Source organism: Acomys minous (assembly GCF_964271855.1).
Source record: "Acomys minous genome assembly, chromosome: 10".
In the NCBI taxonomy this organism is placed as follows: domain Eukaryota; kingdom Metazoa; phylum Chordata; class Mammalia; order Rodentia; family Muridae; genus Acomys; species Acomys minous.
The window spans coordinates 11,520,769-11,664,947 of NC_140491.1; positions in this window are offsets into that span (position 1 = coordinate 11,520,769).

Genomic DNA, 144,179 nt, shown 5'->3' on the forward strand with positions numbered 1-144,179 from the left:
CAGTATAGTGAGTGTATGTTGAGCCACAGGACAGTATAGTGAGTGTATGTTGAGCCGTAGGACAGTATAGTGAGTGTATGTTGAGCCGTAGGACAGTATAGTGAGTGTATGTTGAGCCGTAGGACAGTATAGTGAGTGTATGTTGAGTCACAGGACAGTATAGTGAGTGTATATTGAGCCACAGGACAGTATAGTGAGTGTATGTTGAGCCACAGGACAGTATAGTGAGTGTATGTTGAGTCATAGGACAGTATAGTGAGTGTATGTTGAGTCACAGGACAGCATAGTGAGTGCATGTTGAGCCACAGGACAGTATAGTGAGTGCATGTTGAGCCACAGGACAGTATAGTGAGTGTATGTTGAGCCACAGGACAGTATAGTGAGTGTATGTTGATATGAGTAAATGGAAGCCAGCTGGCCAATTCACTCATTTTGCTCTTTAGTATTCAATTCTGTGAGTACATGAAAATCTCCAGTGCTGAGCACACTAAAAGTTGGGTCAAATAAGTATTCCAAATATTGGTATGGGCTGAGACTTTTACCCTTCTAGTGTGAAAGGGTAGCAATGGTAAACATTCTTCATATGCAGCCCACAAAAGCAACTGTAAGAATGATGTGAGGATGAAAATTAAGTGCATCACATGCTTTGTGTTTATTGTCTGCTCCCTTCCCCTGGAGTCTTTGTCACTGAGGAGGCTCCTCACCCTCCCTACAATGCACATCATATCTGCATAGGTAACGGATTGCAGAGCCAAGATATGTTTTCACATATATTTGATTTTTTAAAATCTCATGTGTTATATATGTTTAAATGATCTAAGTTTATTTAAATAGAAAAATATTTTAAATATCATGGATTAAAATAATATTTTCTTTCAGAAATATAAACCCTACTGCAATTTTTTCAAATATATTTACAGTTTATTGATAATTGAGTGTAGCAGATGTTAAAGTCATAGAAAGCTGACACATTTAAAATTTTGTTCAAAAATATATGTTCGTGTTGGAAAGATCAAGTGAGTTAGAACATTGGAAGATGAGGGGGAAAAGGATGAATATATATTGCACTAACAAATTAAGGTTAAAAGTAGAGCTATAAAATTTTTAAAATTTTAATTAGCAGGATAGTAAAATACATGTGATATGAAAAAAAGATGGATAAACACTGGAGGTTAAAGGATAATGCAGGAATAGGAGCAAGGATGCCAGGGAGAAGAAAGTGCTGCGGGCGGATTAACCAAAGCTTAGGAGTGAAGAAGATGACTGTGAAACCAACCAGTTAGTAAAGTAAATTCAGAACATAATACAATTCTCTAGATGGAGTGATCCTGCATAAGAGAGCAATGGCATTCCCAAGACCAATAGTTTACTAAATGGAAACCAAAGCTCAAGGCATGGATACTTCCCTCTGAGTTATTTATCAGGAAGCCCCACAGGTCTGGAAAATCACTGAGGCTATAGCTAATGCTGTCAGCAACTCCTATTTCTGAATATAACACATATTTTAGCTACATGGTATAGAAATCCAAGCTAACCATGAGACTTTCTATGTGTCACTTTCCTGTTTTAGGAAGGTCTTATACAAACTGCTTGGGGAGAAAAAAAATAATAGTAATTATCTTTCTCTGGTAGGGAACAGGCCTGATACAGAACTGATCTGTCATGTATGATGTGTCCTATGTTACAGCAGCTGTGGGGTAACTGACTGTTTTCCGGATGTATTTGAGGAACCTTCCCCAGGAAGGAACATGATGTCTGGTGCTATAATTCTTTCTGATTAAAATACTCAGGAGGCAGCCTCGGATGGATCTTTGTGAGTTCAAGACCAGCCTAGTCTACAAAGCTATTCCAGGACAGTCAAGGATACACAGAGAAACCCTGTCTCAAAAAACAAAATCAAAAACAAATTCCTATAGATGGAAGAAAATAGATAATAAAATAGCAACTGCACCAGAGTATGTGAGAAAGTAATATCCCACTCTCCACTCTACTGTGGAGAGTGTTCTGTCCATTGTCTAGATCTGGGTAGGGGTTTAAGGTTTATCGCCTGTATTGTCATTGGCTGGTGCCTTAGGAACAGTCATAGGGGAGGGAAATAAGGGGAAAATGGGAGGGAGGGAAGAATGGGAGGATACAAGGGATGGGATAACCATTGAGATGTAACAAGAATAAGTTAATAAAGTTAAAAAAAAAGAAAAACTAAAAATTCCAATTTAAATAGGAAAATAAAATAAAATAGCAACTGCTATTGTTACTTAGCTAAATGGTCATGTTATCAAATTGCTTCTCAAATACTTACATTTGAACAATTGGGGTTGCTCTCACACTTCATTAAGGAAGGTTTTTTTCAATTGGCAGCTGTCAATGCTGAGTCAAATAACTTGTCAAAGTGCTCAGAATAAGCCACTGAGAGTTCAGGAATAAATGGAACATCGTTATCACAATCTCCCTGCTAAGTAACAGGAAATATAGTAGAAAAGAAGGTGAAAAATAATTTAAGAGTTAGAGGATAACGAAGAGAACATTAAAACTCTATCCTCTGGACAGGACAATGTTATCCCACTCATAAATACATAAAATCTAGGTTTACATGTGCGGAGAGCTGCGAGGTGCCGCGCCTTAATATAGCATAGGCTTCTGCCTTCCGCCATCCCGACAGCGAACGCTCTCTAAGATAAACAAGTCCTCATATGGCAAAAGGCTGTGCAAGGGTAACTGGTGATCTGATGACGAGCAGTCCTTCTCTGACGTGGACCTATGAGGAGGTGGCACCTGGCATGAGCTGATTGGCCCTTGAGTTGTACTTAAGCTTGGCCCTTCCCTTCTTCGGGGCCATTCCCACTGAGCTTAATCCTGAGTAAAGATCTTGAGAAGAAGTCTGGTTGTTGGTGTCTTATTTCCCCTGGACGGTGCGGCGCCGACATACATATACAAGAACAAGCCAGCCAAACTCAGCACAAACTGAAGATCCTGCACTCTTTAGAAATAAAGTATTATCAATTGCTAAAAGAAAGCAACTGTTTTTGTTTGTTTGTTAGGTTTTGATGTTTTGGTTTTCTTGTTGTTTCGGTCTATACCTTCAACTTAGTGAAAATATTCAACGCTTTTATTTTTATTGGATAAATGTCAGTATTATAAAAATAACTCACAACCAAACCTTACATAAACATTCTCAAAACATTCTAAGAAAGCAATTGTTTTACTCAGCTTGGGGTCTTGCTCAGGGAAGCCTGGCATGGCTCAAAAGAACACAGGCTGCAATACCGACTTGCCCTACAATATGTATTCACTGGAGGAGGGCGAATCATTCTTTTGTTGTTGGTTTTGTGTGTGTGTGTGTGTGTGTGTGTGTGTGTGTGTGTGTGTGTGTGTGTGTGTGTGAAGATTTTCTATATTTCAGCTGTTGGTCCAGCACCCACATGCATGTGAGCATCACTGATTAAATTTCACTTGTACTTAGTAGCTTATTAGATTAAAAATGAAGAAGAAAAAAAGTCCCAATAAGTTAGCAGAGGCATCTTCAAAACATGAAGAGAGTTGGAGAAGAAGATATAATTGATAGGACTGATAATATTTAGTGTTATACAACAATGCAAGAACAAATGAAAAGGAAAGTAATTTTTTCCCAAAAAATCACACACTATTTGTACATATTAAATTTTTATAACATTATTTTATTGTACTGATAGTATCAAAGATCCTCCTTATGGAGATGGCCTCCTGTGTCCATATCTTCTATAATTTAGATAATTTTAGATATCATGCATTAAACATACAGAATTAAGACTATGGATTTATCTGGAGGTTGTGCCACTGAAAAATATCAACAGTCGCATTGTCTCTTCTGAGAAATAGAGCTAGCGATGCCTAGTCTTTGAGAAAGAGTATTTGGCCTAATTTTAGGAATTGAGAAAGTTAACTTTTCCATCTAACACAGATTTCATAAGTTTATGATCATATCAAAATCTATTTGTTTATATTTTGTAAGAAAAATGCATTTGAGGTGCACACATATGCTTTAATTGTATGTAAGATTACTTGTACGAATCTGTCCATTATGGGCAATCAATTAAGTGTTGAGGAGGAAAACATCTTGTCCAAATTAAAGACTAGATCTTATGCTTTGAAAAATATTTGTAGATGTTTATCCTCATTCAAATCATTTATTCTATAAATTGTGAATATATTAGTGCAAAATACAGAGATGCCATGGTCCTAAACATCCATGTGAAGATCAACCACAAAAAGGTGTTTTTAGACCTAGAGAGATGTTTTAAGTTGATAACGATGAGATATGATAGATACTGGTTTACATTCAGAATTTTAGATGCACTAAGACAGGAAAGATGTTTTCTTCAAGGATACCAAATACAAATAGCCAAAACATTAAGAATGGTTCTTCTTGCTATAGGAAGAATATATATGTGTAATAATATAAATGTATACGTAAAAATAAAAAGTTATTTAATAAAAAAATAAATAAATAAAAGATCAATCACGAAAGTAACAAAAATGGAGTCTTTCTCTTTCCTTTTCCTTCCTTCTTTCTTTTTTCTTTCTTTCTTTTTCTTTCTTGTTTGCTTGCTTGTCTGCCTTCCTTCCTTCCTTCCTTATTTTTTTCTTTCTTCCTTTTTTTATTTTTTCCTTTCTTTCTATTTTTTCAATACAAGGTTTCCAGAGTCCCTGAACTTGCTCTGTAGCTCACGCTGGCTTTAACCACAGTGATACCCCTGCCTCTGTCTCCCTAGTGCTAGGACTAAAGGTTTATGCTCTCACTGACCAACTACAAGAAAGTAGATATTTTGAGATAATGTTAATTTATAAATGCAAATTCCTATAAAAGCTTTAAGGTATTTAGATTAAGCATTCTTTGAACATATTCAGTTTATATATAGTTTAGGGAAGTTTAAAAATAAGTCAAAGAATAACAGATAACCTCCCTTACCATGTGAGAAAGTATTGTCTATTAACCAGGAGCCTAGCCGTCATCAGACACAGAATATTCTTGAATATTGATTGTGAACATGTCACACTCTAAAGAATGAGATATAAATTTATTTTAATTGTAAGTCACTTCATGTATGATATTAGCAGGAGTAGATACTGAAACAAATACACAACATTACTTGATTTTAAGATGTTATATTTTATATTTTATAGACATTTTCTTTGAGAATTATCAATGAAAACATTTCAAGTGTCCCTTACTATAACCTATGTTGAGATACCACTATTGGATCAATTTTTCATACTAAATTCATTTGTATATTATATCAATTTTTCTATCATAAAATTTTGATATAAGGCATTTTTTCTTGCTAAGTTTGTGTTCTTAGGATTTACTATTCAGTGATAATTTTCTTTTTCTGACCATGACAGGTATGTTAAGTAAATTGGAATTTAATAATATTTCTGTATCTGGGCATGGTGGCACAAGTCTTTAACCTCAGTGCTCTGGGAGGCAGAGGCAGGCAAATTTCTATGAGTTCAAGGCCAGACTGCTATACAAAGTGAATCCAGGACAGCATGGCTACATGGAGAAACCCTGTCTTGAAAAAGAATTCTGTTAGACAGCTTTGGAGATATTTTAAGTCCTTAATACTTACAAAGACAGTTGGTTATATTTTCAAATAACCAGATATAAACACAATGATTTTGGGGAAAGTTTAAATTTAAGCTAAGTAGAAGAAATATGGAACTCCTTATAACATTTAAAATTTTAACATCATTTGGAGGGTGGTGACTGCAGGACCTGTGCACATGGTAATCCCCTGCAACATAGCAAATTCTAGGCCTGCCGAACTTACATAAGATACTGTATAAGTGTATTAAAAACACATATGCATTACAAAATAGCAATCATGAACTTCTTGAAGAACAGCAAAATAAATGTAATCACCTTTATTCATCAGTGATCTGTTGCTAGAGGCAGCCAATTGAGGTGGGATTAATGTATGAAATCATTTTATTTGATGATGTCAAAGACTTAAGAACATGATATCTTCATGGCAGATGACAACACAGAGTCATGTGAGTGCCAAGGAACAAAGCAGAAAGAAACAGTGCAGAAGGCTATAAAGTGGACTTGCTATCTTTATAATAACTTTCTCTCAAGAACTAATTCAGAGCAGCCCACAGAGATGCATCAGTCTCTTGTGAACTCAGTGTCCACAAAGTCATAAGGACTTCACTTCAAGCCTATCCTCTTGAAGATAGGGGCACCTTACCAGGAGCACTACCACTGGAAGGCAAAGTCAGCATCACATGGTCTCCCTAGGATAAGCCAAAGACAAACCTTGGTGTCACTTCAGAAAGTGTGACAGGTAGGATCAAGGACATTGCATGTGTAATGACAACACAATCATGAAAATGTTTACAGTAACTTGAATTACAAGTGTTTGTCATTATCACTGCTGATAAGGTTTTATATATGTCCATCCATTTAATTAAAAAAAAAAACAACAACATACAATACTAACAAGACACATGGTAAAGATCTAGTGTTTGTTCATTTTATGCTGGTTGTTTGTCGCAACCTGAAATCAGCACTCCATGCTAATTTGTATTAGTAATATAGCATGAATGATTTTTTTTTTTTTTGCCATTCTGGAGCATATCCATTGATCACCTCATCACCGGTGTTGGTTCCCATGGCATTTGAAATACTTTTCTTGACAGTTTCTTTGTGTCTAATGCCCTTTGCTTGGATAGGTGTCTTAATCAATTGTATTTGTCTGTTTATCTTGCTATCTTCCATTATCTCAATCAGACGCTAATTGACTGGGACTCAGTTTCCCTGCTTAAACTATTGAAAGAAGAAGCACAGAGGCCAGACATCTGTTAAAATCAGGAAAGAGAGGAAAAAAGGACTCATTTGTTTTTAACCTTTGAAACAGAGTCATGTCTTTTGGGAGCAGAACTTTCATCCGAGGAGCTCAGTCTCTTACGGAGAGAGTGATGGCTTTGGGGAGCAAAATCGTATTGTGTAGAAGAAATATTTTTCCTATATCACTTACTTCTCTGCTAATTTTGTCCTTCAATTGATATATTTTAGTAAGACATGCTTATTATTTATTTTCTTTTTTCTTTTTTAACATATATATTTATTTTATTTCACATGAATAAAATAACTACATACAGCAGGAAGAACCATGAGATAATTATGAGTTATATAAATGTTACATTCATAGTGATTTAGCTGTTTGTATTTATCAAACTTGAAATAAGCATCTTTCCTATTTTGTTGCATCTAAATTTCTGAATGAAATTCAATATTCATCATATCTCATCTCTATTAATTTAAATCCTTTATTTTGATCTAAAAAGATCTTATCCCTTAACCAACTAAACTTGATTGTAAAACTCAACTATGTGGTCTTTAATGCCCCCCATGCCCCACCCCCTGACTCCAAAGACTTGAGAAGGAATAAAACTTAAATGCCTGGGTGAACCAGTAATGCAGGTTAGCAGCATCCAAAATGAAAAAATGACTGAGACACCCATGCCATCAGGGCCATTTCTGTTGTGCTGCCCAGGTAAGGTGGATGCCGGGCCTGCACTCAGAAGCTTTTCAGCAGGTGACAGACAGGGACAGCTCTACTGCTTTCTATGACCATGTGACCAGGTCTCCTGTCTGGCGTAGATGGTGAGGGGCAAAAGGTAGAGGTTCTCTCTCTCTCTCTCTCTCTCTCTCTCTCTCTCTCTCTCTCTCTCTCTCTCTCTCTCTTCCTCCCTCCCTTTCTCTCTTTGTCTGTCTGCTCTCTCTGTTTGTCTCTCTGTGTTTCTCTCTGTCTCTGTCTCTGTCTCTGTGTCTCTCTGTATCTCTCTGTCTCTTTCTCTCTGTCTCTGTCTCTCTGTGTCTCTGTCTCTGTCTCTCTTTCTCTCTCTCTCTCTCTCTCTCTCTCTCTCTCTCTCTCTCTCTCTCTCTCTCTCTCACACACACACACACACACCCCTATGCTACCACAAGGCAAACAAGTGGCAGGGCCATCTCTCCTACACTCATGCCCTTGGGTCTTGCTCACTCTCAATACCTGCATTCAGAGTCAGCTCTACTATGCTACTCAAGCTAAGTGCAGGGCCCACTCTCCAGAATTCTGCAGCTGGATCCAGATCTATTGCTCTCACACCACTAAGGCCAGCTCTCCCATGATGTTCAGATGAGGGGTGAGGATAGCTCTGCACATCCATCAGACATCAACATGGCTCCAGGAGATAGTCCAGACTAGGGAAATCCACCTTGCCTTTGGTGGTGATAAGCCCCTAGTGCTGCAAGACCATGGACCTAGATGTGTCCTTTGGTGGCACCATGGACAAGTTCTTCACCATGGCCTTAGGTACCTTCACCAGCTACTCCATTTCTTCTCTTCATTTTTCACACATTCTTTTGCTTCTCTTTCTCTTCCATCTCTTCATCTTAGTGGTGCTTGGGCCCGCTGAGAGTCTGGCAACATCTCAGGAGTGCTTTGCCCTGCTCATACCATGTGACACTAGGCAGAGGTTATCTCAGGCATGGTCTTCTTGGCTGGACGCTCATGTCACTGGACTGGGTATCATCTCAGCCTTGTTCCCTGGCCAGGCCATCTTCCTTCATACTAAATTCCTTGCCAAATTTGCTTCTCCTGTGTTTTTAGTCTTGTTTAAAATATTCATTTTAATTCCTGTGGTTCCAGTGACACTGAAGATAGAATAAGTCTGTACTAGTTTACCTCACCTAAATAAGCTGCAATTCTGACATATCTAATTCTGTCAAGATGATTATTATAGTAATCCCATTTGTGATGCTTATCAGTCAACTCTTGAACAGGTAGTTCCAAGGAATCAGAAATCATACTAGAAGTAGAATCTCTGCATAAGAGAAATTATGAGTCAATGTTACCATAAAAAGGGACAAATATTGCCTGCCTTTCTTCATACTTTTTCATGTCTGCCATAATTTTGTCCTAGGGTTTAACAAATAAAAAAAGATGTACAACTGTGAGATAAGCATTTTCTTCTCATCTAAGTTGAGCAAGAAGTCCACAAAGTGTACATGCTACATTGATTTTTCTCTTCCCAGTGAGAAAAAATGTTTAAAATAACACAATAAATGCATTGTAAATTATTTTCACCAAATTTGTCCTCATGGTAGTGTTTCCTGGGAACATAGCAGTCATTTAAACTTTCCTGTTGGCAGTCTTTCAGAGACTTGCTTGTGCTGTCTCCCTTTGAAGATGCTGTTACCCCCTGTAATTTTACTTTACAGTATTTATCTCCCATTGTCAAGTAGCTTGAAATTTGGGAAACATTAAAATTCAAAATGTATGAAAAATATGTATAGATATTATTTTTTGAAAATGAAGGACACAGTGTAAGATATCTTAAGGATCTATGTAATAACTGTAATGTTCCTGTCTTATGTTTAAAAGGTTACCTGAAAGGAAATGGTCATTTGCTTGAGTATTTTTGTACTTTCTCAGCCTTTATACGAGGACTAACTGAACAGATTCACAGAAATTAATGTGTAGCTGCTTTTATACTAATTAGTTACATGTTTTAACTTACTTAACAGTCTTTGTAACATCATAAGTTTGTATCATTTTCAACATTATACATAAGGAAACTAAAGCATATAGAATGTAAAAAAGTTCTTACAGGGCATAAAAATATTGAGTGGTAAAGTCTAGATTCAGCCAGAAACAGTTGACACCAGGTGATCTGGCAGCACTTGCTCCTTTACTTATCTTTACTTAGTATCTAGCAGTATTGTTTCTGTACATAAGATAACAATGAGGAAAGGTTTTACAATTGGATATTTCTATACTAAAGCGTAGTAGGAGTTGGACAGGATAAATATCTCTAGACATTTAATGTGTCGCATAACTACAGGTAATAATAAGTTATTGCTAGTATGAAGATGGGTTAATATGGTAGATTTTGCATATTTACCATCCAAAACAAACATAAGTATGTAGTACTTTAATATAATAAGTGTTTCAATATATACATATGTGTTTACTTATAATATCACTGTTTTCAATGTTAAATACTTGAAAAGAAGTTGCACTATTTAATATTTAAGATAATGTATTATACTTTAAATATAATAAATACAGGTAAAATGAAGATAGAAATGAATATGGTTTTTGATGAGAGACTAATTAGTTTGTTTTTTATAGTTCTTATTAACAGTTATACCAATATTAATTATTTTTGTGCAATTCTTTAAAATACATGTTATATGATTGGCAACATAAGAACCATTTTTCATCATTTAATTTTCTCTAATTGTAAATCATTCCTCCAACTCAGCCCTATCTTTCTGCATTTTCCAAATGTTCTTGCCAATAATATATTAAGCTGGACATTATGTTTCACACATTTATCTATAAAAAAGGAAACACTTGACATTATTAGTATTAACATATTAAGTGCATTATTTTGGTTTAGATAAAACACTAAAGTATTTTCAAAAATAAATGCATGATTTCATATATTATGCATCACCTAGATTTATAAGCAGAGCATACTTTAAGAATGATGATGAAATTGAAACAAATATAAATTGAACCAATATAGCTGGATAGTAAATATGGTTACTATTATTAATGTACACCATGTCATTAAGGAGTGGAGTATAAATAATGGAGTCTCTGCCTTAATGTCTTGATGGGATGTCTAGCCTTGAATGCATCTTGCAGTGTCCTTCAGTGTATTTTTGGTATGATGTGTTGCAGTAATATGTTGCCACAGTGATTCCTCCCAGCACAGCAAGACAGTATTCAATGCCTGAAAACTTTAATCTGAGTGTTGCGTTGAACTTGTTTTTTAGAGTGTGGATGATAAGAGCAAACTTATCTATACATTTCTGTTTCTAGGGGCCTAGGTGACCTCACCTGATTTCCTACCAGGTGTCTTAATGTAAGCTGAGAAAAAAGACAGTGCGTAGGCTTAGACCATTTCCCTCTGTTTATTTCCCTAGTTTAGACTATAGAAATAGATATTTGCTGCATTCCACTGACCAGAGCAAGTGGCTATGTCTGTCAGGCTTCAAGAGGTGAAAAATGGATTTTTGCCTGTTGATAAATGGAGTCCTGAAAATATGTTACACTGGGGGTGGATTTGAAGAAGAAAGAAAAAGGCCTTTGTAGTATTTTTGCAGCTAACCTAGCAGTGTGAAGACGCTATTCACCACTCGTCAAGCTTTCTGTAAGAAGATGTCAGCCAAGATGAATCATTTAGCTTTCTGCTCACCTCTCACAGAGGTGGAAGGAATGATTACCAGGTTTGACCATGGTAGTCAAAAGCATCGTGCCTCAGAGACACCAAGGACCCAGAAGCTGTGAATGGGAGGGGAATAAGGATGAGTACAAAAGCAGAGTACTCAGGCTCAACATTGTATCCTCTGACTCTCAAAAGGGCTCTTCATGGCTACCTCATGAAGCTTTGTTTGTTTGTAATTGCAGCAAAAGCTGGTAAATGAACATGAATACTTGAGACAGCTCAACTTAAGGTAGAAAAAAGAATATGTAGGGTTTATTGAGTAGACAGCATAATCAGAAGATTCCTTAAATGTGCCAAAGGAATACTAAATATTCAGTCAGTGAGAAGTGTGAGGACATGCTGTTGCTGACTTTGAGGAGTGAAAGGAAGCAAACTATCATATTCCAGTGGCCTCTAGAAGAAAGTAAGAGCATCAGAATAACCCCTGCCTGACCTTGAGAGCCCTCAGAAGGCACCTTGTACACCCCACTCCTTGATATTCAGTTCATCAGGAACTGTGTATGTACGTGACTAACTGAACAACACAATGTATTCAGGTTGATTTTAGTCCTTACTTCTGTGGTCATATTAGCATCAAGATGAATGGCGCAGGAGGAAAGGAAAGCACAAGCTCATCTTTCCATCTCCTGCCTCTAGAACAGGCTTCCATGGTCACATGATTATGATCTGTTTGTCTGTCTATTTGTTCTGAGCATCTGTTCCAGGAATCAAAGGCCTCTGGCTAAGACTGAATATATTGTTAAAAGCTTTTGTTAAGATGTTCATCCAGTCTGTAGGCTATAGTTTTGTTCAGTTGAATGTCTCTTGCCTTACAAAAGTTTTCGCTTTCATGAGGTCCTATTGATTGTTGAACTTAGAACCTGGGCAGTTGGAGTTCCGTTCAGGAAGTTGTCTCCTGTGCCAATGAGCTCAAGGCTTTTCCCCACTTTTTCTTCTAAGAGATTAAGTGTGTCTGGTTTTATGTTGAGATCTTTAGTCCACTTGGAATTTAGTTTTGTGCAGGGTGATAAATGTGGGTCTATTTTAATTTTCAACAGGTATCCAACCAGTAAGACTAGCACCATTAGTTAAAAGTGCTATCTTTTTTACATTGTATGGTTTTGGCTTCTTTGTCAAATATAAAGTGTTTATAGATATGTGGGTTTATTTCTGGGTCTTTGATTTGATTCCATTTGATCCATCTGTCTGTTTCTATGCCTGTACCATGTCATTTTTATTACTGTTGCTCTATAGTACAGCTTGAGATCGGGGATGGAAATACCTCCAGAAGATCTTTTATTGTATAGGATTGTCTTAGATATTTATCAACCCTACATCTGACAGAGAGTTAATATCCAAAATATATAAAGAACTCAAGAAATTAAACTCCACCAAACCAAAAATCCAATTAAAACATGGGAACAAAACCAAGCAGAGAATTCTCAACAGAGGAATATGGTATGGCTGAGAAACACTTAAATAAATGCTGATTGTCCCTAGTCATTAGGGAAATGCAAATCAAAATGACTCTGAAATTCTGTCTTGTACCTCTCAGAATGGCTAAGATCAAAAACTCAAGTGGCAGCACATGCAGGCTAGGATGAGGAGAAAGGGGAATGAGCACCCCTCCATTGCTGGTGGGAGTAAAAAATTGTACAATCACTGTGGAAACCAATCTGGCATTTTCTCAGAATATTGGAAATATTTCTACCTGAAGACCCAGCCGTACCACTCCTGGGCATATAGCTGAAAGATGTTCCACTATACAATAAGGACATTTACTCAACTATATTTATAGCAGCTATTTTTGTAATAGCCAGAATCTGGGAAAAAAACTTTATATTCCCCAACTGAAGAATTCATTTAAAAACTAACCAAAAATACAAAGTAAAATAATAACTACATGTAAGTACTTACCTGACTTGAAATAGTGAGAAGGAGGTATACATTTTTTAGATGGCTAAATTTAAAAAGATGTCTTTGACTGTTTTGCTAAGAGTACTTACTCTTGATTTAGCTCTTCCTTGAGGCAACTAAGACTTCCCCTGTTGTGGTTACGCAGAGAAGATCAATGAAATTGAAGCAGAAGTAGTTAATGTCCACTGTACTAATTTTCCATGAAACTGCATTTACAAATACACAAACAAAAAAGCAAGAATAAAAAAGTATTAAAGAATAATTTACATAAATAAAAACATTATGCAATCTTTCAAATAAAAGACTAAAATAAATGTTACCATGTAATATATTCTGCTTATGATTTGGTCTTAAATACATTCCCCCCTATTTCTCTTTCTAGTTTTTCTTCTCCCCTACTCTTTCTGGCTTGTGCCTACTAGAAATTTCTTGTGTATGTTGCTTAATGTATTTGGAGCTAAATCTGAAAACATTAAACTGTATTAACACTTCCTTTATTCTGATACCCTAATATTATAACATGCAAATATTGAGTAGAAGTAGCTAGCTGGGATAATTTTGGGGGTGCAGAACCTGTAGACAGTGTTGGACTACGTTGAAGTAGAAACAGCAGGATAAAAATTATTCCACTACAACTTTAGCAAGTAGGAAGGAGTCCAGAATAGCCTGCAGAAGGATGTTAAAGAATATTTAAATATACTGTGATGACTTTATATTCTCTATATTGTCATATCTGTGCACATACTTGCTAAGAAAGGATCTTTTACCATTCTTTCAATATTTACACACATAAACCTATTTTATTTAAATTTATATTTTTAGTCACTTAATCTCCTTCTTCTTTAGATACAAAATGCATATAGTATACACAATACATATTATAAAATATATAATTAGTATATACCAAATAATATATTACATATATTTTAAGTTATATGTAAGCAAGGAGCGCACTACAGACACCATCAAGATGGCCATCTCGTGATTAGCGCTAATGTTTTTCTTGTAGATGAGAAAGAGAGACTAGGATGAACATCTGGAGGAATTTGTTGTCTGCATAGGGTTATTGTGTAGTTTAAATTCTCATTTCTTGTCTAAATGTTGTATAAACTCTGTTACGCATTTGTTCCCCTAATCTGTCAATAAAGCAGTTTACAGCCAGTCTATGAGCAAGGGAGAGAATAGGCCTGGGCTTCCTGCTAGCCAGTGGAGAAGGAGTTAGAAGAGGATTAGACTGAGCCAGGAGCTTGAGCCTAAGGTAGAAGGAAGATCAGGAGGAAGGAGCTGGGACTGAGCTACAAAGTGCAAGCATTGCTGGGATGTTTGCTGGGAGCAAGCCAAAGTGGCATGGATGGTTAAGAACAGACTTAAACTGCTCAGAGTGTGTTGTGAATCCTTGTATTATAAAAGACTCTCAATTATTTGTGTTAATAGCCGGGATAAGAAATATGCTAAGAGAAACAAATACTGTTTTATAAAAGCAGCAACAGGTTGTCATGGTTACCTCTCAGGGACACAGAGAGAAGCAAAAAGGAAAAAGTGTGAAAGAAGATTCCAGAGCTTTAGAAGAAGAGAAGACAGCAACAATGGTAGGAGAGTCCTACCAGTTAAATGGTGTTATATTAGGAGGCGGTGACAGCCTGACAACCAGCTTGGGGCTCTAATCTGTAGGTGGTTTGATGCTCTTTCTGGAGTTAGGGCACTATGGGAGTACCTGAGAAATAATAGTCTTTTCTGGCAAACAAAAACCCACTTTGTTAGGTTTCAGAGGATCTGAACCCATATTGTCATTTTTTTAAGGAGGGGGAAGCTGATATTATCTATCTATCTATCTATCTATCTATCTATCTATCTATCTATCATCTACCTATCTTTCTCTCTAACTGTCTATCAACCATTTATCTATCTACCTATCTAATCTCTATATATGTTTATGTATATATATATATTATACAGCACTGATAAGTTTATACAATTTGCCTTTGAAGTTATTGTCATCAGTCAAATTAATGTATTCATCATCTCATAGGGTACAAGTCCTGGGTCAGCAGAAGTTGGACCTGCCCCCTGAGGATTCAGAGGCCGGCTAAGAAATGGATCTGCTGATGCACATTAACATTGTGGACTCATGACCAAACTTGTTACAGGTTTTCCTGCAGATGGTCTCATTTTCAAGACCAAATAAGTGTGTCCAGACCCTACAGCTATTGTATTGATATTGTATGTGATAATGGGCTGTTCTTTGAGCCTACAACCACTGTTACAGAATGCAAACATCAGAACTAACCTGGGCTCAGGAGTCATAGGAGATAGCTGCTCTTGGCCTCTGTGTAGAAGTCCCATACTCCCTTCCCCAACCTCCTTCCACACAGAATACCTTAGTGCATTGCACTTCATAAACATGTGAGAAAGAAGCAGCAGAAAGTATGAAAAGTGACTCTTCTTCCCCCTTCAATATGTTTATTTTTCTAATTTCTTTGCATTTAGAAAACAGTTTAACCCAACTGGATTCTTGTATAAAGATATTTTTGTGGAGTAGAACATCTACAGTTGATGCTCTCAAGAGGCTGGGCACTGTGTATAAATACAGCACACATTTAGTGATGGGGCACTCTTGGAAGGGCTAGCGCAATATGTAAGAAATCTAGAAAACAAACAAACAAACAAAAAAACCCTAATTTTTTTCAGGTACTTAATTATGAAGTGTAACATCAGTATAGATACGCATTAACAGTGTCAAGTTAAGAATATAAATTTAAAGTAGAACAAAAGTGGCTATTATTATAATGATTTGGTAGGTTGGGTATTGAAATAAAAATTAAAAATTTTAAAATATATTAGATTATATTGGATAATGTTTAAAACCAACCATTACAAAATTTCTAATTTATTTCATCTTCATGCTACTACTTTATCATATAATAATTTGGGGTGATTTTTACAATTCTACTAAAAATCATACATACAATCTAATAAAATAAAATAATTCAAAGCAGAAATCAAGACAATAGTATTTGTATTATTAAAAGTGTGTGTGGTTATATTGATTCTTAAGTTATTAATAATACAATTTTTAGTAAACACCATAGGCATTTGTTAGAAAAAGCCAGGCCAAAAAATTGCAGCATGGTCTGCTCCATTATATCATCAGTACATTATGAGTAAAGAAATGTGCTTGGCAATGGAGAGACAGCCCTTGGCTTTGATTTTCTGTGTATTTCAATGCAAATGAGATATCTCATTTACTTAGTTACTTGAGAAGCCTTTCTTTCATTTTCTGAGAGGAGCCATGTGAGGTGGAAGGGGACATCAGTCTAACATCGCAGCTGTGTGAACTCAGGATGTTAATCAATGCAGAGGCACAGAGAAAAACACATGTGTTTGATAGCCTCGATTCTTTCCCATTTCAATGACATTATGTTTCTTAAGTATGAAAAAAAAATGGATACAGATGACAGTGATATTCAAACCCAAATGGTTTTTACTCCTATTTCTTAGCAGGTGCGCAAGCTGATCCCAAGGTCATGAGAGTGGGAGAGCTGGCCCTATCCTTATTGGCTGCAACACACTCTGAAGAGTGAGCCCTACTCCTTGCTTGGGCATAACAATGGAGGTGGCCCTGGTTGCTGAGGTGCAGGTGAGGCAACCCTGAGGGTAGGAGACTAGGAGGGCTAGTCCCAGTCCCGTGTAGGCTACTGCATTGGATGAGCTAGCTAAGGCAGTACTGGAGATCTCACCCTGGAGGTGTGGGTGCAGGAGAGCTGGCTGGCTGACCATCTCAAATACCACCTAGGCTCAAAGCCAGGGCTTTGAGTTGGCAAATCCCAACATCCTCCCTATCAATGAACTGCTAGGGTAGTGAAGGGACTGCTCCCACAAACCAAAGCTGTAGGATCTCCATGGCACAAGGCAACAACAGGATATCTTAGGGGAGTCCCAGTGAGGCTCCAACATTGATAATGGAGCAGAAGCCTGAGGCTTTGAACCAGACCAATGACTCATGGCTATGAATATTTACAAGTAAAGATGTGTGAACAAAAGAGTATACTGTGGGGCACACTGTGACTGACACCCTGTAACTTCCACAGTGAGCTTTTTTTCTTGTGGGGTGGAAGTTGCAAAAGTGGAGGGTAGGTACTAAGGGACAGGGGGATGAGTAGGACTGGAGTGCATCCTGTGACATTCAAAAACAATCAATAAAAAGTTAAATAATAAAAATTGAAGATAGTAAAAAGAAAAATGTATAAATACCCTCTGCCCTCTCTACTTATCTAACCAAAGGGAAACATACCATGTCAATTTTCCTATGATAAAGTTTAATTTGAGATTTTGGGAGAGAGAGAGATGTATGTCTGGGACAGTGTCTGAAATAGGACGACTACCATTTGAGGCCAATTCTTCTCATGCTTTGACAGGGTAAATTAACCTGGTCATTAATTTACTCGTAAATTAACCAGCAGTGCCAAGCAATTGCAATTTCAACAGTTGGGATTCTGAAGCCAAGACATTGCTGGAAGTTTTAGACAGGAGAATTATTAGTATGTGTATACTATAGTCTGTTGGAGTACACTGTGCGAAGTTCTGTCTCTGTCCTTCCTCACTTACCTAAGGCATTTTCTCATTGGCTTTAATAAAAGTCTGATAACCAATTAGCAGGGTAGGGAGTGAAAGTGGAACTTCCATGGAGGGAGAAAGGAACTCTGGGAAAAATAAAAGGTCTTTTCATTAGGAGACATGAGAGAAGACAGAAGTGATTATGTGACTACAGGCCTGGAAGGTACAGCTAGCTATGTGGTTGATTGGGCTAAGTGGTAGGGTTAACTTAGAAGAGATAGTTGAAAGTCTGCCCAGCTAAGGCCTAAGCTTTGAAATATTTAAAGGTCTTGAGTCTTTATTTTTGTGGACAAAGGGTCATCCAGGGTCCTAGAGTGATAGTCTTTATGGGAGAACCCTTTCAAATATCTAACAGTAGAAAAGCTACTTTAGTCATGCTATATATTCTGACATTCTCTTAAAGTTTATCTATTTTGATTGCATGTACATCTATATTACTTAAAGCAATAAACCAACCAAAATTCAGTGAGTTCCCATTATGTCATCATGCTAGTTATGAATCTTCTTCTGTCTTCACATTAATGAGATATACTGTTCTCAGAGAAATAAGTGCTGCCACTTTCTGAGTTACTGGTACCTGAGGTCCAAATTTCACCCATGGGAATGGGAGATGCAGTGTTTCAATCCAGTGATTTCAATGTTGGATGTATGCAACACATCAAAAAAATATTACAAGAAATGTTACTGTTGTAATTGTAACAAGAATGACCATTATTTTCTTTTCTAAGAACACCATGCTTAAGGGGGCAGAGGACTTGGCTGGGTTATCTAGGCAGACATACTCCACCTACCCACCCGCCCACACCAAAGGAAAAAAAAAAAGACTTAGTATGCCTTCCCACTGCATTGCGTCCCCCTTTCCCTTCCCTATCCTTTAGGGCTTCCATCCCAAGGGGCTCCCTAGAATGGACCGTCTGCTGAGTGCTTGTTGCCCTAGATCCCTGCAGCCCCTTGTCTATAGAGTCCCACTAATTGCAGGGAAGGCCAAATGGCCCTCAACAGGTAACAGAAAGAGATAGCTCTGCTGCTTTGCCTTGAGCCTATATGAACATCACTAAATCAAACACTGTCCTTCCCTGGAACAAGGCCTTTACTCAGGGATGGGCATGCCACTTCAAAGAGTGATAAAGAATGATTGAACGCTTACTTAATTCCCCCCTGAACATCTGGTTGCTGGTTTTTTTTTTTCTTTAAAAGAAACTAAGTGATAGAGCAGAGATTATGGAAATGTCCAACCAGAGCCTGACCCCACCCAAGACCCCACCCCAAGGGAGGGAGCCCACATCTGACACTACTAATGATACTGTGCTATGCTTGCAGACAGGAGCATAGCAGAGTTGTCTTCTGAGAGGCTCCACCTCGCAGCACTTCAAAACAGATGCTGATACTCAAAACAGCCAAAAGTTAGGCAATACAGAGGGAGGGAAACCTGTGGAAAAGTAAGGGGATGGAGAAAAAGACCTGGAAGTGACTGGAGCCCCCATAAGAATACCAACAAAGCCAACAAACCAGGACCCAGAGGAGCTTGCTGAGACTGAATCACCAATCAAGATCCATGCATAGACTGGACCTAGGCCCTCAACACAGAAGTAGCAGATGGGCAGCTCAGACTTCCTTTGGGTCCTCTAATAATGGGAGAATGGGCTTTTTTTTTTAACATGTACTATGTTGCCAGGTTTTTGATTACTTCCCCCTGGCAAGACTGCCTAGCTAGGCCACAGAGGAAGAGGAAATGCTCAGTCCTGATGAAACTTGATGAGCTGGGGTGGATGGGAAGGGACAAGGGGGCTCCCCTTTTTGGAAAAATAGGGTAGGGGTGAGTGGAGGGGGGAGGGGCGTATTGGAAGGAGTTGAGGGATGGGGCTACAACCAGCATTTAAAGTAAATAAACAAGTGTATACACACACAAAAAAAAAAAAAAAAAGAAAGAAAGAAAGAAAGAAAGAAGAAAAAAAGAAAGAAAAAAGAAAAGAAGCTAACTCCCTACCTTCACCACTCCAGTCAGCTCCCAAGTCTGTAGTCTTAGTTTGTTAGAAGCTCCTCCCATGGTAAATAAAGTTGTTTACTGGTTTATTTGATTTTGGTGATGTTCTCTTTTCATTGTCTGTGTGCCACCACCTGGACCTAACACATGCCTTATTCCAAAAGCTAAATTTGTTTTGTTTGTTTGTTTGTTTGTTTTAACTTGTTCATTTTACATCCTTAATGTACCCCCTTCTCTCACTGTCTCCTGGTCACACCCTTGCTCTCTCCCTCATTCTCGCTGCCTCCTCCCCTAGTCCTCAGAAAGGGGAGCCCTCCTCCCCTATCATCTGACCTCAGCCTGTAAAGTCTCATCTAGACTGCCTGTATCCTTTTCCTCTGTGGGCACCACAGTCTATGTCTGAGATAGCCCTTGCTCCCCATATTATGGGACCCACCAGGAGACTGTGTTTATCTATTACATCTGAGCATAGGGTCTAGACTTCACCATGAATGATCCTTAGTTGGTGTACCTGTTTCTGCATGTAGCATCCTTGCCCCTCCCCCCCAATTTGTTGGCTCCATTGATCTTCCTGTGGAGCTCCTGAACCCCCCACGTCCTTCTGTTCCCCAACTCTTCCATAAGACTCCCTACTCTCCACCCCAAAGTTTGGCTGTGAGTCTTAGCATCTGTTTCGATCCCCTGCTTGGTAAGGTCTTTCAGAGGACCAATATGACAGCATCCCTTCCTGTTCGTTCTCTTCAACTGCTTCAGGTTTCAGGCTATTTGACCTTGTGAATGAGAATTAAGTATTCTCCCTTGGGTCCTTCCTTGCTATTTACCTTTTTTTTTTTTTAAAGTTGTCTGTGTATTGTAGTGTGGTTATCCTGTATGAAGTGGCTAATAAATACTAGTTTTCTCAGGCTTCTTTGAAACCAGGGTTGTTCACTTCTTTTAGAGTTATCTAGTAATCATCTAAGAATGGTAAGGAAAAATATCTGAGCTGTATCTAATTTAATTACAAAATCCATTAGCTGAATCTAAGAATGGTAAGAAAAAAATCTGAGCTGTGTCTAATTTAATTACAAAGTCCATGAGGTGAGAAGAAAAAGAGGTGAGGGGAAAGGACTTCCATCCCAGTTCCAAGCTTTGCTCAACTTTCTGTTGTCCGTGACCAAAATAGGTTTAGTATGAACTTACATTTTCATTCTCCAAATCAGCATTGTAAATATTCTAATCCATTTTGTTCTTATAGCCTCATTTCTGGGAGCTGCAGTTGCACTAACCATGAGCGGTGCTTTCTTTATGGCTGTCATCTTCCATTGAGCAATCCCTTTAACTTAGGAGATTCCTCACACTCACTATTTTGGCTTGAATGGTTTTGTACAAGCATACCTGTTTGGATCATTTCTCCTTTCTTCCTACTTCCTTCTCCAGTAGTCATTTTGGGAGTCTGATGTGCTAACAATGAAGACACATTTCGGGGCTATGATCTTATACTCGTCCCTAATTATGTTCACCAACACTGATATCCCACACCACAAAGAGAAAACAACACTGTTGCTAACCATCCCACAGATTAAATATACCAAAAAAGCCAATTGTAGATAGTATGGTGGTTAGATTTCCTCTGTTGTTATCTTTGTAAAAATAAAAAATCTGTGGTGTGTGTGTGTGTGTGTGTGTGTGTGTGTGTGTGTGTGTGTGTGTACAGATACATGTATGAAGGTGTATGTTTGTTAGTATGTATGGAGACTAGAGGCTGGGCATCTTCATCCATATCTACATTACAGAATTAAATAATATCTGATGATTGTTTTCTAGGATCTTTATGTCTCTCCCATACCGTGGGGTAACAGGTAGAAAACCAAAATTAATTCTCCTGGCTTGAGATGTAATAGCTTTCTTCTCCAATCTGTCTTCCCCCAATACTCTGCAGGTTGATTTTAGCAAAGTGTTTTTCTATCATCTGACTCCCTGCACTCATCTTTGTAATGAAGTAACTTGGCTCTTGTTTGTCTCTGTGTTCTTCAGCTTTCATGTTTACAAAAACATTCTGTACTGCTCAGTTTAGTGCAGTCCTTTCTGTATGCAGCATAGTAAAGCATTGCCTCATTTCAGAACAAAAATAAAGCTAGTGATGATTATTAAACAAAATAGGATTAACTTTGTCCTTTGGCACAAATAGCATTTGTTGATATAATAGTATGCTTGTATAATAATAAAGGGTCTAACTTGATTTAAATATTTGACTAATGATAGATTTCCAGGTCATCCATTACCTCTTGGCCTTTAGCACAGTTCTAAGAAGGGTGAGAAGAAATCTCAAGCACTTTATTCTTTGGCAAAGAAGTACAGTTTAATCTACATAATTTACAAGCTGTGCACATGTTGGAAACTCTCACCTCAGCCACAGTCCCCATCTGTAAAAGCTGACAATACAGTCACTTAACTTACATTATTAAGCCCTTGACACATTCACTGGTGAGCCTGCTGCACTTTCTGGAAAGCCTCATAACCAACCTCTCATTCGTGCTTAGGTCAGGTGTTCATTTGGCATCAATATCCTGCTGTGACTATCAGTGAGATGTGCAGAAAATCTGGGCAATGATCACCACCAAAGGGATCCTTCTCTCTCCGTTTTCATGTTCATTCTCTCTCTGCTGGATCTCTTTCTTTTTGAACTAAATTTGTGTCTTCTGGCTCCTTGCAAACTCAAGCTGTAACTTCTACCTGTAAGAAATCTGTACTTTGTTCTTCAACCTTCTATTGAGTGGCTCTAATAGATTAACAAGAAATAGAATTGTCAATGCATAATATGTATGTGTAGGATTATGGATTTTGGGCTTTGCCATCATAGGAAATATGAATCATATCTGTGCATCTGACATTGTAGTACAGTCAAATACTAGTGTTATTCTGTTGATATGCTGTTTGTTTCTCAACTGGGTGCTTATTTCCAATGTATAGAGCATTAAGGGTAAAATCTAATATTTTGAGTGATCTAAAGACCCATTAGATGGTTTCATAAGGTAAAAGGGTTTTCAACATCCTGACTGCTAAGATCACTACTTACAAATGAGGGTGCCTGATGACACTTTCAAATGATTTCTCTACTGTTTCTGCCCACTTCCCTGGCACAAAAACATCCTAATAATTCTGAGTTCTAGGGAAAATAACCAATTTATCTCATTGAACAGCAAACAAACCTTAATCCTGGGGACACGGTTAATAGTTAATATTGGGTATCAAATTGAGTAGACTGATAAAACAATGGGATTAGTAAAAACAATCCTGGATGTATCAGTGCAGGCATTTGTAGAGATAAGCTTTTCCTTGAGGACTCTAACATAAGGTTTAACCCATCCATAGATTTCTAAAATTAAAGAACTATTAGGAAGTGGGTGAACTTTATGCCAGGCTGGAAAAAAGAAGTCTTTGTAAATGGGTTCTTCTTGAAAATACCAGCTGCTGGTGTTTCCTTTGCTACCTTGTAACTCCTTAGCAGCTATTGTGTAAACTGTGTTGCTCTGCTCTGTTTTCTCTGATATGATTGACTAAAATCCAGAGCAAAATAAATCTTTCTTTCTTCCTTTCTTTCTTTTTTTTTTGAGTTGCTTTGGTTAGGTTTTTGGTGTCTAAAATGAGAAAAGCAACTAACATATAAAATTTCCCCTAGCTTAGGAGAAGATTGAAGTTATTGCTATGATCTGATCATGTCATTTTTAGGAATTTTGAACTTGTTTTGCAGAAAGAGGATAGGATTTTCTTCTTATCAAATGGGTCTTATGTCCAATTAGAAAGTTGATGATTGTGAAGAAAATATGCATACCACTACTGCACTCTTAGGGCTATTGTGTTATGCTGTACATTGTAGTTCATAGGCTTCATCACTGGGCAGGACTGTCAGTTGCTTCGCTCCTCTAGAATCCTGTACAAAGCTCTCTGGGAGGAGAACCTTGCATCTGATCCAGCTCAAATCCTCTGGGCCCTATCTCCAATGTACATAGTCCTGATTAGAGAAAAAAAGGAGATGCTTGAGGAAATTGTGTGTACCAGACAAATTATAGGCCCACATTTATAGCCAAAACATGCACTATATCTAAGTATATTTAATAAACTCGCTAAATATAGTCATCTTTGGCTAGTCCTGTACTTTTCTGGGGTATCATTAGAAACTCAGACTTATATAACTAAAAGAGAAATGGGAAGATGTTGCTTGGATGTTCTGGAGAATATATACACTAATAACTATTTACCGGAAAAAAGGCACTGTTGTGGTTGATCTGCAACTATTATATATTCAAGTGTAAACTTCTTGTCCCTAAAGATCTTTACTATATTTTTTTTCTTTGATTTTGATTTTGGTTTTTCTTTCTTTCTTTTCTTTTCTTTTCTTTTCTTTTCTTTTCTTTCTTTCTTTCTTTTCTTTCTTTTTTTTTTTTTTGTTCGAACTCACAGTGATCAGCCTGCCTTTGCCTCCTGAGTCCTGGGATTGAAATCATATACCCCCATGCCCAGCTGATCTTTCCTATTTTATGAGTACATTCTCACTTAAATCAAGTGATGCTTTGTAGGCACAGCCTCCAAAATTATCCCTTATTGATCAAGAAAGTAGCCTACTCTTGGCCTTGGCAGATGAGAAAGGTTTGGAGGATTGGGGGCTCACAGAAGACCATGAGGAGAGAGGTGCAGGAGAGGAAGGAGGAAGGAGGAAGGAGGAAGGAGGAAGGAGGAAGGAGCATAACACCATGGGTTGGCATGAACCAAAAGCACATGGCCTGGACAGGCTTTCTCTGAGGATTAGCAGGATGGGGTTTTGTCTGAGGAGTATATAAGATGCCTTAGAGATTTAATATCTACCCAGCCCAAGTGTTTTAAGGCATAGTAAAATTCTAACAGGTTTTTAATGTTTTTTATTTATATAATAGCAGGGAAGAAATAACCACTATATTAAGAATCATATGGATTGATATTAAATATTAATAATCATTCTACAAGGCACTGGTGGCAGGCAAAATAAATGACTCTACTCAATCTAGCTTAATGAGAGAAAGAGTTTATAGGAGCTACAGTATCATAAACAACTCAAATGTAATCCCACCCAAGCATGGACTAAGTCTAACAAAACTGATACCCTGGAGTTTCCTGCCTAAAATGAAGGCAGATATAACTAAAGACCCTTTAGTGCCCCCTCACACTGTTGTTTAATGTTTACATAACTTTGATGGAGAATTCTATGAATCTTGTGACTTGGCTTCTTGAATTTCATAAGTTTTATTAACTATCCAAGTTATTTTATTTTAATTTTTCATATTATATGTTTTAATTTTAAATGGTCATGTGTCTACGTAAGTGTATACCATATATCTTGGTACCTGTGGATGCCAGAAGAGAATATCAGGTCCCAAGAAAGAGCCTTGTTCCCTGTATAAGGGAATGTTTCATTTGGCCAGAGCTTGGAGGACTGAGCTGTGTCTAACACTGCCATGGACAATTATCATAGTTCAAATAAAGATGTTATGCCAGCACAGTAGGCTGAAAAGTAATAAGCAGTAACCTTATATGATATAATATACATCATTTAGAGAGTTAATGCTAATTCTAAACAGCTGTGAATAGTTAAGAAGAAAATAACTAGGTTAATTCATTGTAAGCCAGGACAAACTATTATCAAAACAATCTAATGAGGTTAGCATTATTACCCTATTCAAATTATGAAGAGGGCTCTGTCTCCAAATGTATTTTCTTCATAGTGTAATATGGGCACCATGACTGAAATTTAGTTCCTGTTTCTTTGGCTTTAAATTACTCTTACTTTTCAAATGACTTTGAGAATTGTTGAGATAAAATACAATGTTTCAGAACTTATCAGAAAAAAATAAACTGACATGTATGTTTTCTTAAATATGACCTCAAATTAGAATTAATTTAATGTAAATCTTAGATAGTGAAAGTTTCTCCTGTAGAACAAAGAAAAGGTCTTATGGCTTCAATTTCTGTGATTAAACATCATGACCAAAATCAACTCTGGAAGGGGGCCGGGGTTATTTCTGCTTTTCACTTGGAGTTCACTCTCCACGGAAGCCAGGGCAGGAGGAACTCAATACAGAACCCTAGTATTGAGTAGTGTTGTTTTAATTGACAATCCCAGATCGTTCTATTTTACCAATAAAGACTCAGGAGCCAGATGCTGTGATGAAAACCTGCTAGCTCACAGAGGCAGAGAAAGCACCCAGCTAAACTTCTTACTCAGCTCATGTCCAGATGGAAAGACCCAAAAGGCTCACGAGCTCAGCAGACAACCCGGGAAGAAAAGAAAAAAAAAAAAAAAAAGAAAAGAAAAGAAAAAGAAAAACAAACAAACAAAAACCCCAAAAATCCCAAGGCCGAAGTCTTGCTATATCAAAGCCCAAAAAGACAAAAGCCAAGGAGCTGAGGAGCTAAAGAGGTCAAGAGCCCAAGTTAAAAATCCCAAGAGGTAACCTTCCCCTTTTACAAGCCATTTTAAATCCTCCTCAACTCCAAGTCCCTCCTACTTTTTAATCTCTGTCAGCTGGTTTCTTGCTCCACCTCTTCACCTAGGGTTAACTTTATTAAATCCTGTGCATAGTAAACTCTTGGATTAAAGGTGTCTGTTAGGGTTGGCTGAACCACAGCTTAATAATCTGTTTATGATAAGCAGAAAGTTCTTGCGTTAAAGAGGTGTTAGCCATCAACCACACACAAAAAAACGGGGGTTTACAGTTGAACCTCATGGCTCCCAGTGGGAACAAAGAAAGGTTTTTACAGTTCACAATCTCAGTGATCACAATGGGATCAAAGATCCTGTAACATGGGAGAGACCTCAAGGTGCTGCTCGTTCATCTTGCTTTCTTATATTACTCTGAAACACCAGCCCAAGGATGAGTCTGCGTACAGTGACATATCAATATTCAACATCAATAATCAATCAAAAACTTCACCCCATTCTTGTTAATATCGTGTGGCATTTGTGTGGTATCTGTCCAACTCTAGCTTGTGTTAATTTTATATAAAACTATCCAGCACAGGAGAATTTAGCTGACTGTGATAATTCCAAAAACAATTCACAAATGCCTGAACTAAAGTTAACGCCATCCAACACCTTCATAGACTTAAGTAATAAAAATATAAAAAGATGAAGAAGCCAACCCCTTTCTTCTTGCTTAATTTAAGACACCAGTGGAGTGTTGCTAGCGAAGGTAATGCAATCTCAAGTTGAATAATAGAAGTTAATTGTCTATGTAATGGGAAATAATATCTCCATTGGACTATGTTGGATAGGACACAAATGAACTCATGAAATCAATTATGAGTCTCTAGAAATCTACTTACATCCATGTTATGATGACCAACCATTTGCTTTAGGTGATTTATTTTATTGTATTTCTTTTACTGTGGACTGTGAATAACATGCATGCAGGGCAATAACTTAACTAATTTTATGACATTGGCACCTACCAGGAAATATAGCCATTAATATTTGCTTAGTAAAGCATAACATTCATTAAGGTACATGCTTTTTGTCCTGGCTTCTTGCCATAATATCACAGCTGGGGTTTCTACCTCTGTAGTCTTGTATTTGGGTTCCATCATCAAATAATTGTCCAAGCAGTAAAACAACTTCTCCCAAAGTCACACACTCACTACTAACACCTAACAGATATTTAGTTTCACTGACTGTAAAGTTTCATTTATAAAATTCATTTTAAAAATAGGCTCTCTGCCTCTTACACATCAAACATAAGAGAAAAATGAGGTATTTATGAAGAAAGTAAATGTTCTTTTCTAGTGGCAATCTATGTAAAATAGCTTTTGAAGAGTGTCATATTTAAAAAATACTCTGGTAAGTACAAGTAGAAAAAGAGGTGACTAGAGACATGAGTGAGTGCAGAATAGTACTTGTGAAAAGTTTAAGGAAGGTAAACATTTTGAATTTAAAAGAATATCTCTTAAGTTGTTCAAACTGGCAAGCTTATAAATGAAGAGGCAAAATATTATTTATTGAATGTATCTCTGTCTTACTTTAGCTAACAATTTTATTCCACACTTTCTAGTGCACTGTTTTGCTACTTCATAGAACATCATATCCAATATTGGTAAGAGCTGAAACATGAGCTATGTTACATTTCCTTCCTATATACAATCTACTAGGAAGAACTTTGAGAAGATGGTGAACTTTCATTCCCTAGAAAAATGGCTTACATGATAATTTTTTTGTCACAGAGACTGGCACCTAATTATGAAGTTCAACAAACTTCCTCTCTAAGAGTCTTAGACTGTCTGATTTAAATAGAGACATTGAACAGAGAATACACAGCACATTTTCATGTCAGAAAATCACTTTTGTTTTGAGAACTCATAAATTGTGAAAATGATGCATTTATACTCCTGATAAATCAAGCTAACTCTATAATAATTATCTGTTTTGACTTTCCAAATTGACTGCATTATAAACACTCTCATTGAAAGGTGAATACAAGAGTACCCAGAGGCCTTTTCAATGGAGCTACAATTAGATGAAACCATATTATTCTTTACCATGCTGTGTCTCCCATTAGCTGGTGATCAAAAGAAAAATTCCAAAGGAGATCAGTAGGATGCAAGATTGATTACAGGCTGATTCAACAGTGTAATCACGAGCTCATGCAATCTCAGCATGAATGGAGTCCCCAGAGAGCAGGTTGCTATCTGATAGCACTGCAGAGGGGAGAAATCAAATGACTTCTAGGATGTAAATTGGTTCAGGTTGCATTAAACAGGAAAGGGTTATATCTCACACTGTCATCCATCCTGGCATCTGAGAACACTGCATCTAAAACATCTCATTTCCACAGAAGGTATACATCAACTTTGCTATATAGCCTGATTCAGCAACTCCTGGGAAGAAAAGGAAATTGCATGAGGGCTGTGTGAGAGTAGCTGCAATTAATTATAGTGTGCTTTTGGTGCTTCATGCCAAGGACATAAGACTAAATTTTTATTATTTAATTTACATTCCTTAGGTTAGTCACTCTGCCCTAACATTATAAATCTAAAACATTGAATTTTCTGCCTATGACAATTGTTAAAATAACTATTGAAGGGCCTTTCAAGTATTGGGATAAGTAATGGAGAAACTAAAATGTATGAGATAGAGAGCTCTCCCAAAATCTGTAGGTAAGCTACATGAGATTTTCTTTCTTTAATAGGTTTACCTGTGATCAGAATGTTCAGATTAGAAATTTCTGTGATTTGCAAACTTTAAATTTCACATTAAATTGTATCAATACCCATGATTCTGAGAATAATTATGCATGCTAAATATGTTGTATATATTTTAATAGAGTTAATAAAATGCATCCTAAATAGCTCACACTCATACACATATATGTGCGTGTGTATACATATAAATATATATACATGGATATGTAAATATATATTTTCTTGCCCATCAACTAAATAAGTTTATTTTTCTCTGTGTAAGGAAAGTTTTAAGGAAAAAATTATGTAGAAATCCTGCTAGTGAAATATCAAATTCTGCTTCCATTTTCAACCACAAGTAAGGTGAGGTAGAATACAATTATTCTCTTTTTTCTGATAACGTGCATGGTAAAAATATTATTGGTAGTGAAATCCTTGTTTCTATTTTGTCTCCTGGGCATCTTTCCATTTCTTTAATGGAATCAAAAGTAGGGCTGGAGTAGGATACCGATGGTGTTCTGCAAATACTTTACCAAACAAAACTACAACAAAGTCTGCTCAGCGTATTGTGTAGCAGGAGAGATAAAGATAGCATAACTGAAAAAAATATGCATATCAATAAATTGTGTCTTAGTTACATTTATATTATTGTGACCAAATCCTATTTCCAAGAAGAACGTTTATGAAACAAACTGTTTAATTTGGAGCTCATATGTGCAAATGGTTAGAGTTCATGACAGCCATGGCAGAAAGCATGGCAGCCACCAGACAGGCATGTCACTGGAGCAGCAGCTGATAGTCCACCACTCTATCCACAACAAGTAATAGGGCGGGGGGGGGGGGGGACAGAGACAGAGACACAGAGAAAGAGAGATAAATATGTAGTAACTTTTGAAGTATCAAAGCCACACCTCCTCCAAGAAGGCCTCACCTCTTATTGCTTTGCAAACAGTTCCAACAATGGGGAATAAAATATTCAAATATATAAGCCTATGAGAGCCACCATTTCAAAACACCACACATTGCAATCAGCATATTCTTAAGCCTTCCCATGAATGTCTGTCTCTAAAGATAATCTTTTAATGAGTTGCCTATTTTTTATACATTGACTCTACACTTAGTCCAATTTTAATACACATTTTTGATGAGATAGTACAAATTTCAGCATATATAATTCTCCTCTTTTGATATTTCATTATATGCTTTGTAATATTTTCTGGACCAATGGTATTGCTTTATTTTTTAAAGCCTTAATGATTATGAGATCTTAAATGCTTAATATCTATGGAAGTAATGCCATATGAACATTTTAATGACAAATAAAATTCTCACATCAGATAAAATGAATACATATTCTGAAAAACAGTATGCTACAATTACATTCAAAATGAAAAGACACAAGTATCCCAATTAGATGGCTATTGTTCAGGTAACACAGTAAGACTTCTTTATTGAAAATTGATCTACGTAACTAATCACTTTAGTGTCATTCTTTTATACATATATGCATACAAATATACCTGCATACAGTAAGAGACAGAAAAGGGTCATTTGTATAAATGAAACACTCATAATTTAATTTATTCATGTTAGAAATAATCTCAGAAATATACTTGAGTAACATTTCTTAGCCTCAAAAATCTTATTAAGGCACAGATTAATGGTAAATAGCTACTGAAAAATCAATAAACCAATAATATGTTAGGGCTTAAAATTTTATAGCTTGATTTTCTATCTTGTTACTAAAAGACTTATCAAGTACATTATAAAAGAACAAAATAGATATTAATCCTGGAATAGAAAACTTTTAAACTATTTTTATATGACAGCCATCCAACTTAAAGGAAAAGACAATATTTCTACATCTTCTAAAACTGGAATGTTTAATTAAGTTCTAGAAAGGTATTAGTAATTAATATATATTCAGACACATAGACACATGTGGGATTAAAATTTCCAACTTGTTTGTTCTTTCAATTTCAGCCATTACTTTCACTAGAGTTAGGGCCTCTTCTCTCTCTGTCTCTCACTGTCTCTCATCTCTCCCTGTCGCCCTGTCTCTCTCCCTGTCTTTCTCTGTCTCTGTCTGTCTCTCTGCCTCTCTCTCTCCTTCTCTAAAGTCAAATTTGAAATTTGACTCAACCATTCTCTAGTCTTTCATCAGTTATCTCTTCCTTCTCAAAACACCAATGCAACTATTTACATTGTCCAGTACTAGGGTCATATTTTTGTTTTGTTTTCATATATATATATATATATATATATATATATATATATATATATAGTTTATTAATTTATTCATATTACATCTCAATTGGTATCCCATTCCTTGTATCCTCCCATTCCTTCCTCCCTTCCATTTTCCCCTTATTCCCTTCCCCTACGGCTGTGACTGAGGTGGACTTCCTCCCCCTGTATATGCTCATAGGGTATCAAGCCTCTTTCATAAATATATTTTAATATTTAATTTTGTAAAGTTTCAATTCTTTGATTTAAAGATAGTATTTAGCAACATAATAATTACAAATGAGAATATACATGTCACAAAATTAATAGAAGACATATTATCAGGTATTCATTATACAGGTGTCATGTTTGAGTATAAAGATTTCAAATTATGGAAATATAAATAGACAAGGTAAGAGAAATGCTTTAAAAATTAATGAAGTTTAAATGATAATGGTAGGGCATGAAATAACTTAAGTAACTATGGTAGCCTCATAATATGAAGTGGTGTTACAGTGATGAATTTATTTATGGATACCAATTGCAGTTGGTAGATGGACCCTTCTGATGCAAATGTGTGAAATTCATTCTGTCCAGGAATAGTTTAGTTTGGTATTGTCTATTTTTACCATACGCATATTGTTACTTCTCGCTTCAACTTTTACTTACTAGTTATAAATTCAGTTATAATAATAATACAACATTGAAAATGAACTTTATCGTGAATGTCTGGATTTTGTAATCATGAGAAAAGCTAACATCAACTGTATTTATAAAATGATGGAGGCAAGCGGGTACATTTAGTGGTATTTGCATCAAATTAGTATAATACATTGTTATCAGTGCATGTTCCAAACATTTTCGTAAAAGTTCTCTCTATATTACCAGATTCCACAGTAAATGTGGAAGAATAAATATATCTTCTAAGTGCTGCTATATGGAAACAAAAATTTCATTGGGTCAAAAATTTAAAATTTAAGTAGATATTTAAAATATTATATTGTAGGTGATGGCTAGGTGTCTTCTACCTATTATTAGCTATTTAAATGATGTCACAGCATGCCCAAGTCATTCTTCCAATTTTCATTTACTTGAGTAAATCCTACATTTGGAGGAAGAAAATAAGCTAATATGATATTAGTGCTGTACCTTACATCTTCTTTTCAATATTGCCCTTATTATTTCCCAAGGCTTGATAAGAGAATTATTTAAATTTTTTAACATGTTCTTTAATGAAATTTAAATAGACAGTAAAAATGACACATAAGACTTTTTCATAAATGGGTATTATTTGTAATTTTTACTTCAATTGAATTCTTAGAGAAGGGGAATTGTATTATTGTTAATCACAGTGCCTTGAATAGCACACTTACTCCATAAATATCTTTTGTGCTAAGTAACTTTTACCCTTTTAGAAAGTCTATAGAGATACTGTTGCAAGATTGCAAGAATATTTTAGCAGGGATCATGCTCATTAAATCATAGGAGTCGCACTGATCCACTTAGCCATACCTCTCGTAAGGCAAGATCTGACTTTATGGAAGCAACTGGATGGAAATTAAATACTATTTCATCAACAGCAAATTCAGTTACCATTTTGTTTGGATTCATTTGAATGATTGCCTGAGTATCATACCTTAACCAAATAATAGTTTTCTTTATTCATGTTTTGTTATAGATTTCATTCTAGGCCTAGTGAGGCAGAGGCATGATCATATCAATGAGTCAGAACTTTGAAACTCTCACTTGAATATACATGACACTTGGAAGATTTTACCTACAAGACAGTTTCTTATCACCAGTTCCTAGATTTTTTTTTCTGTTCCAATTGAAATTGATATATGAGCAAAGAAATGATCTATAATAAACCAGGACTTAACTTTTGATTTCAACCCACTTAGACCATATCCCTTGCTTTTAAATGAGACCTTGGAGTCTGAAGTTTAGTTTTAAATTTTACTCTACTGGCATCAAGAGGTCTCACTAAAATAAAGAAACAAACATAGCTCTAGCAAACTGCGTAGGGCAATTCTTTCTAATGTATGTGAATAGCTGGAAATATATATATATATATATATATATATATATATATATATATATATATATATATATATATATATATATACTATTTTCTTTCTTTTCACATCCTGACTGCAGTTTTTCCTCCTGACCTTCCTCTCATGCCATCCCCTCCATCTCTTCTCTGCCCCACCCCACCTACTCATCCTCTGTTTCTCCTCAGAAAAGAGCAGGCCTCCCTTGAATATCAAGCAACCATGGCATACATATCAAGTTGCAGTAAGACTAGGCTCTTCCCTCATATTGAGGCTGGATGAAGCAGTCCATTAGGAGGTAAGGTACACTAAAGTGGGCGAAAGACTCAGAGACAATCCCCTGTTCCCGATGATAGGAGTCCCATGAAAAGACCAAGCTACACAGCAGTAGCCTACATGTGGAGAGCCAATGTCTGTTCTTCATGGGCTTCCTGATTGTCAGTTCGGTCTCTGTGAGCCTCTATGAACCCAGGTTGTTTGTCTCTGTGGGTTTTCTTGTGGTTTCCACAGGACACTGTGTCTTCTGATAACTGCTAGTTACTATTCTCTGCTTATTTTGTACAATTTACTCTTAAAAAAACTGAAGTACCGTAAATAGTTTAAATACCTGGATAAAGGTAATAAGTTAAAATATTTGATTTTAAACAACCCTTCTGGATTATGGCCTTAGTTATTAGAGAGGAAAAGGAGCAAAATTAATCTTTTTACAACAAGAAAAATCCAAGTGAAATGAAAAAGAATGCTGTGTTGTGAAAGGCTCTGTGGTGTTACTCAGACATCACAGAGCTTCATACAGCTTTTCAAGCCACCGTCATGTTAATTTTTCAGAAATATGAAATCCCTCAGATGAGGCTTCTATGGAATAACCTCCCAAAGGCAATATTAAATCTGTATCCATTAGGCTCAAGCTGATGTTCCCCCACAAAACTCTCCTCTAACATAGATTCCAATAAGCAAGAGTGATTTAGTCAGCAAGGACAAGGGAACGGAAGCTAACACCATTCTTCAAGACTATGCACAACTACACATTATTATTTTCCTCTGCCAGGCTTTCAACATAAGTCTTAAGATCCTGCATGTCAGCATAATGTGAGCACTGCATCACTAGTCTAGCAACAAATGCTCTCCACTGGAAAATAAATGATGTTTTTCTTGCCTCTTTTTTTTTTTTCTGAACCTCCTGTGCTTGACCTCTATGTTGCATCTTGTTCTGAGATTGAAAACCTTGAAAAAGCTCCCTCCCTCCCTCCCTCTCTCTCTCTCTTCTCTCTCTCTCTCTCTCTCTCTCTCTCTCTCTCTCTCTCTCTCTCTCTCTCTCTCTCTCTCTCTGTGTGTGTGTGTGTATCTATTTAAAGACATATATAAATTAATGTGAGAAAATGCCCCATAATGCAAAATACTCTCTACGTTTATGAAGTTTTTGCTCTCATAGCTTCATCTAATGTTAATTGGAGATCATTCCTCCAGACTGAACTTTGTATTCAGAAAATAAATATCAGACTATTTTCCAAAATTGATATGACTGCTGTTACTAGAATTTGTTGACTAGTATTTCATTTGAGGCAACTTAGCTTCTTTGCCGATTAATTTGTCACTAATTTCCCAGGATTAAAATTTTATAGGGGCTGGAGAGATGGCTCAGCAGTTAAGAGCACTGATTGCTCGTCCAGAGGTCCTGAGTTCAATCCCCAGAAACCACATGGTGGCTCACAACTATAATGTGATTTAATGTGCACTGTATACATAATAAATATTTTTAAAAAATAAATAAAATTTTATAATATAAATATTAAGGAATCTTTTTAAGCAAAATTACTTTGAATAAGTATGATCTTATGCATAGTAAAATTTCACTTTTTCCGTCTTTTTCCTCCCTTTTTTTGTCATTTTGAGACAGGATTTCTCTGTGTAGCTCTGGTTGTCCTAGAATTTACTCTGAAGGCTGGGCTCGCCTCAAATTAGCAGAGATCAACTTCCTCTGCCTCCCCAGTGCTGGGCATAGTACTGCCTCCACCACCCAGTGGAAAGTTTTCTTGAAGCAGGTAGACTAAGCCTAACAGAAGGAATTGCCATAGTAAAGAAAGCCATCAGATAGGCAGCTCAAGCTTAGTGTGGGTCTCCTAGTAAGAGGTATTGGGGCTGTCTCTGACATGGAATTTGTTTCTTGTTTTTTGATCACGGAAACCCTGTTTCCTTCTCATTCTAGTATCTTCCAGTCAAGTAGGTGTCTCTTAATGCATCAAAAGGATTAGCTTCGGTTACTTTTTCCTCTTTCTTCAGCATTCACCTTAGCAGACAGAATCCTCTGGAAATGTGCCCTGAAAAAGTCACTCAGGGTCAACAATCAACAAGACTGCTGTCCTGAGTCAGTTGGATGGTTTGTAAACACCACCCACCAATCAAAGCAACTGAAGAAATTGTTTTAGCAAGAAGGTAGCATATTAATCTTTTAACATTTGATTAATCAAAAATCAATTGTTTGTTCTCAGATATTTCTATGCAGTGGTGAACAGTGGGAGCATGTAACAGGTTCTAGCTTTCTCCTTTTTTTTTCTTCATTTTTTTCCCTGTATGCCGCAGTGTCTTAGCTATTGTTCTACTGCTGTGAAGAGAAACCGTGAACAATGCAATTTATGAAAAGGACGTTTAATCAAGGACTTACATACAATTTCAAGGCTTAGCCCATGACAGTCATTCTGGGGATCTAGGCATCCAGGCAAGGCTCTGAAGCTGTACCTGAAAACTTACACCCTGATCTTCAGGCAGGACGCAGATAGATACTGGGATTGGCACGGTTGTTTCTTAAAACCTAGAAGGCCAACTCCAGTGGGAGAAAGTATTCTTAATTCTTCCTAGACAATTCCACCAACTTGGCATCACATATCAAAATATGTGAGTCTGTGAGAGTCATTCTGGTTTATTGCCCCACATACACATTACAAAGCTTATAAATTATCACATCAATTATTATCTGCGTCCTCTTGCTGTTTACCATCTCCTCACTATCTTGAATAATATACTGTATGAGTATGTTCCTTAGTGAGCTCATGACTAGGAAGTTCTTCTATTGTGCTCTTCTTTGGTTGTATGTTTTTGGTCTATAAGTTTTTAGTATGTATGTTTCTAAAGCAGATGTTATATCTTTCGCGTTGATTTGCATGATTCTGTCTACATGCATAGCTCAGTGACCCTTCTTTATATACATTCAGTTTTCTTTGATCACCTTTTAATCTCATATTATTTCCACTAATAATTTATGTTTTAGGTATACATGAAAAGCCACCAGACCAAAAACTCAAATCAGTGAATTAATCAAAGTTGGTGCACTTTAAACATGTTTGTTTGGTCTATTTTTCACTTTATTGCATTTATTATAGTGTTTTGATAGATATTATACCATGGAATAATTGCTCTTTTAGTAGTATTCACTCTAGTAACCAAAAAGAAAATTCATTTATGAGGTGATCATTTATCTGTAACCAAAAGGCACAAAAATCTTAGGTACTTATTATATATATACATATATATATATAATATTCAATACAAGAGTTGTTCCTAGTCAGCTTGGAATGGTAAATAAGTTTAAAGAGTAAGAAGCTGAAAAATAAAGTATTCTTATATGTTATAGACATTAACTCTATTTTCTTATTTTTCAAATAAAAAATATATTTTTGTACAATCTATTATGATTACAGTTTCCACTACCAAAACTCCTCATATCACCACCATCCACTTATCCCCTATAATGAGAGTACTAATACACTCTGTATGTCTCTCATTAACTGCCATTTATTTTATTGCCCTTGACTTATCCTTACTGGTTTAAGACAAAATCTCGTATTTCACTTCATTGCTGACTAAGGCTGTTGAACATCTCTTTAAGTGGGTTCTCATCTACTTGCATTTCCTCTTTGATAATTCTATGCTTAGACAAGTGCCTCATTTTTTAAACTGGGTTACTTGTTTTCTAAATGTCCAAATTTTAATTTTTAGTTGTTTGTATATTTTAGATATTAGCCTTCTATCAGGTGAATAGTTGGTTAAATTTTTCCACTCTTTTTCCCATTATTTTATTGAAGGATGCTTTTTTTTCCATATGGAAGGTTTTCAGTTTCATGAGGGCCTTTTGTACCTGTGTTGTAGGTGTTCTGTTCAGAAAATCTTTTGCTCTGTCAATGCTTTCAAGGGTATTCCCTATTGTATTGTTTTGTAAAACTACATGTATTATCTATATTATCTGTAGGCCCGGCTAGCAATCAATTAAGACACAGACACTTGTTATATTTTAAAATAGCGTTAGTTAACCTGGGATAGGGCAGATATTAATCTTTTAAACTACTTTCCATAGTAGAGCCTCAGGCATGGGATCCCTGTCTCAATCCCATGTCATCTGTTTCTAATAACTTCTACCAATTTACCTCCCATCCATACTCCTATATACTTGTTAATATTCTTTATCTGGGCTGGATTTTCCATCCACGCCTCGGGCCAAGTGCTTCTCCTCTCGCTAACCCATGGCGGCCTTCCTCTCTTCACTTCAGGTCTCTTTCCTTCCTCCTCCTGGCCGTTCTTTCTTTTTCCCAGAATTCCTCTCTCTAAGCCCCATCTATCTCCTTTGCTCAGCCCAGGTGGGATGGCTCTTCTTTCAGTGTATTTGCCCTTATTGTGTGGGGGTCTTTGGTCCATTGGTGTTGGAGTTTTGTTCTGGGTGGTAAATGTGGATCTATTTGTATTATTCTACATGTCCAGAAGTACCATTTGTTGAAGATGCTGTCTTTTTAAAAGTGTGTATTTTGGGGGTCTTGGTAATGACCAGGTCTCCTTAGGTGTGTGGACTTACGTCTGGATCTTTGAGACCATTTTCTCTATCAATGAGCCTGTTTTGTGACATTGCCATTATATTTTTATGATTATCATTCTACAATATAAGATCTGGGATGATGTCTCCAGCAATTCCTATACTTTTTAAGGACTGTTTTAGCTATCCTGGATGTTTTGTGTTGCATTAGGATGCCAAAAAGTGTCCCTTCAAACTTTGTGAAGACTTTTGTTGTTCTGCCTAAAACGAAATATCTTGCAAGCTTATAGATATTTCTGTATTTTACTACTAAGTATTAAACACTCAACTGACACAAATACACATTTATTATCACTGTGCCTTGTCCCAACTCAGAGACCAGCGGATGACAAATAAGTTAACCAAGTGGCACATGCAGAACATTATCAGGTTAGATTGTTTTAGACATATTGCAACTTGAAATAAAGATATTTAATATCCACACCCACTCGCAAACAAAATTGTGGTCCACAGGGTTACCAATCTATCATTAGGGGCAGATACAGCAGCAAGACAATGTTGAGGATTCACAAATTCAACTGCGACTACACAGTAAAAGAAGGAAACTGAAAAAGGCACAAGGCTGCAAACATTAAAAGCCAACCTCTAGATACCAACTTTTTACATGGTTTTACCTCCCAAACCTTGCTAACTATCACCACATACTAAAGACCAAGTGTTCCAGTGCCCGACTATGGAACACGGATTTCTCATTCAAAGTACCACAAGCTACATAAGTACATGCATTCAAAGTCAGAGTTCAGGTCAGAATTCATAATAATGCAGTGCTTGTAGGTCTTAGGTAATTTCCATAACTAAGTTATTCTATAGGTGAAAACATAAGTAATATTTTTCTGTCCCATGCAATTAAAACCTTTGGGTTCTTTCCTTTCAGGTTCTTTCTGTGCGCTTAGCTCCATAATTCTCAGTTCTGGAGAGAAGGGGAATGATGTGTGTGAGCATCAAAGTAGTGTTTCTCAGTATTTAACCTCTGTTAATGTGCAACTTCCATGCCCTTGTCCTTCAAAGGTTTCTTTAAAACTGCTTATGAGAATGCTCAGAGAAATATATACATACACCCATATTTGTATATATTATATATGATTATAAAGAATATCATGCACATTGTTTACCCAGATAAAAATACACCTTTAATATATCTGCAACAGTAAAGTGTCATTCTTTTTTCTATTATTTATTCAGTTTCCTACATGATTATCTACTTCTGAGTGATTCAGTATCCCTCAGTGCTCTGCAGATACACATGCTCCTGCAGCTGTTTCCTGCCGTTCCCTTTGCAGCTGGTTTAACCCTCAGATTTGGTGGCATTGCCTACCGCTCAGGTCTAGAATTACACTGTGCAGAAACTGCTCCCTCTGGTTTGTTAATGTCTTTAACTCCATTATACCTCACCCCACATCATGCTGTTTTGCACCACTGATGTATCATAGAGATAATTTTGACTGCAGAATTCAACCCTTGCCAACATATATTTGGTTCTTATGAAGACATCTCTGCTGTCTTAGTTGTAGCTTAAAAGTAGGCAAACTCATTTCTCTTTCTTCACCAAACCTGACAAATTACATAAAAACTGGGACTTTAATGGAATTCATTCTTTCTTAGAGAATTTACCACACTTCATGCAAAAAACATCTGTAGTGATCCCTGGCACCTTTACAGGAGACATGGCTTAAGGTACACTTACTTTAGAACAAAGTAGAATAGAAGTTGAAAACTGTTATTAAATTCTCTGACCGTGGGATAATGCACACAGCTTTATTTTACATAAGCATACTTAATAAGCGTATTTAATATTATATTTGTTTCTGGGTGTAATTAATGTCATTATCATGTTTTCTGTTGGCCTATGTTACATACTTTTATCTTCAACAACTATTTTCTTCACACAAATTTCTAATTTTTTATTTTTAAAAATATATGTAATATTCAGTCTGGCATTTCACACATTATATAGTGCGTAGATTGGATCCACTTTATTATCTCCTTCCTCATCCCTTATGAGCCAGTTTGTCTCCATTCAACTCCATTCACTGCTTTTTGATAAAAATTAGAACTTTGAGAATTCTGTATAATATGTTTTGAATACACTCAACCTCCCTCCTCCAAATTTTTATCAAATTCACTTCCACTTTCCTTCCTACCCATCTTTAAGCCTTTGGTTTTTGTTTTGTTTTGTTTTGTTTTGTTTTTTTATTATGAAGGACAAGTTATGCTGTTCAAATATTCTTGGACGCAAGGTCTCCTTCTGCAGCATAGCTGATTTATCAAGGGCTGTACTCATGTCTTATTCTTTTAAAAATAATTTTATTATAATTTTTTCACATTACATCTGGATTGTAATCCCCCTCACTCCTACCTTCCCATTCCCACCCCCCCTACTCCACCGTATTCCCCTCCCCATGACCTCTGAGAGGTGGGGTCCTCCTCTCCCACCCTCTGACCACACCCTACCAGGTCTCATCTGGACAGTTAGCATCTCACCACCTTTGTGCTCCCACAGAGCCTCTCCGCCAAGGAGGAATGATCAAGTCCTGGGTACCAGAGATCTTGTCAGAGGCAATACCCTACTCTCCTCCCTCCATGTGGAGAATGAGCTGTCCATTGGCTACACTGAAACTCAAACAGGGGGTCCAGGAACTTTGTTTGTATTGTCCTTGTTTGGTGTGTCAGACCATGCAAGCCCCCCACCCCCACCCCCCGGGTCCAGATCCTTCAGCCTTAACATTCTCCTGTGAAGCGCCTGATACCACTGCCCCTCCCCCCCCCACATACCCATCCTTCCATCCATTATCTCTACACAACTCTAAGCTCTTCACCCCGAGTCCAGCTGCAAGTCCCAGTACCTGTCCCCATCTCCCACTGGATGAATCTCTCAGAGGATTTCTATGTTAGTCTAATATCTCAGAGGTTAAGAGCACTGTCTGCTATTCCAGAGGTCCTAAATTCAATTCCTAGCAACCACAAGGTGGCTCACAAGCATCTATACCCTTTATGCCCTTTTCTGGCATGTAAGTATACATGCAGATAGAGCACTCATATCCATAAAATAAATAAATAAAACTCCTTAAAATGGGGGTCTATACCCTTGAAGACACTTAGCTAGCAGCTAAGAATAAGCCAAAGCACTTCAACTAGGAGTGGAAATTTGTGTTCCTCTCTGCTTTCTGTTCTACATTTGTTCTGGTTTGGTACTGCATGGGTCTTGTGTATAGTACCAAAAACAATTATGTGTTTACATACTGTGTCTTGAAGACACTTTCCCTATTGTCTTTACTTTCTATAGCTTTTCCACATTTTCTGTACCCTGTTCCACATTAACAATTGAAGCTCTGAAGTCGGAGTGTGGTTTATACATTCAATAAATATTTAAGTGTTTAAAACTGTAGTGGTATGAAATTACACAATGTTTCTATAGCATCTAATATTACATAAATTACATACAATATACATGTATGAATGCTTATAAATATATAGCAAAATTTTAGAAAATAATATTATATGGAGTTATAATTTACCTACGAAATAAAGCTTATATTCACTATGACACTGTATATCCTATCTCATATTTATTTTAAAATATCATGTGTATTACTTTATGAAATTGAAATTTTCAATGAGGTCAAGATTGAGTGTAAACAGTAGTTCCTCCCAGGCTTGTGAGATGGTTAAATAGTGATTCATATTTAACCTGTGAGTCAAACAAATTTACTGTGACATTCCAGAAAACCTCTAGAAATTAAAATAGTGCACTTTTGCCTCGCAGAGTAACAGGCAGATGTTCGGGGGAAAAGCTTTAAATCTGTCACATATCATCCACCCTCTCCTAATTCACGTCTTCCTTCCTTCGTGCTTGCTATGCGGCCATTCATCACGGGCACTGTTGCTATCACGGCAGCGCTATCCTTCAACACTTAAATCATTGGCTGTCTCTGCTCTTGTCAGGGCCAGTGTTTGAAACAGTGAATGGAAACCAAGAGCAGCAGTTGCAATAGCGCAAGCATCGTAAATGTTCCCCAGGATTCCCATCACACAATCCATTTGTGCCAAGACGCGGTATGGATCTCCTCACACTACCCACCAGCGATGAATACAGAAACTATAATTTTGGAGTAAACAACAGTCACCCAGCATATCCTGCAATTCAAAAAGGAGAGAGACTTAGGCTCATAGCTTCTTGAATGTGAGCAAGTTCATGACAGCCTTTTTGCAAAGCAACATTGACAAGCGATCACTTTAGCAAAGTAGGTCAGGAGCAGGCTTTAATTATGTCGAAGTTTAAGGGTTTGGATATGACACATGACAACGCTTTTTTACACCAAGAATCATGTCTTTTTCTGCCATCTCATCATTTGTCATATGTGTCATAGTGTGTGGAAAAATTAAGCAATAGAAGACAAATAGAGATTCTCAAAAGCTCAGTAATAATCTAAGCATATATTTTTCTGACATTTCTTCCATTTATTTATCAAGTATTGGCTTTATAACAACAATTAACAGCAAGGTATTTAGGTGTCATTTGAACAATGAATGAAAAAGTTACCTGTATACAAATGGAAGATACAAAAAGTTACAAAAAATGTTACAATTGTTTCTGCTGTTTATTATTTGGGAATGATCCTAGGCTCTCGTAAGTAGTAGGCAAGCATGTTATCATTACTCAATCATCAGATTTTTAAAAAATCTTCTGAACTGTTAAAATTTATTGAGGGAAATAAAAGATATTCATAATTGATTCCTTAACAGCTTTAACACAAAAAATGTGGAGATTTTTTTTGGAATATATAAATGTGTTTTTAACTGTTACAAATATCAGTCTAAAATAAATGGCCAAATCTTCAAAATGCATATTTATGAATTAAGAAATTATAAATAGTGAAATTTTCACTGGCTACCTCTGATTCATGAACAAAGTAATGTGCGTTGTTTCATTGTACTTTTTTTCTTTTCCTTTGTTTGTTTTCCTTCCTTCCTTCCTTTCTTTCTTTTTTATTTTTATTTTTTGTGTGTGTACTTGTGGCAATAAAAGAGAAAGTGAAGAGAAGAAAGGAAGCTGTGGGTTGGAGTGGGATCTGTTGTGTTTGGGAGGGTAATTTGAAGAAAGATTTAAGTGTGAAAGGCGTTTACACGAATGTGTGAATGGTCAGAATATGACAGTAACTGGGAGTCTTAGTGATCTCACCTAGAGGATTGGAGAAACAAGGAAAATCTAGCACTGTGCTCTAGAAATTACTTATATCAGCCAAATATGATAACTAATGCGTATCACTTATGTTTTTTAAGGGACTATTTTACAATGTAACAAATGTGTATGTTTTTATTATGTTGGTTATGTCTTGGAAATGTTTCTAAGTTTAAGAAGCAATTAGCCTAACTCAGCTCTGAGTGACTAGCCAGCTCCATGGAACATCTAGCTGATAGCAATAATCTGATTTATTTATTTTTTTACCCGCTAGTAAATTATTTGTTATTTAAGCAATTACAGAACTATTCTCAAAACTGAAAAAGGAAGTAAAAGCAAAGTGTTGTGAGTTACAAGAGCAGGGAAAAATGTAGTCCTACAGCACAAAGCTGCGAAACAGAAAAATAACACACTATGTACTTTAAGTTAAGGTAGTGTTTATGTACTTGGAGAAAATGCCATAATGAGTTATAGGGAACTGTATATCTAGACCCAGCAATTAGATAACAGTCAAAATTGACTTTAGTTTAACTAAAATTGTTTTCAGAGGTTGCCCTGAAATATAGTGATAAAGACGTGTGCTATGAATCACAGACAAAAATAAAAGACAACCCAATGGTGTAGGCATTTATCTTCTTATTGAAAAGAGCAATACTTGGTAACGCTGTATGCAGACTCAAGCAGTAGTAAATGGCTTGGTTGGTTAGGGACCTACAGTGAAAATGACTGGATTATCAGCTTAAAGGGGATGTAGGTAAAGAGGCAAAGACACATGTGAACAAAGTATAAAAGAGTGAGGGATTACCCTCATACTCATTAGCATCAGACCAGAGGCAGCAAAAGGAAAATAAAATACATTTTAGAAAGTTGGTATTTTAAATTTGGCATTGACTTCCATTGTTGGCCCAATTAAGTGTGAAGAGCGGGACTCTCGTGGAAGGGAACAGGCAAAGGATCCTGACAACATTTTTGTCAGTAAACCCTGTTTTGAACTGTCTTCTTATGTATAAACATGCCACCTTATAAAATTTGCTTTGTCAGATAAGAAGTTCAGCTGTCTTTCTTATAAATATTGATTATCCCCTGACTTAATGCATCTTGGTTGCAAGAATAATTTGTCAAGCTGGGATTCAGTACAAATGTCAGTCTTGGGTTTTCTTTTCCTTGATACATAATCGAAACTGGAATTTTTCTAAGAACTTTCAGAATGTCTAAACTGTGGAAAGAACACACAGTATAATCATATACTTAAAAAATAAAGAGAAGACACATAAACATGTGATCTGCTCATAATCTTTACCACACTACTAACAGAGTGTCATCCTGAGAGAACCAATAGTTTAGCATTTCATCAAGAAAGTGATATGCTTTCCAAGTCAGATGAAAAAAACAAAACAGTAGTCCATCTATTTTGAGATGGGATACACACCTAAGAAAGCTAATTGGAGCTCCAGACCAACCTGAGTTGCATTGTGCCGGCACATGTTGACCTGCCCAATGATGCTGCATCCTCATTGCTTAGCGATTTCTTTCCAAGGGAATTTATTAAGTCAAGGATAATTTTTGGCATAAATAAAAACCTTAACATCAGAGAGTATCTGTATTTGTTGCCTTATCTCTCACAATGAACATATTTGCCTCAAGTCTCCATCTAGACTTTTATGAAAGTCCACCCTATTGTTTAATCTTTTCATTCAGATGAGGTATGACTTGGTCATGAACTCTAGTCAATATTTTTTCCTACACAATTCTATTTACTTATTGTCATGTCTTTTGCTGTTTACTTGTATATATATATCCAATGCTTTCACTATAAGCATACTATACTGAACTTTTTATAGACAAAACTAAGTCCCTAAGTCTCCTCCATGTTAAAACAAGCATACTCTTAAAGGAATGAGTAGGAACTCTAGATGAGGGAAGACATTATCTGCCACAATGTAGAACTCTACAAGAAGATCACTAGATACTCAGTGTCCAGAGAAGCAAGAATAAAATGTTCAGTTTGCATTTGGAAATTTAGCATTTATATACTGCTGTGGTATTTCTGTGTTCTACTGTGGAAGGGAGAGGTCAGTATTTAGAAGTCAAATAAACTTACTTCTGTAATGAGATTGTACAGAGACAAGCCAATATATACTATTTAGTTATTTAAGATATTGGTAATCACTTTTTATCTGAATTTAATTTGAGAGCTTTATTTAAATCTCATTCCTCTGATTCATTGACCATCATAAAGTTTGAATAGGAACTCCCTTGGACACTGAAAGTGATGACAGGGTAAGTCTTCTGGGTCCTATTGGAACCAAAATGAGAATTTAATAACAGATGCTTTGGATTTTGAAGTAGAAATTACTTTTAAACAAATACATCAAAACATGTATGTAAATATAGAACACATAATCTATGCATGCTGTACTAAAATTAAAAGTAATTAAGTAAAATATTAATACAAAATCCATATTGTCTTACTGTTAATATTTTGTACTTCAATTGCATGTACATTTCCCTATTTTCTTCAATATTGAACAGAGTGTGTTAGTTATATGTGTATATGCCATTTTTCAAAGTAATTGAGGTTATATTTCTGTGTTTAAATTTTAGGTATCAGTATTTTCCAGCTACTAAATAAAACATCCCATAAAAGAACAAGTCATAACTGTGGCTGGAAAAGCATTCTTTAGCTGCGTGGTAATTCAAACCTTCTGTCCAAATAATTTATTAAGCCACTGAGAATTACCGATGAGAGTTTTGGGGTTCCTTAATTTTAGTATCATGAAGTTAGAAGTTTTCTCATATTCCAGTTAAAAATGGAAGTATGTCAATTTTATTGAACAATATATCTGACTTTGAAATGACATAAACTGACAGTCCTGGGAACAGAAATTATGTTTTGGTGTTAAATAAAAAGAATTCTTAAGTAAAGGACACTGGTTGTAGTTACCACTTTCAGATTCAACAGTCGCTGGGCTTTGAATGTTGTATGTTTTCATAAGATTAAAAGAATAAGATTTCTAAGAAAATTTGGGATTTGTTTCAAAATTTAAAGACAATGTAGACAGTGAATAGGGTGAGGAAATAAACTATGTGAGGATTCCAGAATTACATCTTCTGTGCAGAATTACACTCTTTAAAATAGAAAAAAGACATCTGATTAAGAAGGAAAAATACCTTGTAAACTTCAGCATTTAATGTCCAGTGAAAAGACAAAGTCACTTAACAGTTCACATTACACTGAATGACTAATGACAATGTCAGATCTATTTTAAAAGAAGATATCACTGTTGCTAAAGTATCTGAGACTTATGAGCCCTTTATTGAAAAGACATCCAGAAAACAGTGATCAAGGTCAACAGTCACTGTAAACTCCAAACAATATAATGACATGGGCAATTGGATACTTCAATATTTTATCAAGCAGGAAAAATTCAATTACTGAGAACAAGAATACTGTGAAGCATCAAAAACCACAAGCACATTATGAACAACCATTTCCTAGCCTTTGCTCCAATCAGACATGTGTAAACAGTGACCTAATCACAAACACCACAAATACCCTGCTCATTGCTGATGGTTAAATCTGGTTAGTGTAATTGTGTTAAGCCAGAACATTTTTACTCACTGATATTTCTCAAAACTAAAGAGCACAGCAGAAGTTTATCCAATAATAAGTGTTCATGCATGAAAACAAATATAAAAATAACATTAATCAAACTGGGCATATATATATATGTATATGTATGTATGTATATATATATACATATATAACAACAATCAATGAAAAAAAGAGTCCACATGAATTTGGCAGAGGGTTAGGAAGGGCACATGGGAGGGTTTGGACACAGGAAAGGAAAAGTCAGTTTTGTAATAAACTGTTGAAGGCCTCATATAGTTTATTGAACATATGTTTAAGAAAGTGCTGACAACACAGTTGAGGTGGATATTGATTTCTGAGTCTTAGTGCTTGCAAGGCTAACTGGGAACTCTGGCTTTATAATACTGTCTGTATTTCCAAGAATCATTATTGCTTGTAGCTAACCTCGAAGAGGTCATACTTCAAGATGGTTTCTACTTACACATATACAATTCAATTGAAAGGTCAAAAAAACTGTACCTTGAACCATTGTAAATTGTGAGCCTTAGGGATTCATTAGGTAGTAAAATCTCAAGGATAATGATTATGATCTAATGTCTTGAAGTTGGAAACTATAATAAAAATTTGAGGTGATTGACCCAAGTTAAAATATAGCATCAAAATCAAGTATGATGTCAGCCCATAAAACCTCTACTAAAACTTTAGTTGGTTCTAAATAAATATATTAGCAATAAACATATTAATGTATTTATAGTCTAAGTATATTGGACCTTTTATCAGAAATCAAAAGTGATGCTTTTCTTTAAGTCATTCTTGCCATATTGAGTTAATTGGTTTTCCTCTGTTTCATAATTATAGTTTTCAGTAAGTTAAGTACAGATGTTCTGTCACACCTTCATGCTATTCCTAAACTATATTTTATTTTACCGGTAGTAGTAATCATGCCTTTCTAATTTATAGTTCTGAATAAAATATTCCAAGAAGAGAGACCTACTTCCATACTTTAGAAATTAGAGGTTAACTATAGCTTTGTGATTGAGTGATATCTTATCATGTTGAGCTTTTGTGTTAATTCCTCCAAAGTCTGTGAACTAATATACTAAATATTGATTCTTTGAAAATAGGAAATCCCACAATTAGTGGACAAATGGATGGAACTAGAAATGTTCATACTGAGTGAGTTAAACTAGAAGCAGAAAGACTCACATGGTATATACTCACTTGTAATTGGACACTAGCCCAAAAGGCATGTCCCATGAAAGTCTTCATTTACCAGGAGATTGGGACAGAAGTGAGGACATCCTATTGGGACACTAGGTAAGAGAAATGTAGGAGAATGGGAAAATAGAAGGATCCAGAGGGTCCTAGAAACCTACAAAAAGAACATCATGATGGGTGGATTCGGGCCCAGGAGGGGTTGCTCAAACTACTGCACCAACCAAACACAACACAAGAAGTAAACATTGGACTCCTACTAAGATCTAGCCAATGGATAGGACATTCTGCACAGTGTGGAGAGAGCAGGGACTGACTCGTACGTGAACTCTGGTGGCCCATATTTGAGCATTTCCCCTTGGTGGAGAGGCCTGGTGGCACTCAGAGAAAGAATAAGCAGGCTACCAAGATGAGACTTGATAGTCTATGACCATATAGTAGTGGCGGGGGAGGTCCCCCTAGGTCATAGACCTAGAGGAGAGGAATAGGGTGGAAGAGGGAGGAAGGGAGAATGGGAGGATACAAGTGATGGGATAACAATTGAGTTTTAATCTGAATAAATTAATTAAATTATTTAAAAAAGAGAAAATAACACAGGTTAACCCCTGGCAACATCCAGTGTACCTCAAAGAAGATGATGAGCATCAAAGAAGGGAAAAGGGATGAGGGGGGAGGGGGGATCTGGAGGGGATTAGGAAGGGGGATACAATCGGGATGTGAAGAATTTAACTGCAGAACAAGCAGGTAAATTATACTGGGAAGAGCTCTGAGACTGGCTGAGTCTGAATGTCTAGGCATAGACAGTGCATCTTGTTGGCTAAAGAATCCTTATGAAGTATTAGATGCCATTCTTCATATGGCATGAATGAAGATTTACAGATATCATTTTTTTCTGCTCATAGAAAGAACAGAGAAACTGGCTTAATTGTTCTGCGCACCACGCACACCTCATACATTTATAATTTAGGACTGTATAATGCCTGTGAGAAATTATGTTTTAAGAACAAAAGAATCGGACACTAACACTTGATCAGACCTGACATGATTCACTTCTCTCTGCATGCTGGACACTGACATCCTGCATCATTCATGTTCCAGCACCATGTGTTTCAGTTGTTTTACCTCACCAGAACAAAACAGCTCCCAGGACATCTTCAAAGAAAGTTTTGGACTCCAATTGGTCCAGATTTCAGACTGTCCCACACAGGACTCTAATTAAGTCTGAAATTTCTCAACATTTAGAAACTGGACCACAAATGCTATTCCTAGCTTGTTTAATCTTTTTCCCAATTTTATATCAACCCCTAAAAAGGTATTATTCATCCCAAATCAGCAGTAAGGGACCTTAAGAAAATGACACTCAATTTCCCCAAAGGGGGTGGGTAGATTTTTGGTTGCTTTCTTCGAGTTTAGAGGGTTATTTTCAATGAGTATTGGTTATAAGTTATTATTGGTCTTAGTTAGATAAAAAACAAAGTTGGGCTCCAGGATGTGGCTCTTCTCCTTTATCTTCCATCTTAGGTTTGGAGATAGGGGTTGAAAAGAAAGAGGGGAGTGTATAGAAATATATAGGTACGATAGAATAAAAAGTAGATTAATGAATCTACTCCTCAACTTAATGCTTTAATCGCCAATCACAGGGCTATTTTTAATTCACTGGTATAGAATTTTGTTTATAGTTGCAAAATAAGTTTAATTTTAGATACAGTGATATAAAATTCAAGTTTAAAATTATCCTTCACACACCAGCTGTTTATGATAAATACATTATACAAGTTGTTAGCTGATCAAATCATGGTCATATCAATAACTAGTCTATTTTTATCACAAGAATATACATTTTAGGTGCATCAGCTAGGCACTGGTGCTAGGATGGTAGTAAAGTTCTTTAGATTTTTAGGGATCATTCTAAATATATCACACTGGTCTCATAATAGAGAGGCAACAATTAAGGGTTAGAAATGAGAAAATGTTGATGGGTAGGGGTAAGTATTTGGAGAGATAGAAAGATGGGATTATGAGGCTAAGAATGCACATATTCTGGAAGTTGGAGAAGATGAAAAGTAATTATTTTGTGAAACCTCTAAAACAGCAGTTAGGAAGGGTTTATGCTCCTTTTTGAGTGGAAAGATCCTTCCACAGAGGTCACATATCAGATCTCCTTCATACCAGAGACATGTTGTAATTCATAGCAGTAACAAAATTACAGTCATGAAATAGTAAAAAAAAAAAAAAATAATAATTTTGTTGTGGGGGTTACCATAACTTTAGGAAGGTTGAGAACCACTGTCCTAAAAGATTCAGACTCAACATACTTTGAACTGTCTGCCAATCTCCAGAAATTAAAAAAAGCAATTCTGTGTTTCCTTGTGGCAGTTGCTTATAGGAGAAATGGAAATTGATAAAAAAAAAATAGTTACTGTCACAAATTATATATATATATATAACCCTGGAACTAGGAATTCTATCCATATTACATTATATATCTAATAAGTTATTTAACAAATTGGGATTTTTAGCAGGGGTATACACTATATGCATAACAAATCATTAAGAAATCATAAATTAATTCAGAATATCCATCAAACAGAATGCTACAAATCAAAGAGTAAAACTAAGTCATGAGTTACTAAAACTGCAGAGGACTCTCTCCTTTTAATTATATTAATATATTGAGCCAAATTAAACTAAATTGTGTTTAAAACTGATTCATAAATGGAGAAATGGCTTACATTAACTTACAGTGTTACCTTGGAGAGATCCTAATTAACAGAAAGACAAAAAGAAATAGAAATAATCTTTCATTTCAGAATTCTGATAATAAGTATTTAACAACTTTATCAAGTTTCATATGTGTGACATATATATTTATAGAATAATATATTTCCATAAACAAGTTATATAATAAATAAAAATTTTCACATAAAAGAACTTTCTAATTTTCAAATGTAATGTTAAAGGAGAACATTACTAACCTGGGTTGTCTACAAACACTACAAAACATAACAATTTTGTGCTATAGACACAACTTTACCTTCAGACGACTTAGTGAATTTAATTCTTTAGGATCTGGGAAGTTGAGGACATAATGTGTGTCTGGAAAACACTGTGGAAGGAAAATTCACCTTACCAAGGAGCTGCAGGATGACTGATTGGAAAAGTAATTATGGTGTTTCACTACAAGAACCTCATTATGCAATCACACTATATGAGGGCAATATAATTTGATGATCTCAGTCTCAGAAAGGAAACTTAAAAATCTTTTGGAACCTTAATTAAGGGACTTTGGAAGCAGAAAATTTAAGGATGATCATTAATCATTACACAAGATGGAAAACAAGATATGCCAAGAAGCTCAAATGTCCCTGCTGTTATCTCCCTTGTAGAAATGTATTGATGGCGAGTTTCCATTTTATGATAAAATAATGCATCAGGTAAATTTTGGACATAGTCTCTTAATTCCAGTTGTAGTTGCTGACTTCTCCTGTCACACCTACCAACTCTATATAATTCCTGTAACTTCTTATTTAAAAAATTTTATGCTTCTTTCTGAGAATCTTTGTCATATAATAATTGTGAAATTGACTTTCCATGTTATACTGGGAACTGACTCTCACACGAACTCTGGTGCCCCATATTTGGCCATGTCCCCTTGATGGGGAGGCCCAATGGCACTTGGAGAAAGGATAGCAGGCAACCAAGAAGAAACCTGATACCCTAGCACCATATTCAGGGGAAGGAGGTCCCCATCAGTCACAGTCATAGGGAAGGGGAATGGGGTGAATGTGGGAGGGAGAGAGGAATGGGAGGATGCACAGGATGGGATAGCAAATGAGATGTAATATGAATTATTTTATTTTTCAATAAAATATATTTTTCTATTGAATCTTTGTAGCTATTCTAATGTGCATAGCATATCTATGTAAACTGGATGGAGGCTACTTGTAACACACTTGGAAAATAATTGAATCATATAACTGAATGGAGCCCCTTATGCAAGTCTCATATCCTTTTTTTCCAGTTTATTGACAGCTCCCTGGCAATTTTTATCCTTTCTTTCTATTAAAGCAAGATTAAGAAGAGCCTAATGAATCTACAACACAAAGATTCTTTAGTTTTGAAAATGTGTGAACTACCATGTGACCACTGCTACATAATAAGTTTTAAAATTTAGAAAATTAACAGTGAAAAAAAGTAAATTTGAAAATATGAAAACTAAGAAATTTAGGTTTCTTCAATGACATAAGTTACTGATGTCAAAGTTTAGGGGAATATTTAAAAAACAACATCTGTAAACGGCATATTGAGTTTTCTGTGTGGACATCTCTATTGATTCTATAGAGATGACTGGTATGGTGGAAAATCAATTGCATAAGTGAAGAAAAATACAGACATAACAGAAATTGATGAATAAATCAAATATGTGAGACTTTCCAAAAGATGACAGGGCAATGAATGATCTGAAGTGGGAAATGTTTGCCATTCCTTTAAATGCTTATTTTCATCTTATTGTATAAAACACTGACTCTTCAAGTCAGATGCACGACGGAAAGTTGAAGAAGCATGTGAGTCTTCCTTTGAGCAAGCATGGGAATTTTGTGTACTTATTTTTCATTAATTTATTTTTATTATATGCCAAATCAATCTTATGATAGAAAGATCATTCCTGTGATCCAAATCAGGGAGGCTTTAGGAATCAAAAGACTCTAACTGTTAGGGGAATAGTAAGTCAAAGATCCAAAGCGAGGAGAGAAATAGCTGCTTATAAGATTCTAAGAACTTGTGAGAATGAGTGCAGGTTGCCTTAAAGCCCCGAGAGACATTACAAGCCCAGAGGTCACAATAAAACTGAGATACATAAATTCTGGTCTTACAGACCTGAGACAATTATATTGAGTATTTCCAGGATTCTGATGTAAATGACTAAGGATGAAAGACAAATAAGTAGACCTTCCAATGCTAACCGGCAAGAGTTAACATGCTGTGCAGATAGATGATATAATACACCAGCAATGTTTATTCATGTGATAAAATTCAGGTGGTCTGTGATTTGTAAGAAACAAATGACTAAATGTTATAAAAATTTTAAATTAATTAATATTTTTTTTTTGGATTTAGCAGTGCCTGTTTACATGTACACCTATATGCCAGAAGAGAGTATCAGATTCTTTTAGATATGGTCATGAGCCACCATACAGTTGTTGGGAATAAACTCTGGACCTCTGGAGTAGAGGCCAGTGTTCTATCAGTTGAGCCTTGTCACTAGCACTGAAGTTATGGATTTCTTAACTAAATATCAAAATTCTATTTCCTATGTTTTTATACTTGTCATGCTTAAGTATAATTCTATAGTTGTTCATGCATCAATTGTGAAATTATTGTGTTTAATTAGTAGAAATGACTTCAATAAACGTCATTAGTGACTTTTGACTCACAAATTTTAGAAGACTTTAAAAACAATGAACATCAGTCTGTAAGGGTAGCATTTTACAAGGACTTTGTAGGAATGTTCACAAAATGCCACCTTATAAATAGAAATTGACCACTTTTGTTTTATCTGACTTTATTTCAGTGTTTTCTTTGAAAGAATGCTGTTAATACAGGAAAAAAGAGGATCATAGCAGTACAGACTTAGCAGAAAATTTATAATGAAGATCAAGAAAGGAGGAAGAAATATAAAGAAATGAAAGACGAATCAAGCAATATTTCTAGGTGTATCCAGAAACAATTGTAGATCATAGTTAGGTACTCTGTAACTGTGTTCTCAAAAAAGCTTAATTAAAATATAATTACCTGACTTTTACAGTTGTAATTTTTCAATGTTCTTTTCAATTGTGCTACATATCAAGGGATCATTAGTTTCCTTGAAAAACAGAATCAAATGCTCTAGATGTATCATTATCTTCATTCTTAATTGTAAACAACTAGATGGTTTGCAATTTTTAGACTAACATCACTGTTTACATTTGTTGTTAGATGACAAAGATGTATAGAGATGACATAGAATCTATTTGTATTTGATAATCTAATTATTCACATTCAATAACTTTATATTTTAACAAATTTTGGGAATGGATAAACTGTTTCTGAAGTAGTTATACCAATTTATAGACCCACTAAAGGAATGGCTACAATGTATTCATATTTTAAACAACTTTTTTTGTCTTTTTTCTTATAACTAGTCTAATGAGATAATTTGATATTTTAATAAGATTCTGATTTTCATTTCTCCCAGGTATTATGATGTATGGGATACTTTTCTAAATTTTCACATATTTTCTTTGGAGAAATATCTATTCCGAGAGTTGTTCCACTTTAAATTTCACTACTTAAATTTTATTATTGGTTTTTAAGATTATTATGTCAAATTCTCATTATACACACTTTTGCAGATAATTGTCAAACTGTGAGTTTTCTTTTCCTTTTCCTTGACTGGAGCCATTTGTAACATAATAGTGCACATTTTTATAATAATTTATGTATCTTTTATTTTATCATTTAGATTTTTATATCATGTCTAAAAAGACATAACTGCTTCCGGGTATTTTTTCCTAAACTCACTCTATTGTTAGCTTTAAAATTCATCTCTATGATTTACTTTGAGTGGATGTTTGTATTCTGAAATGGAAAGTGCCAATTTACTTTTCATGTGGATGCTTAACAATCCTATTTAGTATTCAGAATATGTGAGAGAAAGGCCCCCAAGACAAATGTTGAACCCTTAGTTCTAACAGAGACTTCAATTATTAGTTAAAAAGATACAGTTTAATATTGATTAGATTGTGGTTATGTTTCAGGCAAAAAAACATGTGGAAATCAGAGTGTGAGCGGGTGGCAAAACACCTCTCTTGAAAAACAAATTCCCAGATTTTCATTTTGCAGCGTGGGATAGATTTTGTGATGATAAGGGTCATGGTATGACCATGAAGATGGTGTCTTAAAGCTAAATGAAAGTATGTCACTGGAATTGAGGTCAGCAAAGTGTGAGGCCTGGCTCTACTGTGCAAATGGATTTTAATGATAAAGTGTAGAGAAGACTTCATGTTATCTATAAATATTTGATTAAGCATAAAGGATTGTACAAGTCCAAGTAACAATCTTGCTTGAAGTTTTTAGGCCATCTCGGCCCTAGGATAGAAAAGTTATATGAAAATATAGAATGTGCACTTTATTGTACATCTGTCATTAGTTTCTATTGGACCAACAGTCTGATGATCTCTGTGACCAAAGTATTTGGAACTTGCTCAATCCTGTGCAGGTGTCAGTGATGATAAACTATTTTCAATTTCCATTTTATCACTTAGACCTTCCATTCAGTGAAAGAAATAGTATAATATAAACCTCGCCCACCTAGGGGAAAATGTAATGATATTTCAGTATATGTATTTGGATAGAAATAAGCTGAATAACTAAGATTTCTCATAGACTTGTGACCTTTGTAGCATCCAGAGGAGAGTGTATGGTTAAATGCACAGTGATAAAGAATATTGAACAGTCTTAATGTTATTTAAAGGAAAATAGAGCATTGGAACATATTGATCACATTGGTCTCAGGTAACTCTGGCTAAAATAATAAAATATCACTAAGAGTGTGGCTAAAACAAACAAACAAACAAAAAACCCATTTCTTATGATTTTAAAGGGTAGGAAACCCCAAAGGATAGTGTGATCACTTAGTTATGGGATAAGGCATTCTTTGTCTTCTTCCTATTCAATGTTCATGTGACTTCCTCTCATTCAATGTCCATAAAATGATAAAAGAGAGTACCAATTGTGCAAGAGCTGTCACGTAGGATGATACTCACTACAACTAACTCCAAACTAGTTTTTGTCTAGGACACATAGACTGAAAGATGGCCATGTTCCAATTCTAGCTATCTGTCTAAATGTAATGCCACATATTGAATTAAATATTTGTGGCAAAGCTATAAAGTAGCAAAAATGTATCCTTTTAATATGAGATATATTTTCTTATTCATTTTAAATATATGAAGTTAGAAATCTAAAATTGGTGAGATCCCCCAATGAGGTAGGAGAGATAAATACTTCTTGCTGTCTTCATAATTTCTGACTGTGGAATACCTGGCATCCTTGACTTTAGCTGCATTTATATTCTTTCTTTTTATGAAAAGCAAATATTTCAGAATTTTAATGTCCCTCTTTTCACTTTAATGACCACTCCTTTATTTCTTTTTTTATATTTCTAAAGATGGTATTTCCAAACATGTCAAGCTGATGGAATTTATATATGAAACAGTATTTGAGCTTGAAATGCAGTTAATTTTTTCTCATCATTATATAGGACAATTAAGTACATAAATTTTCATGGTGAAATTTACAATAACGTAACTAATTCTAATAAACAATGGGTATAGATTTTATAGCAAAGAACACAGCATGTAGAAAATGTCCTGGTTTTATTGAAGGCTCTTTCAATTCTCAAATTCCACTGTCTGTATTTTTTTCTTCTAGGTTTAATGGGAATAGAGTACATTTTGACAAATTATTCATTCGTGCACTTTCTCTTCCCCTTTCAGGTCACTGAAGGTGCAGCACTTAATTCAGCTGTTAACCATTTTAACCTGAGGGGTTGTTGAAAATAAATCCTCTTTAGAAGGCTTTGCAAGGCCCATGGATGATTTCAGAATAGCTTGAAAGTCAATCAGATTAACTAAAACATTTCCTGCTCAGACATCTATTAGAAACTGATGTCTCTATAATGCTATTTTGACTTTGTGAACTGCCATCCCTTCAGCTCTACAGAGCACATAGTAGAAGTTAATATTTTTCTCTACTTACATTTGGAATAGTATAAATTTCAATTGTGTTAGGTTAACATGTATAGTAATTGTCTCTAAAAATGACAGACCTGTGTTTTAAATTTCTCTATACATTGAATAAACATGTGATTATATATGTATGTATAAACACGTGTGTTTTCATGTGTAAACACATGTCACATTTTAAAATAAAAGCACCAATCAAAGAAAATATCTGATACAATCAGTGATTTTTTTTCTATCGTTGCAATGGTCAGGATTATAGGATTCAGTAACCATTAAACATTTAAAATACGTTCAAAATTATGTAGCACTGAATTATATGGCAAGACTTAAACCAAGTGTAAATTTACCATGCCATTCAATCTTGCTAAAGTTCAAGTTTTCAAACATCATGTGTATTTTACATATATTAGCTTGAATTATTTATTAAAAGTGACACAGAAATATATGGATATAAAGCTGAATTTCCTATAGTAGAAAACATTTTAGTCTCGTTCTATCTTTTCACAACCTTTGTTTAGTTTTCCTGTGTGTAATGACTTTCTTGTAAATTTTATTAGAATTGCCTAATTTCAGTAGACAAATAGAAATTTTAATAAATCTTAAACCTAGTGTACAATTTAAAATTATTTTTATAATTTATTCACATTACATCCTGATTATTACCTCCTTGCTCTTATCTTCCAGTTCCTACCCTTCCTCCCTCTTCTATTTCTCCCTCCTAGGCCTCTGACAGGGAGCCCTCCTCCCCCACCATCTGACCTCAGCCTATCGGGTCTCATCAGGATAGGCTGCATCTCCTTCCTCTGTGTACCCATAATGCCACACATAATGATGAAATAATAGGCACTGGAGATCATGGCAGCAGCATTCCCTGCTCTCTTCCCCCGTGTGAACGTGGACAACGAGCTGTCCATAGGCTATGTCTGAACATGCGCTCTGGGATCTCTGCTTACAATGTCCTTTGTTGCTATATGGTTTGTGCAGCCCTCACCCCACCCCTGTCCAGATCCGACGGCCTTGATGATCTCATTGAGGAGCTCATGACCCCTCTGGTTCCTTCCATGGCCCAACTATTGCACGCAACGCCAAGCCCTTTGCCCACAGTCCAGCAGCAAGTCTCAGTATGCGTGCGATCCCGGTTGGGTGGAGTCACTAAGAGGAAGTCTCTGTCAGGTCACTCACTATCCACTTATAAGTGAGTATGAACCATGTGTGTCTTTCTACTCCTTTTGGGTGCCTTTGCTTCTTTTTGCTCTAGAACTTTCAGGTTTGCTGTTAGGTTGCTAGTACCAGATCACTCCAGTTTCCTTATGAAAGCTCTTAATGTTATGAAAATTCCTCTTAGTACTGCTTTCATTGTGTCTCATAAGTTTCGCTATGTTGTGTCTTCAATTTTCATTGAATTCTAAGAAGTCTTAAAATTCTTCTTTTTATTTCATCCATGCCCCAGAGGTCATTGAATAGGGAGTTGTTCAGTTTCCATGGGGTTTGTAGGCTTTTGTTGTTCCTGTTGTTGTTGTTGAATTCCAGCTTTAATCCATGGTGTTATGATAAGATGCAGGGGATTATTTTGATCTTATATCTGTTGAGGTTTGTTTTGTGGGCAAGTATATGCTCAATTTAGGAGAAGGTTCCATGAGGTGCTGAGAATTAAAGCATATTCTTTTGTGTTTAGGTGAAATGTTCTATAGATATCAGGAAGAACCATTTGATTCATATCATCTTTTAGTTTCATTGTTTCTACACTTAGTTTTTGTCTTATTGATCTGTTTTTCGTGAGAGTGGGGTGTTGAAGTCTTCCACTGTTATTGTGTGAGGGTTCGATGTTTTTGTGGTTTAAGCTCTTGAAATCTTTCTTTTATGAATGTGAGTGCTCCTATTTTGGGGGCATAGGTATTCAGAATTGAGATGTCATTTGGCATATTTTTCCTTTGGTGAGTATGAAGTGTCCTTTCCCATCTCTTTTGATTAGTTTTGGTTGAAAGTATAATTTATTACATACTAATATGGTTATTCTAGCTTGTTTCATGGGTCTGTTTGCTTAGAATACCCTTTTCCAGCCCTTTACGCTCAGGTAATGTCTATCTTTCTTACTGATGTGTTTTTCTTGTATGCAGCAGAATGATGGATCCTCTTTTTATATCCATTGTGCTAGCTTTTTTCTCTTTATTGGGAAGTTGAGGCCATTGATGTAGAGAGATATTAATGACCAGTGGTTTTTGATTCCAGTTTTTTTTTTTTATAATGTTGGTGGTGGCCGAGTGTGTTTGTGTTTTCTTTCATTTGGTTGTGGATATGGGGTTATTTACTTCCTTTATTTTTCTGGGTACATTTATCCTCCTTGAAGTTTTTCTTCTAGTATTTTCTGTAGGGCTGGATTTGTGGCTGGTTACTCTCTAAATTTGGTTTTGTTATGGAATATTTTGTTTTCCATCTATGGTGATTGAAAATTTTGCTTGGTACAATGGTCTGAATTGACATCTGTGGTCTCTTAGTGATTGCATTACATTTGTCCAGGCCCGTCTGCCTCTCATTGCCTCTGATAAGAATTTTGGTGTAATTATAATAGGTTTGCCTTTATATATGACTTGGCCTTTTTTATCTTGCAGGTTTTAATATTCTTTTTTTGTTGTTGTTGTTCTGAATGTTTAGTGTTTGGATTCTTATGTGGTGGGAAGATTTTCTTTTCTGGTCTGTTGATTGTTTATTAATATTTAATATTGAACTTTTATTTAGCAATATCAGAAGTTACTATTTAATCCGATTTATACCCAAATAACTGCACAGTTTTTGATCTATTTAATTAGCCTATATCACAATCTTCACAATAATTATTTCATCCTAAACTTTCTTTTTAGTATATTTTCTTCCCATTATGATTTTTCACTTTATACTTGCTTTTATATCATCTCTTAGGCTTGGTTTATGTCTCCTGATGTCTTCTAGTCTTCTCCTTGTGGCTCTATCCTCTCTTTTCTTCTCTTTCTCCTCTCTCCTCACTGGATCAGCATATCCAACCCTATTTTCTATTATTATTCAGCATTGTGTGACATATTCACACAAACTTGAAACTGGAAATACTCAGAGTAAACGTCACAATACAATGTCCAGATTGATCCAGAAAGTAAAATGGAGAAATCCCCATTTTAATGAATTAGAGTAAGTTGCACACAATCCACAAGAACATTATGACAACGCTGGTCCAATCTATTTCAAGTTCTGTAGACTTTTTGTATATGTATGGGCATTTCTTTTTTCAAGTTAGGGAAGTTTTCTTCTGTGATTTTCTTGAAAATATTTTTTAGACTTTACAGCTGGGAGTCTTTTTCTTCTATCCCTTTGATTCTTAGATTTGGTCTTTTCATGGTGTCTGACATTTCTTGCATGTTCTATGTCAGGAGCTTTTTTTTTTTTTTTTTGACCATTGCATCAATTTTTTCAATCATACCCTCTACATTTAAGACACTCTCTTCCATTTCTTGTATCCTGTTGATGATGCTTGTGCCTATAGATCCTGTCCTCTTCCTTAGGTTTTTCATTTCCAGCATTGTCTCAGATTCTCTTTTCTTGTTTCTATCTCCATTTTTATGTCTTTAATCCTTTTTTTCATTTCCTTCTCTTGTTTGATTATAGTTCACTGTCTTTCACTAATTTCTTCTAGTGACTTGTTCAGTTCTTTCACTTCTTTCTTTGTATATTCCTTTTCTACTTTGAGGGATTTATTTTCCTTCTTTAAGGCCTCTATTATTTTCTTAACCTCATATTTGAAATCTTTCTTTTATGTATAGGGTGTGATAGTATCTCCAGGTCTTGCTGTGATTGGACTGCTAGTTTCTGGTGATGTCAAATGGCCCTGGGAATTGTTGCTTATATTCTTCTGTTGAATTCTTTCCATTATGATGTCTTTGTTGCTCTCAAGCTTGGTGGGTCTGATCGTCTGAGACTTTGGGGCTAGGTATAGACAATGGGTCTTTGGTCCCATGCTCAACTCACCTTCTCTGGGTTTACTGTCTCTGCTTGCTCACATTTTCTGACCCAGGTAGGCCAGGTATCTGGGGAGCAGGAGGGAAGATATTCTAGCAGGGAGCTGTACTGGTGGCCCAGGCAGCTTCCTTGGGGTTTAGGATTATGGGACTTTTGCCCACCTCCTCTGGGTTCACTGTCTCTGTTTCCTGGCTATTTCTGACTCTAATGGGCCATTCTGCTAGGGAGCAGGAATAAAGATATCCTGGTGGCCCTGCCAGCCTCTTTGGGGAGGAGAACAATGGGACTATGGTCCTACAACCAAATGACCTCCTCTGGGATCACTCAAAATATTTTAAGTAACATAGCAAGCACATGTACAAAATACCTTGGATATTATAAAAATAAGTACTATTGCAGGCTATTTAGAATAAGTAAGTTATACAAGTTAATTCTTAGTTGATCAAATCACGGTCATACTAAGTACGAGTCTATTTTTATCACAAGAATATATATCTTAAGTGCAACAGACAGATATGATTATATAAAAAGATAAGGTAAAATAGACAAGGTCTTCAAAAACCTCAGAGATATACAGAATATGGCATTTAAAAATGTTTTCATTATTTTAAAGATTAACTGAAAATAAGACAGGTTAGCTCCTGACAACACCCAGCCTACCTCCAAGAGGATATTGAGCATCAAGGAACCTCCTTACAAAGATGGCTTAAAATGTGGCAAACAAGCTTCAGGGCAAAATGTCCTCATTTCTATCACAGGCAGAATTCTGCCTAAAAAAGGGCAAGCTTGGATGCAGGCAGAGTCGAAAGCCAAACTCTGCCAAGACAGGATAAGCAAGTCCTAAATAGTTCCTGCCTCACAAATATGTCTGTCAGATATATTGGACTAGAAGGCTGAAGATGATGCTCCAATGTTGTAGAGAGGTTTGGGTGACTGTTTAGGTAGCAAACTGTCTCTGTCATCTTCTCATTTGGAAAGCTACTTACCTGCACTTCCAGTATACTCAGGTAATCAAGTTTATTCCTTCTCTCTGATAGGTTTGAAGACCAGATAGTTGGGTTTCACAATTTAGCTTAGTTGTTTAGGGGTTAAATTATTTTTAGATCTAGATAGACGTTTTAAGTTGATAATGAGAAGATTCGATACATATTGATTCACATTCAGAATTTTAGATGCACCAAGACAGAAAAGATGTTTTCAAGGCTGTCAAATACAAATAGTCAAAACCTGGAGACTGTAACACTTATATAATTCCTGATTGTATCATGATTTTTCTTGTTATACGTAACTTATTGTATGTATGTAGTAATATAAATGAGTATGTAAAAATAAAATATTTAATAAAAATGTACATTAATACAGTTAGTATTGCATAATTTTATGCTCATTATCTAGGCACAAATGTTCTTGTGCACCAGAGGAAAAAACTGCATCCTAAAAGATTTGGCATAAAAATTTTAGAGTGTCCATCAAAATCCACTTTTTATAAATTGTTCTCACATATTATATACTCTTAATGAACATCCATTTTATTAAAGTTAAACTTAACCTCGAGGTTCAAGTCAGCCACCCACCACTGATATGCTGAAGTCATTTCCTAAAGGTAGTAAGAATTACATAGTTGCCAATAATCCCATGTGCTATGTAATTCAAAATTGTTGATCCAGTTCTTAATATTGAATGTAATGAAACAGTAGCTGACTGTATTTCAAAAGGTTCAACATGAATTTGAAGTACTCCTTACTATAGAATATGAAGACAGACTACCAAGGAAATAGTTTAATAAAAATGAGGCATTTTAATGAAACTCTATATCTTGATTATTCAATTATAAAATAATATGCTAAAACCTTGATTTTGAAATGCACGTTTTTATAAAGCTGTATGACATTATAAATGCTACTAAAATTTTTGTATTTATATATTTTGGTGAAGCTAACCATAAGTGTTATATGTACTTAACATAGGAAATGTTCTTTACTTACAATATTATGATGGTTTTTATTCATTTATACAAGAAAACAAAATAGTCCTGCTTTTAAGAATTGAATTGTCTGATCTGGAAATTACACTGGTGAAATTACACAGTGAAACTTGTTAATAATTCTGATTAAGAGTTAACTTTGTGAACAGAATAACAGAGCTAATTGATTTTGACCTGTTAATTCAATTTTTAAAATATTTAATGTCATCCACATGTATGCTTTAAGGCTCTTGTGTTTGAATAACACAACTGATTTTATGTAAAGGAGCATCCTGGTGAAGTACAAGTTATCAAATAGACACTATGTGATTTAACTCCTGAGCATTGTACAAAAATCCCAATTCTCTTCCTCCAAGGACTTTGCCTGTAATGATAGGCATATGGTTCGGATATTCTCATTCAATTGGTGATATTTTATATAACAGTCATCCACCATAGAGGATCAAATGGACTAATAGGTAGCTAGAGAACATTCCATCAAAACATAAAAGATTATACCTTCTTCTCAGCACCTCATGAAATATTCTACAAAATTGACCATATAGTAGATCACAAAGCAAGACTCAACAGATACAAGAAGATTGAAATAATAGCTTGTATCCTATATGACACCATGGACTTCAACAACAACAAAGTAACAAAAACCCTACACACATATGGAAGCTAGACAACTCACTACTCAATGACAATCGGGTCAAGGAATAAATAAATAAATAAATTACAGACTTCCTAAAATTCAACAGAAATGAAGATACAACATATTGAAATTTATGGGACACATTGTAAGCCATGCTAAGAGGAATGATCACAGCACTAAGTGCCTTAATAAAGAGATTGGAAATATCCCTTATAGGCAACTCAATGACACATATGGAAGCCCTAAAAAAAAAAAAAAAAAAAAGAAGAAGAAGAAGAAGAAGAAGAAGCAGAGACAACCAAGAGGAGTAGATGGCTGGAAATCATCAAACTCAGGGCTGAAATAAATAAATTAAAAACAAAGAGAACAGTTCAAGTAATCAACAAACCTAAGAGCTGTTTTAATGGAGAAAATCAACAAGATAGACAAACCATTACCCAAACTAAAAGACAGAGAGACACTATAACAAATTCAGAAACGAAAAGGGAGATATAACAACAGACACTGAAGAAATACAAAGAACCATTAGGTCCTACTTCAAAAACCTATGTACCACAAAATTTGAAAATATAAAGGAAATGGAAATTTTCTTGATGGAATGCACTTACCAAAGTTGAATCAGAGTCAGATAAACAAATTAAATAGCCAAGTAGACAGAAGAGTACTATGTGGCAGAGCTTGGACAAATATAGATACAGAAAGAAAGTGTCTGCCAAGCAGTAGAAGAAATTGATACATCTCTCAAAGAAAATATTAAAACAGAAAAAATTGGTGACACAAAGCATCCAATAAATTAAGGACACCATGAGAAGGCATGAGGACTATAGTAGATGAGAAGGAGGATGCAAAGTCCCAAGGACCAGAAAATGTTTTCAAAAAAATCATAGAAGAAAATTTCCCCAACCCAAAGAAAGAGATACTCTTGAACATACAAGAGGCCTACAGAACACCAAATAGGGGGATATAGAAATATTGAAGGAGGATAGAACAAAATATAGATTATTATTTAAATCTACTCCTTAACTCAAGGCCTTAATTATTACTCATAAATAAGGTTATTTTAATTTATTGGTATGGAATTTTGTATATTGATGCAAATCATGGTCATGTCAAAAACTATTCTAATTTTAACAGAAATATATATATATATATATATATATATATATATATATATATATATATATATCCTAGGTCCAAGAGATAAATATGATTCTATATATACATAAGGTAAAATAGTTAAATAAGGTTTTCAAAAGCCTCAGAGACCTACAGAATATGACATTGAAATATGTTTTTATTATTCTAAAGATTCTTTGACAACAAGACAAGTTAACACTTGGCAACATGTAGCCTACCTCAAAAAAGATGATCAACATCAAAGAAACTCCTTATGGAGTTGGCTTCAAATTTGGCAAACAAGCCACTGGGCAAAATGCCCTCATTTCTGTGACAGGCAGAATTCTGCCTAAAAATGGGCAAGCTTGTATGCAGGTAGAGTCGATGGCCAAACTCTGCGAAGACAGGGTAAGCAAGTCCTCAATGGTTCCTGCTTTGCAAATATGTCTCTCTAAGATCTTGGGCTAGAAGGCTGAAGATGATGCTCCAATATTATAGAGAGTGTTGGGTGAGTGTTCAGGCTGTAAACTGTGTCAGTCATTTTTTTTTTCCGTTTTGGAATCTGTTAACTGACACTTCCAGTTCGCTTAGGTATTTAAGTTTTATTCCTTCTCAAGTCTCTGATGGGGTTGAAGACCAGGTAGCTTAGGCTAACAATTAGGCTTTAGTTCCTTAGGGGTTAAGATGTTTTTAAATCAAGATAGACATTTTAAGTTAATAGAGATGTAATATGATAGATATTGATTATCTTTCAGAAATGTAGACACAACAAGAAAGGATAGATGCTTTCTTTAAGTTTGACAAATACAAATAGCCAAATCATTATGAATGTAATATTTATGACTCCTGATTATCTCATGCTTCTTCCTGCTATAAGTAGTTTATTTTAATCATGTATAATAATATAAATGTATATTTTAAAGTTAAAAACTTGTAAGGTTATTATTAAAGGTATTTAAAGCCTGAGCAATTATGCATGCCACAGTCACAAATATTGAAGCTATATTCTGATCACAATAATGAAGAGTATATATGGGAGTTTATATTCCTATAACACAGGTATTATTTGAACAGCTTAAGAACCTCAAATAAAATATGTTAATATGTGTCTATCACTGATTTTCTTCAGTAATTGATTAATTACTGAAGCTTAGCAACCCTACCATATTAGGCCCTGAATACCCAACACAGTGGAAGAACAAGGCAAGGCCCTAACATAGTCTTTATGAAAAGGAAAACTTAAGAAAATACACTAAGAACCTCAGAGGCAAGTTTCACACACAGAATAGAGTGGAAGGAATAGAAGAGAGAGTCCTAGTCATTGAAGTCACAATAGATGAAGTATATCCTTCAGTCAAAAAATTGTAAATCCTTGCACAAAGCATAAAGAATATTTATACAAAAAAACAAATATAAAGAGATAAGATTAGAAGACCTATGTGTCATAGCAATAGCCTGGGTTGTTTTGGGGATTTCCATGCAAGCTGCTTGGCCAACATCTCACTTGAATACAATACAGACATCCCACTGGAAGCCTTGCCTGGCTATAAGAGATGGTTAATTGAGATACCATATGCATACTACAAGGACTCCTCAATGATATCACCTTCATAGACTCTAGGAAGTTTCAACTACACAGGGTTTTCACAGCATCACCTTCCCCAAAATGCCGCCAATTCTAACCATGTCTCAAACTCTCTACCTTCTCAACACAGGCCACGTCATCTCGCTCCCTCTCCTGTCACCACCTGCCCCCTATCTACCCATATATTCTATCCTGTATCCTTCCCAGGGAGAATCATGTGTCCCACTCCCAGACTCCTCCTCTTTATCTAACTTCTAGGTCTATGCACTTTTGCTTTGTTATCTTTTACTTATCTGTTAATTTCCTAGATTCCCCTCAAATTTTCTAGCTCTTAAAATAAAATCTTCATCCCATCGGATTCATTGAGATCTGAGGAGAGGGATTTGATAGAGACTTTCCTCTATCTAGATTCTCTTTATGAATAATGTCTGCCTATGGGTCTCTGTGCCTTGTCCTATCTATTGCTGAAGATGACTGGATAAGGCACAGATCTACAAGTGTAGCAAAATAGCATTGAGTCATTTTACTGATAAATTTTAGGACCAGTGAGGTTTGGTTTTACCCTAGGTCTCTGGGCTATCTAACCTCTGGTTCTTGGTAACCCATGCAGTGTACCATATGGTGTCTCCCGAAGTGGGAATTCAGGCAAATCAAATATTGCTTGTCTCCTGACACAAGTTCTGTGCCACCATTGCCCTAGCATATTTTGCAGACAGAACAGATTGTAGGCCAAAGGTTCTGAGACTTGGCTGGATTCCATGTTTCTGTTTCGATAGCCTACAGAGTATCTTCCATCCCAAAGAGACTCAAATCAGGAGGGGGAAGAGGGATCTACATAGGCACTAGCTCACATGCTGTGTGTTCAATGAGTTGTGTCTGTATTGTCCTCAGCAGTGAGGCTGCTGTTGATTAGGTAAGGAAAACCCTTATTCTTAGTAACAGTCTAATTTGTTTGGGGATTTCATTGAGACCCACTTGGCTAAAAAGTCAGTTGAATTCAAGCCTGTATCACCACTGGAAGCCTTGCTTGGTAACAAGAAAAGGTCAGTTGCAACTTTCTATTTCCCCACCCCTAACCCCGTTTACTAGGAGTCCTCATTAAGGTAAGTTGTTTTGCCCTAAACTCTTCTCCAAGCCAACTGATTCAAATTGATTTTTTGGGGGGGCGGCTTCTGACTGAATTGTTCTGCCTGGCTTCTATCTAATTCTGGCAATACTTTTTAATCTTCTGGTTCCTTATCATTTTCTGGCTCATTCTGTCTTCAATCTTCCTCTGTAAAACTGGCTCCTTAAGAAACTCTAGGTAAATGCCACACCCACTCCGCTAGAGTCTGTGTGACATGCAACCTTATCGGCTCAGAGGATGCTCCGACATCGATCAGGTGATGGGCAACCAGATTCGCGAGGGTCCCTGGCAGAAGCCCAGGTATTTGTTGAGACGAGCATCCTGAGTCCTGGGTGTACAGAGCCTGGTTATTGGCCTACTTCTGCTTTTCCTCCTTCCTTGCTCTATAATCACTCACACATTCTTATTAAGTCCACCTCCAGAGCAAGGCCGTTCTTACCCTCTGAACATCTCAGTAACTGAGAAACCTTATGTGAGTCCATCGGGAAATGAACCAATGGTGGCCGTGGATGAAGCTGAACGTCCCATATTAAATATTACCAGAAACATGACTGTAAATGAAACTACACCTTGCGGGTGAAGGTGTTTGTGCAGTTGATACAGAAAGAAAATGCAGCTGTGCAGGAGGCACTTGACAAATGGCTAAAGAATTCTAGGAAGAGAAGGCATATCCAGGAATATGAGGATAGTGAGGAGAATGAAGCAGTCCCAGGACTTCCCAGTAAAACAGAAAATGGGACAACTTAGGACTGGATTGAGGGAAATGGTGGCAAAGACCCAAATACAGAGGACCAAAGCTTGAAGAACCACTCCCTACCCTCCATTATCATATATAGGAGTGTATGATGAGGATTTAACACGATGGGTTACTAAGGATGGTAAAAAGATAAGATATTAGGACGTGAGTCCCTGGGAAAGAATCTTGAGGGCCAGACCTCCATGGTGCACTTTAACTGTAGCAGAGAAAAAATGACATAATTACACAACTCACCAAGGTGGTAGTAAAGTATGGCACCCCATGGGATTGTTTTGGTTTACAATGTATGGGACTACCAGAAATATTAAGATGTGTAAAGGAATATAACAATTTTATCTAAGTATGGGCTGCAGACGTGCAGACTTGTGCTTCTTTCATGGGTAAAAGTTGTTGATAATAACATGCCTGAGAACGGAGCTAGCTTCGCCTGGCTGACTGCGAATTCTAAGAAAAGCTCATGCCACCTTCTGAGGTGATTAACCGCAGTCTGTCTCTGGCCCTTGTGCATAGCCAGAGGACCTTGTTGTACTTTTAATTTCTGATTATTGCTGTACTTTGCACTTTGTAACCTGATCTGTATCTCTTAAACTGTGGTTTGTAGCTAGCAGAAGTTCCTGTCATGACTGTATAAACCACTGTGCTGAAGTAAAGATTTTGGCAGCAGCATTGAACCTCTCTTGCGTTCTTGTCTGTCTGTCGCGCCGAATCCGTCCCCACCTGATATCCTAGGACCCTTGCTCTCCAAGGCTAGAAGCCCCCTCGGTGGTCCGTGGCAGGTAAAAACCTCTACCTCTCTCACTTGAAATGCTCTTAAATAGGATCTTTATTCAGTTTTCTTCTCTAGAGAGTTGAGAATATCCAACTCAGGACTCATTCTGTCAAACCTTTCTCTGATTCATCATTTTGACTGCCTCTCCCTCCCCTTCTAACCTCCTCTTCTTTTGCCTCTCCCCTCTCCCTCACCTTACCCTTCACCATTCTGTCTGGATGCAGTATTCAGTGCTAGAAAATCTTCTGTATAGCCTTGTTCAGATTTGGAATTTAAGTAGTGTTGGACTGTTTAGAAATAAGCAATATAGGGACGGTTGAAGGTACACAGAATGTAATATTCATTAAGAAACCATGGGTAATAATTGGCTTACAATTGGTATATTTTGCTGTGAACTTGACAAGTGATGTTTAATACAGAGTACAGATTGACCGGATCTAGAATGACAGGAGAAAAATTTCTGAGCATCTGTAATGAAGGTACTGGTTTCATTAGTTGATGTAAAAAGGCGCAACCTAACTTAGGTGATACTATTCCTTAGTGGAGTCCTTTATCGACTTTAAAAAGGCAGTGAAATATTCATCCCTCTGTGTTTCCCAATTGTAAATGGAATGTTATCAAGTATTCCAAATTCCTGTTGCCACGACTTCCCTGCGATGCTGGATAATACTTTGATTCGTGGATGCAAAACACTCTTCTTTTAGTTACTTCTTTAGGGCATTTCTGTCACTGTAACATAATACATAAATATCACAATACATTTAGTGGCATCAGTGAGATACTTAAATATTTACTTGCAAATATCTTGCAGCCAAGCATTTCTTACCTGGTTGATGGTTCTAAGCATATGATTGATGTATTACTGTGGTACATTTCTAGTCAATGTAATCATTGTTAACTTTTATGGCAATCTGACCAATATTAATGGCTCTGGATAAAAATTTTTAAATGATAACCATGATTATATGTATTCATAATATATATAGAAGTAATAGGATTCATACAAGGAGCAATATTACTGTCAACTGAGATTGAATCTTGAGGCGTAAGAAATGTTTCTAACACAGGTTTTATTAAGAATAGGCTTGAAATCTTATTCTTCCCAAATTTTAAGCATTTGCTTTTATGCTAAAAGTAATTAACAATCCTATCTTTTGGAAAAGTTATAAAGGCTCTACAAATATTGGTTATAAAGTATTTAGCATCAACTTTCTCCAAGAAAGCTGCTCACAACAAACCTACTATTATTGTAACATAGTATCAAATTGCAAATATAGCCCAGAATTCAAAGGAATAATGTTACACAAACACAAAAGGATTCATTCAAGTAAGACTACAATTTCAAGTTAGAGATAAACACTTTATAATAATCAATATAAAGTAGCAGAGATTACAAGTTCAGTGAATGTGCTAATGTGCTAGTGAAAGCTGCCATTTGACTATGTGTGTAGCGTTGAAGACAAGTGACTGCGAAACAGATGCTTGCTGTCACATGAGTTCAGAAGACCTTCACAGAACAAAAGGTGTCTTAAAGCTCTTTCCTACGTCTCTAAGTGTCTAGTTTCTTTACGATTAGCAATATCAGTTCCACATCTGGACAGCTCACATATAACCAGTGATGTGCTCTCTTTCTCTCTCTCTCTCCTGTAGAGCTGGCATTCTTTCTGAGTCTTTTTTCCTAAGTTCTGTGACTCAGTGCTTATTTGCTTTGTGAAAAGCATCTTTGAATTTGCTTGTGCAATATAAAGGTAGAACTCTGTAGGAAATCATGCTGAGCTTTGCTTACTGAGAAGCTCCAAGTACACAGGGTACCTTTTGTATCACAAAGTAAACAGCATGGTATTAAACAAAACTACTAAGCCATGCTATGCTGGCTTTTTCTTGCAAGGGAGATAGAAGATAGACACCTATCTGTGCACTCAATGGGCAGGATGCTGGTATGAATAGTCCTTTGCTTTGAGTGTAAATGGAAGAGAAACGTTTTGCTGCTTTCCACCTACCCTCCTCTCTGAACAGACTCTAGCAAGCTAGAAATATGGCTCTGCAAAGCTTTACCCTTTTCTTCTGTTCCCATTCCTAATGTTAACCACCAAAGTCTATTCTCTGAATTCACCACTTCCTCCTCCTGAGGCTGACTACCAATGTCCAGCTACAAGGTATTGAAGTCTCGCAAACAAAATCCCCTTTGCATCACCTAATTAACCCGCCCAATTAAAATAAATACCTCAATTATACATTGGGTTTCCCCTGGTAGCTTTCTAAACTGCCATTTTCCTGTGTGCCACATCTGCCTCCTCTCTACCTAGAAGCAGTCTTTTGAGTCCAGGACAAATATCACTCCTCCCTCTTATTCCTCCCCCTTCTCACTCTCCACAATCCTCTATGTCCAATCTTTGTTTCTATTTTCCTGACTTCTATCACTCTGGGTAAAGAAATCTTTGAGCAGAGAAGTTGGTATTGGGGGTCCTTAGTCAATACTTTCTCTAGCACACTCTCTCTCTTTCCCTCTCCTTTTACTCTTCTTTATTTCTTCCCTGGTTTTGTTAAAAACCTGAAGTTAATTTTCAAATCAGATGCAGTGAAAAATTGTGTTTCTTTCTAACTTTTCTTGGCTGAGTTTATTTTCTTCAATTTGATGATTTAGTTTTATAAAATTGACTGCATTTCCTTAACTGGAAAGTGAATATACATATAATTGCCCTTTGATAAATAGGAAACCTACTGTGTACTCTGGATAGGTCCTAAATATTTTTCTGGTGATTTACTGGGCAACACAGGACATTTAAGGAGTTACACTCCTTTTTTGTAGGTCATATATTCTACATTGTAATAATTATGAGAATATACTCATATGTAAATAAGATATTTTTTTCCTAACTCAACTTGTGTTATTATGGTTACCAAAATATCCAATAGCTGCCACGTCACCCGCTATGATGAGTCATTGTTCTGTTGGCCTTGTCCTTCATCTGTGGAGCTCCTACCTCGCAGCACAAGCCTGCTTTCCAACCATGACCTTCTGGCAGGGATGCCTTGCCTAGCTTCAGTGGAAGAGAATATGCAACTTGAGGTGCTGGGCTGGGCTAGCATGGGGAGGTAGGGGAGGTGGGGTTGGTGGGCGGGACTTCCCCTTTTGTGAGGAGTACAGGAAGGGGTATGAGGGAAGAGGGAGGGAATGTGGGACTGGAAGAGGAGGGAGGTGGATACAGTGTGGATGTAAAGTGAATAAACAATATTTTTTAATTCTTTAAAAAGGAAATTTATTAATTAAAACAATATTTTAGCATATACTAGAAATTATATAATTATAAATATATAATTTTAAATAAATACACAATATTAATATTAATTTTGATGATGATAAAAAGTGGGTCTTAGAGCCAGGCGCAGTGGCACATGCCTATAAACCCAGCACTCGGGAGGCAGAGGCAGGCAGATTTCTGCGTTCAACGACAACCTGTTATACAAAGCATGTCCAAGCAAGTCAGAGCTACACAGAAAATCCCTGTCTCCAAAACAAAACAAACAAATAAAAAATGAAAACAAACAAACAAAAAAGGGAGAAAGAGAAAGAAACTAAAATTTGTATTGAATCAAATTTTGAGCTATGGAATTGATTTTTCAAAATATATTTTTATCATTAGCAGTAGTAGTATCTGTATTAGTCATGTTTGTATTAGTATTTATGAAGTGTATGAAAACATGCATACAATACGTATAACATAGGGAGACCAAGGGACAGTAATGGAGTTTTATTCCTCTCTTTTACTCTTATGTGCATTCTTTCAATTGTACTCCCATCGTCCAGCCAATACAGCAAGTGATTCTAATTGCTGAGACATTTTGTGTGCACCAAATTATCTTAAACTGAATATATAAAAGATAGGTAATGAGGAATGATAATCTTCAAATAAGATTTAATGTAATGGTGATCACATTCTAGAACAGAATAATACATTATATCAGTCACATAAAATATACACATCGATATACTAGACTTTTTAAATCATTGATGATTTTAACCATCAAATAATATTTTCACAGATTATTTAAATTTTTTTATAAGATAATAACAGCCAGTTTAATTATGTTAAATAAATTCACTTTCTAATCTTGAATACTGGAATTCTTCAGAGAGATCTAGGATTTAATTCTTATTTTCTATTTCATCTGAGAATGAAATCACTATCAAAGAACAAACAAAATTAATATACAGCTGTGCTTCTCATTATTATGCAAATGAATTTTCTAAAACCCTCATAGAGACTTCAAATGCTTTAGATAGATACCCGCAATCTCGCCTTACATTGTTCTGATACCCATGAGGCTCAGGCACCACTGTTTGGTTAAGTAATTTTATTCTCCAGCTAATGTGATTCACATTTCAATTGTGATGCTGTATTGTTTGTTGATAATTATATAGCATACAAAATTAACTGCTCCTGTCCACAAAACATCATTAAGTAGATAAATAATAAATGTGTATTATGGCCATTAACAAATAATTTCACTACAAAGTCTGTCGATGATTGAATCTTGTATAGATATGATTCCATCCATGTACAAACAGAAAAGTACAAAGTTTTACTGATTTCTTATTTCACTGTGTAGCCTCATCTGCAGTATGATAGAAAATTACCAACAGCCAAATTAATTGGCTAATAAATATAGATGTACATTAAATAAATTAAAAGTGATTTTTCATAAAAAGAAATCAGAATTAAAATGTTAATGAAGGTATGAAAAACAAAAACTAAAAATGTTTGACTAGCATTATTGCAACCATTGCCTTCATCTCCTAAATAAGAAAGTGCAAGTTATGATAAAAGATGATGTAGTCCTTGAGACTATGTCATCAAGTAAACACTTGACATACAAAGGAAAGAGACATGTTTCACTCTATTGAAGTGCAAGAGTTTAAATGTCTAAATGTCTGTGACCAATTTGAAGTTTAAAGTAGACGAGAAATTCACCAAGGCAGAGCAGAGATTCTTAGTTCACTTTCAAAGTTTTATGAAAACTTTTGACAATGTGGGTCAGTGGTTAAGTGAGTGTACCACTCCTGCACTGGAACTTAGTTTGTTTTCCACTCTTGTTAGTGGCTTAAATAACCTGTAACTCCAGCTCCTGGGGATTTGATGCCCTCCTTTTCAGCATGCAAGGCCCTAAATTTATCTAAAAATAACACACCAATGAACACACATATATACTTATATATACATATAAATAAACTTAAAACTAAGAAAAAACAAGTGCACTTAAAATTGTTTTTGGATAACTTTCTTTACAAAGAAAAAATAATATTTTATATAAGAGCATAATTGTCTTACATTTGACAATTATATCTAGAAGCCACACCACTTATTGTGATCCACCTTTCAGTGGATCATGGATGTGTCTAGAGCTATATTTTTAAATAATATAATATTGTTAATATATTTGTCTATTTCTGGTTTTCTTTTTATTATTATTCTAAAAATATTTTTATTTTGCTTCTTTTTTAACATATACATTTATATTATTACACGTGAGTAAAATAAACAACATACAACAGGAAGAACCACGAGACAATCTGGAATTATATAAATGTTACATTCATAGTGATTTGGCCATTTGTATTTGACAAACTTGAAGTAAACATCTTTCCTATCTTGTTGTGTCTAAATTTTTGAAGGGAGATTAACACCTATCATATCTCATCTCTATTAACTTAAAATGTCTAGCTTGATCTAAAAACATCTTAACCCTTAACCTACTAAGCTGAACTGAAAGACTCAGGTACTTGAGAAGGGATAACACTTAAATACCTGAGTGAACTCAGAGTGAGGGTTAGCACCTTCTAAAAAAAAAAAAAAAAAAAAAAAAGGATGGAGACCATTTACTGCCTGAGCAGTCATTCAACACTCTCTAAACATTGGAGCATCTTCTTCAGCCTTCTGGCCCAATATATATGACAGACATAATTGTGAGGCAGGAACTACTGAGGACTTGCTTACCTTGTCTTGGAAGAGTTTGGCCATCGACTCTGCCTGTTTCTGTACTTACCCATTTTTAGGCACCATTCTGTCTGTGGTGGAAGCGAGGATATTTTGCCCAGTGGCTTGTTTGCCACATTTGAAGACAATTCCATACAATCCCATTATTATATTTTACTTCAACTACATATTTTACTGGGATACAAATTCTTAGAGCATTTATACAGTTTTCAAACAATAATGTGTATTGGTTTAGAAATGTCCACAGATGTTTACTCATGTTCTTTAGCATGACATGCTTATTAAAATATTAACAATACACTTACAAAGTCCTTGGAGAATTCAATTCATATGGTAAAGAAAGCTCAAAATATCTGAAAAATTATAACACCCAATAGGAATGAAAGCTGCAACAAGGGACATGTTTAAAACATTTCTCATTTGTGTGCATTTGTTAACCTAATAAGGAACACAATGTATTTTGTAGAAAATATAGATAGACATTATTGTATGACATATAATGCACAGAAGTAAAACATATATGAAGGTTTCAAGTAACTGGACTTCTGTTTGAAAGTGAAGCTGCCCCCTTAAAGTTGGCTGTACTTTGTGTTTGATGAGCACTGAGATCATTGTGTGTGAGCTTGTGAAATAGTGGACTGAGAGTGTCAAGGATGATTCCTACAGCAGTCCACACCCATTAAACAAATCCTGTCCTGCTCTAATAGTATACTCCATGCAGAGAGACATGCTGAGAACAAGCTACCACTGCTTTGTCCTGTATATTTCACATGACTATAGTTATCTGGCAGAGCACCTTGGGAGTATGTGGTTATAACTTTTATTTATTCATAAGCTTAGCCGACTGAAGTTGATCACCGGTCATTTTCAAGGATTTAGTATTTCCAGGTGTATTGAAAAAGCATCCAGGCTGTCAAATATAGAGAGCCAAAACACTGTGAACGTAAAATTTATATAACTTCCAATTGTTTCATGGTTTTTCTGGCTGTAGGTAATTGATTCTATATATGTGTAATAATATAAATGTATATGTAAAAAATTAAAAAAATATTTAATAAAAAGAGAAAGTGACATATCCTCAAAGTTTGGGTCACAATAAAAAAGAAAAATAGTCTGATATTGCTATAGACCAGTGGTGGACAGCAAGTCTCTTAACCCTCCACGATGAACAATATGACATTTTCTGATCTCGCTTGTTTGACTAGAATTCTGTTGTGGATATACTCTTTCACATATCAGTGTCAATGGGAAACTTCTTTGAAGATACCACCAGTTAATGACTGTTAAGGAAGAATCCATATTCACCAGGATTGAGTGCATTATATCTTGTTCTATCTCAAAGGGCCATCCATATACGCAGGTCATGCACACACACATACACGCACAGGGACACACAAGTGCACATACACACATATTATAGATGCATACACATAGATACACCTGCAATAGGAATACTTTGATGGAATAATTCATGAAATCTTTATGGTTACAACTAAGGTGCACAGTATGGATGTTTCTGATGTCAAAAATATAAGATGTCTATGCAGTTAAGCTTTAAGCATCAAGGGGCATCAACCCAATAAAAAAGTAGCTTTTCAGTTACTTCCCCTTGGCAGGACTGCCTTACCTGGCCACAGGGAAAGAGAACACACGTGGTCCTGATAGGACTTAATGAGCTGGGGTAGATGGGAAAGGAGGCTCTCCTGTCTGAGGAATAGGGGAGGAGCGAGGACAGAGGGAGGGAGAATGGAACTTGGAAGCAAAGAAGTATGATTCTATGACCCGGATGTAAAGTGAATAAATAAAATTTAAAATATAATAAAAATTACACACACATGCTGCAAATAACAGGGCCACAGGAAAGGGTTTGTTTAATACCCAAAATGATATGTCATTTTGCATATCATCCTTGGCCTCCTGATATCAAACATACATAACTAGGATTTCATGTTCTTCTAGCTTTCTCTGGATCTTTTTCCTTTTTTTTTTTTTTGTATACTTCCCTTTGTTAGTTTTAAATTTGTTTCAACAAGAATGGGAATATTTATTCTACGTCATTTCATATTAGACACATATAGCTTTTTAAAAATTAATTTAGAATTGCCCTGAAATTTCAGAAATGGCTTTGAATTTTAGATTTTAAATGATAAGATTTGGGGGACTCATAATTTCAATTAAGTAAAATTTCCATTATGAGATGACTTTACACTTTTCATGCCAAAGGATAGAATATTATGATTTTAATCTGAAATGTACTTCATAGGTTCATGACTTTAACATTTTGTTATTAGCTGGTGGTACTCATTTGGCAGGCTTGGGAGCAGACAGGGGGTAGGACAGAGTGTTCAAAAAAAGGTGATGAGGTCTCAGACTGTGAAGTTAATACCTGGGCCCTGAATGATGACACTGTGTCTTTTCTGACACATTGTGAAAAACTATTCCATATTTTCCTGTTCTTCTGTACCTCACTGAAATTCTCTACAACCATGAACTAAAATAACCTTTTCTCTATTAATTCTATTATCACAGAAATCATGACATTGTAATGAGAAAATGAGCAATTGATTTTTCTGAACCGACATAGAGTCCATACAAATACCCATCCTACAGGGAACATGGCGATTTTAAGTACTGAAACAGTATAAAAGTCAAAAGTCACTAACCACAGTTTAAGAACACTCAGAAAAATTAATATATTGATTAATTAAAATTAAAATGCAACTTTAAACAACAGGACTAGAATAACATACTATAAACCTCACTTTCAAGTACAAGCGATATTTTGTGGTGGTTTTAATAAGTCCCATTTGGCACTTGGTGGTGGAACTATTTAGACAGTAGTGCAACAATGTGGACCAGCCTGGAGAATAAAAGCCTCCAACCACTTTTGGTTTGTTCTCTGCTTCCTTTGTGCTGCTCTGGATGTGACCTCTCAGCTTACTGTTTCTGCTTTCCTTTCTGCTGCTTCCTGTCACGCTTCCCACTATGACGGACTCTTACCTCTTGAAAATGGAAGCCCAATACTTTACTACTTTCTATATATTTTCTTGGTCATGATGTCTTCTCACAACAGAAAAGTAATAGTACAATATCCACCCTAGGAATTGTATAAATGTCATCAAACAGTGCAAGACAAATGATAAAGAAACATGGTACATCCTTACATTCATAATTGCTCAGTAGCTAATCAAAATACATTGAAGTGAAGAGGCTAAAATCTGGATAATTTAAAAGAATATATTTCTTTAATCAGTGAAATCTGAGATAACACAGGAAGTAATTAACTGGTGTAGAAAAAACAACAGAAAAGCAACCAAACATCTCTATATAATAAAATCTTGCAAATTACTAGTTTAGTAAAACACGTAAAAATTCAAGGGTAGGACTCATCAACTGAACTGACAAAGTAAAAGATGATTTTGAACTTGAGGGCAAGTTTGACAAAATATAATATTCAGACAGTGAAAAGTACAAAGATTCAAGGAATGCTTGAAATTTTTAGGCAAATGGATGGAACTAGAAATGATCATCCTGTGTGAAGTAACCCAGGCCCAGAAAGACAAGCATAGTATATACTCACTTGTAAGTGGATATTAGCCCAACATAGATGTCCTTTGATAGATTCCATCCAGTGGGGGATTGGGATAGATGCTGGGTCTCTCTGCTGGACTGTGGGTGGAGTACTAGTAGTTGTTTTGAAGAGTGGGGAGATGGAAGGACCCTGAGGGTTTGTGAGCCCCACAGAAGACCATCAAGGCTAGCAGATCTGCAGCCAGGGTTGCCTGCACAAACTGTTGCACCAATTGAGGACAATGCATGCAGTAAATCTAGACCCTTTTCTAACATAGGCAATGGACAGTTCATTCTCCCTGGTTATTAGCGGAGAGGGGAGTGCCTCTGACATGAACTGTACCCCAGATTTTATCATGGTCCCAGGTAGGGAGACCCAGAGGGTACACAGAGGAAGGGGAAGCAGGCTATCAGATGAGACCAGATAGGCTGTGCTCATATGGTTGGGGAGGAGTCCTCCTTCTGTCAGATGTCTATGGTAGGGGCATAGGGTGGAAGAGGGAGGGATGGTGGGTACAGGAAGATACAAGTGCGGGGATAACATTCAGGATGTATTCTGAATAAATTATAATAAATTAAAAATTAAAAGATACCCTATGAGCATATACAGGGGGAGGAGGTCCCCCTCAGTCACAGTCATCTGGGAGGGGAGTAAGGGGAAAATGGAAGGGAGGGAGAATTGGGAGGATACAAGGGATAGGATAACCATTGAGATATAATATGAGTAAATTAATAAAATATATTAAAAAATAAAATATTATAAACATGGAACCAACTCTTTATAATCACACATATACTCAAACACAAACACATTAATAGATGCAATAAAATATTCACTTGGCTAATTAAAAATGCACTTGCTAAAATAAAGTAGAGAAAAAAAAGAAACGTTAGAAAAAATACAGACATTTAGGTACAGGAGGCATTTAAAGGCCCATTAGGAAATAACTATAAAAGAAAATCTATGCATAATATAGTTCAAGTGGTAAGAATATAAGAAGAGAAAAAGAATTTAGAAACTGAGCAGGAGAATCACCAAGTCACTTATAGAGAACGCGGCAGCGGAGCAGCAGATGTTTCAGCAGAGCCCTAATGGCCAAGGGAGCATGAAAGGCTGTACTTCAAACAGTAACAGGAAGAAGTGCCAACCTAGATTACTATACACAGTGAAGTTATCCCAGAAACAGAAGAGATATAAAACCTTCCAAGACAAAGAAAAGGGAGTTATAACTACCAAGGCCAAAAGTCGAAGAAAGTAGTACCAAGAGTAAACAAACAAACAAACAAACAAACAACAACAGAAATTTCACTAGAAGTGTAGATAATGAAACACAAATCATGAATCAGACATGATCACTTGAGAAAATCATCTAGTCTCTAAAGTGTATAAATACAAATAATAGAATTTAATGCTTTGAAAACAGCCAGAAAGTCAGTTGTGAAGGATGAAGAACCAAGTGTAATAATGACCTTTACAGTTAGCGCTCATGTTGACGCACGGACATTCTGACAAGCTTGCCTTTGCTTAGAAAGTCTTTACACAAAAATTACAAAATTACTGAAAACATTAGAGATGACGTAATCTCAAGTGTCAGGAACAGAGGTACTGTGCACATGCATGTGTGGATGTGTGGGTGTGTGCGTGTGTGTTTGTGTGTGTGTGTATGTGTGTATGTGTGCATGTGTTTAAGAGAGAAAGAGACATACTAACATAGACACAGAGAGACAGAGAATACTCTCCTTCCTTCCACTGTAGGCATTTATACATGTGGACGTGGACACATACGCACACACCATCAATAAGGCAATTAGTCAGCCAATTTTTAAGGAACAAACAAACAACAAACAAAAGGATGAGCAACAATAACAACAACAGAAGTGCAAGACAAGCCATAGTATCTTTTGTCCTGCAGTGCAGCTTCTATCAAAGATTTTGGCGTCTTGGATGAGCAGCACTTTTGGTGTACAGAAATTAGTTTCTCACCTCGAAGACTGTTATCAACTTGAAGAACTGGCTAAATCCATGACAAGGCCTGGAAATTATGTCTGGGACTGTCTACAGAACCATTCTATTAAACTTATTTGCCTACCCTTTCACTGTAGGAGAAGATTAAATGGTCACAATTTGATTCTAATATATTTCTTCATATTTAATAACTATGTAATAAATATTTCTTAAAACAAGCAAGAATTTTTGAGGAGGATGGTTTATTTAATCAGGCCTATTGCTGTTCATCGCTGAAAGAAGCCAGGCCACAGAAACTCAAGGCAGGAACCTGGAGGCAGGAGCTAGCTGGAAAATAGGTCAGGGATCTGGAAGAATGATGGCATAAGCTGAAATTGTTCTTATTGAATTGCTCTCTGGCTTGATCAGCCCACTCTCTTATACACCCCAAAGCCACCTGCATGTTCCACAGTGAGTTGACCATTAATCAAGTCAATATCCAATCAACCATTAATCAAGTCAATATCCCTCAATGAATTAACTGGTGGAGACTTTTTCGAAGATGAGTTTTCATTTTCAATATGACTCTAGCTTGTATTGACAAAGAACATAAAATAAACCAGAAGAATGTAACCCTTCTCAACTTGTGTTCTTAAAAACTCAAAGTTTCTTAACTGGGTTTCTATATAATCAGGAATAAGTTACATATTTTAAAATATTTTTGACGTTTACTTTTAGCAATGTAATTTAGTTACAATGTTTCCCAATTCCCCTCTTTCTCCCCTCCAAAATGTTCCAAATAGTCTTCCTGGTGAAGTGCTGTGTTTTTTTTTTTTTTTGCAAGTTTAAGAATATTAAGTTATATGCTACCCTAACTTCTATTTAAAACTTATCAACTCAATTCTTTGCAAGAATGTAAGGTTACATACTATTTTTTCTTTATTATAAACCTGAATATCAGAAGTTAAATAAAAATAATTTTCTCTATTTTCACAGAATTACTCCTTAGCCATGCTAATAAAGGATGCATTAAAATTATGGTCAAATTTTTCTACAAGAACATTAAAAAGAATAAATATAAATTTATAATAGTCTTGCTTATAGACATTCATTTGTGCGACATACCTCTCTAGTTCATAATTGTGTAATTTTCATTTGATTTGAAATCTTCTCATAGAAAATTTAAAAGACCACAGATTGTTTCTATATAAAGTTCTATCATTAAAATTTAATCTATGCCATTTTCACTTTTGCCTTCTTTACTAAATGGAAGTCAACAATGAACCTTAAGTTTTACTTCACAATTTAACAAAATTAAATGCTAATTGCAAAGACAGAGCACTGTTAAAAATATTTACAACTCCCTCAAGGGATATTTTCTGTGCTCTAGGATATAAAAAAATGAAAGAGAAATTCTTTGAAAGTCTTTCTATGACACGTTCTTAGGATACACCTTTAAAACCTCTCTGGTTGGAATACTAAGGATGTGTCTGTATTCCAACAGGATCGTAGTTTTTTGCTGTAATTCTTTGTCAGAGTACTAATATTTGTGGATTAAAATTCCTCTACACTATTCCTCTTTTGGTTTAAACTCAAAACCATACACAGTTTAACTATTGCAACAAAAATACCTTATCTATACTATAAAATTAACAGTCTGATCAGAAGATGGAAGGATGTCCCTTTTTCGTGGATTGGGAGAATTAACATAGTAAAAGTGGCCACTTTACCAAAAGCAATTTACAGATTCAATGCAATCCCTATCAAAATACCTACACAGTCTTTTAAAGACATTGAAAGATCAATTTTCAACTTCATACGGAAAAACAGAAAACCCATAATAGCAAAAGCAATCCTATACAATAAAAGATCCTCTGGAGGAATCTCCATTCCTGATCTCAAGCTGTACTATAGAGCAACAGTAATTAAAACAGCATGGTACTGGCATAGCAATGGGCCGGTGGATCAATGGAATCGAATCAAAGACCCAGAAATGTATCCACACACATATGGTCATTTGATTTTTGACAAAGAAACCAAATCTATTCAATGGAAAAAGGATAGCATGTTCAACAAATGGTGCTGATCTAACTGGATGTCTACATGTAGAAAAATGCAATTAGATCCTTATTTGTCACAATGCACAAAATTCAAGTCCAAGTGGATTAAAGACCTCAACATAAAATTAGAGACACTAAATCGTTTGGAAGAAGAAGTGGGGAAGAGCCTGGAACATGTTGGCACAGGAGACAACTTCCTGAACAGAACACCATCAGCCCAGGCCTTAATGCCAACAATTAATAATTGGGACCTCATGAGGCTGAGAAGTTTCTGTAAGGCAGGAGACACTGTCAACAGAACAAAGGGACAGCCTACAGAATGGGAAAAGATCTTCACCAACCCTACATCTGACAAAGGTCTAATATCCAAATTATATAAATAACTCAAGAAATTAAACACCACCAAACCAAATAACCCAATTGAGAAATAGGGCTTGGAACTAACCAGAGAATTCTAAACAGAGGAATATCGAATGGTCGAGAAACACTTAAAGAAATGCTCAACATCTTTAGTCATCAGGGAAATGCAAATCAAAACAACTCTGAGATTCCATCTTACTCCCATAAGTATGGCCAAGATCAAAAACTCAAGTGACACCACATGCTGGCGATGATGTGGAGAGAGAGGAACACTCCTTCATTGCTGGTGGAAATGCAGTCTAATGCAGCCACTTTGGAAAGCTATCTGGCACTATCTCAGGAAACTGGGAATAGGGCTTCCTCAAGACCCAGCTATTCTACTCCTTGGAATATACCCAGCATACAACAGGGACATATACTCAACCACGTTCATAGCAGCCTTATTCATAATAGCCAGAACATGGAAACAGCCTAAATGTCCCTCAGTAGAAGAATGGATAAAGAAACGGTGGTACATTTACACTATGGAATACTACTCAGCTATTAAAAACAAGAGTTCCTGAAATTTGTGGAAAAATGGATTGAACTAGAAATGATCATAATGAGTGAGTTAACCCAGAAGCAGAGAGAATCAAATAGTATACACTGACTTATAATGGGACACTAGGCCAAGGGACATGTCTCATGAAAGTCTTCACTTACAAAGAAAGTGGGATAGAGGTGAGGACATCCTAGGTGAGAGAAATACAGGAGATAGGGAAATAGATGGATCCAGAGGGTCCTAGAAACCAACAAGAAGAACACTATCATGGGCAGATCTGGGCCCAGGGGTTCTGCTCAGTCTATGGCACCAACCAAGGACAATATGTACAGTCATCTCAAACCCCTACCCAGACCTAGCCAAGGGACAGGACATTCTCCAAATTTAAGTGGAGACTAGGGACTGACTTTCACACAAACTCTGGTGCCTCTTACTTGGCCATGTCCCCTTGATGAGGATGCCTGATGGCACTCAAAGGAAGGATAGCAGACTACCAAGAAGAAACTTGATACCCTAGCATCATATTCAATTGGAGGAGGTCCCTATCAGTCACAGTCATAGGGAAGGGGAATGGGGTGAAAGTAAAAGGGAGGGAGGAATGGGAGGATGCACGGGATGGATAGCAATTGAGATGTAATATGAATAATTTATTTTTCAATAAAAAATTAACACTCTTGATGTCTTTATGAAGATCTGTTGATGTGCTGATTCTTCATAACTGCAGTCATGATCACCTGTTCTTCTTCTGTCTCTCTGTGCATTTAATTGAACCCGAATAACTGATACTTTCCCTGGACATGATCCTCGATGAATTTCTCTTTTGTGGCTGTCAGATGTCTCCTGTCCTCTGCAATATTTTTTTTTATAGATATGCACCTCTTTCTGCAACAATAGTGGGATTTCTTCTTCTCCAAACACTGTGTGTCTTTTTTCAACCAAATTGTGTGGAGTAAAGAGTAGAAGGATAGTGGTAGGCAGTGGGAGGAGAAGGAGGAGGTGTCACTTCATGGAAACTTCATATGTGAGTACCTTGATCATGTGCTTAGAAATAGACATGTTCATTTAAGTTAAAAAGGAAGATTTATTTGTTTACAACTTTTTATTATTATTTCTTTTTATATACACATTTATATCATTAGGCATATATATAATAAACCACCTTCAGCAAAAAGAACCATGAAACAATCAGGAATTATATACACGTTACATTCATAGTGTTTTGGCTATTTGTATTGGGCAACTTTGAAGAAAACATCTTTCCTATCTTGGTGATTCTAAAATTCTGACTGTAAAACAGTTATCTATCATATCTCATCTTTTTCAACTTAAAACATCTATCTAGACTTAAAAACATCTTAAACCCTACACAACTAAGGTTAACTGTAAAACTAAATTATCTGGTCTTCAACACCTTCAGAGACTTAAAAAGGAATAAAATTAATTAACTGAGTAGACAGGAAGTGCAGGATAGCAGCTTCCCAAATAAGATGATGACAGTGACAGTTTGTTGCCTGAATAGTCACCCAAAACTTTTTATAATGTTGGGTACATCATCTTCAGCCTTCTCGCCTAGAATTTCTGACAGACATATTTGTGAGGCAGGAACTATTGAGAACTTGCTTATGCTGTCATGGTAGAGTCTGGCGTTCGATTCTGCCTGAATCCAAGCTTGCCAATATTTAGGCAGAATTCTGTCTGTGGCTGAAATGAGGCCATTATGTCCAGTAGCTGGTTTGCCATTTGACAATAAGATAGCTTAATTTCTGGTAACATCCAGCCTTCCCTCAAAGAAGATGAAGAGCATCAATGAACCTCCTTATGAAGATGGCTTCAAATGTAGTTTAAAATTTTTATTATAATTTCTTATTAAACCAATGGAAGAATAACTTCATATAGAAGATAAACGTGAGCTAATGTAACATATATTTTCTTTTTTTCTTGATTATTTTGTGACACAGTTTCTCTTCATAACATCCCTGACTGTCCTGGAACTAGCTTTGTAGATGAGCCTGGCCTCAACTCACAGAGATTTACCTGCCTCTGCCTCAATGGCTGGGAATAAAGACATGTGCCACCACACTTAGCCACTTAAGATATATTTTTCCAAAATACAGTAAAATAAAATATACATCATCTAGGAGGAGAAGTTAACCTAATCTCTAAGTTGAGATACCAGGTGTCACTCACTGGATTTGTAATAGACAGAACGTGGAAACAACTTAAATGTCCCTCAGTCAAAATATGGATACAGAAACTGTGATATAATTACACTATGAAATATTACTCAGTTATTAAAAACAAGGAAATCTTGAAATTTGTGGCCAAATGGATGGAACTAGAAATGATTGTACTGAGTGAGTTAACCCAGATCAAGAAAGATTCACATGGTATATACTCACTTATAATTGGACACTAGCCCAAAGGGATGTCCCATGAAACTCTTTACTTACCAGGAGATTGGAATAGATGTGGGGACTTCCTTTTGAGACTCTAGGTGTGAGGCATATGGGAGATTGGGGATATAGAAGGATCCAAATTGTCCTAGAAACATACAAGAGGAACATCATGACTGGCGGATCTGGACTCAGGGGTGCCTGGTCAAACTACTGCACCCACAAAGGAGAATAAATATAGTAAGCACTGAACCCCTATTCAGATCTAGTTAAAGGACAGGACATTCTCCACAGTTCTGTGGAGAGCAGGGACTGACTCTGACATGAACTTGGTGCCCCATATTTGACCATGTTCCCTAGGTGGGGAGGCCTGGTGGCGCTCAGAGAAAGGATAAGCAGGCTACCAGGATGAGACTTGATAGGCTGTGACAATATGGTGGTTGAGAAGGTACCTTTCTGTCACAGACCTAAGGGAGGGGATTAGGATGAAAGAGGGAGGAAGGGAGGAACGGGAGGATACAAGTAAGGGGATAACAACTGATATCTAATCTGAATAAATCAATTAAAAATAAAAATAAATCAATCAGAAAATTATACCATAGTGGAAATCATGAGTTCCGAACAAATGAATTACAAGCATACAAAAAATTAAGAATAAGGAGTAGAAATGTTAATAAATCAAGAAAAATGAAGATATATTTTGTCTATGTTGTTAATGTTCGACTGAATAATTGAAGTCTTGATAGAAATTTTAAAATATAAGATTCTCACACTATAACACCCTGTCAAAGAGCAATATAATTATTTCAATTTATCCTAAACTTATGAAGTTTTTCTTTAGATAAAAATGGAAAGTTGTGCTATGACTGTAAAGTCAAGTATGTGTGGTAAAATTTAAAGAGAGTCTGATGAAAACATCAGGAAATAATTTATGTGTTTAGAAAAACCAGGTCACAATTATCAGATAACAACCAATTAGGGAGCAAGTAAATAATAAACAGAATTGTAGAACATAAATTTTAAAATAGTTGTTATTAAAAGTGAAAAGAAGAAATAATAGAAAATATAGCTAATATAATCCAGTCAAACTCAAAGAAGAAAAATTAACAAAATATAACTATGTCATTATTTGAAGCGATTTGAGGGTAAAGCATTTACCTTTTCCTAAAGAAATATTTTCTGACAAAAATAGAAGGAAATATGCATATTTCTAAAGCATCCATATTATAATACTGACAATTCAATAGTAACACAAGTGATTTCTGAAATAAAATCAGCCTTTATTTAAGATGTTATGGTCATTAATAAAGAGTCACTTTGAAAAAGGAGGCAAAAATTATTAAGTCAAAATTTATTTTCTGTTTCTGGTGACTGAATCAAAGGTTTCATGCAATCAAAATGTGCTATCATTAAGATCCACTCTTATCCACTCTTTATTCCTTCCTTCCCTCCTTCCTTCTTTCCTTCCTCTCTTCCTTCCTTCCTTCCTTCCTTCCTTTCTTCCTTCCTCCCTCCCTTCCTTCCTTCCTTCCTTCCTTACTCCCTTCCTTTCTATTTCATTCAAGAAACTAAATTGATAGCAAAATGTGATGCTTCTCAATTTAGATGAAAATACAATCTTTGCACTAGATGATATTAATATAATTACACCTTTGTAATTAAAGAAACATTTTACAATGTAAAATTATACATTTTGAGGTTAGCATTTATTCATTATTTTACCCTTCTGTAGATTATTCTAGTGGTTATACACAAAATAATGCTATTGAAAAAATTATTATCTCGTCTGTGGTATACTTTTATTATTTAAATTCACTACCTTTTTTCAAAATAATGAATAAATTTCACCTGAATTATTTTGGTGGGTGGAAATTAGTTGTTTCTTAGTTAAGATTTCTATTGTTCTGATAAAACACTATAGCCAATAGCAACTTTGAGTGAGAGGGTTTATTTTATCTAAATGTTTACGTCACAGGTCACCATTGAAGGAAGTTCTTGGTAGTTTTCAGGGCTCCTGGAGGGGGCAACTGATGCAGAGTCCATGTAGAGTGCTACTTACTTGCTTGCTCACCAGAACTTCTTGGTCTGCTTTTTAATATTATCCAAGACTACCTATCAAGGGTTCCAAATTCCCACAATTACCTGGGCCTAACCACATCCAGTACTAATTAAGAAAATGTTCCATAGGCTGTTTTACAGGTGAAACCTATGGATGTAACTTCTCAATTTTGATTTTTTTCAGAAAGCTTGTTTTTGTTAAATTGATAAAAAATGACAGTAGATATATTTTTAAAAAACATGTCATTGATGCTAAACCACTGGAAAATTTATTCAAATTAGCAAAAAATTGATTCTGTGGTTGGGAATAGTACTGTATCACCTGCAAGTCCCATGCAACAGTCAACATTCCTGGCTCTAGTGGCATCAACTATGTCCTTCCTCTGCTCTTCCTTCAGTGAAACTATTTTATATTTAGTAGGACATTATGTCCTTTGTATTCATTAATCTTAACAAAACTCTTCACTGGTGCTCATTTTGTCTGCTCTTTATTCCGCAATACGAATAAATAAATTGTAAAATGTATCATTGAGTAAGAGGTGTAGAGAGCACACGTTGGCCAGGAGAGATAGAGAACGGCAAGGGAGATGGCAATGTAAGACCGAGGTTGTGATTTAGAAATAAGAAACATGAATCTCTCAGAGGAAGGACAGCAGGCTACCAAGAAGAGACTTGATACCCTATGAGCATATACAGGGGGAAGAAATCCCCCTCAGTCACAGTCATAGGGGCGGGGAATAAGGGGAAAATGGGAGGGAGGGAGGAATGGGAGGATACAAGGGATGGGATAACCATTGGGATGTAACAACAATAAATTAATAAAAAAATGAAAAAAGAGAAACATGAATCTCCTCACTCAAGGTACAAGTAGACACTGTCTCTTCATGTTCCGAGTTTTGCGTTTCTAAAATATGTTGCTGCTGTTGTTCTTAAATGACTTCATAATTGCAAAGTCCATATATATAATTTGAAATTTGCTAATCTGTTGTTGGCTGTGATTTCATTCTTCCAGAGATCCTGGACAGAACTCACTATATATGGCTCTGCTTATCACAAATCTGTTTCTATGTTTGTTCTTCAAAAGCCCCTTTTATATCAATCCTTCCTTCAGATCCTGGGGTGTAACCGCACACTTGCAAAGATAGATAGGACATAGCTTCTCTTCAAGCTTAGCTGAAGGGCTGCTTAGTGTGATATAGGAATATTCAGGATTTGAGGATTCCCATTTGGCTTCATCTCTACAAACAATGTTGTAGATCTTTGGTTACATTCAATGACAACACATCTAAAATTTATTCACATTCCTATCTATTTTATACATATTTATGTATGCATATATGTATGTAAGTAGCTATGTATGTATGTATGTATGTATGTATGTATGTATGTATAAATCATCTGTCATTCATTTACCACCCATCAATACATTTCAATCTATGATTTATTTATCTCTCAATTTATTATCCATAAATAATAAAGAATCTTTAATGATTTCGACACAGAATTTCTTCTGAAAAATGCTATTTGTTCTAAACAGACAAAGGTGAATTCTAACCCAAAATTAATAAAATAAAAGTGCAATATTACTAAGAGAATTAAAAAGCTGCATGAATCTTTTCTTCTTATACTTAAAGATATGCATTATATACTGGGATTAAAATCATCGAATTATCCTGCACTTCTAACATGATTACTGGTGTTGACTGATGCAATTGTCTAAATAATTTCAAGATTGCTAGTGTAAAAAAGTTAATATCTGCTGCCCCATATTTGACCACGTCCCCTGGATTGGGAGGCCTGGTGGCACTCAGAGGAAGGATAGCAGGCTACCAAGAAGAGACTTGATACCCTATGAACATATACAGGGGGAGGAGGTCCCCCTCAGTCACAGTCATAGGGAAGGAGAGTATTTGGAAAATGGGAGGGAGGGAGGAATGGGAGGATACAAGGGATGGGATAACCATTGAGATGTAATATGAGTAAATTAATAAAATATATTTTAAAAATATTTATAAGTGTAAAATTATAAAACTATTCCAATTATATAATGGATTTGGAAACAGTATTTGTAAGATATTCATATTGTAATGAATTATTAATCATTTTAATGTTTTTATTAAAATATACAATGAAATCAGATTATGATTTAGAAATTAAAATTGTTTTCCACGATATGTATATAAAAAGAAAAAGTAAAATAGTACACAAAACACTTATTATTGAAAGTATATATATAAATGTAATGACTTTCTCATTCTTGAAGCAATTTTCATTACCAGTTCTTTGAAATTGCAATCATCTGTAAAAGTACATCCAGCTTCAACATAATAACTCACATTATAAAAAACAACTTGTCATTTAGTTTGTCACTTCTGTCATTGCACTGTATTTATGTCAACTTAATAATATCAAAAATTATGTCAACTAGCAATCAGTCTTTTTTTCATAAGTTGCTTTTGAATTATATTGCTGAAGTATTAAGTATAATTAGGTCTTGTAGTTTAGGCAAAGGTCAAGGTCAGTACATGTCAATTTACTATAGCTCAGCACATTTTTTTACAGGAGGATGACAAGGACATAGGCTACACATCAAATAAGGCAATTTTTACATCCTGAGCAACTTTCAATGTATTAATAAGAAGAAAGAGACAGTATGCAATATGGAAATTATGAAGATAAAAGTATCTCTAAATTGATTGTACTATTCAATACAGCTGTGCAAAACATGTGTCACACATGTATAATGTATTACATAACAAAAACATGAATCTTAACTCCACTAGCTTACAATTTACCTATCTCACAGTCTTATAAGCCAACATTTTATGAACTTTTCATTCCGAGGAAGGATAGCCGGCTACCAAGAAGAGACTTGATCCCCTATGAGCATATACAGGGGGAGGAAGTCCCCCTCAGTCACAGTCATAGGGGAGGGGAGTAAGGGGAAAATGGGAGGGAGGGAGAAATGGGAGGATACAAGGGAGGAGATAACCATTGAGATGTAATATGAATAAATTAATAAAATAAAATTTTTTAAAAAGAAAAAATTATATTCCTGATTCCAAAAACTGGTATTCAAAAGAGATTAAATACCATTATCCAAACCTTCTAACCATTATTCTCCCAGTGACTTTTTTATTTCATAATTTTGCCAAAAGCATGAGAATAATGCTATGTTTACTATGCTTTCTTCTAAAGTTAAAATAATAGTAATTTGTTAGTTTTGCACTTACAAATATTTTATTAACTTACTCACACTAGCAATCTATGTATCCACGGGACTGGAAGAGACAGATGAAAGGACAGGGCTCCTGAGTTGATATATTTGGCCTTTAAAAAAAAAAGTTCTAGGAAAAGAAATAAAAGATATTCATGCCAAATCAAGTATAATGTTATGACAAATATATTGAGGCAATCAGTAAAGACTCTTGAATCAATTAATTTATTACTACTTCTTCTAGCCAAAACAATTATTTGTTACCCTTTTTGATTTGTCTTAGTGTTCTTCTAAATGTGAAATGGGAGTAAATAGCAAATGGATGTGCTCATTTGTTTGTTGCTGTTAAGGTCCCTGCACATTGATACAGTACTCAATGGCACTTAACACACTCCAGTGTCTGGGGAGACAACTGACTTAAAAGTGATGTGACTCTCCCCATTCCCTACATTTCTGAAACTCAATTTATAAAGCTAAACCTAACTTCTGCTACGAGAAGGAATATTTACTTCACATTATGAGATGTATTTGAATTTTTCAAAGTCTCATTGAGAGACTCCAACTTATAGCATCCAGTACTAATCATCTATTTGAATCTATGACACACATAGAATAATCTTGTGAACTCCACTACTTTCTTTTCTTTTCTTTTTTCTTCCTCTCTTTCTTTCTTTTTGAGAACAAGTTTTTTTAAAGTAATTTATTCCCTATTGTTATCCCCTCACTTGTAACTCTCCCTTTCCCTCCGTTTTTTGTCCTATTCCTCTCCCCTAGACCTCTGACAGGAGGAAACCTCCTCCCCCACCATTTTATCACATCCTATTTTCTATTTAAAGAGATTATTGTATTTGATGTTTTAGTATATTGAGTAATACTTTGTTGTAAAAAGAAGCCCTCAATTAGGGTTACAGTGCAAACAGCCATGAACTCTGGCATAACTTGACAATTATGTATTGCATGATTTGATTATTTGGCTACTATTATGTATTGGTGAACATGTGAAGGTGTGTAATATGTAGACAGAAATATAGAAAAATATCACCATAAGTGAAAATTTCAGTGTCTTGTTTATTTCAATATTGTGTGTTGGGGTGTGTGTGTGTGCACGCACACATGCGTGAGCACATTTATACCTATATTCAAGCCACTAGAAGTGAAATTTTGTCATCCAATCTCATATAATTTGAAGAATGACAAAGATGGTATTTGTCACTGAGAAACTAAGTGTCAGCCAGTGTTCTCATGGATTAACATCACATTGTTCACATATAGGCATGTGCACACATATTGCTAATTATATCTAGCTAATATATTGCTAATTACGTAAAAAGGATTTTTGTATGATTAACTTATAATCAACAGCATTTATTTGCTGAATCTGACGTTTTGTTATTTTATGAAAAATCCTCAAAAGTACTGCGCAGGGACTGCCACAGCTAACCTCTCGTAAACTTGGTACTTAGATTAATTCTATATGTTAGGAGTACAAACAACTCAATAGAACTGCTTGCTCAAATTTGTTATATATTCACCATTTTGCATCAATCAATCTATTGTGTGGATAAAGTAGTACATGTTATACAATTTCCCATTAAGCATAATTTGGAATATACTTCAAATATGCATTTGTCTATAAAGCTGTGGAGTCAAGTAAAAATACAACTAAAAATGGAATAAACTACTTTTCTGACAGTGCTTATTTTCAAGCTACTATTCTTGATAATATTTAGTTTATGAAGAATGAAATTGACATCAAGTATTTTACAAGTTCAAAGGGGTTGAGGATTTGTCTGAACTTGTCTTTCTAAAAAGACTTAAGTAGAATAGATTAGTCTTGAACAGCTGGTCCTGAAAGATGAAGATCACTGGGGCCAGTAGAAAAGAGTAAAGGGCTTTGTGACCAGTATTGTCAGTTGTGAAATGTTTCCTAGAACTTTTGTTGTTGTTGATTTTGAGTATGATGTAGAGGATAAAGGAAATAAGAATAAAATAAGCCTGAAAATATCAGAAGTAATTGCTTTATAGGATTAACTTGTCATAGATTTAACTACTGATCTAGAATGGTATTACAGACATCGTTTTAGATATACTATGAACATGTGAACATTAACATCATCGTATGAATATAAATATCAAATCAATCTTTGTAGGGTGTATTAGGGATGAACAGCACAGATATACGAGATATAGCCAAGGGAAGCAGAGATTAAAATTGTGTCCATCTAATTTTGTTGTTTTGAGGAGATATTTAGATAAAGCTTGCATTTGTGCATTCAAATAAATAATGCAGCATATTTCAAATAAGAAAAAGAGCTCTTATTGTGATTCTGTGATTGTCTTAACATATGTATTTAAGCTTTAAAGGTCCTTACATGTATTGTCTCTGGTATTATAATTAGAAAAAGTTATCAAATGGATGATCAACGTTCAATGATAGATGATTGGAAAACAAAGGAATCATTCTTTTCCTATCACCTTGTGAAGAAAGAGTTAATGGGATGTGGTGTCTGAAGGTGCTCATCTTTAATTTCAGTTTATTTATTTATTTATTCTGTCTGGCAGACTGTTCTGAGAAGAGTATGTTACCAATAACTTGTCAATTCCATTTTAGACTTCTGCATTTGAGAGGCTACGTCTTAGTGATTGGTATCAATAGCGTGGGATGATTAAACCAACTCATAGAGGCTCATGCTTTTTCAAACATTATTTTCTTGTGGTTGATTTGGTCTGTTTTTCAAAAGGACCTGATTTTCTCCAGCATCACTTCTTACCCATTCTGAGAAGTGTACATCTGCTTCTGACATCTGTCTTCGATCTTCTTTTGTAAATTATGAAGTGATGCCAACTCTTTTTTATCAACAAATTACCCTTAGATGCATTTAGAAACCATAATGATTCTTTGATTTCCTTTGATTCTTTAAGAATTTGAAAAATTACTCAATGCTTATATTAGCTTTGTTTGTCCTTTCTCTTGCCATATTTAATATTTATAGCTGGCAAACCCAGATGGTATACTTTGTTATGTCCTAAAATGTGGCTATTTTTTCATCCCTTAATTACAGCAATGTCAGCCTGTAATATCCCTAGCTTCCCGCTCTAGCTAGATTTTACATTTGTTATAATATTATTGAGAATGTATTTTTGAGATTGAAAAAACATATAATGGTGCGTATCTAAATATGCTAGTTGTCTGCTTTGAAGAGTTGACTTTCCTTTATAATATACTCTCATTGTATTATACTTTTAAAGTTTTAAAGATACGTGGATTTTGATAGCCCCTTGCAAATAAGACAAAGGGAAATTATACAGGGAAAAAGAAAACTGGAGTTGATGAAAGTAGTTACAGGTATTGCAAAATGTGGCTTAACCTTTATTGATGTGTGAATATAGGCCTTAGAATTTAGAAAATTGATAGGGAATATTTTGCATTTTATGTTTTCTATCATAACAACAATATTACATGTGCCTACCATTTTTTCTGACTTTAGATATTTTGTGGCTTTTAAAACTACAAAATTTCATAATAATAACAGAATTATATGCATGAAATAGCATTGATTTACTTTGAGAGTTCTTTTTTGCATTATGGTCCCAATCACATACATGTTTCAGGAAAAACTCCCACTACTTATTTTCTTTGGATCTCGTTAACAGGCATATACACCTCACATATTTAAAACATTTTTCACATATTTAAATCATTATTTTTGAGTTTCACAGCTTCATATTTTTTCTAACAAAATACAAATTATAATTTCAAGATATAATCCTGATTATGTTTAAATTCTCATACCAGAAACTACACAAGTAGTATATTATTTTACATGTCTCAATTTATATTTTTTCCTTATCATCTGACATATTCACTCAAAAATTCCTGGAGGGATGGACTTAGAAATAGAAGCTTCCTCTCACATAACAGGTTTGCTCTGGGCAAATAAGTCAAGACTTTGCCCTTGGATGCAACATCAAACAAGATTACATAGATTCCTGAGCTATTACACCTGACAGTGTCAGGCACCTTTTAAAAAGACATCTGTAATAATACCACAGATGGCTTGCTTCCGCAGCTCTGTAAAAACCTGATATATTTCAGACAAAGATACATGACCTCTTGTTTTTCATGTCTAGTTTACATTTTTCCCTCTAATTTCAGCTTAGAACCAAGGATAAACAGCATTTGGCCAAATAGAATAAATTTTGCTGGTAAACATTGGTGAGTAGGAACAGGAGGAGGAGGCACCTGTGGTGATGGGGTTTGAGGGAGAGAATGTGGAGACAAGACAGTTGGTGTTGGGGGTATATTTGAGGGCTGGTGTGGAAACCTAATGCAGTGTAAATTTCCTGGCATCTTGAAGGTGACTTTAATGAGGATTTCTAATAGTGGAGGATATAGTCTCTGAACTAGCCATGATTTGTAGCCAGGCAAGGTTTCCAGTGGTCAGCCTGGGTTACATTTGGTTAAGTTGTTCACTGAAAGCATCCCATATAGATCCCTAGACAAATCAGGATAATGCTAGGACAGGAAGTTGCTCTTTGAAAACTGAAAGTGGGGCCTTGTTGTCAGGACAACATATACATAGCTCACTTAATAGACAGAGAGGTAGAGCTGGTGTCTGCATGGAGCCTTCATTCCTACATTCTAGTACCTTTGGCCTGGGAAGGTACTCTTCAGGATGCAGAAAGAGAAACCGGGACGTCAAACCAGCCATTAAAACCCTCTACCTACAATCTACCCTAATGCTGATTGCAACACTTTCATAAGGGGAGTTTAGCAGGTATCTAACTGGATTACACCCCTACTGACTGTTGCTCATGGAGTTAGATGGTATTCTGCACTCTAAAATAGAAAAAAGTAACCATTAATACAGCTACAACTACTGTGATACCCACTGCTGCTCCACATTGGATATAGGCGAGTTTAATCTTAGCACTAACTTTGTGGCACGAACCAACCGTTCTTTTGTTGGACTTAAGGCCCACTGAGAATGGACAGGTGATGGGCCTCGGAGAAAACCAAATACTGGCATTCTGCCATGGGACTATAGCGATAAAACGCTCCTGTTATATACACAGAACAATGTTTCACTCAGCTAACATCAGAGATGGGAACTAAAACAGAGACCCAACATTGGATAAGGAGCAAAGAGGTGAGTTTTTAAGAGACTCAGCACTAAATGTTATGTCTTCATCAAACCCCTCCTTTCAGGGCTCAGGATGCTTTGTGGAACAGGAGACAGAAAGATTGTAAGATCCAAAGGGATTGGATGTTTCCAAGGAGACAGAGCCTTCCAAACACAGTAGGTCATTTAACTTTACTGTAGTCATTTCTTTTTTAGCTTAAGTGTTATAAAAACGCCACAAAAAGTACTCACAAAATTGTATACTTTATAGATTATTCTTTTTCAAATATTCTTGTTCATCTGTCATATCATGTCCTGCAGAGTTTACTAGGTGTCCTGTTCTTAAATCTGATAGGTTACATTTTCAGTGAACCCATCAGGCAGCTTGAGACATGGAAACACCGGGTCTCTAGACAAAGAACAAGTCTCAAACAACTCTGCAAGTTATCCTACATTATGTAATATAAATAGGAATTTATACTATTTCCAAATACGAATTGTCAAAATTATGTTGTGTTTTATATCATATTAGTCTTTTTGTGTTAGTATTAACATACAATTTTGAAATATTTCTGTTTAATTAGATTGGTGCTATCCAAGTAAAGTCAAATATAGGCTTAAACAATAGCACATTACTTTTCACATTTTACTGTGTAAATAATGAGTAAAAATTCTCTAAAGACCAATGATATTCAAATCTTAAGTACTATTAATATCAGCCATGTCCATAGGTTTAAGACTGGCCTTTGTTTGAACTAGTTTCACAGTTTCTTTTGTTATGATGGGTGTCTGAGAATTCTGTAAAATTTTATATATTGTACATTTCTGGTACATCTTTGAAAGGAGAATGATATGTGTAAAAAAGATTATTTGTGAAATATTGAAAAGTAGTGAAGAAATACAAACTCAGAATATGTGAGTCTTGTTTTAGGGTACCAGTCTTAGGTGCCTATACCATAAAACCCATAGTATACATTTTCGCCTGACTGTACTGTTCACAATTTCCATGGACAGCCTCATGGCCCACTGTAAAAGTCCATATGCATGATTATGTTTGGTGCTTTAAGTTACTGAGTTAAAGTAAATATTATGTATAGAAATTAATTTAATTTTGTAGCATTAAGAATTGTAATGAAAATTTCTCATTCCCTTCCATATTTTTCAGGGAATGACTAAATCTTTAAAAGAATATGCATATTGTTTTCCTTCTTCATGACTCAGGCCAGTTTCCCTTTATTTTGTCTCTCTCATATTATCCAAAATTATGTCCCTATTCAGTATTGCAATGTTTTTCTCATAACATAACTCAAGAGTTGGTTTATGATCTCAACAGGACTTTGAAAAGAAATTACTGGGGGAAAAGACCAGAAAGTGTGATGAAATAAAATAAGTGCAGTCAGACAATGCTTAGAAAAAAAAATCAGTTATTCTTTTTTAAGCCTCATCGTCTCTCCTAGGTCATGCCATGTCACTGGTTTCGCCTAAGTCATTTGGGTTGATTAAGTGTGATCCTTACTATTTTTTACTATTAAATTTCCATTTTTCATCTCATCACTTGCATATATGTGAACCATGTTCCCATATCATCATGGCTTTATATAATGACAGATTCTTCAGCATAAACATATTTTTTCTTTAATGAACATGTAAGAAAATTTTCAGTTTTCTGATTAGGTTTATGATGTTCTGATCTCAGTAAGAAGAAATCAGCTTTTACTGTTTCTGCTACCTTGCAGAGTTTTCCAGTTTTTCAGTTAATCCAGTGACCTTGCATAAATTGTTAGTATTGCTTGTTTTCTGTGAGACCTAATAAGGCTAGTGGCTATCTGCAAAAGACTGACGGGAGAGAGGAAAAGAAAATACGTATGGTAGGTGGTGGCAAAATTTACTACAAACTATATACTAAAATTATTCTTGTCCTTTTATGTTTGAAATAATTTCTTATACAATTACTTTATTCAATGAGTAATAACATAGTACACAGACCTGCTACATATCAAGTAAATAAACACAAGATTTTTAAAGTTGGAAAATGTACAGTTTTGTCTTTTTTATATCAATGAAATAAATAAATGATCTTTATGTTGTTCCATAGTGAAACTTTATTTTCTTGGAAATCCTTAAACATCTTCTTTATTATTATTCTCCCTAATCTTTGTATATTGTGATCAATCTCTTTATTTTCAACTGTGGTTAATGAATACATTAATAATGAAAGGTATGAAAGCTCAAGAGTACATATATTGAAAATTGACAGCATCTTTTCACTTTCCAATAAGTCTTAACAGCAGCGGTAGGAATTTTACCCAGCCTGTTACCTTTGTAAGTCATTTGTCAGGCTTCAGGAATCAGATTACCTCCACAGTTCTTATGAGCAAGTAATATTTACTGTGTTGCCACTGAATTAATGTTATTAGAATAAACTCTATTTGCCTGAGGAAAGGAAAAAATCAGTTCACTCTTGATACTTCCTATCATCCCTTACACTGATTTATTAGATAACTGAAGTCAAATACAATATATGAAAAATATGGATAATTTAATATTTTAGCTCAATGTTACTGTTGAGGATTTATTAGAAACTCAATTTTAATACTGCATTTGATCCATTTAAGCAAACGTAAAATCAGAGGTATTCAGAAATATTTATATATCTTCAAAATGTATCTTCTGTATGCTATCATTTTGAGATCTTCACAATAAATTTATCAAATACCAAACAGACTGCAAATAGTTTAAAGAGAATTTTTAAGGAAAATATTAGTAGATATTATAAAATAAATATATTTTAACACATAAATTAAGTCTCCATACATTATTCAGTTATTAAAATTATTAAATTTATAGGCTTTGTGTTACATTTTAATATGTATACCATGGAAAATATTCATATTACATATAATATATTTCTATTTTTATAAAATAATATTTTACATGTATATTATTTAATTCTTTTAAATCAGAACAAATTTTCAAATAATATTGAAAAATATTTTTGTAATATAGTAAAAATAAATTTTCATGCTGAACTATAAATTAAACAAAAAACATGCTAAATGCCTCAGTTCAATGGAGCATAATATAACAGACCTAGAGGAGGGGAACAGAGTGAAAGTGTGAGGTTGGGAGGATACAAGTGATGGAATAACAATTGAGTTGTAATCTGAATAAATTAATCAAATAAATAAAATAAAATAAAATAAATGAAGCATATTTCTTAACTGCTAATATATTGCTTGACTATAGCAAATACTGCTGAAAACATGGATGTTGTACTAAGTGCTATACCACTGATTTAGTAAAAATGATCTTTATATATATAAATATTATAAATATATATAAATATTATATATATAGAGCTACTCAATCTACTCTGTACATGAAATGAAGACTAAAAGCCCTGTAGTACTCCATAAAAATGATTAGAATAAAGAAAGAAAATATCTACAAATACATACACACATACTTACAAACATAAAAATTCTAGTGTAATATCTAGTGATCATCAGCCATTTATTAAATTTAAAACAACTAAATGTAGATATGTCAGTTATACTTGTATTTACTCATTATTTCAATTACTGAAAAAAGAAGAAATACTCTAATTTCTAAACTGACAATTTAATTTCTATTAATGTTATTATGTTAACAGGTATCAAATTGAGAAACAAAAGATTTCCATCTAGTTGTTACTAATATACTTCAAGTTTAGTAAATTTTGAGCCTAGTTACAGTTCTGAGTAGAGAAGAACCAAATAAGAGTCTATTGTGACTACTGAAGATGCTGCCTTCATGTAAAGTAAGTGTATATTAGGTAAGTGGCAATGTTTTTTATGGTATTTTGACATTTCAGCAAACTTTCTCTTTCATGTTGATTCTGAGCGGTATCTCTGACACCTCTGTTTTGTTGACTAATTATCTGACATGTGTCTGATGCATGGCATCCCAACTGTATGCTGTCTGTGACATAGTTCCAATTTTTTTGTAAGCCAAACAGTAAAACCGCATTCAAACAGATTATTTTAAGTTTGCACTAATTCAAATACAACTATAGCAAATTCTACTTCTAAATTCTTTGGGGGGGGGGAAGTCTAGATTTACTGTTAAAATATCATTTCATCTTCTATATTAACATTTTCAAATCACAGGCAATGTACTGTAAATACACACTATTTGTAGAGCACAAAAATGCTGTAGAAGAGGTGGTTATAAAAAGCAAGACCTAGACTGTAAAGTGTGATCAGATAAGAGAAAAACCCCCTAAATCCTAATAATGTGAAGGATTAGATTTTAATTAACGTGAACAGTACGTACTCCACAAATACCATTGGACAATTTCTAAAACAAGTCTGATTTGACTATATTGGAAAGCAAATATGGAATTGATGTAAACAGATATACTGCTATAAGGGGCATATTAAGATACTTGTTTGCTTAATTTAATGTATTATTTTATATACAGTGTATCATTGACATTTACAATGGAAATGGCCAAACAGTTACTGAGGCATTTTCTCTTCTAAACATCAGTAATTTGCATTTGTGTATGCATGCTTGCATGAAAGTTCTCTTGAGAAAGTCTGAGGTCCTCTTGTAGGAGTTGGTGCTCGCCTTCCATCCTGCAGATCCTCAGAATTAGAATCAGGCAGTCATGCCTAGAGGCAAGTGCTTATCACCTCTGATCCTAAGATAACTCTTTTTAAACAGATTTCTAAAGCCTACCCTAAAATAGTTTTCAGGTTATAATTTGATTGATTTATTTTGTTTATTTTTAATTTACTTATATCAAAATTTTCACATGAAAAGGTGAGGAAATTAATTGCTACTGTAGGAATTGTTTGCTAATTTAATTCATGGATGTGTCTAAAATATTTAAAATAGTTCCTGGCATTAAATACATGATAGATGCTATTATTTATGATTATAGAAATAAAAATTGTATAATATATGAGAACTTTTAATTATAAGACTTGCATTAAAAACTAAAACCACTTGTTTTTAAAAGTCAACTTTTAATCAAGAACTTTTACTAGACATGAATTTGATCTTAACATATTATTAAGAGTATATTTACCAAAAAATGAGCTATATTTTATGTATTTTCCATTATAACTTTAAAACTGTAATGGTAAATTAACTATTACAGCATAAAAAAGTAACCATATTGTTTATATCTTGTCTATGACTAGTATGTGAAAAAGTAATTACTTCACTTTCACAACTTTCCTTTTTTTTTTTTGGAGTGAAGTTAACTTATAAGAATAAAACCTATTTGCATTTAACAACATAATTTAATATGAATTGCTTCAAAAAAGTGGAATTTATGTTTTACATCAGTCATTTATTCCTTACAAAAAACTGAACGGTGTGTCTGGCCAAAAGTAATCAAATATATGCTGTTTGCCTTATCAGTTCCATTTTCTAGAAAACGTGAACATTGCAGCAATGAAACCCATGCAAGTACCAGGCATTCATTGACCTTGACTTAATTTGTGGAAAAAAAAATCACCTACATGTTTCTGTGCAGAGTTAATACAATGAACAAAAGCAATACCATCCGGGAGGAATTAGAATGCAGATTATATTAATCACTTGCTACATCCTCTCAACTTTGTGACACGAAATTCAAGGACAAAAATTAAGGCCATGGATTAATGCACAAATAATGTGCTGAAAGTGATAAAGTGTATTTTCATGAAATGAGTATTGTTTCAGTCAAACTACAATTTAACTAAAAATTAACTACAGCTCAGGAAAGGACGAGGAGAAAGAGAGACAGAAACAGAGAGACAGACAGAGACACAGAGACAGATAACAGGGAGAGAGAGAGAGAGAGAGAGAGAGAGAGAGAGAGAGAGAGAGAGAGAGAGAGAGAGAGAGAGAGAGAGAGAGTGTTTTACTGGGAGGATTTTATAAAGATAGGTTGAAGAGAGAACAACTAGACACAGGTGAAGATAGGTGAGCCAGAGACTGAGAAGTAAATTGGATGTTACCAAGCCATGCTCTTCTCCGTAAATTAAACTCATTGTCCTGAGCTCCAGCCGTAGACAAGCAAAGAGGACAATGGCTGTGTTTTGCTAAGACAGAGACTTACAACACAACATTGTAAGGTACCTTTAATATGCACAATAGCATGCCGACATACACATATCATGTTCTATAATGTATGATTAAAGATATTTTATGTGTATGGATGTTATGCCTTCATATGTGTGAGGGCACCATGTATGTATAGTGCCCAAAGTGCTCATTACTATGAGCACAATAATGATGCTGGATCCTTCAGACTGGAGTCACATATGGTTGTGTGTTAGCCTGTGGCTGCTAGTAGTTAAACTTGGGCCCTCTGGAAGAGTAACCAGCACTCTCAACTTCTGACGCAAACCGTCAGCCCTAGTACTGTTGTTTTTTTAAATGGATTATTAGCATCATTGCTAATGTATATTGTGTTTTCATTACTTACAAGTTTGTTGCCTAAGTGATAGTATCTCATATACTCAGTAGCACAATGTAGACTCGCTGTAATTTGGACATCAATGTCAATATATTTGTTTGATGTTCAAATTTGTTTTTATGCTCAGCTTTATATACTATTTTTATATTTTCCCAACAGCCAGATCTAGATATGGTTCCATTTTCATATTTTTGAGAATAGAGCCTCCATTATTTAGTTTGAAATGAATACTTTATAAAATTCAAAACTCCAGTTGTGAATATGTAATTCACAAATTCACACATTTTAGATTTGTACATTAAATTATATCATAGATACAATAAACTATGTAAATATAAAGAAAGAGTAACTTTCATCACACAGAAATGAAGGGAAATAATAGCTGTGTCTTTCATTTATAAGACAAAAACTAATAAAAATGAATAATAAATTTATCCTCAATTTGTCAATACTGAAAGAAGTAATCTTTTTTACCCCTTTCACTGTTTTTTTCAAGCCTATAACATCTAGGGATTCAACTAAAGAACTGAGAGGCTTTGAAGCACTCTGTTCTCATACCACCTGGTTTTAACCTTGGGACTCTCATTTGCTCTCTTTCTGTGAATTCTTTGTCACATTCAGTATGTATTTCTTATCCAATATTTTCATTGTTTTAAGGATTATTGACAATAGGACAGGTAAACTCCTGGCAACACACAGACTACCTCAAAGAAAATGATGAACATCAAAAAAAACCTCCTTATGGACATGGCTTCAAATCACTTGAGAAGGAATAAAATTAGCAGCTTCCAAAGTGAAAAAATGAGAGATTGTTGCCTGACCAGTTGCCCAAACTCTCTATCACATTGGAGCATACATAATCTCCAGCTTTCTGGCCCAGTATATCCAACACTATCTTGATATATCCTATATACAAGAACATTAAAAACCTTTTCCTTAAAAATAATTAAAACATGTTTAGAAGGTTAATGTTAACTTTTCATTCATGAAAGCAATTGTGCTAAGTTAGCAAAATTATTTTATAAATTAAATTCTAATAAAATAATGCAATGCATTAATAAATATTTGTGAACTATTTATTTTTAATGATGTATACATTAAAATAAATTTATTTTTTTTTCATAAATTTCCAAGGGTAAAAATTGAAGACCAGAAAATTTCTTCTGTGATTAGGAAATTTTTTGTTTTATTTATTTATTTATTGAAACACAAAATCATTCATATTACATCTAAATTGTTATCCCACCCCGTGCATCCTCCCATTCCTCCATCCCTCCAACTTTCACCTCATTCCCCTTCCCTATGACTGTGACTGAATATGATGCTAGGGTATCAAGAGTCTTCTTGGTAGTCTGCTATCCTTTCTCCAGGTGCCATCGGGCCTCCCCATCAAGAGGACATGGCTAAATACGGGGCACCAGAGTTTGTGTGAAAGTCAGTCCCCAGTCTTTACTTAAATGTGGAGAATGTCCTGTCCCTTGGCTAGGTCTAGGTAGGGGTTTGATGATGACTGCACATATTGTCCTTGGTTGGTGCAATAGATTGAGTAGAACCCATGGGCCTAGATTTGCCCATCATAGTGTTCTTCTTGTAGGTTTCTAGGACCCTCTAGATCCATCTATTTCCCCATCTCCTATATTTCTCTCACCTTAGGATGTCCTCATCACTATCCCATTTTCCTTGTAAGTGAAGACTTTCATCAGACATGCCATTTGGCCAAGTGTCCAGCTATAAGTGAGTATATACTATTTGATTCTCTCTGCTTCTGGGTTAGCTCACTCACTATGATCATTTCTAGTTCAATCCATTTGTCCACAAATTTCAGAAATTCCTTGTTTTTAATAGCTGAATAGTATTCCATAGTGTAAATGTACCACAGTTTCTTTATCCATTCTTCTACTGAGGGACATTTAGGGTGTTTCCATGTTCTTATTCGTAATAGGCAGAACATGGATTAGGAAATTTTTAATGAAGATTATAGTTATTCAAAAGGCTATCAATTTCTAACACCAGTTTTGTTGTTATTTTTTAAAGAAAATTCCACACTGTGGAAATTCCCTTTTCAATTTACTGAAAACACCAGTGCATATTTTATTACTTTTAAAAAGGTGATCACAGGCCTCCAAGAATAATTCTTATATATCTCCTTTTATTTTTTTTCTTAATTCACATCGTTTTAGCATTGCTCTTGAGTTTCAACATTCCCTGTGGCAAATTCTGAGGGCAAACTTAGATGTCCAATGACTGGTTTTTGAAGGAATAAAGATGACACAATTATTCACTTTGACATGCACATATACAACATATTCAACCTGAAGTTCTGAGATTTCTACTTCAGGCTGCCCTGTTGAGTGTCTTCCATGTCCTTACACATTTTATATTGCAAGAGAAAAACACTATTAGGCATATTCCTTTTTAATCTCCCTGCTTTTAGTTACTTTACTCAAAGTTTTAAAAATGCAAACAAGTTTTTCAAATACTTGAGTCATGAAAATCTACAAAATTGTCCTTGTACCAAAAAACAATTTCCAAGGCCAAATTTCCCAGTAAGGTGTTCTTTATAATTTTGTGGTAACTATAACTCAGTCTGTTATATGATATCTGAATAGTTATGTTGGTATTTTCATCAATATTAGCACTGATAACATGAATTTTCCCATAACTATCTTGAAAAAATGCATAACTTTTAAAAGTCCTTTACATATTTCTAAATAGAAAAGTAGTGGCTGCATAAAGCTTCCAAGGAGACTATGAAGAAAATTACCCTTACCTAAGGTCATGAATTAAATATTTTGGTTTGTATGTGCACATTAAAGAGTCCAAGAAATTAGTAGAAGATATACATTCTAAGACTGAAGAATCTAGAACTCTGTTTTTAACATAATTGTGATTATAAAAATGCTATAAATCTATAAAACACACACCAAAATTCATAGAACAAAAGCCTACAACTAAGAGAATTTCCAGATACTTAGAGTCTATGAAATTTGATTTGGTTTTCAAAGAGTATCAAGAACTGACCAGACCAAAAATTCATTGCTCACATAATCAAACACTCAACATACACTCAAATGGTGAAATAGATAACAATATTGGAAATTCAAGACAAAGCATACTATGGAAATAAACTTGTCTCAGAAAAAAATGAATATTTAATGTGATTTGTGCATTTAAGTGTATGTACATTTATTTAGTTTACCAAAGGAGAACATACACAGGCTCAACCCTTTAAAATCTTTCAAGACATTTTATTATGTAACTACATTTCAATTATAAAATAAATTCTGAAAATATAATATTTAGTACTACGATAAGGGTTTGCTCGGAGGGCTGGTACCTCGATATCAAGAGAATGTCACCATGGTGATGCACTATCCTTATGAATCATCTCAGAGATACCATTGTGATGATAGATTGTGACTTCCGTATACATCATCATGGTCATCAGGATGCTTTATTAGCCTCATACATCACCCACATGCCAGGGCCTTACTCACATTGAGTTTTTCAGTAAAATAATGACTGAAAAAGTCATCTCTTTTGAAGAAATACTTTGTAACAATCCTAAAAATTTATAAATATGATATCTACATTTCCAAAATTTCCATCCACAAACTCCCAAACCAGAAGCCATGTGTATTTTATTTCAGGGACAGGATGAATTTGGCAATGAGACATTTTATGAGCCTTCCAATATCATCTTCCCCCAAATTGATTAATCTCATTTCAAGTCATTCTAAATATTTATATCTCCAGTTACCTCAATCAATAGCATGGTTATTTGTCTTTATCTACTAATACATTGAAAAAGAATCTATCACTATCTAGGTTGTTTTAGGGAGGTGATTTAAGGTTTTGCTTTAAAGAAATCAACACATTTATTTTACTAGTGTTCACTGTTAGACATGTTAATGTTCACTAACAACTCTTAGGATGTTTTCTGCTATTTGATTACAGTCTTTATTGGCATGATCAAAACTATATCCCCAAAAGCATATTTTAAAACACTGAATGAAAGCCAACTATAAAAGAATCATTTTTTTAAACAGCAAGTCCATTTTGTTCAAAATTGATGTGTTAATTTTTAGGGACATCATCAAAATAATTTAATACCTGAAACTGCTTTTAGCATATACTTTATATTAAAGCAGTAAATACAATCAGTTGACCTATAAAATAATTAGTGCCCACTTTTTGAATTGTGACCTTTATTCTTTTAATATCATACAAAGATTTATTATTTTACTGTCATACATAAATTTAGTAAGACTAATAATTATTCCTGTTATCATCTGTGTTTCAGTCTCATTTCTTATGGAAAAATATTTAAAGTTTACTTTCCAAAATAATATAATGGATATTTCCATAAAACAGATCTATATTTCTTTCAGTTAGTTTATTCTACCAAAAGTATACTTATATTTATTTCTTCTCATGTATGAAATAGCATAACTCAACATCAACTCTTGCATTCATAGACTAGATGTGGTTTACTATTATGAAAAATTACTCCAAATGGCAAAAACATAGGCAACTTTCTGTAATCTAAAATGAAACATCAGTCGTTTGTCTTGTTCTTTAAATGCTATACACTACTGCTGTTTATCTCAGAAGTGTAAGTTGTAAGTTCTCAAATTACTCTCATTCAGAAGAATAATAAATTTGACAACAAACCTTTGAACCCAAATACCATTTTCTAACACAACACTCCGCATAAAATGGCTGCCTCAGCTCTATATACAAGAGAAGCAAAGTAAGTATCTTCGAAAATTGTGTCCTGTTGTCCTACATTGGTTCACATGAATACTGTTTCTTGTACTAGAAAGAGTTAACAACCACATAGAATTTATGTCTAAAGCGAATGTCTTTGTTTTATCACATGAGAAAGGGAGGAGCACATGGAGGATTGGAGCACAGAGAATGTAGAAGTAGCATTAAGAATCTTTGTCTTCTGACTCTCAGATTCTCTTCTGCTATACGATAGACTTGGTTACTTAAGACAAAGTGACAATTAGTAGCTTACTGTGGGAGAAACTCTGGTTTTCAGTATCAAGTTGCCAATGTTTAGTATAGTTCTCCTTGGTTCACAATCTCATGGCAATGGTGGGAAATTAAGATGTAACACACTAAACCAGCTTTTAGAAAGGATACACCATAGCCTGGATCTCCTTAAGAACCCTTCCTGAAATGTTAAAATCATACAGATTCAATGAAATTCCTATCAAAACACCTACACAATTCTTTACAGACCTTGAAAGGTCAATTCTCAACTTCAGATGGAAAAAAAGGCAAAATAGCTAAAACAATCCTGTACATAAAAGATCTTCAGGGGCAATCACCATCTCAAGTTGTACTACAGAGCAACAGGAAGGTACTGGCACAGAAATATGCTCATTATTCAATGGAACTGAACTGAAGACCCAGAAATAAACCCACACCTATGGCCACTTGATTTTCAACAAAGAAGCCAAAAGCATACAATCCAAAAATGATCACATCTTTAACAAATGGTGCTGGCCTAACTGGAGATCTACATATATAAAAATGAAAATAGATCCATATTTATCAGCCTGCAGAAAATTGAAGTTCAAGTGGATTAAAGACCTCAAAATAAAATCAAATGCACCAAAGTTCTTAGAATAAAAAGTGGAGAAGAGCTTTGAACTCACTGGCATTAGAGACAACTTCCTGAACTAACTGCTCAGGCTTTAAGATCAACCATTAATAAACGGGATCTCATGAAACTGAAAAGCTTCTGTAAAGCAAAGGACACTGTCAACAGAACAAAATGAGAGCCTAAAGACTGGGAAATTATCTTCACCAACCCTACATCCAAAAAAGGGCTAATATCCAAAATATATAAAGAACTCAAGAGGTTAAACACCACCAAACTAAAAGATGGAGTACAGAGCCAAACTGTTCTCAACAGAGCAATACCTAATGGTTGAGAAACACTTAAGGAAATGTTCATCATCCTTAGTTATCAGGGAAATGCAAATCAAAATGACTCTGAGATTTCATTTTACACCTATCAGAATGGCTAAGATAAGATTTAGTGGATTGCAATGGGTATGTAATGTGAATAAATTGTAATAAAAACATTTTTTTAAAAATAAGAAAAAAAATCACATTGAAAATTCATTTTGAACTTTGCTGATGACAAATACCTGCAAACCTTTAGAAATGTATTCCTCTGAAGTGTGTTTGAAATTTTGAATATGAATATCTTATTAGTTCTCTATTCACCTTGGTAAAGGCAAGACTGATTGGTTTTGTTTCCTCGTTATAATTCTTTTAATACTTAATGAACTAATTTATCTGATTAATTTAACTAGTTAAATTGTTTTCATAATAAAAGAATATATATGTTCAGCTAGAACAGGCAGGCTCAGTCTCCAAGCAGAGCAAGTAGAGCTTAGAGTAAACCTCGAATGCAGAATTTTGTGGGGTTCTGATAGAAAGGTCAAAATTCAGATAGCCTCTGAAATTGGTATATAGTGATGGCACTCCTTTTCTCAGGGAGTCCCCTCTCTGAACCTTAGAAACTCTGTGAAGCATCACATACACCTCAGGGAAGATTACAGGCTTGGCCTTTTCCTGACAGAATCTGTTCATTAAGCACCTGGGGATTCCTAGAAATACCTCATCCTGTGCTAAGGAGATGTTGGCCTTAAGCAAATGACCATTAATTCTATATAGAAGTTCTTCCCCCACCCATAGGATAATTAAGTAGCATGTTTTTCTTCTTATGATAGGACCCTGTGCACCATATGTAAATGAGTTACTTTAACACTGCATATATATATATTAAATATCCTGGCAGCCATATACCCAGCAAATTAGATAACATTTTCCCACAAACCCATCCCCAATACCCAACCTATAAATAAAGATGGCCTCCATGTTCTCTTGTGCTCCCACCATTCCTCCACCATGACCATCTGAGACTACATTTTTCTGGGGAAAGAATTACTCTGGTTCCCTGGGCCTTGACTGGTGCTCTAGGCAGTCAAGGCAGCAATGGTGAATCTGCATTGGCAGCCTCTGAATCCCACTCCATCACAACCAGCTTGGTGGTGACCACAGGTGAAACACCACTGGACCAGCACCTCACCAGACCTACCTGCCCACTGATTTCAAGCATCTGTCTGCTTCCTCTGCCATGCTTAGCCCAGTAGTTTAACCAAGGAGCTGTAATACTTTTGCTATCAACATTGGTGTGTAGAGCTGGTAAATCTCCACTGACATCTGATACCAACAATTTCATTCTAAAAGAGCTAAATAAGTAAACTTTATGTGGGAAACTCTTTTCCTACCTTCCCTGGTGGGACCAGGAACCTTGCCTGGTGCCCAGGCCAATCCCTAAAGTCCTGTCACCATTCCTGAGATATAAACGGGACCTTTGGCCTGAGGGTCCTTCTTTTCTTGTTCAGGAGCAAGCAAAGCCAGATGACCCAGTGCAAGCAGAAGCCAGGCCACCTGCTGGGTGCCGAATGACTGAGTTTGGCATGGAGGCTGCATTATGTTCCCCGACCCCCAAAACTGAGAGTCCATCACACCATGCTAAGTGTTGTTAGATATTCTTAATCTACAAAGTCCGGTGTATTTTCTTTAAGTGTGCCTTTTGTGTGTGTGTGTGTGTGTGTGTGTGTGTGTGTGTGTGTGTGTGTGTGTCCTGTTATGTCTGTTTGGTTGTTGTCTCTTTGGAGCCTACTCTTTTCTGAAGGGAAATGGAGAATAGTGCATCTGAGGGATAGAGGAGGTGGGGGAAGATGTGAGAAGTGCAGGGAGGGGATACTGTGACCAGGAAGTATTGTAAAAAAGAATATATTTTCAATTTATAAAAGATGTTTTATTGTCCTTGGTGTAAACATTGAACGCCTATTCTGATCCAGCCAATGGACAGGGCATTCTGCACAGTTATGTGGAGAGCAGGGTCTGACGCTGACATGAACTCTGTTGCCCCATATTTGACCATTTCCCCTTGGTGGGTAGTCTTGGTGTCAGAGAAAGAATAAGCACACTACCAAAATGAGACTTGATAGCCTATGACCATATAGTGGGGGAGGAGGTCCCCTTTGGTCATAGGCCTAGGGGAGTAGGGTGAAAGTGGGCAAGAGGCAGGAATGGAAGGATACAGTGATGGGATAACAATTAAGATGGATCTGAACAAATTAATTTTAAAAAGATGTTTTACTATAAACAATAACAATATACAGTAATGGAAATATACAGAATTTCATAAATTCACAATATTATTATTAGACATTATTATAATTTTTTTCAGAAGAAAAAAATGATGTATTTAAATACAAAAAACAACAAAATCCCCAAAAATGTATAAAGTAGAAACTTTATAAAGTTACTATGTAAAACATGTATTACCAGAAGCATTTTGTCATTGCCCCTTGTTTAAAAAAACATTCCACCTCAAATGCCTTTACAAATTTTATAAGTAATTCATTTAAATATAGATTTTTTTAGGAAGTCATTTACTTCTTTGAATATGCATATTTTTCGGTCCCCATTTTTAAAGTTACATAAATATGTTTCATCAGAAAAAGATAAGCCTGGGGTACAGAAAATAAGATGTGAAATTTTGTTCAAGTAATACATTTCATTGGTGTAAAAGATTGTATGCAAATGGACACAGTGGGTCAAGCCTTTAATGCCAGATTTTGGGAGGCAAAGGCAGGCAAATCGTTATGAGTTTGGGGCCAGCTTGCTCTACAAAGTGAGTTCCAGAACAGCAAAAGCTGATACTTAGTGTAGAGGGATCTGAATACAGCATTATGGCTACTCAGGCTAGAATCCTGACATGCCCTTAATGCACACATTTAATCTCAAATAATGAAGGTAAAGTTAATTTGTAGAAGGAAGCACCCATGTTTGAATGTGATGTCTAATTGAAAGGCAGACTAAGTGACAAATCAGAGAAAGCTTGGACAGAATTAGGTTATGGCCAGTTCTCATGAGAACAAAGAGGAAAGAGAGACAATTTAAGAGAGAGCGGGGGGGGGGGGAGGGAGAGAGAGAGAGAGAGAGAGAGAGAGAGAGAGAGAGAGTTTTACTGGGAGGATTTTATAAAGATAGGTTGAAGAGAGAACAACTAGACACAGGTGAAGATAGGTGAGCCAGAGACTGAGAAGGAGCCAGAAGATTAGAACAGATTGCCAGAGTCAGTTTAAGGCCAGGCAAAGCAATTCAGTCGGAATCTGTGAGAAGCCAAACTGAATCAGTCAGCTTGGAGAAGAGATTGAGCCAGAACAGCTAAGTTGAAACAGCCTTCAAGAGTTCAGAAAGAGCTAGAAAGAGTGGTCTTATTCAGCAGTAAACCTCAGAAGCTGAAAACATTCTAGACCTAAATTATATTATAGGGAGAATAGAAGTTTCCAGGACTAGGCCTAGGTTAGCAATAAGCCTTGGAGACAACAATTACTTCAGGAGAATAGAAGATACTTTAAAAACAGAGAAGCTTTGTCTTAAAAAACTAAATAAATAAATAAAATAAAGAGGTTCTATTCTATCACCTTAAACAATATCTGATTCAGAAAATATATTAGATTATCTGGAAGCTTTATACTTAATTCTTTAGACATATTACCTACTTCCTGTTCTTTTTTCTTCTTTTTTTTTTTTGTCAAGGAAATCTGCTGTTAGATAGTATATAAAAAAATCATGAAGTATCTAATTACTTTGTTAAATTTGCATTTATATGTATGTAGACTTGGTATTTTTTATATCTTAAATGATTTACAACAACACATCTTCATTTTTAAAATACTTTTCTCAAATAACAGGTTGTATTTAAGGAACCTATTTCGAAATGGTGCTCAACAATATAAGTGACCAGAAATCACTTGTCAAAACCTGACTAAACGAAACTAAATATATAAGAAACTAAAAGATATTCCATTTCTTTATTGAATTGGGATGTTGAATTATTTTTCTCTGGATTGAATTAACATTGATTTACTTCTAATTTAGGAACAGATTATTAGCATCAGAAGCCACATGCTCACTTAGCCTTATTTTATATCAATGGACCTTGACTTTAACCTCTCACTGCCTGTTTCCAGTTGTTCACCATCAGCTCCAACAGACATCTACCTTTTTCACATGCTGATCTATGTAAGCATATGCTTTGAAATATGCACCTTTAGCTACATTCTAAAATGTTAGGACTTTAACATATACTGTGTGATGAATATAATAATAAAAATACACCAGTGACCTGACACAGTGAACTGGACCAGACTGTTGAAACATTCATTTCACACTGCTCAGCAATAATATTTCAAAAACCGTAATCCAGACATCTGTTGGATTTCAAGTGCATTTATAGTTTTTTGGAATTTTTATGAATTAATGCTTTCTTTAGACTAAAATTTACTATAAAATATTATCTTCCCAATGTCATTACTTTTCAGTTGTATATCCTATACACTCAATTCCAAAACTATTTTATAAGCACATTTACCTTTTAGTTATCTTCAACAAAATAAATAATTTAACAGTTATCATCAGAATATTTGTCAAATAGAACTTCACAATATAAATAATATTACTGTATTTTATACAAAAGGAAATGTATAAAATAATGATATTTATTTTTCAATTTATTGTTTGGAGACAGTTTACTATATATTTAGGCTTCTAGTAGCCCTTAATGGACCGTGGCATTACTAATTTTTGTAGTGTAAAGCAGCAAGAGTTTATTGTTTCTCTTATGAGATAAAAAAAAAACACCAATCAATAACACACACACACACACACACACACACTATCCACCCCACAAAACAACATTAACTCAAGACCAAAGAGGTAATCATAATTATTTTAACCTATGAAGACTATTGATGGACTTTTGCTGCTCAAGTCATTTTGAGATACAACAGTCCATTGCCTACAATGGCCACCACAATTAGGATGAAGGCAGAGAAGACTTAAGCAGGGAAGAATACAGGAGGTATGCTCATGATTATAGAGCTCTTACTGCAAATGTCATTTACAGAATTCTTTCATTTTGCTTAACACAATTCTGAATAAGTTCCCTATCTATTATTACTATGGATTGACTAAGTACATGGCAAATATTCATGGATGTTTTCACTACCTAATAATATATAATACGGTATGGATTTTTAAAAAGAGGATGTTGATAAGTATGTGCAACTACATTTTAAATAAGCTTGAATATTTATCTGTTTCACAGATTCCTCTTGGTATGATTTTGAAAAGCAATTATACACTAGGGTCCCACAAGCATCGTTATGTCTACACAATTAAGCCAGCAATTCTATTTTTTAAAAGTATAAATAGAAAAGAATGAATTTAAGTCATTTTTCGACTATTGTGCCAAACTTTCATGTTTTAGTTTTTTGTTTACCAAAGTTTTACATGAAAAAATACACGACATGTAAATATAAGCAATTGTTCCCAAATATTGTTAATGATGTGCCTTATGAAAAAACATATTCTAATGAATTTAATATTTTAATAATTCATAAATGTGGTAAATTTTAGTAAAACGATGAATATAACATATTCATTTTTATCTTTTCTGCTCCATTTGAAGTTTATAATTATCTAATAATTAAACACATTTATGAGACTTTGAAGAATAGTGGTTCTGAAGGACATTTTCAGACTTTGCAACGAAGCAATTGTCTTATGTTGAAAAGGTGTTTCCTTATGAACAAAGTGTTTATATTTGTTTGTTTGTTTTTGTTTTTGTGGGGTTTTTTTTTGAGACAGGGTGTGCCTGTGTAGACTATGCTATTCTGGACTCACTTTGTAGACCAGGCTGGCCTCAAAATCACAAAGATCCACCTGCCTCTACCTCCCTGAGGACTGAGATTACAGGTGTGTGCCATTACATTGGACTAAGAACAACGTCATAAGTGAAGTTCTAAGTACTAACAATTTAAACAACAACTCATCTGATACAGAAGAAGTATGTGATAGGGAAAATCCAATAAAAAATACACTGAGAAGGTACATACTAATAGTTTTGCTATGGTTGAACAGCGAAGGATAATTGGAATCTCCTGAGAATTCACTGGAAACTGTTCCCAGGAAGGTCTCCAAGATGAAACCATCATTAATGGCTCTTTATTTCTGTATAAAGCTTTCATGGCATATCTTCAGTTATCTGACCCTTACATTTCTGGGATATGCTGAACTTCTGCCCTGTCAAAGTAGACGGGTTGCATTTCACAGGGTCTGAGGAAAGAGATTACCAAGAACATATCTGTACTAAGCCCCAAACTCCATCAAATTATCATCGCAGCACAAAGAAGGTGATTACAATGGTGACATCATATTAGCAGAATCATTGTACTCAAAGCCTAAGAATATGACTCTTTAAGTATAAATGTATAAATGGGAAAAATAATGAAGATCATTTTATTCATAACTTTTATAAAAATATGAACGAAAAAATTTTAATAGTTTACTTTATTATTTAAGTACTTCAATTTACTAGAGTCCTTTGCTAAATTCTAGTGTTAAGGATGACTGGACTTTCACTAAACTAAGAATATAAAATGTCCTTGAGATTGACATTATATCTTTTGAAATGTAGTTGTGTCTAAACATATTCATGGTTTAGTTGACAAATATCTAAATGGAAAAATGAAAACTTTCATCAAGCACTATTACAACTGACTAAAGGCAGTAAATGGCACAAATCAATAAACTTTAAATCAAAATTATCCTGAGTGAGAGAGAGAAACAATTATAATCAGCACATTCAAAGAAAGCAGGATAATTATTGGCTTGTATTTTAAAGAAAGCACAAAACTGTAATTTCTAAAAGCAGAATTAGACACCTAGTAGATAGGGAAATCTAAAAAGGATGCGAACTTAGATGTTGAAGGAAGGACACACCCATCAGTTAACTAGGACTGGAAAAAATAAGGAGAACAGTGCTTGATAAGTTTTATTTTGTAAAGCCAAAAGGAAATTTATCTTTCATATTCTATCCAGAGTACAAAGTATCTTCCTCTCCTTCATGAGATGATACCATTTACAATGTCAGTTTAACTAAGATTTTTATTTTGTTGTATACAATTTAAACTAACTTTAGAATTTTCACATTTACCGATATAGAAAGAGAAATAGAGGAAACTTCATTTTTTTAGAAGTGGTATGGATTGATTCTAGGTTCCACAAACTTACCAATAACTCTAGGATAGGATAGAATACTCAATCCATTTTTGGTTCAAATCAGTCTTGAGAGAATTACATAGAATGTCTTGGGAATGCATCTGGTATTTGTCAGGTCTCTGAAGAAATGCCTGTGGAGTTCTAATGAGCTCATATTTCCAACAGTAATATTAGAATCTGATAACTCTTTATTTTTCTTATGAATAGTGACAAAGAGCCATAATCAAACCAAGAAGTAGGAATATACTTAGCATCGTTGTAATTTTTCGTCTTATGAATTAACCACGGTGCTCTCCTATTTAGTGAAAAAGAAATAGATACAGGCTAGACATCTGTTAGCCTATTAGCCTTTGCGTAGTCAAGATCCCTATAATTTCTTCTTCCCAGGATGCACATATATTCAAATGTTACACTAATGTATTCATTAAGATGAAGTTATAATGAATCTTGGTTGTCTCCATATATTAAATATATCCATTATTATCTGAGACCTATAAAATGAACTTCTTTACATGCTAGTATTTCACTGAGAAAAGCACACAGACACACACATACACACAAAGACACACACACACACACACACACACACACACACACACACACGAGACAGAGGGAGAGAGAGAGACAGACAGACAGACAGACAGACTGAGAGAGAAAGACAGAGAGAAATAGACACACACAGAGATAAAGAGACATACACAAATAGGGAGAAACAGACACACAAATAGAGACATAAAATGAAGCAAAAAAAATCACTACATTTATTAATATCGGGAAAAATCAGGAATGCCCGTAGTTGTTGGGTTTGAGCAATTTTCAAGTCATGCTAAAAATTACAGTCGAAAGTTTTTCCCAGATATTTTCCCACATCTATTGCTGCCCACTGAATAAAGGCTTCCTTCAGTTACAGTGAATGCCATGCCTATGATCTGTGTGAGAAGAAGTACCTTGCCTTCGCTTGAGTGGCCTTATTGCACAGATACAGTCCCATACGAGGAAACACAGGACACATGATCACTGAAAGAATTTCCCTTTTTTTCCCCTAGCAAGCTTCAGTTCTACAAAAAAATAATATAACTGAAGCACATTTTCTGTGATAACTGTCATGTTTTAATTTTCAAAGCTCGTATCCACTTAAATGGTAATGTGTTTTTATTTATTTTTAATCTAAAGTCTCATGTTACACTTTCAATGAGTTTTGCTATCATGAAATGATAGCAATGATAAAATTGCTTCCTTAAGATCATTTTTGGGGTTTTGGTTGTTGTTTGTTTGTTTGTTTGTTTATTTATTTCTGGAGGCAACTGCTTTTCAGTGGAGGGAAGGAACACGTAGAAAAATATTTTGGAAATATTTCTAGAATAAGTTTAATTTAGTAATAAGTTAAACTTCTTTTCTAAATATACATAAGTGAAATGAAAGAGCTAGTTTCACTGTGATCTGTGATGCTGATTGAAAATGAGCCTACCGGCCTACAAGCACTATTTATTTTTTCCCATATTTGGTAACAAAACATAGTTTATTGCAACAATGGCCACAATAACAACCAAATCCTGTCATTTATAAACCATACTGATAACATTTCTATCCAGCCTATACTAACAAGGTTCTGGTAATAATTGTGATTGTTTCCCCTGTTTTGATAATCTACATTTAGTTTATCAGATCATCAAAATGTGATTTTCATAAAACATAATTTTTCTTTTCTACATTTTAAAGTTAGTTTATTTATTCACTTTACATCCCATTCATACCCCTCCCCTCCTCTTAGTCCCATCCTTACTCTCTCTTCCCCCTACCCCCTACCCCTATTCCTCAAAAATACAAGGAGCCACACACTCATCCACCACAGCTCATCAAGTCACATCATGACTGAATGTGTCATCTTCCCAGGTGGCTCTGGGCTCTAGTTAGGTGGCTCTGCTGCTCTTCCTGTGAAGCTCCTGTCACCTCTGGGTCCTTTCATCCTTACCTCAACTTTTCCTTCAGACGCCTTACACTTTCCTCAATGTTTGGCTGTGAGTTTCAGCATTTGGTTCAAACTGCTTCTTGGTGGAGCATCTCAGAGGACAACTCTGCTATGTTCCTGTGTACAAGATTAGCAGAGTCTCATTAATAGTGTCAGGGGCTGGCTCTCTTCCATGGCATGGGTCTTGGATTGGGCCAGGCATTTGTTGGACATTTGACTAAGGACTGACATCCAAAATATATAAAGGTCTTAAAAATTAAACACCAATTACAAAAAAAAAAAATACCAAAATAACCCAATTGAAAATGGGGCACAAAGCTAAACAAAGAATTCTCAACAGGAATTTCTAATGGCCAAAAAGCACTTAAAGAAATACTCAATATCCTTAATCATCAGGGAAAGGTGAATCAAAACAATTCTCAGATTTCATCTTACACTAGTTAGAATGTCTAAGTTCAAAATCTCAAGTGACAGCACACGGTGGAGAGGCTGTGGAGAAAGAGGAACACTCCTTTGCTGGTGGAAGTGCAAACTTGTACAACCAATTTGGAAATTTATCTAGTCATTCTCAGAAAATTGGAAATAGCTCTACCTTAAGACCCAGCTATACCATTCCTGGCCCTATACCCAAAAGATGCTCAACCATACAACAAAGACATTTGTTTAACTATGTTCATAACAGCTCTATTTTTAATAGTCAGATCTGAAAAAATGTAATTTTTATGTAGTCATTTGTTAATGATAGTTTTATGTATAGATTTTTTTATTTGCCAGTCCTAATTAATTTACCTATATGGCTACTATAATAAGACTAATTTAGATTATTTTCATTTTTCTTCATTTTAACTACTATCCATGTTCAATTGCAAAGTTTTTAATAGTTTTTTGAGGAACATACAATAAACAGCCAAAGTATAGAATCAGATAACCCCTGAAGAGTCAGGTGAATGAGAAAGAGGATAGAAAAATATATTCATAAAGCTGTTTTGCCTTCATATGCATATTTAACTTAAAGGGCTCTTCTAATTAAGCACATCCAGTTCATGAGCATATACCTTGTGTCTATGAGGAAAATAACAAAAATAGCGATTGACGAAATATGGCAAAGCATTACTATTACCTGTAAAAAAATTAAACATAGAAATATTAATGTTATGGAATCAAATGAGATGCTTTTTATAAGCAAGGTGTTATTTTAATTCATGACTTGATCCAATCCTTTTTCTTAAGTTTTATACACAAATTTACAAACACATACATACAAATCCCCTTTGAATATAATGGACCATGATTAACACTCAAAAGAGATTAGAGCAGAGATAGGAAATACAAAATTCTCTCCTAAGTGTCTCTTGCTCATTCTGTGTGTTTATGTGTGTACACAGACTCTTTTTTCTCTTTCTTTCTTTTTTTCTTTCTTTCTTTCTTTCTTTTTTTTTGAGATGGCGGTCTCTCTTTTTTGTGTGTGTGCTCCAATGAGTCTTTATTTATTGACACACATGCAAATCTGAATTTCATAGGACATTCAGGTATCATGAAATGTGATCTTTAAACCACTTAGAAACACAGAGACTATTCTTAGCACAAAGGCCATACAAAACAGACGGAGAGGCTGGCTCATGAGTAGTCACTTCCAAATCTTTGTTATAAATACATTTTGACACTTATTTGCGGGCATGGACGTAATGTCCACTTCCTTATTACATGAGATCAGTAATATACAATTTCCTTAATACATTTGTCTAAACTGCTGTTGTATAAATTTTTAAGCCAAAAAATTAAAATGATGTCTATGTTTAAATTAAATGCTAAAGAAACACGAACTCTTGTGCCCCATATTTGACCACGTACCTTGCATGAGGCAGCCTGGTGTCACTCAGAGAAAGGATAGCAGGCTACCAAGAAGAGACTTGATACCCTATGAGCATATACAGGGGGAGGAAGTCCCCCTCAGTCACAGTCATAGGGGAGGGGAGTAAGGGGAAAATGGGAGGGAGGGAAGAATGGGAGGATACAAGGGATGGGATAACAATTGAAATGTAATATGAATAAATTAATAAAATATATTTTAAAAAAAGAAAAAAAGAAATAAACCAGCCAAGTTTCATTTATTTCTTGACACAACATCTATACAGCACACACACACACAGTAGGATGCGCACCTTGTCTTTGCAATAGCACCAACTACACTTCTGGTTATAATACAGCAGGGGCAAGATGGCTGGTAAATGTACATTTATACACTTCATATAAGGTAAAGGTGCCAGCCAAGGACAATACAGGTGGTAAACCTTAAACCCCTACCCAGATCTAGACAATGGACAGAACACTCTCCACAGTAGAGTGGAGAGTGGGATATTACTTTCTCACATACTCTGGTGCCTCACCTTTGACCATGTCCCCTGGAGGGGGAGACCTGGTGGCACTCAGAGGAAGGACAGCAGGTTACCAAGAAGAGACTTGATACCCTCTGAACATATACAGGGGGAGGTAATCCCCCTCAGGAACAGTCATAGGGGAGGAGAATAAGGGGAAAATGGGAGGGAGGGAAGAATGGGAGGATACAAGGGATGGGATAACCACTGAGATGTAACAAGAATAAATTAATAAAGGAGAAAAAAATAAGGTAAAGGTGCCTATGCTATGACCTACTGTAGCAAAGGAAAGACTCGGACCTGCTGCCTGGGCCACTTGTGTCTAACCGATTAAAAATGTACCCAGTCATTAAATATGGCCAGTTGGGAAATAGGCCAGGTATAAAATTTGTCATATGTAAAATTTACCATTTATATTTCACTCTGTGGCTCTCTAGCCATTAACTCATTGTAATGTCCAACATCTGACTCCTCAATTGTAGCGTTACATCTAGAGCCACAATTTCTGGTCTTTCCTAAAAATCCTGTATTCCCATATACAATATCTGCCATGAGTAGAAGGATAAACTATTAATTAAGCAGATAGTGGTGATGTTGATTTATGTCATACCACTTAATGTGCAGAGAATTTTATTATTTCTTATTTTATTTATTTTGAAGAATTTCCTAAGAAGGCTATACTTATATAATTTCTCCCTCTTCTCTCCTCTTCTTCCAACTCTCTTTCTTCCTTTATTAATATTGTTATATGATACATACATATAATAGCTAAATACAACCATGTGAATCTGTTTGCTATTGACCCTATGTAAATGTTTTTAGATCTGATAATTTCTTTTTAAATAATCATTTAGGGAGGTTTTTCCTGAGGAAGAAGATTTCCCTTCTCTTGGCAACTATGAGTGACCTCTACCTCTTTGTCTCAGGTGGGACATTGTGAGATTTACCCATCCAGGTTACAATGGCACATGGTATTTTCATTGTTTAGGGCTTATTTAATTCATCATAGTTTTGAGCTTATATATCACTAAGACTATCTCAGAACAAATGACCTGGCCCTCTGGCTTTTAAAATATTTCTTCTGCTTTTCATGATATTTTCTAAGCCTTTATGTAGTGCTGTAGTACAGATGAATTAATGGAGGTTGGATATTCTCAGTCAACTGTTATCTGATTTTACTGTTTGTGTATTTTGGTAATCCTAAAATGTAAAAAAAAAAAAAAAAAAAAAAAAAAAAAAAGCTTCCTCGATAGGAGTAGGAGCTATATTTACTTGTGGTCATGACTATAAACATTTAGAGTGCAGGTAGAAATAATATTGGTTTAGTAACTTCTCCTCTGGGTTCCATGTTCTCAGCAGCATTGGGTAATTGCCTATGTTATAGTATCTGGTATGAATTTCTCTTATTGAGTAGTACTTAAGTCCACTTAGGTGACTGTTGCTTAGACTTAAAGTATAAGTGCCACTGTTGCAAATTTGGAAATTTCAAAATCTCATTTTGACTTCTTGTTCAGAGGAGTCCAAGATACTCCCAAAATAATGCAGAATATTATCGTTCCTCTTGGACAACTCTTAAAATTGGGAAATAATTCCTTGTGGCTTAGACCCCCATAATTATGACGCAAGAGTTGGAAGAATGGAGCTGAACCTAACCTGGCATGCTATTCCCAAAGGATGAGCTTTTATAGCATTGGAAGGTGTTGTATAGGCTGCCACAAAAGAAAATACTCAATTATTCCTATGATACTTAAAAACCACAGAAACTACCAGAAGTATGTAAAGAATTTAAGTGTGCTATTTTTCAGATTCATTTGAAATGGATACCTATTATTTTTGTTAAACAGAAAAGAACACACGCACACATAATGATCTAGTGTTTCTAACTTAGTTTTTAAATTATGAGGCAATATATATCATTTGGGGGAAATATTGTTAATGTCATAATATAGAGAAAATTCTAGGAACTTGATTCTTGACAGAGTCGATGAAAATTTTATTCTATTGTTCCTAAAGCAGGCTGGAGTGAGTTTACCTTGTTTAAAAATTTACCACTTGTCTTACAATGTTTGTCGTGAATATTGGTTCTCTAGCTGGTTGGAACATTGGAGATAATGTGCTGCATGCAAAAGTAAGAGTGTTCACATACTTGACTTATATGCTTTTCAACTATGTAAACTCTTCAGAAAAGTATGTTTTATAACATTGGTTAAAAATGCTGTTTTATATGAAATATTCAGAGGATACGACATAAAATCCCAGTTTTAAGTAAGCATTACCAAAGAATAGTTTTGTCTGCTTTTCCCATTTTTAAAAATGTTTTTTATTAGTTCCTTCAAGCTTTTATACTGTTTAGATAACATTCCCAGTGTCTTCCTCACTATTCTATATCCACCTCTGCTTCTAAACTCCCCAACTTTATGTCACTTTTTATTCTTTTCAAGACCAACTGTGGTGGCCAATATACTTGGATGTATAGTTTTCCATAATAGAGTTGTCAGTTTACCAGGGCCACCTTCTTACACAAAACTGACTCCCCTCCCAACATCCGATATTTGCAACAGCTCTACAAATGGGAGTAGGACTTCACAGCCCATCCTATTGTCCATTCTGTGATTTGGCATGGCTTGGTCTGTGCATGCTTTCACAAATATTTTGTGTTTACTTGTGTAGCATGGTGTCTAGATGACACCATTTACCATTGTCTTACAAGACTTCTTTGTCTTACTCTTTTTCTGTACCCACTTCTACAGTGATTCCTGAGTCTTGGGAGTAGAGTGCTTGGTTTTTACCATAAGTTCTGGGTTATCTAGGTACTGTTTTGTGGTTACCCAAGCATGTGGAGTAGGGGGTCCTTCTCAGGAAATAGGTAAAGTAAGTAAAATCAGACAGTAGTTTACTACTTAACAAAATCTGTGACAACACTGTCCTAGCATATTTTGTACGAAAGAAAAATTGTAGGTCAAATGTTTCATGGCTGGGTTGTTATCCGCATTTCATATTAGGGAGTCTACAGAGCACCTTCTTTGTTGAAAGAATATCAACTTCTAATATTTAGTTGTTATTTTAGAAATATCCTTAACCAGGTATATACCCAAATAACATCATAAAGATAGTAGGATCTATTTCATTCACCTACAGCACAATGCTTTGCAATATTTACTTCATCCTAAGCCTCCTATTCTGATTCTCTGCTTTATTCTCGCATTTTCCTCATATCCTACATATGACTTATTCATTTGGTCCCCTGGCGTTCCCTCCTAGGGCATCCTCCTTCTCTTTCTGCTCTCTCTTTCTCTCTTTCCCTCACACTATTATGATGGCCCACCTTATACTGTTTTTGTACAACATTGTCTATTTGGTTTTTAATGGCAACACAGAGAACAAACTGTGACATGCTTACACAAACTTAAAACAGGAGGTACTTTGAATAAATATCACAAAGCAATGTCTGGATTGATCCAGAGAGTGGCTTAGAGAACAAAGGTAAACTGTACACAGTCCACAAGAACATTATGTCAACACTTCCTGCACCCAAGGGACTAGAAATTAGAGTGAAGGCTCCAACTTAACTGCTTCCTGTTCAGTGAGTTCTATGAGTGATTTACCTAGCAATGGGACCCAGCTGTCAGTTTGGCAAAAGCAATCTTTTGCCTTATTAACAACCTGCGTGTCTGATGATTTTCATGGACTCCTTGGCCAACAACTTAATAAAGTGCAACCCTGTCTTTCCACCAGAAGTCTCACCTGGTGACTAGCAATGGCTTAGATTTTTGTCCCTCATTACTAGCAGTCTTAATTGGGGTTACTTTATATAGTCTAGGAAGTTTCCAATATTCCCCAAATGTCCCCCATTCTAGTCATGTCTCTCCACATTCCCTCCCTTCACTTTATCCCCCTTCTGACCATATACCAGTACTTTCATTCCCCAAGCCCCCAATATGTTCATCATTCCCAGCTCAATTTTCCTGACTTCTGTACTAGGAACAGCTAATGTTCCTCTGCTCTGGCATATAAATATATACTCAGCTTCCAGGTAGTTAGACATCTTATTACTGTATTTGTGGATTTTTCATTATTACCTTGGGCAACTACATTTTTACCTTTGAGAATTTCACTAAATTTGAATGGAGGTAGACTTTGTTCAATTAAATTTTGCTGGCAGCCTTTGATATTTCTATGTGTGTCTCAGGGTATCTGAAACAAGTTGAAGAAGCTTCCAGTTTTTAATTTTTTTTCACTAGATCTCTACCTTGCAGGCATTTTTAATTGCCTTCTTGAGTATCAGTAAACTGAGTATGATAGTTTTAATGCTGTTTAAAAGATGTTATAACCTCCTTTTTAGCTTGTTTCCTACTATGTTATCTCAGGAAATTCTTCCTCAAACTCTGTACACTTCTTTTGTACTTACTTTGTCCTGTGATTGAATCTTCTATTGCATTTTTCTTTCAGTGTAATTTTCAGATAAAAGATTTTACTTTAATTTCTTAAATCATGTTCTCATATCTCTGGTAAACTTTTCATACTGTATACAGATGTTTTTCTGTGTCCTATTTATTGGTTGTCATTGAATTAATTCAAAATAGTGGTTTAAAATCGTTTAACTGTTTGTCCATACACGTAACTGTCTGTTCAATTACTAACATTATTTTGACAAATAAGTGTATGCATGGCTTTCTGAAATCATTGAAGGACTATGAATTAAGTTTTGTGTTTATTAAAAGGTTAGTTAGTTCATTATCTTTGCTCTCAGTTCATGGCTGTGGTTTCAATGGTCTTTGAGAAAGCCTAAGCCCTTTAGTAATTCTTTAGAGACAGTGTCTACTTCTGCAATTTAACCTTTAAGTATTCACACATGCCTAAGTTCTTCTAAAAGGTAATTGTACCTATTCACTATTCCAATATTAGATTACAACTCAAGCCGGAGAGGCTGATAGTTGAATAGTGTGGTAATCATCAAGACCCAGAGGAGTACCAAGAAAGAGTAATCTATTTCTTCTAGTCTACCTCTGGGTCCAGAGTAGACTCAGTCACTTACCACAGGCTAACATTATCAAATACCACTTTGAGGTGACTGGAGGAAAATAGCTTCTAAGTTGTTGTTCTTCCATTGGTTGAACTTCTTTCTAATTTGGGGTTTGACTATTTCAACAAATTGCAATAGATATCAGAATTATTCTTTACTGCATGTTTTTACTTATCCTACTCTCTTTTCTCTACCTTAGAATCTTATCAGTATCTACACCTGATTTGTTTGACATTACATCGTCTATTTTCTTATGCTTTGTTATAACAAATTATTCTATAAAATAAACTGCTTTATAAATATCCATGTTCCATCCATTTGTCTGAAAACTTCAAGAATTCTCTGTTTTTAATATCTGAGTAGTATTATACTGTGTAAATGTGCCATAGTTTCTTCATTTATTTTTCGGTTAAGGGACATCTAGGTTGTTACCAGATTCTGGATATTACAAGTAAACCTGTTTTGAGAAGAGTTGAGCAAATGTCCTTGTTGTATGGTGAAGTATCTTTTGCGTATATGCTCAGGAGTGGTATGGCTGGGTCTTGAGGTAGCACTATTCCCAATAATCTGAGAAAGAACCAGATTGATTTCCAAAGTGGTTTTACAAATTTGAACTCCCATTAGCAATGGAGGTGTGTTCCCCCTTTCTCCACACCCTCACCAGCATGGGCTGTCACTTTTTTTTTTTTAATCTTTAGTCATTCTGAAGGGTGGAAGATGGAATTTCAGAGTCCTTATGATTTGCATTTCCCTGATGACTAAGGATGCTGAACATTTCTTTAGGTGTTTCTGGGTCATCCGATATTCCTCTGTAAACACGTATGGCATATATTCACAGATATTAGCCATATACTACAGAATAACTACACTACAATCCACAGAACTAAAGAAGCTAAAAAGCAAGGAGGACCATAAAAACGATGCTTAATTCTCATTCAGAAGTTAAAGAAGAAGACACATCTGAAGTGTTTGAAGAGAAAGAACAGGACAGGAGCCTACCATAGAAGGGCTTCTAAAAGATTCAACCCAGCAGGATATCAAAGCAGATGCTGAGACTCACAGCCAAACTTTGGGGCAGACCACATTTATGGAAGAGTTGGGGCACAGAAGGAATTAAAAGAGACTTGAGCTCCACAAGAAAACAACAGAACCAACAAATCTGGGCCCAGGAGGACCTGCAGAGTCAGATGGATCCACCAAGGACAACGTATGTAGAGGACCTAGACTCCTTGCTTAAATGTAGTAGTTAGGCACCATAGTCTCCATGTGAGTCCCATAATATGGGGAGTAGAGGCTGCCTCTGAATGGACTCTGTATCCCACTCATTGATTACTTCCCCCTGGCATGGCAGCCTTGTCAGGCCACATAAGAGGATGCAAGCAGTCCAGTTGATATTTTATAGGCTGGAGTCAGATGGTGGGGAGGAGAGCTACTCATTTCTGAGGACTAGGGGAGGGGGACAGTGGGAATGAGACAGCGAGGGTGAGGCTAGGGGGAGAAAAAGGAGGGGGTGACAATCAGGATGTGAAGTGAATGAATTAAAAATAAACAAAACTTTTAAAATAATAATAAAATAAAATACCCAGGTTATTTTAGTATTAATTTTACAATTTCTTTTACTAAAACCTTGACTTAAGTTTCCACTGAACCTTCTAGTTTTCTGATCACTGTTTTCTTCCCCTCTTTTTTTTTTAAATTAATTTATTCTTGTTACATCTCAATGGTTATCCCATCCCTTGTATCCTCCCATTCTTCCCTCCCTCCCATTTTCCCCTTATTCCCATCCCCTATGACTGTTCCTGAGGGGGATTACCTCCCCCTGCATATGCTCATAGGGTATCAAGTCTATTCTCAGTAACCTGATATGACTTTCTCAAGTACTCTGGTGCCTGACCTTTGACCCTGTCCCCTGGAGGGGGAGGGGGCACTCAGAGGAAGGACATCAGGTTACTGATCACTGTTTTCAACCTTCACTTCTCTGCAGTGCTCTGGGATTCTGATTCTTTCTTTGGTGTTATCTGTGTCTAAATTAGTTGATTATTTTTATATTTACTAAGAGTTACATTTGCCTGATTTCTTCATGTCTGTATTTTAATAGTTCCAGACTTTAAAAATATCCCTTAATTAATTTGGTTTTTGTATCAATTAAAATACACTCAGTATCTTAGCTTACTTTGAAATAACTTCATCCCTTTAAGTACATTGAACATTGGTAGTTACAACTTCTTTTAAATTTTGTATCTTCTGGTATATTGGAGCCATGTGAAAATACTCAATTCAGTAAGAAATAAAAGACAAAACTTTCAAGAAAGAAAAACAGAATTGCACACCTATGGATGGAGGTATATGACATATTAGTTAATAAATTAGTATGACTTATATAATTGTATTTTATTTCCTTTAAATATTTTAAAATATTCTCAATTATATTTTTTAACTGTTTGTTTATTTATTGATAAATAAACAATGTAAAATCTGCAAAAAGAAAGTAATATTTAGTTATTTGATTTTTTTAATCAGACCTTCATCAAGAGCTGTAGGAGAATATTATCACAGGAAAATAATGTAATGTACAGCTAATAATTTTAACTCACTAGCTAATGAATTCATAGTGTAATTAAAACCATGTCTAAAGACAGTATATCGGTATAATTTAATGTACCTTTATGTATTCTGCAAGTATGTTTTATACATAGTATTAGAAAATTAGAGAGTGTTATATAATAAGACTGCCATAATACTTATTTCTTATGTGTAAAGCAAGAGACAAGATAAAGAGTTTAGCACTGTATGACACTGGCAATGTCCAGTTTCAGCACTGCTTATTGAATAAATGATGGGACTTTATGAAATTATTCAACTCAGAGTGCTAAATTAGACATCGGAGGTTTGCTGTAATTCGCAGAAGATTGATAAGAAAGAAATAGGGGAAAGAAAGACACAAAGCAAGGAAAATTCTACACACATTCATGATAAAATTAAGAATACCAACAGATTCTGAAATTAAGGTTAATATTTATCTTACATTTTTAATTTCTATTTTTTAATAAAAATTAATTCCTTTTTTTAATACAACACATCTTGACCACAATTTCCCCTCCTTCCAAATCTATAATCCACACCTCCAATCTCCACTGAATCCACTCCCACTTTGTCTCCCTTCATTAAAGAGCAGGTATCCAAAAGACAACAACCAAACATGACAAAACAAAATAGAATAATAGAAAGCAAAAGCCTTCACATCGAAGCTGGACAAAGCGAGCAGCTGGGAGCAAGAGTCTGAGGAGGAGAGAAAAGACTCAGAGATCCACATGCACCAACTGTTAGGAGTCCCACAAAAACACCAAGCTAACAGTCACAGCATAGACACAGAGGACATGTGTGGAAAACAATGCTGGCACAGTGATTGCTGCTTCAGTGTCTGTGTACCTATGTGCACCTCGCTTAATTGTTTCAGTGAACCAAGTGTTCCATCCCCTAAAAGATTTCTCTTTCTCTTTTTCTACAGAATTCACTAATCTGTGAGGGGACATACCCACTGGAAACTTCCAATTTAGACTCTCTGTATATAATATCTGGCTGTGGGTCTTTGCACTCACTCCCATCGTCTGCTCGGGAAAGCATCTCTGATGAAGACTGGACAAGGATCCGACCTATGAGTATTGCTGAATAACATTAGGATTCATTTCATTGATTTCATTTTTCTCCAATTGTGTTTGGTTTTACCCTTGGCTTTGGGCTATCCGATTTCTGGCAGTTATTCCTAAGAGAGTAAGTCTAATGAGGCAACTGTGAAGAAATTAAAAGAACATTATCAAATTAATGTTTTAAATTTTAATTTATTATAATTTATTCAGATTACATCCAGATTGTTATCTGCTCTTTGTATCTTCCTGTTCCTACCCTTCCTCCCACAGAAATCTAAAAGAACAGGATCTCCCCCCCCCCCCCCACCATGTGAACACAGCCTATCAGGTGCCATCCAGAGAGCCTGCCCCCTGGGCCTCTGCACCAAGGGCAAATGACCAAGTTGGGAGCATCACAGTTCATGTCAGAGGCAGTCCCCACTCCTGCCACAGTCTTGGAGAATGAGCTGTCATCATTGACTACATCTTAACAGGAGGTCTATGTTCTCTGCATGCATTGTCCTTAGTTTGTGCAACAGTTTGTGTAGACCCCTCTGGGCCCAGATCTGCTGGCTTTGATGGGCTCCTTGTGGGGCTCCTGAGCCCTCTGTATCCTTCCATCCCCTCATTCTTCCATCCCACTCTCAGAGCTCCACCCAGACTCCAGCAGTGAGTCTCAGCACCTGTCTTGATCCCCCACTGGGTGGAGTCTCTCAGAGAATATCTATGTTAGGCCAGTATCAACTTATAAGTGAGTATTATCCCATGCTAGTCGCTGTCAACAGAACAAAATGATAGGGCTACAGACTTGGAAAGGATATTCACCAACCCTACATCCAACAGAGGGCTAATATCCAAAATAAATTAATAACTCAGGAAATTAAAAACCCACAAAACCAGATTATCCAACTAAAAATGGTGTACAAAGTTAAACATAATTCTCAACAGAGAAACATTGAATGGTCTAAAAACAGCTGAAAAATGCTCAAATTCCTAGTTGTCATGGAAATGTAAATCAAACGGACTCTGACATTCCATCTTACACCTATCAGAATGGCTAAAATCAAAAACTGAAGTGACACCACATGCTGGCAAGGATGTGGAGAAAGGGGAACACTTCTCCATTTCTGATGGGAGTGCAAATTTGTACAACCACTTTGGAAAGCAATCTGGAAGTTTCTCAGAAAACTAGGAATAGTGCTACCTCAAGAACCAGCTATACCACTCATGGACAAATACCTATAATATTTTAAAGCATCTGGTTATTTTAAACAGAGAATAAAAATAACTTGAAGAAGGATATTTATTTATTATTTCTTCTTTTAATAAAATGGATTCTGTAACATTAAAAGAAATTTAAATTTACTATTAGGGGTATTCTTGTTTGTTAACTTTTGGTAAGAAAAAGGAGTCAGTGTTCATATCTTAGAAATCAAATAACTATTTGTAACTAATATTACAATTAGAGGATTCCAATTTGGATTAGAACAAAAGTTAAAGAAATCCTCAAGTATTTCAAATTGTCTCTATTGTGGTTTGCATTCCACAACTCTTGAAAGAGTTGGGCCAAGTGTAGAAGTTGGGTACAGCTGTAATGCTTACTAGTTAGAGAGTGTTTTAATCCTCACAATTTTTCATCTTTTTTTAATACTTAACGTTGAGTTTACTATCACATTGATGTCTTACTCATTTGATAAAAGAATATAAACTATTAAACAATTTGATGTACTATGGCTCCATGTCACATAATAGCACCTTTTAAAAGAATCTTTCCTTTAAATCTGTCTCTGAAGGCGCTTATGAAATTTAAATTACTAAGTATTGTGTGAAAATTTATATTAACTGCAGCTTGATACCAAGACTCATTGGCACTAGGAGAGCTAAAAGAGAATACTGGTGAATTTTTTCAGCTTACTATATGCCCAAGAGTGTGATTATTGATTTTATGATTTGAGGTTTATAACTTAGGTTTTTAAAAAAACGTACTGTCCCTAGCTTTCTATTATTAGCTTGTTTTTCTCTCACTTTGTATAAGAAGATAAGACAGCCATTTTAAAAAACCTTTTGATGTAGTAAAAGTTGTATCCTTCATAGTAGGCAATTACCTATTTCAGGAACACAATATTTGACAAGCTGACCCAAAGAAGAAAATTCCATTAGAGTAATTCAGGCTGTAGGAACCAGGCCCGACTGGGCTGCTTACCTGTCTTGCTGTTTCATGTCCTGTTTCTAGCAGCTTCCACTTCTGTGTTTATCTTGGTTACAGTCATGTTTACTGCTCTGAGTACGCACCCCTCCCTTCCTCAAGACTTTTCCTCCTGTGTGCGATTACCTCTTGAGGGATTTCACCTGGGAGGAGGATTCCTGTTTTGCTGCCTATAAGAAGGCTCTTCAGAACTCTGGGGAGAATAATAAACCGTGGCTGCTGCTGCAGCTTCTGCTCTCTTAGCACAAAGGACCCTCTGTGTTATGTGTGTGTGTGTGTGTGTGTGTGTGTGTGTGTGTGTGTGTGCATGAGTTAAATCCGCAGTCCCTCACCCTCAACTCGGTACCGTGGTGACAGGCACAGTCTCATGAAGAGCCACTTACTTGCTTCTTTCCTCTTCTCTTACAAATTATTGTGTGTTTTTGTTTGTGATTAACATTTTCATGTTGACCTATTTATCTCTTATTTCTTGCTCTTGCGCGTGAGACAGCTCAGAGGGTAAGGGTCGTTCCTGTCAAACCATCCTGAAGAGCTGAGTTCAATTTCAGTGATTCACATGGTGAAAGGAGAGAAATGACTCCCATAAGTTGTTCACAGAGCATCACACTTATTCTATGTATGCATGTATGGCCACACACACACACACACATGTACACACACACACAGACACATCCTCACACACACACACACACACACACACACACACACACACATGCTCACATATGCTAAATTAAAAAGATGACATCACATTAAGAATTAGCATAAGGCTGGGACTGGTGTATAGAAATATATTTATTTATTATAAGCCAACTAACTCGAAAGGCTATACTCCAAAAGCCAGCCTGTTCTATCCCAAACTCTGTCTCAACTAAATGATTTAAACATGTTATGTTCATCTATCAGAAGTACCAAGACCAGCCATAGAGTGTAAGAAACATAATAACAAATATGGTCTGTACAAAATATCTTTATATCCCAATGTGCTCTAACTAGTGGTTGTGATTTACATCATTTTTTCATAATAATAAAAATTAATTCTTTGAGAATTTTATACATTTTTGATAATATTCACCAACTACTACTAATAGCTCCTAGGCAAATACATTTATACAACCTTCCAGATTTCTCTCCTTTTTAAAAATCCATCTAGTCCAATTAGTACTGCATATATTCTTGCATGTATGGCCTCCCTACGGGATATGGCCAATCCAGCAGTTCCTACATTTTTATATAAAACTTATTCCCTGTCCTAACAACTGAAATTTGCCAATATCTCCAGCTATGGTTGGAGCTTGATACCCAGAACTACACCCCAAGCTGAGTTTTTGTATAGCTTGAACTGTACAGGTCTGGTGTATGTTCTCACAAAACTAACATGTCCAATTCTTTTTATGGCTGAGTGTTCCAGAGTCTCTCACTCTCTGCATTTTGCCTAGCTGATGTATGTATACACACACACACACACACACACACACACACACACACACACACACACACACACATATATATAAAGCTTCTCTGATACTGGCTGAGCAAGACTCTCATCTGATGTACTGGCCTCCTTGCTTCTTTGGAAGCCTTGGCTGGGGTTATCCCCTAGGGAATAGCTTGTATGAGTTCTTGTCTGGGATAACAGGATGCATTGGGAAGAGAGGAGCTGCGTGGTACCCTGGAGATCAGCAGAGAGAAGGGAAATAAGCCATAGCTGATAGTTTCTGCACCCTAGTTGGAATCATAAGCATGTATTTTACATGGTGAATTCAGAAATATTTTCTATATATCACAAATTCTCTATTAAAGAACAGTTGAGTGTTTTCTTTCCTAACCATTAACTTCCCTGTGGTTAAAAAAAAAAAACACATCAGCAAAAAAAAAGTATAGCAAAAATAGCAATAAAATGATGAAACATTATTAGATGATTCCTTCTGAAGGCAGGTTTTTATTTTCTATTGAGATTAATTAGTAAAAACACTAAAAATATTTAAACAATAAGAATGATAACATGATAAATAATTGTCAAATATGACAGTCTGAATATAACCTTTAATAGGGACCTAAAATCACACCATCTAATGAAAATTTAAATATTGTACCAATTTAAATATTGTTTGGAAGGTTATACACACAAACACACACACACACACACACACACACACACACACACACACAGAGAGAGAGAGAGAGAGAGAGAGAGAGAGAGAGAGAGAGAGAGAGAGAGAGAGGAAGGTTAATGTAGAAATAGCAAAAAGCTAGAAAGTCAGATGTACTTATTGAGTAAAATCCTGTTAATAGTTTTTGAAAATTTTATGCATTTCAAAACAAAATCAGTATTTATTTCATTTGATGGCAATGAATAATTTTATGCTTTTGATTCTATAGAATTATTTAATAAGTATTATAAAGAAAGAGTATCAGTTATCCAAAATACCAAACAGCTTCTTGATATTTAATCATTATGTAGTTCTTTGTTAAGTTGACTGGGCCAACTTTACACACTGCAGGATACGACATACTTAATATTCTGTTCTTTCCGTGGTCCAGTCACAGCAGATACTGATATTTCCTCACAACATTCTTCAGATGGCTTGGTCAGTACATAACAAAAATACTATACCAAACGCAAATATAATTATCTGCTGAGAAGTTCACTTGGCAAAGGAGGTGTTTCACTGTCCAGTAACCAGCTCTATCCATCTGTGCTTTATGAAACCTTTCCTAGACTCCAATTTCCCGAAGATGTAAGAAAGCAGCTGCTCTTACCACATTAACTATTATGTTAAAATTCTAAGACACTAGTTACCCAAATTCTGACAAATGGCAAGAATACAGAGATTAATATAATTGTAAGACACTGGATTCTACTAATAACTATTACATTACAATGTCAACTTTAAAGATGCAAAGAGACTTTGAATTGTGAGATGGAAATCTTTAATTAATGTTCAGAACAGAATCATCTTGTAATGCAGATGGAGTTGACAGAATTGTGTTATTCGGTTCCTTTAAAAATGCAACCCTTAGACCTAATGTCCTCCTTGAATACAGTGAGAAGCTGAACATGACATTAACTATTTCCAACTAACTTTATCTAGCCATAATCCTGGCTCCAGGAGCCATGCCAGTGGTTTCAGAAGCAAATTAAGAAAGATGATACTTTTATCACACTGAGTAGTATGACCGAGCCCATAATAGTACTAATGAAACAGGGGATGCTCATTGTGTCTACTTCAGAGAATTCCATATATTGTGCAGTGTTTCCTGTTAGAAACGTATAACAGGTTTTTTTCACATTGCAAGGAAAACCATTCAGTTATTTGATTCATTTGTAATTTTGTTTTCCTTTATATTACTATTAAGGTTTTTATTGTGAGTGCCAATATATTTATATATGTAACTTCTCCTATTTTTAGCATATTTGCCATTTAAGAAAGTGGGAAAAAGCTGGGTGTTGTGGTGCATGCCTTAAATCTCATCATTTAGGAGCAGAGGCAGGTGAATCTCTGTGAGTTCAAGGCCAGTCTGGTCTAAAGAATGAGTCTAAGAGAAACCATGCCCAGGAAAACCAGCCAACCAAACAAACAAACAACAGCAACAAACAAACAAAAATTAAAGTGAGAGTCATGACTTGTTTTCTCCTATAATGATTTCTTCAGAAAAGGTAACATACATTTGATATTATGTAATAATTACCATAAAGGCAACTCTAGTCATGTTGGCTCTTGTTTGGTCATATTGTAGATAACTGTGGTTAAGTCTTGCCAAATTATTAAGTATGCTTGGCATTTATTTTCATAGCTAATTATCTTGTTTTTTATACTTGCCAGATTAAAACAGTTGGGCACTCATACCAATTATTTCAAAAAATTTTAGCATGTACCATTATTATATTAACATTTGATTATTATTTAGTAAAATGATGAATCCTTACTTTTGTTAATTTATTTTCTATAGATTTCATGAATTTTAAAATTAAAATGAACAGAATAACTGACACATAAGTTTGAAATGGCCTAAATTATTCTTTTACTCTGAATATGTATAAAATAATATATACCAAAACCATGATCTCAATAGGTACTATGGCATACCATTCATTTGATCTATATCTTTGTCAATAATAAATTAATTAGAATAAATTCATGTTAATTGCTTACAAATACTATATTAGAGATTGTATTTCAGTATCAAAGTGTTACATATACTTTGGTACTATTTAAAATGTATTTTTTTCTGAAATAGCTTAAAAGAAGCATACAAACTTAACAAAAGTCTACAACCAACACAATAGAATTTATTACTAGAGAGGAAACCTTCAGATAAATAAAAGTAAATAATATTTGCATTTGAATAGAAAAGCTAGGCGTCCCAGCATGTGTGTTGTGTATGAAAACTCAAAAGCTGTCTAATTCTCCTAAGGTATTAAGCGATGTAATCTTGATTCACAAAACAGATATGAATTACTAAACTGTGATTTTGTAATTGTAGCATAGAAATTCCCATTATATTATATTAGTTCAGGCTTCTAAGGAAATTCAGGGAGAATTCTACTGCCAAACTTCAGAGAACATTTTTGTTTCTCTATATTTGCATGTTTCTTTTCCATAATTACGTTGAAATTTAATTGTTGTGGTGAATAGTATTAAATGTGGGACTTTCTGGAGGCCATTAGGCCACGGGTGCTTATCTCGCATGAATGGTGGTCGTGGAAATGGTATTTTAAGACTAAATGAATTCAGTCTAATTTTCTTTTTTTCTCTTCCTTTGCTAGCTTGCCCTTCCATCCCACTGTGACATAGCATGTAAGTCCCTGCCAAATGCCCATGCTGATGTCATGGTCTTTGCTTTCCAACATTCAGAACATCGGCCAAACAAATTTCTATTGTTTATGAATTACCCTGTCTGCAATATTTGTATTACCATTTTAAAAGAGATCAATTCAAGAAATCCATTCAGCATTTGAGATTTTTCTCTTTGATGCAGAAATTTACTCTTTGGAACATACAATAAGATTGAATATCTACTGCTTATATTGGGAAAGGTCACCTCTTCTAGGACAAAGGGAGAAATAGCAAAGATCCCAACAACAATGGGTAAAATTAAAACAATAGCACTTAAAAATAGCTGTTAATTCATTAAGTATGCAAGTTATCCTTTGGGGAAATCAGGAGTGAATCTTCACCAAAATTCTTAAATTTTCTTGAAGTGTGTTGGCAAATATTCAGATACTTATGGAGTAAACACTGCCATAATACAGAATATAGCAAGGAGGAAAGAAGATAATACAAATATAAAAATAAAAGGCATACAAATATAAAGAAACCTATGGTAGGAATCTGATTTTATACTGTAAGAGATTTCTATCATTATTTTATGCATTGTTTGAACAGATATCTAGAGAAAGTAAGTGTGCTGTCCACAGCTTAGCTGAACTATGGTTGTAGATCTGGATTCTAAATAAAAGTAAATAAAATGAGAGCAAAGAAAATAGTTGATCATTATAGCAGAGATTAAAGAGTGATGGAGATTTAATAACAGGATACTAAATAATGATCAGGTTAACAGCAAAGCAGAGTATTCAATAGCAACCATGTGTTGTAAGAGATGATGACTGTGCCTATTGGTCCAACATCCCTGTTCAGATGCTGTTCTCTAATCACCCTGCACCACAAAACCATAGGCTTCTTACGCAGTACTCCTCGTATGCTTCACCACAAAGGCCACAGCATTAGCGCCTCTCTCAAACAGAGGATTCTGTTTTAGGATCAAGCATATCAGTCTCCAGACCATTGCTAAGGTCCATATGAAGATAACAGGACCAAGAAAACTTAATTCTCTCCTGACACTGTTCTTTACTGCAGTGAAATGCTTTAAAAGAGAATGTATTTAATATTTACACAGTACAAGAAGTGGCATTGAATAGGTAGCATGCTTTAACTTGTATATGGCAGCATTACAAAGAACAGCTAATTTGTGTACTTTAACGAAGGCATGCCATTGCTGGATGGCAACAAATTTCCCAATTCCCAGTAGTCTATGGTCCTTCCTGTAGCTTTACCTCAGTAGTAGGAACTGTGCTTAAGTCGTCTCATTTTAAATGCCTTGGAAACAGAGATGGGCAACTCAGGGACATGGTATTAAATATCTGTGCTTAGACAGATATGTTTATTTAAAGTAGGTAAGTACAATGACTTGGCCACAATATTAATAGAAAATGAGATAAAATTTAAAAAGTACTGGAAAGAATTGAAAAGAACAGTTCAGAAAGATTAAGTATGAGTTTGAATTTTTATTCTGATAGTAGGAGAGCTTTAATGTTATTTTTTCAAAAGGTGCTATGAAATAAGAGCCATACCCTAGATTTGTGAATACATACACGGCTTGGGATGAGTCGAGAATGTTTCTAACTATTCCTAGACCTAGGCCTGGAAGCTTCTAGCCTCCACACAATCTAATCTTTTGCAAGCCCTTACCCTGAAGGCTTCAGTTTCCAGCCTCTGTCTGCTAACCTAGACCTAGAATGTTTTTAGGCCCCAAGACTTACTGCTGAATAAACTCACCCTTTCTAGTTCTCTCTGAACTCTGGATGGCTAATTCAACTCAGCTGTTCTGGTTCAAACTCCTTTCTAAATTGACGGATTCAAAATGGCTCCTCCAAGCTGCTCAGTGAATTGCTCTGCTTGGAAAAAGTGCCTCTGACTCCATAAACTGAAACGCACTGACTGCACAAATTGGATGGGACAGGAAGGAACTGCAGGAACTCAATGGAGGTCAACTACGTTAAACTGAAGTATAAAGCGCTTAGCTCCTCTCTAGCCCTCTCCCTCCTCTCTGTTCTCCTGAGAGTTGGGCATATCTCATATCTAATCTCTGAGTCATTCTGTCAAATCTCTGATTCATCACTCTTTATCTGCTCCTCCATTAGACATTATTGTTCTGGAATAAAAGTGTGTACTAAATTCCAGCCAGAAGGATTAGAGGTATGTTCTGTCTATATTCCAGCCAGAGGGATTAAGGATGTGTACTCCAACCAGAGGACTCAAGGTTTGTACTAAAGTGTTGAAGTTATTTTTATAAAACTGTGTTTGTTTCTCTTATCTTATTTTTTTTTTCACCCTGGCTATCACACAACTAATTGAGACTCTTTTATAATATAATGCTCCGCAACACAATCTGAGCAGTTTAAGTCTGTTCTTAACCCTTTATGGTATTTTGTCTTACTCACGGCAAACATCCGAGTAGTACTTGCACCTCTGTAGCTCTCCTGGGCTCCAGCTCCTTCCACTTCTTAAGACCTCCAGTGAACTCTGGCTTCTCCCCCTGACTCCTCCTCCACTGGCTATCAGGAAGTCCAGCCCTATTCTTTCTCCTGTTCGTTGATTGGCTGTAAGCTGCTTTATTGACGTAACAGGGGGGCAATTGGAGAGCAGAGTTTACCCAACATTCAGACGGGAAATCACAATTTAAATTACACAATAACTTCATGCCTACACCAAAGAAATGCCTATGTTGCAAATCAAGGTCTTTGGATGTGATCCTCTACCACAGCATCCATGTAGTAGTTAAATCCCTCTACAGAGAGCCTCATCTGGAAACTTCAATTGACCATTGGGACAACTTGAATGGAGCAAGAAGGTGGTGCAGACTAGATTTTACTGGCAAAATGAAACAAATGTTCAACAAATTATGTTCAGTTCAGGAAAACCTGATGTTTTCCACAGGGATCATCCTCTATAAAAAATGAAAGGATAATCTTGGTAGAAATGTTTGGTAAATTGAAAATATGAATTAAAACAAATATAGCATTAGTAAAATGAAGCTTTCATCATATTAGTAATATATCTTCTTTTCCCTACCGAAGTTTCACAACATAACTTAGATCTGCTTGATTTTATGATGCCTCATGTAAAAAGCATTACAGGTGAAAGCGATTACTGATGCATGCTTCTTCACTCAGCTGAGATTGACCCTAATGATAGTGAGTTAACACAACAGGTGTCTCTACATTTGTTTTATGTTTTTTAATAGTCACTTGGTGAAAACGTTTAAAGTGCAAAAAATAATTCCTATTTGAAAGGGTTAGATTTGGTATGTGTCTTAAATGTAAAATACATTTAGCAACATTAAAAATAAGATGTAGCTGTTTATTAGAGTGTATATTCTAAAAATATGATATTAGACATAAGATATCCTTTCAAAATTATAAAACTTTATCCTACCAACTAAAATACTGTCACAATCCCTCCAGTGGAGTCTGTGTGACAAATGTTACTGCACAAGCCGAGGCAACGGCCCCTGCCCAGGGAAAGCCTCCTGGAATGGGCCTGACGTTCCTGCCAGGAGAAACTGACTGCATTCTTTTTCTTACTCATTGTTTTGGAATATTCTGCCTTTGTTTTTTCTCTACTCTCACATCAGAACTTTCCAAACATGACTCTGTTGCTATGAAATGCCCTAACTTGGTACTGCAGCCAAGGGTCATTCTGGCCCAGAGTTTACCACCGAGTTCTGTTCCACTTTTTAATACAAACATGGCTAAGAATTAATCACCAGTTAACAGTTTATATTATGACATACAAATAAAATATTTAAGAAAGCTCCAGATACTGATGCTCAGATAAAAAGAACTAAGAGAAAAAACTGTCTTGATGCACAGATGTTGACATAATGAGAGAAACTTGACCTTTGATAAAGAGGGCACATGCGTACTTATATCAAGCTAATGACTTAAGAATGGTGACTCAAGATTAATGACAACATTATTACATGCATCCTATATTTTGAACTTTATGAAAAAATGTAACCATAAAACACTCCTCATTTAAAAAAAAATGTGTATAAAAATCTATCTTGCTTTCCTGTAAAATACACTCAGACTTAAACTCTCCCCTGGGTTTCTTTGTCTGTCGTTCACCTATGCTTTGAGAACTCTCTTTCCCAAGGACCTATACCTGACTAAGATGGTCTGCGGCAAAATACTATGGATATTTACACTCCTAAAAACAGATCTTCAATACCTGGAATAAAATAATATCTTATAAAGAAAAATAGTTAAATTGGATATTAATCAAAAGTAATGTTCCTCTTCTAAAATATACATTATAATCAGTAAATTTGTAAAATTTGGAAAACGTAAATAGCATTATCAACAATATTTAACAGAACAATACTATAGAATACTTACCACTAACAAACCATCAATTAGTATCATGTCAATGACCTTCTTCATGTAAGAAAAACATAAATCCTAGCCAGGCTTGCCAAAGTGGGGAGTCAGACAAACAGCACAGTTTTTGAAGACACAAAATCTCATGTTCTCATATATGAAGGGACAAAAATTCTAAGCTTACCTAGAAACAAAAGAATGAAACTGAAATAAAAACCAATTCTAACCACCAAAAAATCCAGACTCATAAACTTCACAATGAAATCCTAATAAATATCTTGAGAACTAACAAGTTTTATCCAATTCTTGAAAAAAAAAAAAACAGAGTACTAGAGAGTGTTTCTAAGTGTATTCCACTAGCATCACTTAGATATTAAAGCAAACAGAAAAGATACAACAATATAATTGAGCCATATCAATCATAAGCACATCTAAGAGGGCTTAAAATGTCTGAAAAAGAAACATTTCATGTATCTAAAAAGGTCAATAAAAATAACTAGGTTTGTATCAAAATGCAAGTATAGCTTAATATAAGACAATAATGTGCAATGATTTCATACATAAAATTAATTATTAAATTCCATTACTGATACAAATAAATGAGACTATCTAAAAATATGCAAGAAGATCTACTAACTACTCTTATTACTTCTACCAATATTATAGGATAACAGCCTGGAAAAAATAGTTAGCTCCATGTTCAGTGAGAGACCCGTAAGTTAATGAGAAAACCAACTGAGGTAGACATAGATATTCACTTTCAACACCTAGATACACACATATGGGTTAGCATGTGTATTTATACACAAACACCCCCAACCTCCCCCCCACACACACAAATAGAAATTAAAGTCTGAGTAATGTCAGAATGAACTCTGGAGCAGAAGTAAAATTTTAACATTGGAGACCACTAAAGATCACAGAGAAAAAGAAAATTTTAATTAAAATATATATAGTTTCAAGAATAGGGATATTAAATATGGCAAGATGTAATTTCTGGAAATTGACCAATGAATAAATTTTCTCTATTGAATATACTATTCTTCTTTTGGTATTCCTAACATATATACATGTAAATGTTGAGTATGAAGAGAATATCAACATAACATGTACCAAAAAAAATTTGAAAAATAGCAGGAACAGAAAGTTTGATAAGCCCAGTTTAATGAATTGTAATAAAGCTACCAAGGTGTATGAAGTCAGGAGATCATAATGAGCAGGATCTATCAGAGAGAGGAACAGTATCATAAAAGATATCCACACCTTTATGATCCCTGACATCTGCTGTGATGGAAAGGCATTTCAATGGAGATATGATTATTTTCCAGAATTAGTCTTAGGCATATTAAAACAATGATTTATCTGAAAATGTTGAAAATATAAAACACCATGGAAAGTATAAAATGGACTACAGACTGATAGACAAATGAGAAAGGAGAAAAACTCCATGAGAAAAGAATGTCCCCCAGTTTAGCAAGCTTGCTCTTCTTCTTCTTCTTCTTCTTCTTCTTCTTCTTCTTCTTCTTCTTCTTCTTCTTCTTCTTCTTCTCTCTCTCTCTTTCTCTCTCTTTCTTGCTCTGTCTCTCTCTCCTTCTCCCTCTCTCCTTCCCCTTCCTCATCCCTCTTTCTCATCTCTCTCTTCAAAAACCACATAACTTTAAAGGAAAATACTTCAGTTGATTTAATGAAAATTAAGATTTTCCACTTCTTTAAAGCAATGAGCAAGTGGGATAATAGAAGCAGAATGGGTGAAAAAAAAATCAGAATGAGAGCGAATAAAAAATTCATTTGTGAAATGCTAGGATAGAATACAACACACACACACATACACACACACACACACACACACACACACACACGTGTCCACATGGCAATGGTGAATAGACTAACATGTACCCATAAAAGAAAATACTGTTCCACTGTAAATGGAAAGAGCTAATTACATAACAATTTGGAAATATTCCATAAAAATTAAATGGAATGAAAAAGAGCAAAAATAAATATTATACCCATGTGACCTTTTATACTAGAACATTTAGAAATTTCACATTAATTGTCTTAGGAACCCCCACTATGTAGCTCATTTGGGTTGCTCTCTACTGTGCAAAAATTATCCTAGCTTTATTGCATGCATTCCAGGACACTGAGGCCCAGCGTCCTATTCTCTCCTACTAGCATAACATTCATTGAGGTTAGGGGCAACTGGATGCTCAGTCAATATCAGAGACTCAGTTATGTCACATAGGGAAGTCTTACAAAGGGATCTACAAGGTCCAGAATCTCAAGTATCTTCAGGAAGTCCTTCCTCATACCACCCTTCATCCCTTATTGTTGCCCCAAGAAATTCCAGGAATGGTTCCTTGGGGCCATCTTATTTTCTAAAGTTGAGAGCCCTAAGTAATTCCCTCATCTCCAGACTGTTCAAACATCACCAACACAATAAATGGACTTTGCTTCCCCTCCAAAAGTTTTAATCCCCTATAATTCCAGAAATTGTTTTTCTTACCTGGAACTATTATTTCTGTCTTTCACATTAATTTTTTAAAAATTCTGCATGTTTTCATTATTTAAGTTGGCAGTATTGTTTTATTTTGTTTTCACTGTGAAATTAGAGCCTAAAAATGGCAATGTTTCTCAATCTCTATAATTTAAAAGAGAATTTCAACTAAATAATTTCTCAACAAATACAGAGTAAATTATTACATGAAATACTTGTGAGTACATACTTTAGAAAATCATTTGGCAAGAGTTTTCCTCCAAAATGATCTCTTTTTATGTTTTTATTTAATTTTATACATCTGTACATTATTTACTTCACTTCTTTCCTTCCTTTAATCCTTCCAGTTATTCCCATGCATCCCGAACTCTTTTTCAAATTTATGGCCTCTTTCAAAATATGTGTGTCTGTATTTTATAAAATAATATATAAGAATAGCCTGATAATACCGTATACATAATAATAATATTTAAACATAACCTGATAAGATGATAGATAGATGCATAGATAATAGATAGATAGATAGATAGATAGATAGATAGATAGATAATGTATGTATGTATGTATGTATGTATGTATGTTTGTATAAAACTTAAGACTGACCATATAAAGTTTGGTATTGGATAAATATAAGTATTTGGCTATTTATATGTCAACTTGACACAAGCTAGTATCATTTAAGAGGAGAGAACATCAATTGATAAATTATTTTAATTAAGACCAGATTATGGACATACCTGGAAGGTATTTTCTTTATTAGTGACTAATGAGGGAAGGCCCATTTTATAGTGGCTGTTGTTATCTCTGGAATGGTGTCCTTGGGTTCTATAGCAACTGAGTGAGTTACATGGAACAAACCAGTAAGTAACACTCCTCCAAAGCCTCTGTGTCAGCTCCTGCTTCCAGATTTCCAGTTTAACTTAACACTTTGAGTTTCCTAAATGAACTGTGGTCCAGTATATATAAGCTAAACAAACTCTTCTCTTTCCAAGTTGCTTTCAGTCATGGGCATTCATTGTAGAGGAATGTTAATTCAGAACCTGGCTGCTCTGGCAAGAGATAAAATCCAGAGACTTTCTAGGTCTGTGTGATCTGGCTAGAATGCCAACAGGCAAATAAAAATTCCTTATACGTATGACACTCACTGTGGTTGGTAAAAACATCCAATGTGATTGAATAAGAAGAAAGCCAACAAACATTGCAAAAGCTGAGGCCATCTAAAAGAAATGTCTCAGAGGACAGGGAATGACTAAAGAAAGCCACAGAGGAAAATATCTCTTGGTATCATCTCCAGAGGAAGATTCAGTTCTTTGAATTCTGATGGCTGTCCAGAGACTCTCAGGAGATCTCAGACCAGCTGCAGCCTCAAGCCCAGAGAAAAGAACAACCCAGGACCCGCTGAGACAGTGAATCACAGTAAGCTACAGCAAATGACAATTTTAATTATATAAGCAGACTTTTTCTGCATTAAAAAATTGAGAAAATCTATTTTAGATCCCTTGAGAACAAAGGTAGAACTTGAGAGGATAGAAATGTTACTTGAAAAAGCTATTGCAGTACTCAGTAGAAATATCACCACTGGAGTAAGCACTTCTCTATTGTCTATTGCAATCTATATGTTTT